Below are 113872 nucleotides of genomic sequence, written 5' to 3'. Positions count from 1 at the left end.
AACGTTGAAGGAACACAATGCCGACAGTTACACCACGATAAAGCAAATTTACAATGCAAGAAGTGCATATCGTTCTTCAATAAGAGGAGCTGATACCGAAATGCAGCATCTGATGAAGCTTCTCGAACGTGATCAATACATTCATTGGCATAGATTGAAGGATGAAGTTGTGGTGCGTGATCTGTTTTGGTGTCACCCAGATGCAGTAAAGTTATGCAATGCATGTCATCTGGTGTTTTTTATAGACAGTACCTACAAAACAAACAGGTACAGACTCCCACTACTTGACTTTGTTGGAGTGACACCAACGGCGATGACATTCTCTGCTGGGTTTGCATATCTGGAGGCTGAGCGTGTTAATAATATTGTATGGGCTTTGGAACGATTTCGAGGCCTATTTTTAAGACACGATCGCCTCCCTCTTGTTATTGTCACTGACAGAGACCTAGCACTGATGAATGCAGTGAAAACTGTGTTTCCCGAGTCTACTAATTTGTTGTGCAGGTTTCATATCGATAAGAATGTGAAGGCGAAGTGCAAATCTTTAATCGGGGAAAAAAATGTGTGGGACTATGTAATGGATAACTGGGGTACTTTGGTTGATTGTCCGTCCGAATACAAGTTCCATGAGTCATATCAGAAGTTTCAAGTTGCTTGTTCGCCTTGGCCGATGTTCGTTGACTATGTTAACGACACATGGATTATCCCCCACAAGGAAAAATTTATTACAGCATGGACGAATAAGGTCATGCACCTAGGCAACACAACAACAAACAGGTATTAACAACTGATTTTATTTGTTAGTAACGATTAATATTAAATGGTATTTAATTGTTGTATATTTTCATGTTTGTTGTGTATTTTAAATGTAGGGTTGAATCAGCTCATTGGGCTCTCAAAAGAGTACTACAAAATAGCGTTGGAGACCTATGTAGTGTTTGGGATGCCATGAACAACATGATCACGCTGCAACACGTCGAAATTAAAGCATCCTTTGAAACCAGTACGCATGTGGTTGGCCATGTATATAAAAAAACCTTATACAAGAGGCTTCTTGGGATGGTTTCGAGGGATGCTTTAAATCAGATTGCTTCTGAGATTGACCGTCTACGTTATCTCGGCAACAATCTCTCTTCTTGTGGTTGTGTGATGAGAAGCACGCACGGGCTTCCTTGTGCATGTGAGCTTTCTAGGTATACTGCTAGCAGCATCCCATTGGAGTCAGTCCATCTTTTTTGGAGGAGACTTTGCTTTTCAGACCAAGGGTTATGTGAGACGGAAGTCACCATCAAGGAAGAAATAGAGGTCATATCTAAAAGGTTTGATGAACTTGATGTGGCTGGCAAAGTAAATCTGAAGAGTAAACTTCGAGAAATCGCATACCCTGATCATAACTCTATGTGCCCTCCTCCATCAAAGGAGAACACTAAAGGTGCATCGAAGAAACCGATGAAAAGAAGTCAAACATCCACAAAGCGTGATCCGTCTTACTGGGAGTATGTTGATGCTTTTCATTCTGTTCAAAGCAGCAACTCTCCAGTGAAACGAAGTGCATCATGTTCTCAACCGCGTCAGCCAACAAGGATCATCCCGATGTTGGATCAATTTGCGTCATTCTTTCAAGGTTTCATTCGTGACGTTGTGGATGTGAAAGCGGACGGTAACTGTGGATATCGGTCCATTGGCGCTTTATTAGGTATGGGGGAAGATTCGTGGCCGTTAGTGCGTAATGAATTGCTTAAAGAACTTGGCAGGTGGTCGCATGAGTACATGAACCTCTTCGGTGGCACAGAGAGATTTGAACAATTAAAGTTGTCCCTACTTGTTGATGGATTTTCAAAGGTATGTTTTTAGGTTAATTTTTTTTAATAACAATGTTTAAATTACTTACATGTGTATGTTTGGTTCATTCAGGTTAGTGTGGACAAGTGGATGGATATAACAGACATGGGATATGTGATTGCTTCACGGTATAACGTAATCCTTGTATCGTTGTCCCAACAACAAAGCATGACATTTTTCCCTCTTAGAAGTCAACCACCACCTGACTCTTCTGGCCACCGCATCATATGTGTCGGTCACGTGTTTGGAAATCATTTTGTTCAGGTACATTGAATATAGTTAGTGTAACAATTATGCAATGACTTCGCTTGTTCGTTTGGCACGGTCAGCGCATGATATAATGTTTGTTCATGTACAACAGGTTTATTTGAAAGACCATTGTCCGTTGCCGCCCCCAGCGCTGTTGTGGTCAACCAATTGTTATTCTCAGGCAAAGCAATGGGCAATTCCATATATTAGTAGAATGCAGGAATACACAAGCTTGATGTCATTCAAAACACACTATGTAGACCTAAATGAAGACTAAACATTCATTGTTTATTTATTTGTATTCATTATGCGATATAATTCGTTGTAACCCGTCACTAACCAATTAATATTATCAACTACTCGTTTGGTTAAGCAAGGAAATTGTTGGTCCAACAAAAATCATTTACGCGTACAGCATACATCATTGTCATAATTGACAACACATAATGACATGCATGCGTGTTACAGTTTGAGCGTGACAACACATTGGTTGACTTCAGTACACATTTTGAAACTAGCAGTCGCTCAACAACACATTGGTTGACTTGACTACACATTAGCGACAACACATTGGCTGACTTGACTACACATTTACGCGTGTCTATTTTTTTATAAACAAAGTTAAACAAAGGCTCGGTCACAACCATCTATATATATGGCAGACTAGGCTACTAAATCACACATTATCTTGCTTTCAAATAATCTCCCAACTGATACACAAACTATGGCATTTCTAGGAGAAACTAGCAGTCAGACGATTGTCAACTCAAGGTTGGCTTTCATTTATCCAAATGGATCGATTATTCACAATGATACTGGGGTTTACTTCCAAACTTCAACTCCGGTGCCCATTCGAGTACCAAATAGGTGTGATTTTGCAAGCCTAAAAACCAGAATACACAATACCCTTCAGCTATCCGACAAACAATTTTTGAATGAAATTCACTACCGGAAGCCATTCACCGATACAGGTAACCAAATTCGCTTTGAGTGTATCAAATTGATAAATGATGACGATGTCAACACAATGTTAATGTGTAATGATCAATTTTCTTGTGTTGGTCCGATTGAGTTATTATGCACCGTTGGAAGAACACCAGATGGAATAATAAACTTACTTGAACGCACTATGCCTCGTATTCATGACGCGATCCTGTATTACAACGGCAAATGGAACATGCCACCGCAGAACAAATTTGTTGGTTGCGCGTTCACAGGAAAAAATCCTAAGAAATTTCAAATTCCTTCAACATGTACCATCGATGAACTGAAGAATTTAATCAAGCAAGTTGCACCTAAAGGGATCCCCCCTCTTGGAATTCACGAATCACAAACGGTAAGACGATTGTTTTTCCGCCAACCAGCTCGGTTTGAGTATTCAGATACGGTTATAAAATATGAAATAAATGAGCTGATCACCAACGAAGAACTGCTGAAGGTGTTAGTACAATCTAACTACTGGAAAAAATATGGACCAATAGAAATTTTAGCTGTCTTTACTAAATATGTTGAAGACGAGGTCAGTGGGACGTCGCTAAACAACTGAATGTCATGTTTAATTTTTTGTTTTTTTGTTGATGTAACCTTTATATGTTTACGGCGTGTTTAATTCCCATAATAAAGTTGAATGCGTTGTTTCAGTGGTCCAAAAATTTAATTGTTAAAAGGGTTCATTTCGTAGTTTTTTGGATTTTGAGACTTTGTTTTGACGTGTTAGTTGACGGAACTGGGGAACGAGACTATTTTTTTTGGATTCTTTGACGTCCAAACATGAGAAATGGCCGCCCTCCATTGTCTCAGGGCACAGGCACACCCACGCAAAAAAATCCCAAACATGGGTACTTGAACATGGAAAAAGGGTTCATTTCGTATTTTTTTGGATTTTGAGGCTTTGTTTTGACGTGTTAGTTGACGGAACTGGGGAACGGGACTATTTTTTTTGGATTCTTTGACGTCCAAACATGAGAAATGGCCGCCCTCCATTGTCTCAGGGCACAGGCACACCCACGCAAAAAAATCCCAAACATGGGTACTTGAACATGGAAAAAGGGTTCATTTCCTATTTTTTTCGATTTTGAGGCTTTGTTTTGACGTGTTAGTTGACGGAACTGGGGAACGGGACTATTTTTTTTATGTAATTCTTACAAACATGGGTACTTGAACATGGAAAAAGGGTTCACTTATGAATTATTAATCATTTTAAAAACTTTTATTTTTTATGTAATTCTTACAAACAAAACTCATGATTCTAGGTTCCCTTTTTTTAAAAATAAATTTAAAACAACCGTAAACTTCGCTTAAGGACCACAAACAATCGGAATAACAAACTATATTATAAAATAATAAACTGTGCAAAACACGCCAACTATATTAAACAAAAACTGTAATAATTACAAATATTCATGTCAACTACAACACAACAAAATAAATACAATGATCAATGGTCCGTGCGGCGTCTCTGACGAGCCCTGACCGTCCCATCAGCACTGGGTCCCCCTCTCGCGATCGTCAGGCAGTCCTGCATAATGTCATATAACTCTGTGCCTGCAGTGACTATCCTAAGGTTGAGCACACGCTCCAACCTCTGTGCAATCGCCTCATATCCCTCGTAATCATCCTGTCAAAGTCAGTAAAAACATTTATTATGAAATTCAAAATAAACAACAACTCATAAAACATTAAACGCGCAAATAATCTTACCACATATGGAGGGGGGTCAAATGCCACTGGAACCTGGGGGCTGGGCGGCTGTATGTAGTCCTCAGGGTCTGCAGCTGGTGCATCCCTCTGCTGGTCAGCTGCCTGGGTCGGTGTCATGAAAGGGTGAGATATGCGGAAAAACCACTCAATGTAATCCGCAGATACCTGCCCAGGCACTAAACAAGGCTGACCCGCAGGTAGTAAGTGATCCGCAAACTCCATCCACCTGTCATCTATCTGATCCTGTGACAATCGTGCACTAACAGGCGGCGGAGGGATGCTCTGGATGTAACCGAACTGGCGTACCACCCTCTCCGGTCGAACTGCGACGATCATAGGACCCCATCTGAGCTGACCCTGGAACGATGAAATCTCCTGAAACGCCATAACACCCCGATGCTCCGTGTACGGCAACCAGGACACATCTGTGACGGTCAAACCATCACAACGTGCCCTGTAGGGTGCTCCTGTGATGCCCTTCATGTGCGCCTTCGACGTCAACCACCGGGAAGCACGTGGGGACGTCTCCTGGTATGTGTCGTCAGTCACGCACTGATGCACACTAGGGAAGTGCTCATAGATCCAGCACTACACAATAATTGAGGTTAACATAACATAAAAACATGTTTAAATCATAATCGAACCTAACATATTAATAAACACAAAATTTACCTGAAATAGCGTCAAGTACCCCGCAAGCTGTCGGGTGGTGGTCCTACAAGCCTCATCTAACTGGTCGTACATATGAACCAGCGCGGCAACCCCCCAAGCGTAACCACCACTATGAGCGAGGTCCCGGAAAGCGTCAAGGTGGACCACATGCACGTATGTTGCACTCTTATTAGCAAAAAGAGTGCAACCGACAAGGTGCAGCAAATAAGCGCGAGCTGCGACAATCCACCGCCGGGCCTGACATCTGGTCTCATAAATGTCACGAACCCATCCTAATCGTACATATGCTCCACGTGTGAGTGCTGTCTCGGCTCTGGCCTCCTCCGCAGACACTTCCAGCAACTCCGTGAGCAAGAATCTGGCCTCCTCCGTAGAAAGAGCGTGGAAACTATGCAAGGCGCCAGTGATGGGCAAATGTAGAATGGACGACACATCATCCAATGTGATCGTCAGCTCTCCTACTGGAAGGTGGAAGGTGCTAGTCTCACTGTGCCACCTCTCCACAAATGCGGATATAAGTCCAGGATCGCCAGTAATAACTGAACAATCTATCAGTGGACTTAATCCTGTGGCAGCCACCAGGCCTTCAATCTCAGGCACTGGCCTCCCAATCAGTGTCAGCTTCCTCCCATGTGACACTAACTTCAAATCAGGACGTTCCTGATTTGAAGTACAAATTATACAATTATTAAAAAAAATTAATCATAAACAAATAAATAAACAATGACAAATAATTAACAAATTAAAATACCTGTCCACTCCACACGGCATGTGCAACATGCTCGGCAAATGATGTGAGCACTGACGGGTCACGTGGACCACCAGGGAATCCCTCTGCAGCATCATCACCATCTGACCCCTCACCACTATCAGCACCCTGTGCGTCCGCACGCATCTCAGGTGCCTCCGTAGGCTGCTCAGGGACATCATCAGTCATGTCAGCGACGTCCTCAGCCATATCACGTCCCTCCGTAGTCATCTGATGAACGCGTAGCCTACGGGCTGAGGCAGTAGGCCTACGCCTCTCGGGAACATCGCCAGCATCCTCGTCAGCAGCTCTATCTCTGCCTACAACTCTACCTATGGCACGACCTAAACCTCGTGTTCTGGCCATGATCTGTAAATCATGTCGAACACGTATTTTTTTCGGTCAAAATATACACAATTTTCTTTATAAAAAATCAACTTTATTTATAAACAAATAAGACTAACTTAAATCAAATTATTTTCACACATACACGACCTAATTTTAAAAAAAAAATTAAACAACTTCATTTATATAAAAAAAAACAACTAATGTAAAATAAAATTATTAATAAACATGCACAACTTAATTTTTTTTTAAAAAAATTAAACAACTTCATTTATAAAAAAAAAAAACACAACTAATATAAAAATAATTCATTACTAAACATCCACAACTTAATTTTTTTAAAAAAATAAACAACTTCATTTATAAAAAAAAACACAACTAATGTAAAAAAAATTAATTAGTAAACATCCACAAGTTAATTTTTTTTAAAAAAATTAAACAACTAATGTAAAAAAAAATTATTTAGTAAACATCCACAATTTTTTTAGTAAATAAAATACTTCATTTATAATAAAATAAACTAATTAATTATAAAAAATTAGTATTTTTATAAAACTTCCAAAACACACAACTTTAATTATAAAAATAGACAACTTCATTTTTAAAAAAAAACACTAATTTAAAAAAAAACAATAAACAAAAACAAACACAACTACTTTTATAAAAAAAAATTAATTTACAAATTAATATTTAGTAAAAATACACAATTTAAATTATAAAAAAAATATGACATCAAAAACCCAAACTTCATTTTTCATAAAATCTAAAAAACAAAATAACCAAAATAAATAAAATAATTCATTTAAAAAAAAACAAAACAATTTCTGTTTAAAAAAAATTAAAAAAAAAAAACACAAAAAAAAACAAAAAAACCACTTCCGGAAGAAGTGGTTCTTCCGGAAACATTCCGGAAGATGGGGTTCTTCCGGAAAGGTCTTCCGGAACTTTGAAACTTCTTCCGGAAGTGCGCGTCTTCCGGAATTCTTCCGGATGAACCACTTCTTCCGGAAAGTTCCCGGAAGACGTTTTCCGGAAGTCTTCCGGAAGAAGTGTTCTTCCGGAAGATGTTTGGTTACTTCCGGAAGAACACTTCTTCCGGAAACTTTCCGGAAAAGGTTCTTCCGGAACTTCCGGAAGAACCCCTAACGGGTCTTCCGGAAGACTCCGTCGTCAGCCATTTCCCCATTTTTTCCGGCATACTCTAATCTTCTCCCCTCTCGTCTTCTACCCTAAGGTTACTACCCTAAGGTTACTATCCTAAGGTTCCACTGCTGAATCAATATTGGATAGTAAAAGCAATGGAGAGTTAGGGAGACTAACCTCGAAGGCTGTTCGCGGAGAAGACGGAGAAGAAGAAGAAGCTTGGCTCGTGGTGTCCGGAAGAAGACGAAAGCTTGGCTCGCGGTGTCCGGAAGAAGACGAAAGCTTGGAGGATCAACAGGAATGGAAGAAGAAAAGAAGTAGTAGTGGTCTTCCGAGAAGAGAAGCGCGTTTTTAAATTTTTAACTTAAAGGGCAAAATGGCCATTCACTAAAATTGCTGGGTGCACCAGCAATATTGCTGGGTGCACCTAGCAACTCCCCTAACCTTTTTATTATTTTTTTTTGTGTGTGTTTTTCATCGCCCAAATACATTTATTTATTTATTTATTTAAATAGGTGTCTTCTGGCTAGAACTATCAAATGGGCCAGGTTTGGCCCGACAGGCCAATTGGTGAAAATTGTATGACCCGATTTGGCTCGAATTTTTCATAGGCCATTTGGCTCATTAGGCTGGTAAATTGGCCTATTTGTGTTTTTTTCCTTAAATTAACAATATTTTTAAAAGGAAAAAAAAATGTCTGACCAAATAGGCTTGATTCTTTTTAGGCAAATAATTTATAGGATTGACCTGACTCATTTAGTCTATTAGGTTTATATAGTAGTATATGATTTGGTTATGTAGGTTTATATAGACTAATATATATATATATATATATATATATATATATATATATATATATATATATATATATATATATATATATATATATATATATATATATATATGATATTCTATACTCTACTCATTTGGTCCTTAATATAAAGATGCTTTGGATAAAATCATATAAACCAAAAAAATTAGTTAATTCAGTTTATTTTATTGATATTTTAAAAAATATTATTAATGTACCAATTTTACCATTATTAATAATCAGTAACTTATTAATGATGATGTGAAGTCATTAAAGTCTAAAAGTATTATCATCACTGTCAATAAAAAAAAAAACATAAAATACATAGAGCATTTAATGAGGCAACTAAACGTCATAATAGTTAAAATCAATCAAAATTAAAACTAATTATTTTACTTGCCTGGAAAACTAATGTATGAAATAGGACAAAGATAACCAAGTATAGAAAATAATAATTATGTCAGTGGGGAAAACTAACATGGACGGCATAACTAGATTTGGATAACGTGGGAATTTACTTATAAACGCATAATTCTTATGATTTTGGAGATTTCGTGTGAAAAACGAATAGTTTATAAGTACATATCAGAGTTAGAAGCTAGCCAAAAACAAAAACAGTTGAGCTGAGTTAAAAATAGTCATGATTGATTGTAGTGAAATAATTGTTAACAAAGATAATCAATGCGTATAATAGATTTAGACACTCAAATTTACTTTTCTTTCACTCAAATAAGTAGTCATCATTACTTTAACTCATGACATACATTTAAAATTACTTTTGTTCTAATTACTAGTTTATGGAGAGGTTTATATCTTAAGTACTTTTTTAAACTTAATCTGAATAAGTTGAAATTTAAAGTGAATTCTAAAGATTACTGAAATTTTCTATCCAAAGAAATAATATTACTAAGATTTAAGGGAAAAAATTATTTGATGTACATTTAAGCCAACACCCTGTTAAAAGCATTAATATTAAAAACCATTTTATTTTGGAAACAATACTTTTAAAAATTATTTAAATAGTAAATCAAGAATATATTTTTAAAATAAAAAATTATAATAAAATAAAATATTTTAATTTTCAATAAACCTCACATTTAAAATTAAATACATATAGCATGTAATTTTCAAATATTCTTAAAATTAATTATCTCCCTAAAATATTTTTTAATCTAAAAAACCAAACAAACAATGAATACTGTTTCAAATTATTTTCATTGCCGCAATTGTAACTTTAAAACAAAACAAGACATCCTATTAGTTGGTTATAAAAGTCACTAGCTCTTCTATTATAATCCATAGCAACATTTTTTTACCACCAAAGATTAGAAAAGCTCAAATACATTCATGGAGACTTTAAAATTGGGTAAAGAAGCATATTAAAAAAAAACTACTAACATTAGCTCCCGATAAAAAAAGAAAAACTAGCAGTTAATTAAAGATTTTTTTAAAAACAAAATTGCACGAATAATCATCATTTGCTATTATAACCATAGTACCCAAAAAAAATCGTTAGGAAAACATACTACCTACCAACCTGTAATTTTCACATCTGTCCAGACACGGGCAAGAAACCATGTCATGTCCCTAATTTTACAGGCTTACTTTCCTGACTTTTCCCTTTTCCTTACATAAGTACAGTTACACGTGTTCGTGTCCAAAATCTATCCATGCCATGCTTCTCTTATCTTTTTTCCCCTCCTTCAATTATTATATTATATAAAAATCCACGAATGCATCTCAAACCAAAATAAATGACTACCCAAAATCATTATGTGAGTGAGGCCATTATGCCAATTTAAATACCCTGCAAATATATAATGTAGATTTTATAAAGACCTTTTTTGATATTTTGATTAATTAATGCCCCCTAAACAAGAGAAAAAGAAGTTAAAACCAGCCATAGCCTCATTGTACTTTTCTCTTTTTTTGTTTATTTCTGAGTTCCATGGCGGTGGATCACATTATTCATCATCAACAACAGAAGAAGAAACAGCTCAGAGGGTTTCATTGCCCAAAAAAATCACAGCACAAAACTTCGTGATCTGAGACATCACATTCCCTCTTCGATTTGTGCCCTAGATTGAAACTCCCACCTCTTTTCCAGTTCAACCTTAACAAGTTTCGTTTCCCTTTTTCCCACATTCCCGAGAAAAAAAAAAATCAGAAATTCCCGAGTTTCTATTTCTAATGTTAAATTGTTAACTATTCCTTTTGTAACATTTCATTTGCATTTTTTACCACTTCCCGGCCTTCAAGATTCAATTTCTCACCAACGCATGCTGCAAAATCGTAAATTTCCTTCGACCCATTTAAATTCTCGGTCTCAATTTCATGCATCCCCTCTCACATTGCTTGCAATTTCCCCCAATTTTCCATGACCAAGATCTAGGGTTTCTCCCTCTGTTCCTCCCTCATTCTTCCCTTTAAGAAGAACCCATTAATTTTGTGCCACATTGTTTTTCCTTCCTTAATGGGTTTCCTATAAAGCTTTGAAATTTACCGTTTCAACCTTCTGGGTCGCCATGCTCAAGCAATTCCTCAGCAAACTCCCTCGCAAGGCACCCAAACCCGACTCGGACGAGTCATGCCGAGCCGACTCGTCGCGCTCGGACGATTCCCCACGCGCCGCCAGCAGAAACATCCGCCCTCCCGGCGGCGGAGGCTCCTCCGCCGCGAAGAAAACATCCTCGTCGGCGGTTTTTCCGGCGAGCACGGTGTCGTTGATTGAACCTTTGGTTCCTTTTAAGGATGTTCCGAGTTCAGAGAAGATGAACCTTTTCGTGAGCAAGCTGAGCCTGTGTTGCGTCACGTTCGATTTCACGGACCCTGGTAAGAACACGGTGGAAAAAGAGGTGAAGAGAAGAACCCTCGTTGAGCTCGTTGATTTTGTGTCCTCTTGTGGGTCCTCGAGGTTCAGTGAACCTGCTATTCTTGCTGTTTGCAGAATGTGTGCTATTAATCTCTTTCGCGTTTTCCCGCCAAATTACAGGTCCAATCGTGGTGGTGAGAATGATGATGATGAGCCAGCGTTTGATCCCGCTTGGCCTCATTTGCAGCTGGTGTATGAGTTGCTGCTTAAGTTTATAACCTCAAATTGTCTCGATGCTAAGGTGGCTAAGAAGTACATTGACCATTCGTTTATTTTAAGGTTGTTGGAGTTGTTTGATTCGGAGGATCCTAGGGAGAGGGACTGCTTGAAGACGATTCTGCATAGGGTTTATGGCAAGTTCATGGTGCATAGGCCCTACATAAGGAAATCAATTAACAACTTGTTCTATAACTTTGTGTTTGAGACCGAGAGGCACAATGGGATTGCGGAGTTGTTGGAGATTTTTGGGAGCATAATTAGCGGGTTTGCTTTGCCTTTGAAGGAGGAGCACAAGATCTTCTTGTGGAGGGTTTTGATTCCCTTGCACAAGCCCAAGTCTATTGGGGTGTACTTCCAGCAGTTGTCTTATTGCGTTACACAGTTTATAGAGAAAGAGCCCAAGTTGGCAAGCATTGTGATAAGGGGGATGTTGAAGTATTGGCCGATAACGAACAGTCAGAAAGAGGTGATGTTCCTGGGTGAACTGGAGGAAATTTTGGAAACAATTAACATGGTAGAGTTTCAGAGGGTCATGGTCCCGTTGTTTTGGCGGATTGGATGCTGCATTAACAGTTTGCACTTCCAGGTACAATTTTTATTCACTTTAAGTTAATCCATTTGGTGAATCCTCATTAGTTGTATGCCTTTATATAGAAATGAAATCCATGATTTTTAGCTATAGTTTGTGTAGTGTGATGCTCTATATTCTGGCATTATATTATTAAGCACATTAGCAAAGACTTCCCTTAGCGTATGGGGTTGTGTTTCACACCCAGCCAATATGGGACTCATGCGTTGGAATGGGCAATCCATGAACACCAGGGGGATTGAAGTGTGTATCTCCTATTTGCTTGGTCAAGACACTGAGCTCCTGTATAAATTGAAGGAAACATTGTTTCACAGCCTGGCCTTTAGTCTCTACCTCAACAGGTATCAAAGCCTGGTTAATCCATCCTTAATGGGGTTAATGCAGGAGCATGAGTCGTGTGTTGGTTGAATGTGAGTCACTAAACTCCCATTTAAGTAGAGACTAATAATGCTTTGCTTTGGGTTCAAAGTCAAAACATAGTGCAACTTTTTTGGGAGGTTTTTCTGCAAAGGTGATTCATTTGATTAGATTATTTCTGGGCAAGAGGTCACTCATAGGATGTGAAACTGAAAGTAGTTCGTATTCTTTTTTGTTTCATCAGAGCTCTCCATGTTTACTTGGAGTAAATTTCCAAGTTCCTCGAACCTCCTTTCGGGAATGGCATATGTCTCTTGCTTTTTTAAATTAATGATTTAATTGCTGCTATTTTGTCTCCATCTTCATTCATTTGTGTCTCTTTTGAGAATCACTTGTTTCCTTTGACATGATTGTTAATTGATAAAATTATAACCTTTTTCATTCAACATGGATTCTTGCAGGTAGCTGAAAGAGCCCTTTTCTTATGGAACAACGACCATATTGTCAACTTGATTGCTCACAACCGACAAGTGATCCTGCCAATCATATTTCCAGCCTTAGAGAAGAATTCTCAGGGCCACTGGAGCCAGTCAGTGCTCAACCTAACTTATAACGTGAGAAAAATGTTTGTAGAGATGGATGAGAAGCTGTTCCTGGCTTCTCATTCTCAATTCAAGGAAGAAGAAGTAATGCTAAACATGGCGGCAGAGAAGCGGAAGGAAGCGTGGAAACAACTCGAGCATGCAGCCAGTCTCCAGCCTGCGATTGGAAATACCCCAGTTTTAGTATCTCCAATTTGATAACCTGTAACTTATGTATGCATGTATGTATGTCAGACACTCAATCCTTATCTCTTTTCCTCCTGATATAGTGGGAAAACCACTAGAAAAGTGGTAAATGGCTGTTATTGGGAGTAAGCTTTTTCTTTTTTTGTGTCCTACATGCTTTTGATGCTTCTGGCAGCCAGATGTTGTACCTTGTAACATGCTTTTGATCGTCACTGCATGGTAGCAAGTTAATTGCCTCCTGATAATTGATGAGAAGGACCATGCAGCGGATCAAACCATTTTCTGTATAAGCCTATTTCCAAAATGTGCTCTGTGCTCCTCAGTGCTTTTGTTCTCTGCCCCTTATAACAAGTGAGCTTGGACTATAACCACGAAGGATTTGCCATACAGGCATTGCAAATTAAGGCACTATTAACCAATAAATGAACAATTGTATACATGATTAAAGTTGTACTTTTAGTTTATAAGACTTGTTCCAACGTCACGGCCATCTAACAATTTGTGCATTTGGAGAAGATACTAAAATGGAAATGGGGTCTTCACGTGAGAATTGTTTAAATTAAAAGATGTTAGTTTTTTTCTTCCTAAAGTTCTTATGAAAAATTGTTGAATAAATAAGTATTTTCGTAAAATGGGTTAACTCAATCATACACTCGGGCTCATTTTAGATGATATTTTTTAGTTTTGTTTAATTCTTATAAACAAAAACTTTTATAATTTCTTATACACGCTCTTTTATAATAATGACATGGTTTTGGTAGGTTATTTTTTCTGATTTGATTTTTTAAAATAAAAATAAGAGATAATAAATTTATAGTGTTAATTACAAAAAAAAACAAAAAAAAAATAGCAAAATTACTTGGTGATTTAGTTAAAACACTAACATTGCAAATAAAGTTCAACTGAATTCACAACCTACTTTTATTGTGATTAATTCATTGTCCTTTTCAACAGTTGACTACAGTTGACTAATCACAAGAAAAGTCTGTTATGATTTCAGTCAAACTTTATTTGCAAATCTTAGTGTTAATCACAATTGTTGGATCAATTTTCATAAAGAGAAAATTAAGAATTTTGGAGTCCTATCCAGCAAAAAGCTTCTTTTTCTTTCGCATCAACGAGCATTAGGAGGAAAAAAAATATTTTCTGGGAATTTCATTTTAAAAAATTTAATTTTTCATATTTAATATGTATTTTAAAAAAATAATATTTTTAGGAAAGGATGTTCTCCGAAAATGTTTTTTAATTAGTTTTTCACAAGTTTTTTTCATGGGGAGATAAAAATCTTACTTTTTTTATTATTTTTGTTTTACTATAATAAAAATATTGTTTTTTATTAAATTATATAATATGATAAATAATTAAAATAATTAATAAAAATATGCATAACTATTTGATTTTTAGGAAAATTATATAAAAATTCTCAATAACCAACCAAATAAATTTTATTCATTTCGACCAAACATGCTTTTTGGGTATAAAAAAATTTCTCCTCCTACCAAAAGCTCCCGAAGGGAACAATTTAGTAATTACTTGGATCCAGTATATTATTTTTTTGGCCCCACTAGAAGAGGGTAAGGTCTCAATTCCTTGAACAATTTAATATATTTTTGGATAAATAACTAAATTTATTTTTAAATGAGTGATGTAATCACAAATTAGTCCTTAAAAGATGAAAAATACAAATTTAGTCACCATACAAAACATGCAAAAAATTAGTTTGGTCGTTAAATTTATGAGATTATCTTATCATTATAATGTTCAATAATCAATTTGACAATAAATTATATTTTTCAAAGACCAAATTAATATTTAAGGACCAATTTATCATTAAATTATCAGCGGAACTAATTTGTTATACCTTTTACATATTCAAAAATTAAATTTAAAATTTTCATCTTTTAAACTAATTTATAACATTAGCTAATTTAGTTATTTACTCTAATGTTTTCAACAAAGTTTTTCGTTTAAACTAGACATGTATTGCGTTTTACACTTTACCCAATTGGTTCAAAGTTGAATGCTTCAATATTAAAATTAAAGAATTATCATATTACTATTTTTTTTATATATATAAAGTGAATGATTTAAGTGTCCCATCCCAATATGGAGAAATTCAAAAAAAGTACCAACACTTATTACAATTTTCCCATTTACGTTAAATCCTTGGGAAGCTTGCATTGTGTCTTGAGGTTGAGTTATGACACATTGCTGCAAATGTAAAAGGGTAGAGCAAATGTGGTAAAAGATATCTAGAAATGAAAAATAAATTGTAGGTAATGTAATTTGAATTACATACAAATGTTTCGGTACAAAATGTTGAAAGGAACTATACGACTTTGTTGCTTAATGAGAACCTTAAAATGAGTCTCTAATTGGTGTTAGTACATCAACTCACTCTTTGAACTGTATCATCCCGCAACAGTTTTCCCTTTGCAAAACAAAGAGACCTGGAAGAACCAGAATTTGAGATCATCTTACATGTTACAATTACGGAACAGACACTAAGTGGGGGATTGATGATAAAAAAGAATGGTAAAATATGTAACTGATGATGGTTTCAACCATCACTGTGCCAGAAATTCTAAAGTCTTTAAGGGAACAGCCAAAAACATTTACACTTGGTTCTGGAAGAGTGACTGCACCGATTTTGGAGACAAGTTTGCCACACAATTGAACTGTCACAGAAAGCAAAAGTCACTGTCATTTAATTATCTCAACACCTTTTTCAGCAAGGATAAGGACGTGCATATTATTTTGCCGGTTCATATACTTTACTCAAATGGGGTATATAGGTTAAATAAAGCAGAATAAGAACCCTTTAAACACCCCATTTTCCCAATAATCATTATATAATTTGACATAGATTAAATTAAAACTTTGGTCTTCTTAAACACCATTTTTCAGTTTAGTCCTTACGTAAAAATGATTACAGATTGATCCTGCAATTTACTAGAGTTATAGCAGTATTAGATTTGATCCGTACTTGATACCGTTTTTTTGACTTAGTTTTTACGTGAAAAATTTTTAGACTTTACATGAAAAAAATTATATATTTTGATCTCTAAATTTGACATCGTTTTTTGTTTAGATCCCTATGTAAGAATAACTCTAATACCACTATAACTTTAATAAATGCTAAGGAGTAATATGTAAATAATTTTTTATGTGGATACCAAAATATAGATCTTTTTTCTTTAATGTAGGGTCTAGAATTTTTTTTGGATATATGTATTAAATACATAATTTAATCAGTAACATAGATCCCATAGACAAAAGGAGGGTGGGATGGAAAGAAGTTCCTGTAAACTGTATAATTATATTTTTTAAAATGAGTAAAAGTTTAAACTAGTTGAATGAAGGCTCATCAAAATCACGACATACCTCAAGACTCATTGAGCTTTTACAAAATTACTTATAAATCACCCATTAACAAGATTCTCAACAGTAAGATTCAAACTCGCATCCTTATCACATACAAGTCCAATCCTTACCATTTGGACCAACCTTGTTGGTAAAACCGTACGATTATATTATGTGTTGGACATTTTAGTGTAATTGATCTCTTTATTATGTTAAAATAAGGGTGCACGCTTGTTTTAATGTAATAACAAGATGTTCGGTTTAGACAAATGTTGGAAGTTACATGGAAGTTACTAAAACTTCCATCAACGGTTGGAAGTTACTAAAACTTCCATCAACGACAATTTTTAAAGAAATAACTTCCATCAACCGCCAAAAACCACATTTTCTTTGATCTTAAATAATTATTCTGGTTCAGAAAGCATAACGTGTGACAAAACATACAAGACCAAAACAAAACTCTTGAATTATAATCTTCTGATTTTATCCGATTGAACAATTTTGGTTGAACCCCGAAATTTGATTTAATCTGAAAGTGTTATACACGACTTCAGATTTATCCAGTATCATCTCGAATTTTCAAATTAACCAACAAAAGATTGAATCAAATTTTTCGAGATGACGAACGATAGTTCGAAGATGACAAGCAAGTTTGCGAAGTTGGACAAGTTTGAAGGGCAGGATTTCAGAAGATGGCAAAAGAAGATGCACTTTCTCTTGACAACATTGAATGTGGTGTATGTGCTGAGTACACCGATGCCGGTGTATATGGAAGATGAAACTCTGGATCAAACAAGGAAGCGTTCGAAATGGGAGAACGACGATTACATTTGTCGTGGACACATTCTGAACGGTATGTCTGACTCTCTCTTTGATATTTATCAAAATGTTAAGTCTACTAAGGAATTATGGGACTCTCTTGAATCCAAGTATATGGCAGAAGATGCCAAATTCTTAGTTAGTAATTTCTTTAATTACAAAATGATTGATTCGAGGCCTGTTATGGAACAATATAATGAACTGCTGCGGATTTTGGGTCAGTTTACTCAACATGATTTGAAAATGGATGAATCCATTGCAGTTTCATCTATAATTGATAAACTACCTTCTTCTTGGAAAGACTTCAAGCATACCTTGAAACATAAGAAGGAAGAGTTGACTCTGGTTCAACTCGGTAGTCATTTCATGATTGAGGAGTCACTGAGGGCTCAGGAAATTGACAAAGTCAATGATAAAAATGTAGCAGGTTCCTCTTTCGTTAATATGGTAGAGGAAAGTGGAACAGTTAAGCAAAATTACAATGCTAAAGGTAACAAACAAAAATTTCAAGGAAATAAGAACAAAGGTCCAAACAAACAGACAAAATTGTCATGTTGGAAGTGTGGGAAACCTGGTCATTTAAAGAGGGATTGCCGGGTGTTCAAAGGAAAGAACAAGGCTGGTCCAAGTGGGTCTAATGATCCGGAAAAGCAACAAGGATGATGATGTTGCTTGGTGGTTTGATTCGGGAGCAACAAGCCATGTGTGCAAAGATCGTCGTTGGTTCAAGGAATTTAGACCAATCGATGATGACTCTATTGTAAAGATGAGCAATGTTGCAACTGAACCAATCCTAGGATTAGGTTGTGTGAATTTAGTTTTTACTTCCGGAAAAAGTTTGTATTTGGATAATGTCTTATTTGTACCTGGCATTCGTAAGAACTTATTGTCTGGTATGGTTTTAAATAATTGTGGTTTCAAGCAAGTACTTGAAAGTGACAAGTACATCTTGTCAAGACATGGTTCATTTGTTGGATTTGGTTATCGTTGTAATGGAATGTTTAAATTAAACATTGATGTTCCTTTTGTTCATGAATCTGTTTGTATGGCCTTGTGTAGTTCTATAACTAATATGACAAAATCAGAAATTTGGCATGCTAGATTAGGACATGTTCATTACAAAAGATTAAAAGATATGTCAAAAACAAGTATGATTCCTCCTTTTGATATGAACATTGAAAAATGCAAAACTTGCATGTTGACCAAGATCACTAGGAAACCTTTTAAGGATGTTAAAAGTGAGACTAAAGTCTTAGACCTTATTCATAGTGATTTGTGTGATTTGCATGCTACTCCATCATTAGGTCATAAAAAATATCTTGTTACTTTTATTGATGATGCATCAAGGTATTGTTATGTATATTTATTAAATACAAAAGATGAAGCTCTTGATAAATTTAAAATTTATAAGAAAGAGGTAGAACTTCATCAAAATGGGCTAATCAAAACTCTTCGTACGGATAGGGGAGGTGAGTATTATGATCCGGTTTATTTTCAATCTACTGGAATAATACATCAAACTACAGCTCCCTATACACCACAACAGAATGGTGTAGCCGAAAGGAAGAATAGAACCTTGAAAGAAATGGTGAATTCCATGTTATCCTATTCGGGTTTAAGTGAAGGATTTTGGGGTGAGGCTATGTTGACAGCCTGTTACTTGTTGAACCAAATTCCTAACAAAAGGAATAAGGTTACCCCATATGAACTTTGGCACAAAAAGACACCAAATTTGAGTTATCTCAAAATTTGGGGATGTAGGGCTGTAGTCAGGCTTACAGAACCTAAAAGGAAAACCATAGGTGAAAGAGGTATAGATTGCATATTTATTGGATATGCTGAACATTCTAAAGCATATAGATTCTATGTGCTAGAATCTAATGATTCTGTTGCTGTGAACTCGGTTATAGAGTCACGAGATGTTATCTTTGATGAACAAAGATTTACATCTATACCTAGGCCAAAGGACATGAATTCCATGTCGAAAGTCTCAGTTAATATTGAGGATATACCTTCAACTAGTACTGAAACTAGAAAGAGTACGAGAGTAAGAAAGGCTAAGTCATTTGGTGATGACTTTCAACTCTATTTGGTTGAAGGGTCAAGGAATGATATTGAATTTCAATATCAATATTGCCTTAATGTTGAGGAAGACCCAAAGACTTTTAGTGAAGCAATGGCTTCAAGGGATGTTGTATTCTGGAAAGAAGCAATCCAAAGTGAGATGGATTCCATCATGCAAAATAATACCTAAAAATTGGTTGACTTACCTCCTGGATGTAAGCCATTAGGATGTAAGATGATCTTTAGGAGAAAGATGAAAGTGGATGGTACTGTTGACAAGTACAAAGCCAGATTGGTTATCCAAGGCTTTAGGCAAAAGGAGGGTATTGATTTTTTCGATACATATGCTCCTGTTGCTAGGATATCCACTATTAGACTGTTGTTAGCACTTGCTACTATCCACAATCTGGTGATTCACCAAATGGATGTGAAAAATGCATTCTTAAATGGTGAATTGGATGAAGAGATATACATGAAACAACCTGAAGGGTTTGTTATGCCAGGAAATTAAAATAAGGTGTGTAAACTGATGAAATCTCTTTATGGCTTGAAACAAGCGCCTAAACAATGGCATCAAAAATTTGATGAGGTTGTGTTGTCTAGTGGTTTTGTTCTAAACCAAGCAGATAAATGTCTATACAACAAGTTTGATACTCATGGCAAAGGAGTTATCATTTGTCTGTATGTAGACGACATGCTGATCTTTGGTACCGACCAAGATCAAGTTGATGAAACTAAGGCAATTTTGTCTTCTAAGTTTGATATGAAAGATATGGGGGAGGCGGATGTGATCTTAGGAATAAAGATCAAACGTGGAAACAATGGCATTTCCATCTCTCAATCACATTATATTGAGAAGATATTGGAGAAATTTAATTTTAAAGATTGTTCTCCGGTAAGTACTCCCATTGATCCTAACCTGAAGCTATTACCTAATAAAGGTGTAGCAGTGTCTCAACTTGAATACTCAAGGGCGATAGGATCACACATGTATGCAATGATTAGTACTAGGCCTGATATAGCTTATGTTGTTGCTAAACTTAGTAGGTTTACAAGTAATCCCAGTTCTCATCATTGGCAAGCTATGAATAGAGTATTCAAGTACTTAAAGGGAACCATTGACTATGGTTTGACATATACTGGATTTCCTTTGGTTATTGAAGGTTACTCTGATGCAAGTTGGATAACCAATATGGAAGATTATTCATCCACAAGTGGTTGGGTATTCCTCCTTGGAGGAGGTGCTATCTCTTGGGCATCCAAGAAACAAACCTGCATTACAAATTCAACAATGGAATCTGAATTTGTAGCTTTAGCAGTAGCTGGTAAAGAAGCTGAGTGGCTAAGAAATCTGATCTATGAGATTCCATTGTGGCCCAAACCTATACCTCCCATGTCTATCAGGTGCGATAGTCAGGCTACTTTGGCTAAGGCATATAGTCAAGTGTATAATGGGAAGTCTAGACACTTGGGTGTTAGACACAACATGGTTCGGGAGTTAATCATGCATGGTGTGATATCAGTGGAGTTTGTGAGAACTCAGCATAATTTGGCCGATCATTTAACCAAAGGGTTAAGTAAAGATCTCGTGAAAAGGTCGGCTGTGGGATTAGGATTAAAGTCCATCTGAAATCTCTTATGTTAAGATACCCAATTCCCATCTAATATGACATTAGGTGCTGAATTCAATGTGGAAAGCTTAACATGTAGAGATTGGAACACATCATCGAAAGTATCCCAAAAGGTATGTGTTCGGTTCTGTAAGTTAAGGAGGTTGGAGTATAACTCCTCAATGGTTCTTTTGAAAAATTGCATTTGCAGGTGCAAGAAAGAAAAGAACTACCTATATAAGCATGAAGTTTAGCCGCTTCAAGAAGCTGAGACTTGGCTTTGATATGCTTATGAAGGATAGGGACAAAGACTAGTAAACTAGTGTCGAGCAAGAGTAATGTTATAAACTATTGTGCAGATTATCTTCATGTATTCATTATGAATAGAAAGGGTTCAATCCTTAGTGACACCCTGATATTCGAATATTTGAAACGTGTAATTTGCTAAGATGAAATTCAATCGTCACGATATTTCATCTATGCAGTAGTTTGTGGTATGTTATGACTTTGGTGATTTGATCGGTAATTATACTAAAATGGGGGAGGTTTGTTGGACATTTTAGTGTAATTGATCTCTTTATTATGTTAAAATAAGAGTGCACGCTTGTTTTAATGTAATAACGAGATGTTCGGTTTAGACAAATGTTGGAAGTTACATGGAAGTTACTAAAACTTCCATCAACGGCAATTTTTAAAGAAATAACTTCCATCAACCGCCAAAAATCACCTTTTCTTTGATCATAAATAATCATTCTGGTTCAGAAAGCATAACGTGTGACAAAACATACAAGACCAAAACAAAACTCTTGAATTATAATCTTCTGATTTTATCCGATTGAACAATTTTGGTTGAACCCCGAAATTTGATTCAATCTGAAAGTGTTATACACGACTTCAGATTTATCCAGTATCATCTCGAATTTTCAAATTAACCAACATTATGTATGTCTTGTGATATGTAGCAATTTTGGTGTGGAGTTAAAAACTTTAGTCAACTGGAACGAAAAGGATTGGATAAACTTTTTTTATAAATATATCTATAGAATAAGAAAATAAAAATAAACAAAATAAATTGAATTTCTCTTATAAGTTAAGTGTAACTTTTATAGAAATTCTCTTATTTAGTTTCTCCAAAAGCTAAGTGCACAATTTTGTTTTAGCTTACGAGAAAAGTTCAATTTATTTTATTCTTGTAAATGTTCATGGAGAAGTTCATTCAAACAAATAATTCTAACCTTCTGTTGCTTATACTTCTCGCGGACAGCATTCAGGAAGCATCCTTTGGTATTAAGTTGCAGATCTTGCAGTGCAAGAACAACAGTTTTGAGGTCTGAAGCTTTGTATTTTGTATAGTGCTCCAGAGTTGGATTCTGCAAATAAATAAATAAATGCATGTGACTCTTAAAATTTATTTACATCTACATTAAGGTGAAAGATGAATTAGTCAACTTAGTTCATACCCATGGATGTTCTGACTCATTCAGGGTCCATTTGGCAAGGAACACAGCAGATGCAGCTATAAGGGAAGGTAGAAACTGGAAGAAGCTGCATTCAACAAGAGCAAGCTCTGCTAAATAATTTGCCAGGAATTCCAGTTCAACATAAGGAGCCTGTATAACAAGATGAAACTAGCAAGTTAATTTGCATTTTTCTTTTCTGCATAATAATGTCAACTTCTCAAAGTTAAATAAATTGTGGATAGATAGTGGATTACTGTAGTACCTTGTAAGAAGATTGTGCTGCTTGGATGAATCTCCTGAAAGCCGAGAAAAGATCGTCATAAACTCATAATTCAGTTAATTTATAACTAAGTGATGTTTTCCAACAAAACGTTGATATATATATAAGAGGCATATTAAGTGGGAACTCGTTATTATAAAAAACAATTATAATAAATATAGACCACTAAATCGAATTATTAAGATTACATGTATGTTACATACCTGAGAAAAGTTTTGATTGTGGGGACAGATAACTGAAAATGCACAAGATTCAGTACTTCTCTCTCCATTTTCAATACCTGCCAAATGATGCCAATTAGGTGTAATCATTATGAATACTACTTGAAAAAAGGAGGAAGATTCCAGCTATACTACCAAATGCAGTACCTCTTCTTTTGTGTATGTATTATCTGTGATGAAGCAAAATTCCTCCACTCGAGGTGCACACATCTCTTCATATTTTCTTAAAGCCACGAAAGAAGGAAAAAAAACACATCTAAGACTGGATGGTATTGATAGAAAAATAGATATGATATCTTAAATTACTACTTATCAGCATCACCAAATGCATTCAATCAAAATCAAGAATTTCATGAATAAAATTAGAAGCTCATTGTATATTATAATGTCCAAACAAAGTTTCATGGCCAGCTTATATGCAAAACTACAGAGAATAATGAGAACAAATTATATCCTGACAAATCTGTAAAAGTCCAAGACTAACAAGTAAAATAACTATTATATAAGGGGTTACCAACAAATAATAATTTTCACCATCACCACCGTACTAGACAGGATGAATAGTTGAGTGTCATCATCATTTTTAAAAGCCTTATCGTTCCCAGTACAGAGTTCAAAGAGAACATCAGTAAGTGTAACTTTGAGATTAGGAAACTTCCATTGGACCATTACAAAGTTTGGTACTTACGATGCAATCAACATGCAAGTAACACCGAGCAACTGGAGCTTTTGCTTCTGAATGAGTCTTGTTGAGAGATACCGATCAATGAGGTTCACGGTCAGGTAAAGAGTGTCTGGAACCAACTTGTATTCCTCAGAAACCTGAAAGGGAATAAAGGAAACCTTCAGCAAACCCACAATCAAAGCTTGATGGCCAACTTAGACAACAATTACTGATTGTGTATTTCAGATGTGACTATATCAGGAGCATGATAATGAATTGTAGATATCCATCTACTTGTCAATATCCTATAATTCAACCACATTTTCATTGAAAGGCAGTAGAGAAGTATAGAAATCTACATAATGCTGCAGCCATGAGACTAACCTCCACAAGCCAATCAACCAGAATTCCACGCATGCTTGGATTAATATCTTTCTGCAACTTGTCCATGTAGTTGGTCAATGGTTTCCTTTGAAGCTGGAGTGATTTCACCAAAACTCATCGTCAATATTTTTTGTAGTGAAAGTAACCTCTTTTCTCAGCATTATAAGAGTATTACATAGTAAAGTTCTTTTATGCAGCAATATTAATATTATAATAATACTATTATGTTACTAAACAAAATTAGCTCTCTGCTATCCAAGAATACTTGCTATTTTGCTGCCAGTGAATGTTATATTCTGAAAGAACTTTGTTATAAATGCAATCAGACTGTGAAAATAACAGAAAAAGCAGAAGTTAAGGTTTATGTAATTATATCATAACATTGTTTAACCGAAGATATTGAAATATTCACCAGTTACATAAACTAATAGCATAGTAGCAACACATCAGGAGAAAAAATAATTACACCCGTACATCACAAACCTCTGTGACTCGAATATTGCTGTATATGTCAGGGGCATAAAAACTCCACAGTTGAGGATCCTTTAACTCTGAATCAATGTCCACAATAGTCAGGGAGTCTGAGGCTCCCAGCTTCTCACAAATTATATCTATGTCTGCACAATTGAATCAAGAGAACAAAACAGTAACTACAGGATTCTAACTTCGAGGATAACTACAAGATCCTTGAACTTGAAAATTCCTTGTATAACAATACTAGTATTTTGCATTCTCCAAAAGAAATAAGAAATTCAGTTCAATTAGTTAATGAAAACACAAGCAACTAATATATTTTTGAGAAAGCAGAGCCTGTCTGCTGAAAAGTTCAACAACCTCAATGTTAAAGCCTATGTATCAAGTAGCATTTAATGCTTTGTATGTTCAATCAGAGAGTTACATGAATTTCATTTGCCCAATTAGTAATTTAGTATGTCATACTATATGCCTAAAGTCTGTTGCATACTAGTAACATGAGTTATTGAAAAACCTTTGTTTGGAGAGTTCCGGAGTTCATCAGATTTCACAGAGTTTTGCATTGAAAGTGAGGTGTCTGCTGTTACACCTTCTCTTAAGGTGTCATTTGATTCAACCATCTTTATTGTGGATAATTCTTCAGCTAACTTTGCTCTAACATCGTCATGTGAGGATGAAACGTCAGTGGAAACACTTGAGGCTGCAAGCTTGGTGTTTTTCTTTGTACAAACTCCTTTGGCCTACATAATGGATAGTCAACCAGCATCACTAACTACACTAATGATATCTCAGACTTAGGTGTAGATGAATAACAACTTTGTAAAATAATAAAAATCATTTTGTGATGAGAAAAATCAAGATATTGGATCAAATGTTTTTGTATTTTCAAACGAGAATAACTCACATAGACAAATGTTTACTTCTCTTATCACTAGAATTAAAAAAACATTTGATGATTTGAAATCTACCTTTGATGACAAAGTGAATCTTTCATGCTTACCTGAAATTTTGATGCCTTAGTACACTTATCATGTGGTTTTGCACACATGTTTGATATATCTGAAAGCACTGCCCTTCCCTTTTGCTGGACAACAGCAGGAACAACCGCAAAAGTTTTGTTTCCAGAACTTGCTGCTCTTTTGGAATTAGCTCGAAGCACGTTTTTCTGCTCATTTTTTAAGGAGGGTCTTGAGTAGGGAGTAATCCCTCTCAAGGCTCTAGCTCTTGCTCTGGTGATTCGGAGTGGACGCTCTTCATCTTTGGCACAAACTCTATTTACTTTATCCATTGTGTGTGCCTTGGAGAAGAGCAACCCAATTGCTTCAACTAAAAATCTTGCTCATACCTATTCTTCAAACACCAAATTAACAATCTTTGGATAATGGCAATCAATAACTGTACTTAAGAACGAAAACAGTAAAAGATTGTGAATTTGTTTCACCATGATCTTTCAGTCAAATACTTAATCTTTTGTAACATTCTTGATTTTGTTTTGGAAACAATAAGAAAGATTGTGAATTTGTATCACCCTGATGACATTTCCCGACTTGGTCAAAACAAAATGAAGAAAAAAATTGCAAGGTATGACCCAGATCTTTTTCTTATTTCTATTCCCTTTTCTTCTGTCACGATTTTCTTGATTCGTTGAATAAACAAAATGCTGTGAATAACAAAAATGTTTAATCGATGAGAAAAGGTGTATGAACACATTCACTCAACCCCAACACAAATACAATAACAATCACCAACAAACAATTCCCGACGAAAACACAATAAAAATGGATAAAACTATCCCATCATTTCCATACTCTTCAGAGAAATCCCGAGGTAAAAAAAAAGCCCAGGTGCATAAAATTTCAGTCTCCTTACCCAATAGAAAACAAAAGAAGTGAAATTTACGTAAATTTGAAGAAGCAATGCAGCTCAAGACAAGATCCATACACTAAGACAAAACATCCTTAACAGAACGAAAATATCTCGGAATGCGCTATTCAGAAACAGAGTAAAAGAAGTTAAAGAAAGAGGGGGGAAATTAAAAAGAGTGTGTTTGCTTGTTGAAACCTTTAAAGAAAAGAAAAGAGAAAAGCTAAGTGGGTTGAGACTTGAGAATGAGAGTGGATGTTATAGGCAGCAGAGTGAGTGGGCGGGACAGGGACACAGTTCAAAACTAGAGATGTCGTGAACTTCTACCTTTTTTTCATAATTTATATAAATTGACATAATGAAAAAAGATAAAGTTGTGTTTAGGCAAATATGTAAATATTTTGCACAACATTTATGACAAGACTAAAACATTGTTTATTGTAACTTTTTTCTTAGTCTTTTATAATTTACTTTAAAAAAATTAATTATCATATATAGTTCATATAAAACTTCTACTCTTCTCTTACTAAAAACTCAAACACTTTTTTTTTTTTTTTATCTTCCCATCTCCCTAATTTTCTTGTAACATTTCTAAAAACTATACTCATGTAATAATAGTTAACATTTTATTGCTAACTATTTATTCGATATAATTTTATAATTACTATGTGTGGCGCAGGAGTATATTGTTATATAGCTATGTCAATTATTACATCTTTACTAATATTGTGTTGATTTAAATAAAATTAAATTCAGATTTTTTAATAAATATCTATTTCAAGAATTATAAATAAAGAAAAATTGATTAAAAGAAAAATTTAATTAAGAATGATCAGATGATAAGGGTATAAATATGTCTACGTGTAACCTAGCAAAAATTATATAAGTCCAAGTTAAATTTTCTATAAATTGAATTAAATAGAGATTTTTATTAAAATCCATTTAATTAAAATAGTCACGCTTTAAGTCATAAAAAAAACTTTAAGTCTTATAAGTCAACATATTTAAATTAACATAAACAAATATTTATTGCTAATATTATTATATTAAACTTGTTATAATGTATTTTTTTTTAAAGAGGAGTTATAATGTATTAAAATCATACAATTATTTGTCCTTTTAAAATGTTTAAGTGTTTTTGTTCAAAAGTTCTTTTACGTTGTGAATTAAAAGAATTAATTAATAAACTAATAAAGTGTCGCACATGTTACAAAAGATTCAATTTTGTATTAATGCTAATGTTTTTATATATTGTATATCCTAATCATGTCCTTTACTATAATTTTATGCTGTAAATTCATGTCATTACTATGCCGTATACGTTACCCATGTAATATCCATGCTTCAATTCTTATACAGCAAGGAGTTGATCCTAAATGAATATTTGACACAGATAAATTTCATGACTAGCTAAATGTGATTCATATGAAAAGGAAAAAAATAAAATCGTCCATCTCTCCCTATATTCTTGAACCTAGAAGTTTTTTAATTAAAAAATGAAATATAGTTAAAATTACTGCATCTTACTTTTTAGTTTAGCATATAAAATGTGTTTGTTTCATACTTAAAAGTTTATTTTTAGGAATGTGAATATGAAAATGTAATATTCATACTGTTTACAAGTTTTGAAAATTTATTTAGTATATTGTTTATTTATGAGAATATTTTAGCTTTCTTTTTTATCATGTTTTTTCCATGAGAATATGGAATGTTATTATTCTCTAAATATGCATGTAATTTCTATTTTTTCTTTGAATTATTTTGAATTTTAAAAACTAATCCTAGGAATATTAAAGTATAACCATACATGTTTTTAAATGCATCCAATAATAATATTCTTAACTATCATATTTTTGGGATATTTTTTATCCATAAAAATCAAAGACAAATATCATAAATTTACAACAACTTACATGTTATCAATTGAATTATATTCCTATGATTACATGATCAGAAATACAATATCATTATTTGAACATCTCCTAAATGATTTGATATTTTAATATTAAATAAATATGATTATGCTGGATAAAAGTATTTTATAAAAAAACTAAAAGCTCAGTCAAAAAATTGGAAAAAGTTTAGAAAATTTAAGTTTTATAGCAACTTTAAAACATAACATTGTTAGATGATTTTAGACAACAAGGACGGAAAAAGTTGAAAAAAATTCAATTATAAGACTTGAAATATAAACACTAAAAACTAAAGTTGTTAAAACTTAAAATTATAAGGATCAAAGCAATAATTAAAAAATTATTATAAGTGACAGTATATTACTAAATAGTAATTTTTAATAAAAATGTTAGAAACATATTATCTGATTGATTAAAATTTATTGAGATAATAAAATTTTATAGATCTCACATTTTATTGTATGATTTTCTTTTCTGATTTTATTATTTTCAACAAATTTTAATAACTTAAAAAAGAAAGTGTACTTGAAGGAGTGCCATCACTCTTCATTTTTAAAAGAAAACTATCAAAATTCAGTAGTTTTTTAGGTTTAATGTTATTTTTGATTAAATTTTACAATTATTTTGTTTTAATACATAAATTTTTAAAATTTTTATTTTAATCTTTTATATTTTCAAAATATATCATTTTGATTATTTTATTTCAATTTTTCTTTTGAAATATTAGGCCTTGACATTTAAATTTTAAAACAATTAATTTAATATAATGACACAAATGTTTCGATTGAAAATTTTTAAAAGATGATCAAAATAATTTAGTTTAAAAATATAAATGAGTGACTAAAATAAAATTTTCAAAATATAACGTGAGAAAGTAAAATAAATAAGTTAAAACATATTGTAGCAAATGACATAAAGGTTTTATTTTGTTATAATCTGAGTTTGGCAGCTAGTTTGACATAGAAAGAAGCTGGATAGAGGGATCTTTTGGGGAGGAGCGGTGCAACAACACGACTGATTTAATTGGTTGAGCAAGATGTCGACCTCGACGAACGTGGTAGTCCTGGACAACGGCGGCGGGCTGATCAAGGCGGGCATCGGCGGCGAGCGCGACCCCTCCGCCATAGTCCCGAACTGCCTCTACCGCCCCCCGTCGTCGAAGAAGTGGCTCCACCTCCACTCCGGCGACGAGGACCTCACCTCCGCCGCCGTGCGCCGCCCCATGGACCGCGGCTACCTCATAAACCCCGACCTCCAGCGCGAAATCTGGTCCCACCTCTTCTCTTCCGTCCTCCACATAAACCCTTCCCAGTCCTCGCTCCTCCTCACGGAGCCTCTCTTCACTCCCCCCTCCATCCAGCGCTCGGTGGACGAGCTCGTCTTCGAGGACTTCAACTTCCGGGCCCTGTACGTGGCCCACTCCCCCTCCCTCGTCCACCTCCACGAGGCCAGCCGCAACAACGCCAACGGGCTCCTCTCCAAGGCCCAGTGCAGCCTCGTCCTCGACGCCGGGTTCTCCTTCACCCACGCCTCCCCCGTCTTCCACAACTTCGCCCTCAACTACGCCGTCAAGAGGATCGACCTCGGCGGCAAGGCCCTCACCAACTACCTCAAGGAGCTCGTCTCCTTCCGCTCCGTTAATGTCATGGAAGAGACCTTCATCATCGACGACGTCAAGGAGAAACTCTGCTTTGTCTCACTCGACGTCAACCGCGACCTCACCATCGCCAGGTTCGTTTTTGTGTTTGAGGGAGCAGTTTGCAAAATTGAATTTGTATGAATTTCATCTTGCAAAATTGGTCAAATGAGTTTGAACAGCCATTGCATCTTTTTCCGGAGGTAGTGTTAAATACTTCTATGAAATTTTAGTTTTTACCAAGCCGAGTGACATCGAGTGATTCAAATTGCCGGCCTCACCTACTGGATAAGGCTTTTGTTTCTACATTGATGCTAGTTAAAATTGATTTTGAAGTGAAATGATTTATGTGTGGGCATTTTAGGGTAAATGGTTACTTTCGTCCTGAGAGTGGGTGATAATTTAGCCCCTAAAAGAACCAAAAATTGAATGTGTAAAAAGTGTGACAAGTACATCCTTGACGTTCAAGGACCAATTTGACATTACTTTGCAAAGTTTAAGGACTAATTTGATATTAAGTTGTATGACATGTAATTGTTACACTTTTTACATATTCGGAGACTAAATTAAAAATTTTGTTTTTTCAAGAACTAAATTGTCATCGTTTTACACTTTCATGGACTAAAGTGGCCATTTACTGGGTGTTTTATTCTAAAAGCAACTTAATAGTAAAATTCAATATTTAATTTTTTTATCCAACGTAAAAGCTATCCAAAATTACTTCAACTTAATTCATGTTGGACCCAAAATCAATTAAGCAATTGAACATTTAAGTAAAAACACCTTAACTAGTACTTCAATTGATTTTTGACAACTCAACATAAAACGAAACACATACTTTAACTGATTTTTGGTGACTCAACGTATTAGAGTATTATAAGGAGCTGCAATTATTCAATTGCAGACTCACCTAACTACTAGTAAAAGTCAGTCAGTTAGTTAGAAGTTAGTTAGAAGTTAGTTCGATAGTAACTGTTAGACTCTTTAACAGAACTGTCTATATATACTCCTTTGTAAACCTCAATGACTTGGGTTAATTCTCTCTCTCTATTCTCTTAGATTAGGAATTCTATGATGGTATCCAGAGCTTAGTTGATCATCAATGGAGACAAACTCTGTTTCTTCTTCTTCCGCTTCAGCTTTTCTGAGTTCAATTTCACAGAAACTTGATGATTTGAATTTCTTGCTATGACGGCAGCAAATTGAGCTTGTCATCAAATCCCACAAACTTAAAAGGTTTGTTGCGAATCCACAAATTCTGTTACGGTTTCTCACTGAAGCAGATTGCGATGCAGGGATTGAGAATCCTGCATGAGACGTGGGAACAGCAGGATTAGGTTCTTCTCACCTGGTTACAGTCGACTCTGTCTACATCGATTTTATCTCGAATCATTGGTTGCGTCCATTCGAATCCACGATTATTTTCACAAACAGATACGAGCCAAAGCAAGATGGCTTCAAACTGAATTGTGTGCGACAATGCTTGAAGACAAGTCGATGTGCGAGTTTCTGCTTAGAATCAAAGCCATTTCCGACTCACTTGCCTCTGTTGGAAGTCCAATTTCTCTTCAGGAACACACTGATGCTTTACTTGAAGGTCTTCCACAAGATTAACATTCAGTAATCTCAGTTATTGAAAGTAAATTCCAACCTCTTCCTATTGAAGAAGTTGAAGTGCTGCTTTTAGCTCACAAAGCTTGATTGCTGAAGTTTCGAAGACACATCTTTGATTTGCCTTAGATAAATCTTACTCAGGTGAACCCTAACTCTTCTTTGTCGTTTGGTTCCGATGCTTATGCAGCATTGAACAAATCTTCACAATTGTATGATTCGGAGACCTTTCGCGGTAGCTTTGGTCATTGATGGAAGTTTTAACAGAGACGGCGGTTGTGGTGGTGGTGGCGGCGGTTGTGGCCATGGAGGAGGACGCTTTGCAAATTTTCAATGTCAAGTGTGTTACAAATATGGACATACAGCATCTGTCTGTCACTATCGGTTGACTAGAGTTATCAACTGAATCTTTCATTCACACTACATGATCCTTCAAATCAAGGAAATGTTCAGACCAAGTCCTTTGGTCAAAATCAGTATTTTCAAGGAAACTCTAATAACTCTGGTCAGAATAACTATGGACAAAACAATGGTTTCAGATCATCAAATTCATGGAATCAAGGAACTAATCAGAATGCGTCAATGCTGAACAACCAAAGTCAACAACCTCCAAGTGCAATGATTGCAAACTCCAATTTTCAGCTTGGTCCTCTACAACCTGGATACCAGATTTAGGTGCCTCCTTTCATGTGACAGGAGAATCACAAGAACATTCAGCAACTCAGTCCTTTTGAAGGTCCAGACCAAATCTATATTGGCAATGGACATGGCTTGCCTATTAATTCCACTGGTTCTTCCACTTTTACCTCTCCTATTAGTCCTAAAGTGTCTTTATCCTTGAATCAGCTTCTACATGTGCCTACTATAACTAAAAATCTAATCAGTGTCAGTTAATTTGCACTAGATGATGGTGTATTTTTTGAATTCCATCCTAATCATTGTCTTGTGAAATTATAGGGAGTCAATGAGGACTTACTTCAAGGCTCACTTGGACCTGATGATTTATATGTCTTTCCAAATCTTCAACTCCAAGGCTCAACTGCTGCTAGTTTAGCTTCTTGTTTTGTTTCAAATTCTGTAACTAATGCCAGTTCTGATGTAAATAATCTCAATTCTGATGTAAAAACTACTTTTCAAGTGCATGTACTAGCACAAGTTCTCAAACTCTTTGGCACCTTAGATTGGGTCACCCTAGTTCTATTGTTGAGACTTGTTCTTAATCATTGTAAGATACCAATTTCCAATAAAAATGTGTTTGAGTTTTGTGCAGCTTGCTGTGTTGGTAAATCTCACAGATTACCTGCCACTTTATCTTTTTTTTTTTTGGACAGAAACCTGCCACTTTATCTGAAACTGTTTATAATCAACCCTTAGAATTGATATATGGTATTCGAGAAAGAAAGAGAGAAAATTAGAGAGAAAGAAAACTGATATTATTGCAATCTGAAAAGTTAGTTAGAGTTAGTTACCTTAGAGGTATATATAGACCTCTGACCCTCTGAACTAACACTAACAGAAACTGATTTCCTAACACTAGAGGGGTGCTGTTAGCAAAAGCTAACAGCCCTTACAATCATATTGCCTGCTGTCTAACACTAGAGGGGTGCTGTTAGCAAAAGCTAACAGCCCTTACAATCATTCTACAAAACTGTTTTCACAGTTATACAACTGCAGACTCACCTAGCTACTAGTAAAAGTCAGTTAGTTAGTTAGATAGTAACTGTTAGACTTTAACAGAACTGTCTATATATACTCCTTTGTAAACCTCAATGACTTGGGTTAATGAATAACATTTTACTCCTTTCATCCTTTTCTCTCTCTATTCTCCTAGATTAGGAATTCTATGACAGCATAAAACCAAACACATATTAACTGTTAGGTATGTTCATTTTTGTTATGTTACTGTTTGTTGCTTCATTAGGATAATATTGTGGCCTGAGAAAAACATTTCATGTTTGTTTTTATAGGAAGAGTGGGAAAGAGAATCTGTTCAGGTGCACCTACGTGCTTCCGGATGGTGTCACGTACACAAAGGGGTTTGTTAAGTATCCAGATCAGGCGCAGCGATATCTTGCATTGAGGGAGGGTGGCCTTCATTCTTCATCACCAGTGCAAGCGCAGGAGGATGTGAATTTCACGGAAATTGCCGAGCACCCAGAGAACAGGAAGAGAGTTGATTTGACAAAAAATGTATTTGCAAGCGTTTCTTGTTGTGTGGCTTTCATTTGTGTCAGTGATTTTGATGTTATGCTTTCACTTTGTGTGATCCTTAGGAATTTGACTTGACAAATGAACGGTTTCTTGTGCCAGAGATGATCTTCCGTCCTGCTGATTTGGGTCTGTCAATACAATGTGATTTTGGTTAATTCTTTGCTTGATGAGTTTCTTAAGTGACTGTAAATGAGGATCTTAGTCGATTTATTTTTTGCTCATTATGATTAGTTGGGTGTTCTCTTATCTGTAAAATGCTGAGAAAAAGGTTTGCAGGAATGAACCAGGCTGGGCTAGCAGAATGCATTGTACGTGCTGTTAATGCGTGCCATCCACATCTCCGCCCTGTTCTCTATGAAAGGTAACTAGCTCAGAGCATTGTTGATGGCCTTGTTTGTAGACATTTGCATTTGTCTTAATTTGAAACACTCAATTTTAGATGTTATGTGTGTGTATTTTTTGACAGCATCATTTTAACTGGTGGAAGCACCTTATTTCCTCAGTTTGCCGAGAGACTGTAAGTTTTTTGTTTGGATCACTGCACTTTGTACCAAGCCATGATTGTTTTTGCACTTCTGTGATCTATCTTGCCCTGTATAGCATGGTGTAAATGTTTAATTAATTCATTCTAAATGCTGTAGAGAGAAGGAGCTTCGGCCTCTAGTTCCTGATGACTATCGTGTGAAGATAACGACTCAAGAAGAGTAAACATCTTCCCTAAATAGTTTTTCTTCCGAGTTGATATTTTGCATAAAAGAACTTATGGTTCTTCTACAGTCCCATACTAGGTGTTTGGCGTGGAGGTTCACTGTTGGCATCAAGTCCGGATTTTGAAGCTATGTGTGTGACCAAGTCTGAGTATGAGGAGCTTGGTTCTGCTAGATGTCGCAAGAGATTCTTTCATTAAATGTGCATGCTATCAACATATCTACCCTAATATTGTATGTAACCCTGATCTGTAGTATGTAGTTGATGAGATTCATAAAGATGTCACTTTTTTTTATCTCTTTCATTTTCCAATTCCTACATCTTCCTCGCAAGCAAATGCCACATTGGAGAGAAGATCAGAAGACCATGGACTGCTAGTGCAGGAAGTGTGTAAATGGAGAATATTGATTGAACCCACTGTACGTCATTGCACTGTTCAGCGAATGTTCTGTCCTCATCTTTCCAACGGATTCTTACACGGGACCAAGGTTTGAAATGTGGATGATCATCTCTGTAAAAAATTTATTCAGGCTACAGTTTTCAGGTGAATATGATATGATGCAGGCATACTGGTAATATTGGATCAAAATCCATAGGATTATGACTTCACTTTTCTTCTGCAACAAGTGTGGCCTTCTTTTGAGGTGCTATCTAGTGTGGTATGGGGAACATTTAGATATTAATATACCAATCAAGAAAAAATTTCATTCATTTCTCCCGCTGACTAAAACGCGAACTTTGTAGATTGGCCTGTATACCCACGTAACCCACCCCTAATCACAATATAGTGTGTTAAACATGTTTAAATATTTATCCCGTATAATGTAAAAACTTAATACTAATTTATAACAACCAGTGTATTAAAGATTTTGGTTGAAGAATAAAAATATATTTATCAACACAAATATTTATTATTTCATTTATGTCGTAGTATATATCATTTTAGGTATTTTACTTTAACTCTATTTTTCATTTTAAACAATTAAAAGGGCACTAATTACTTTTTTTCCCCAGTAAGATCCTTATGGTATCGTACCCAATACATGAACGAATTCATAATGACATTCTTTTTATCTATCAACGCTAGTGGTTAATTTGTTGGTTTTTTTTTTTTAATAACTCCTTTCATCCTTTTCCTTCAACTACAAAGTTAATTTTATAATTCTCTTAAAAAGACACTTTAACTCTTTTAATAATGATAATTTTGTTAAAAAAATTATTTTATGAAAGTAATTTATGAAATAAATAATTTTCTTAGGAAATGTATATTATATTAAAAGACAAATTATATGTTATAGAAAATATAAAAAAATTACAAATTCATTTAACACTTTTTATGTAAAGATATATATATATATATAAGAAAAAATAATAAAGTGACAATTTAAAAAGCTTTTATATTCTTAATCTATGTAAAATTATCATATATAATACTTTTATCGACATTACCATAACTATTTAAAAAGTTATTTCTGATACATTTTTTTTTAATTGACTGAGAATGTAAATCCTTTACAGTAACGGGTTTTTCATAAATCGATCCAAGATAAAAAAAAATTTGATCTAATAAACCGAAAATCAAACAGACTGAAAAATTGATTTTTTTTTTTTGTGAATGAATCAAATTTTGAATTTAACTTTAGAAACGATTCAAACCATATATATGTATACTCATTTCAATTTTTGTATCTAGTTATAAAATTATCATATCACTTATATTTATGAAAAATATATAAGTTAAGGTGCGTAAGTATTTTATTATTAATTATATAATAACATATCAATAAAATATTTGATATTTTAAATTATTTTTTTATTATATTTATTATATATTTTATATTTTATTTAGTATTTTAAAATAAAAAACTAATCTAATCCAAATCACGAATCAGATTAAAAATTTAAATCAAACTAATTAGATGATGAATTAATAACACGAAAATGATTGGATATGATGATTTTTGTTTTTTTAAAATGGATCCAATCCATAAGAACCCCTGGTCACTCGTGTATGATTGAATAAAAAAATTATTGGCGAATGCAATTATATCATGGCTTCACAATATGAGGTTCCTGCGGCTACAGCGCTCCACTTATGCAAATTCCAAAGTCACGGATTGGAGGCTTCTGTGCTTCTAGAACAAAGTAAGGACCGCCACAATTTTGTATAATAAGTTTCAACACAATATTATTTTATTTTACAAATATATTAACACACTTTTATCACAGTATTATTGAAAAAATATCTTATATTAATTAAAACTTTTGTAATAACACACTTATTTTAGTATGAAAAAATAGGATACGTACCCACAGGATTAAATATTTTATCATAAAGTAGTATTATAAATTTGTTCATTTTAACAATAGTCTCATAAGGTTTCTATACAAAAGTATTTGAAAAAAAGAGTTTAATATCTATTCATTTTATATTATAATTTAATCATAAAATATTATTTAAATTATTTTAAAAGTTAATAAATTTATCGTACACAATAAATTATAATCGAATCGAATGACGTGTAAATTTTTTTATACTTTTAGCACATAATTTTTTTTCCATAAAAAATGACATTCTATCTCAAATCAAAGTCTTTTAGTTAATGATGCTAACATAAATGATGTTTGTATGATTTTTATATGTTTCAAAGCAAATATTATTATTGAAAAAAGAGAAGTTAGGCAAGCTAATTAGCCCACCGAATTTAACTTGTGTTGCCACTAAGATTCATGCAAATGAAAAAAGCATGGCAGGGGAAATCGATCCGTGGGGAAAAAAAATCTATGTATGTTACCCATCCATGCATTGCAATATTCTTTATGAAGTTTAGCAAAGACAAACATGCATGAGCAATAATGGATCAGTCGACTACACGTACTACGTACAGGCAGCATAATAATTTCTTCTTTGGGCGTTTTCATCCTCCTCTCTATTCTTTGGCAGATGTTCTTTGACGACATCGTCTTGGGACATCACATCTTCACTGCTTGATTGATGCTCCTACTGCATGCATGTATGTGTCTTTGAAGGAGTGGACTTCATTAGGCTAATTGTCTCCATATATTGCAAAATACAATCTTTGAAGGAAACTTAGTCTTAATCTTTTTTGTGCTTCTCTTAATATTAAAGGCCTTCCTCCTAGGAGAATCTTCTTGAAACCCTAACTCAACTCATGTTGAGAGAGTTTGATAAAAACTCCACACTAATGTGTTAATTTGCAACACTACCACTAATACAAACTACCCAAAAAAATTCATTACCGATTCTTTTAGCTGATAACTTTATCATTATTTTCTATCATCTTTTCTTTTTCGTTAACTTCAATCAAAATATAAAATGAAATAGTTTTGAACAACGGTATTTGGAATTGAAAACGAGTCCTAATTTTTGGACACCAGAATAGTACAAACACTTCATCATATTACTAATCATATCAATAACTATCTCCCCTTTTTCATCTCTTTAGGTGTGTTTGGTTAAGGAAAAGTTGAAAGAAATAATGAAAAAATTGTGAGTCCATATGAATTCTACACCTCTTACAGTTTATTTTAATTCAAAAAATTATTTTCATTTTTATATTCTCTTATGCTCTACAAATAAGGGTGTCCAGATAATTTTTCATAAAAGATTTTTACAAAAAAATATCATGAAAGAATCCAAATAATCATAAGTGTAAATAAAAAAAATTAGAATGTACATTAATAATTAATAAAAATGCACTATTTTTTAATTTTGTAAAGGCTTAAAAAAAATAGATATTTTTTATTTTAATCATTTAAAGACTTTTTTTTATATTAGTCTATGTAAAAAAAATTATGTTAAAGGAGTTTGACAGTGTAATTACATTCCACATGTATTTAATTTATCTGATAAACTAATTAAATTTTAAATCTTCATATGTTTAAAATAATTGATGTGGTCAAATTAGTTGATGACAAATTTTAAACTAATATAGTTATTTGATAGAAAAATTTAAACAATAAATTTTAAATTTTATAGGGATTAAAATATTATTTTAAAAGAATAAAATAAAATAAACCTATTTTATAGTGAACAAAAGTTTATTAAAAAGTCTTTTGTAAACTTTTTTTATCAGTATTTTGTAAACTATTTTAAAAACAAACATGTTTTATCTAGCATTTTTAATAGCCGTTACCCTTACCCGTGTGATGAACGAGGGCGCTTGTTAGTGGCCCCCTATCATTATCTCATTATCCATGTCGTTCGTGTGTGGAAAAAAGATGTTGAATTGTGGGTTTTATTAGTGATGTCACTTATAAATCTTGACTTTTTAGTGACACATTTCAATAATGATATTTTTATATTAAATAGCTATTATTATTGATTGCGAACTATGATATAATATCTTCCTTTCTGCATTGATATGAAGTCAGGCTGATGTAAGTACAATGCAATAAAGATTAGGTGAATATATTATCTCTACAAATTTATTAAATGTGTAGATAGTCCACAGGCAGATAAAATTGTTAGGCACCTGCTTGTACAAGTTATTTTATAAAAAATTAAGCTAGTTTCCCCCCCTCTTAAAAACAATATATTCTATGGCTAATAAATTTGCCTTATACAATAACCAAAGCTTAAAGATATTCATTTTGAATATCTTAGACGTATATTAAATTAATTTAAGTAGTTCCTACATGTTACATCACATAAGACACTTATATATAATTTAGTTCTAATGAAAAAGAATCAAATAACTCTTTTTATTTTTATTTTTATTTAATTATAATTTTTTCTCTCTTGGAATTTAGGTCTGAAAATTATTTTTTAATCTTAAAAAACTTTGGAAATGAATTAATTGATTATATACGATATTTAAGCCAAAACTTAACAAACTCACATTAGTAACTGAACTTGCTCCAATGATAAAAAAATAATAATAATTTTTTGTCCTTAGAAACTCCCCGAACATCTTCCATTAAAAATTACCTTGTTAACACATTTCTACAGGAGCATCTACCATCTAATGTGCACTCGATGCATTTCCTTGTATCAATTCTATTTCTAATTTGTGTTCAACACTTTGTGTTCTAAGTATAGATATGAAAATTAATTAAAATGAATAGGATAGGGAGTTTCTGAACAAAATATTAGAAGAAAGAAATGATTAAACCATAATTAGACTTATTTTTCTTTTCTTTTCCTAATCCTTTAAATAGCCTTAAAATAGTCTCATCTCACGTGAATTGAATTGAATTATAACTTGCAAGGTTCGGAAAAGAAATGAAGGCCATACATATATTTCGAGCAATTTCATTACGCGACATAAATATATAAATTGCATGATTGATTAGAAAACAAGTGCCATTTATACTTATTTAAACAAGAAGAGATACATTAGAATGTAAATCACATCATATTCTAAACAGATCCATCTCCCCAAATTGGACCATGATGATTAATTAGTTGGTTTAATTATTTCTCTCTCTCTCTCTCTCCAATGTAAGAAGGGAAGAACACAATCTGACAAAAGTCACAAGTTATCATTACTTACACTAACACCAACATTACATATATACCCACACACCACAGTCACAGGCATAACAGAGACAGACATGAGCCCATTAAAATGAACAGAACACAACACAACAATTGCGAACAAAGAAAGAACCTTTTGCTTTTCTCTCTCCGAAAAGGACAGATTCTCTTTCTCTCTCTATCTCTGTGCCTTTTATCTTTGTTTTTTTATAGGAGATCGTTCTTCGTCTTCTTCCCACTCACACACTCAGTGTTGGTGAGATGGGTATGTCATGGCTGTGCTGCTGAGAATGGCTCAGCCTCACAATGGCAACACCAATAGCACTGCGAACCAGCAATTGGTCCTTCATGACTTTCTGGGTATGAAGCCCGCCGCCGATTCCCCCCAAACCGCCGATGTTAGGTTTCCGGAGCCGTCCGCCTCCGCCTCCTCCGCCGGAGGACGCGGCCCCTTCTCCGCCACCTCCGACATCGCTTCCGGTGAGTGCTACTTTGTTATCAAAACAATAAAATCCAAAAAAATAAAAAATAAAAAAAATACTTTTTTTAAGGGGCATTTTCCTTTTGCCTATGAAGCGATGCTTTTGTTAGCATTGAATCTCATCCACTGATGTTCTCTACCTTAGTGGGGTACCTTTCTGATGGACTAGTTTAGTGAGGTCAGTGTTGGGTTAGGTTGGTTCTGTTGTCTTTGTTTACTTGATATGTTTTCATTTTCTTTTTTCTCTTGTTTTTTTTCTTCATTTTCTACTGTCTTTTAACTGATCATTACCATCTAGTGTGTTTTTAGTTTGTTGGTTTTTCTTTTTTCTTCTGGTATGTGAATATATTGTCAGGGTTTTTCAGTACGGTGGTTTGATTTGACTCTTCGTTTCTCTCTTCTACTAGTATAATTTCATGTACTAAGTGGGAGGATTGAATTCATGCTGAAAATTTCTGTTGTTTTCAGGTTATGTTTTGTCAACATTTGTGCATAGGGTAATAATGATGATATGGGGGTTTTGGGTTTTTATCACTATTATTGTTATTGTATTGCCTCTCTTTTTCTTTTCTTGGCCTTTTCATCTATAAATGGCCTTTTTCCTCTCCTTTTTAATTATAGTTGAAAATAGAAATTATTTTTGGAAGTGTTTATTGCTATCTTTGAAGTGTTTTTTTTTTTCTTTTTTTATGTAATGTTTTCCCCTCGTCAATTTGGTAGAGAAACAGATAGGAAATCATCTCGAGGGAGTTCCATTCTATGGCCCGAGGAGTGATTTTTCTGGCACTGAGATAAGCAACAGATTAGTGGGAAACAAGAGAAGTAATTCTGATTCCACTTTTATGGGTTCCTCCAGAGATGCCTTGCAAATGGTCCCTGATTCCTTTCAAAACTCACATTTGATGAAGGTTGCTTTGAGTTATTGCTTAATTATTCTTCTCCAATGTTCTCAATGACCAAAAAGGAAAAATACTTTTGCTTTTGTCTTCTTTGCTTTAATATCTTGAGTTCTGATTTTACACAGGTTCTCCGCAGTGCGGCTGAAGGAGAAAGGTCACAAAGGCCCAATGACGATGAAGTGTTACTTGGTATGCAGTCAATGAAGCCATCCTCTTCTCAGATATTTCAGCCTCCCACCAGCACTAAGATTGATGCCAATAAATGGGAACGATCTATTCTCATGAATGTTGGCCCTTCCATGCAGCATCCACTGCGTGGGGCGCAATTGGCACCTTTTGTGCACCAAATGGCTTCAAGCAAGATTAGGGATTCCAACGCTGGCCCTTCATTCATCTCTCAGTCAGCTGCTGATGAAGGATCTAGAACGGGAATCAAGGGCCCTGGAATTTTAAGTTCTATAAACGCAGCTGCTACAGCCACTGAGAAAACTATTCCATCTGCTGTGATGCTTGGTGGCAGCAGGCCAAAGCCTGGAACTAATATAATAGAATCATCCACACCTCCAAGGTAAAACATTCTTATAAATATAGTTGCTCAATTCCCCTTGGTTCTTTTTTATTTTTCACTCTCTTTAACTTCGGAAAAAGGAGAAGTTGCTTGACTTTATGAATTTGATAATTGATACTGACAGCAGTCAACATGGGTTAACTTCTGCCTGCCGCCAGATGACTATTTTTTATGGAGGCCAAGCTCATGTTTTTGATGATGTCCACCCTCATAAGGTATGGCCTCTACTTGTTAGCATGACATATTTGTTTATTGCATTTAGTGAAATAACAACAATAATGACAATGGCCTTATCCCATTAGGTGAGTTAGCTACATGGATCACATTACGTCATTAGGCTTGGTTAAAAACCAAATTCTCAGGGGATATTATTCAACCTGAGATTTCTTTTAATAATTTCCTCTGATATTCTTTTTGGTTTCTTTCTACCCCTTTTCACAAGGCTAAAAACCATGCATTCTGTTCTTCTCATTGGTGCCTTTAGAAATGGCCTTCTTTGCATGTGTTTATACCATCTTAACCGATTTTCTTTTATCTTTTCCTTGATAGGTGTCACATCAATATATTTTCCAATACAATCATTTTGTATCCTATCTTTTCTTGTTTGGCAACTAGTCCTTCTTTAAATTCTCCTTTATGTTACTCTATTTTTTTTTTTCACGTGCTTGTCCCTTTAAAGCCCAATACTCACTACCTCAATATTGCGGATTTTATGGCAGTACAATAAAAGTTCCCTTTGAGCTTGATATTTACTTTGTGGTCACAAATAATCTCAACACTTTTTTCTATTTTAACCACCCTGGTTGTGTGCTGTGTGACATCTTCATTAATTTCCCTATGATTTTGTAATATTGATCTCATATACATGATTTTAGAAACTTATGGTATGGCTCTTCCATTTTTTACCTCCAAGTCATTTTCTTCTTGTTTCTTGTTAATTGTAATGCATATGCTCTATTTACTCCTACTCAAGCGAAATCCATTTGATTCCAATATCTGTCTCCAAAGTTCAAGTTTAGAGTTAGCCTCTTCCTTGATTTCTCAATCAAAACTATTGCATTTAGTGAAATAAGATCTTAAATTAGTTGCATTTGTGAATCATCACATGAAACAATTTATGCCTTATAGCTCAAGTTTTTTTGTATTATTTTTTGGTGACAAGGATAGCTTAAGCCTTTTGGGTTTGTTGGTTCATGACATGATATTAGAGCCCCAATGACTTATTGGTTTAGATGATTTTCAGCACAAGTTTGGCATGTTTGTGCATTCTATGCTTTACGCTCAAATGGCTCTTGTTGGCATAGATGTGTTAGAGATATAATATTATGGCTATTTTTTTTTTTTTTATTGGCAAATGTTAGTTGTTAGTTTGCTAATTTTTGTTAATGAGAGGGATTCGGACCCATGACTTCTCCCTCCCTCCTTCTCCCTTCAACCACCAAACCAACCTTATAATTCTGTGTAATATTATGACGATGGTTTACTCATTGGGGTGGTTTAACGGTCACTCTTGGTAAGAGCATGAGACAATATTTTCTTCAAAACCATATTTAAGCGCTCATCAGAACTTTTACTATCATTCTGACTTAGCTGAGAAACATGTTTTGACATTAAAAGTTCATTTCTGTACAACACGTATGTTGTAGGACTTCATAGCAATCAATAACACTGCTGAACCGATAATCTGGTCTAAGCAGCTCTGTCCACTATCCAAGATTGATAACTGTTGATTTAAGAATCTATTTACAGGAATTAATAGGGATTATTATTCTCTTTTGTAAGATATCCAACACACTGCGAAATGAAAATAATGTTAATATATTCCTTCATTAACTAAATCCATGTAAGTTCAGCATGGCATTTTGATGAATTTGCAAAATTCATACTTCTTTGCAAGGAAAATTCCGCTGATGATCATTCCATGAAAGTCTCTCCTTTCTTCGTTACCAGTTTCTTATGCTAATGGTTATATCTTGGTGAGCTGTATTTTCAGCAATTTGCTTCTCTTTGATATCTTTAGCATCCCCGAGTTGCCTTTCCACCCATTTATTATGGAGCCCTTATTAGTTTCTATACTTTCCCTTTTAAAGGCTTCATTTGTAACAAGATCAAAACTTTGTAAGCTATAGCTTGAGGGAGAGTTTTAGAATATATGAAAATTATTTCCTAATATCAATATTGTATCTTAAAATAGTTAGGAGTATCTTAGGATTGTTTTCCATATTTTTTTTATATTTCATGTTCACTTTCCTTATTTAATTAGGATTTAAAGTCTAGTACAAGTTTAAATAGGGATTGATGTTTTGTCTTTTGTAACATATCTAACACATTGCAAATAATATTCACACATACCTTCTCTACCTAAATCCTTGTAATTTCAGCAGTCTCCATGTGTCTAAACTCTAAACGAACAAGGGTTGGGGGGCAGGGGTGTTGGAGTTGAATTTAAACATAATGTAGATAGACTTCTGCATTGTCCACCCTTCAAGTCCAAAAGGCTCTTGCATGAGAGGGCATGTTAAAGATTTAATATAGTATGAAACCATTCATGTGCCTTCACATAATAGCTTAAGCTTTTGGGATACTTGGTTCATAACAGTATGCTCTTTGTACTGTAACGATATTTTAGCAGCAATGTGATGCAGCTCTGGGATCTCTTGATTTCCTTGAGTTTCAATATTTGTTAGCATTTACTACTGTTTTGCATCAATTTTCTCTTCTGTGACCCCCTTATAATGTGGATTAATTCAATTGAGCAAATCTGTTTGTTTTATGCTTAGCTTCTATAAGTCTTTTCATTTACAGATATATTGTAATATTGTTACTGAGTTCTTGGTTTAAAACTAGTTATTGTTATTGTAGGTTTGTATCTACCCTTAATTTAAAACTAGTTAAATTTATGAGATACTTTAATTCAAAAGGGCAGATAGATCCAGACTTGATACACATTTTCACTTGAGAGAATCCAAGTCGGTGTGTAATCATTGCCTTGCCTTTGAATGGGATTAGGTGATGGTTTATACACGTTTATGACTGCTATCATAAAACTACAATCAAATAATGTTGGTATGATACAACTCATAGAGTTTGGAATCAAATAAAATCAGTGTTAACTAAATGCTCTCTCTACTGCAATGCTTCTGATTTCTGAGTGGGAAAAGGGGGAGGGGGGGAACCCCTGTAGTGTCCACTAAGCATTTTATCTGTCATAGAGCCATTAAATATAAGTGCAATAGACAACAACAGCAACCACCACCAAGCCGTATCCTTATGTTTTCCTAGGTCTTCCTTTGTCCAGTTTACATAATAGCTAGGTTTGAATATTAAGTATGAGCAAGCTATGATGTTCTTGCAAGTTTGAGTCCATGTAGGTTGCCTTGGCCTTCAAAGCCTCATAAGTCAATAATAGACTTTCTTATATTATTAACTCTGTTGAGTCATTTCACTAATCTGAAATTTATGTGCATGCAAAATAAGCAGTATGCTCTGAGACTCAACTCACCTAAACTTTTTAATACCAAAAAAAAAAGCAGTATGGTTTCATATTTTATAGTGACTTCTGCATGCTCTCTGATGCATGCAGGCAGATGTTATAATGGCTTTGGCTGGGTCAAATGGAGGATCTTGGTCCACTGCATTCTCTCCTAAATCTGTTGTAAAGATGGTTAGTGATGGTAACTTGCATGGTGGAGAAAATGAAACAGGTCTAGTTAGTAATGTGGCATTCCCACAGGAGCTTCATGGGAAATTGTCTATTACTGGCAGTTCTAGCCATGCCATCGGGCTTGGTGATCGAGTAACTACTCCAGCAGGTAATCCTCAAACTCAAACATAGTACCTGGTTTGATTTGGCTACATTCTATTGTCATATCATACCTCCCAATAGTGTTGTTTACAAAATTAAAGATATTTTACCCCATAACAATAGGAGAATACTGAACCTTCAGTTGACCTTATAGGCCATGCTTTCTATATTCAGTAGAATATGTCTCATTCTTTCTTATAGACCTTTGCTTAAACCAACTCAAAATGTTTTCATGATTTTAGTTGTGACATGATCCATGGGCATATGCCTTCCCTTCTTTAGGTCAAGGTTTCATATCTTTAAGGGTGTGTTTGGAAGGAAGGAGAGAAATAATATTGGAGAGAAATGTTATACTTTTTTTGTGGGACCCATATCTTTTTCACTTTACTTTAATTCAAAAATTTTCTTCTATTTCCATCTTCTAAACAAAACACACCCCAAAGGAAATGTATATATGGTGGTCCCAGAACCAAAGGTGATCCCACATTTATAGCCATTGGATACGATGATGTAAAATTTGAAAACTTTAAATGATATTAAAATGATTCATTGACCAATAAAAATAAGTGGTCCAAAACTCAAGTGGACCACTCTATAACAACTAATCTTTTGAGCTATTCAATTTGTTACTGATTGACATTGCTGAATAACTTGTCATAGGGGCACACCAAGGAAGCGTTTTTGCAAAAGATACAAGAACTTTGGTCCAACCACCAGATCCCAGTTCTGAAGACAAAAGACCACAGTGATAGTAGTTTGAGGCTGAAAGATTTTTGTCTTCCTATTTATTGGAAGGCTCATCCTGATTCCTGTTGGGGTATCATCCACTTTGACAAATTTTCTTTCAACTCCACCCCTCCCAATTCGGTCTTTTCTTCCCCTTTTTTCAATGTATGCGGGGAGCAAGAGTAGGATGGTTGTTTAAAGAAGCCTGATAGATATATCAAGATAATTTATGAAGTGACGTTAGGAATATCTTTATTGCAGTTTCTAAACAGTCAACTTATTGAGTTATTATTAGGAGTAGTAGTAGCTATGCTAGTCTTGTGCGTCCATTTAAACACTATTAAAAGATACCACAGGATGATTAAAGAAGGTGAAAATTTTAGTCTAATTCGACTTGTGATCATCATTGTACATTGGAGTGCTCTTTATATGCACATGCATGCATGTATGCTATTGACGTGGGCCAAAACTCCCAGATAACCAACGAAAACTGTCGGATGAGAAATTAACATCCCTAATGTTGTCTTTGTCTTCTACTTGCGGTGGCAAACAACACCTTGCATCCTTCAAAAGCCGTAGTTTTTTTTCCCATCTCATTATTGGGCTAAATATTCATTAGTTTTACTAATGATCAATCTTCAATGGAAAATATCATCATCACTTTTAATAGAGTCTTCTTTAACCACAATGTCTTTATTTATAATATTCGAATATGATGCAAATGAATTTAAATTTAACGATGTAGACAAGTATTTATAATATATATAGGATAACTTACAATTTATCCCTGGGATAAATTAGTTTCACATTTTTTTTAACTTATATCGTCACTAAATCTTTTAAAGTACTTAAAAAAGTAACATTTTTATAATCTGCATAAAAATTAGAAATAAAGTAAAAAGAAAAAGAAAATGCATCTTGCTGGTGAAGCAGAAGATGAAGAGGTCTGAGTTTTTGGGGAGTGCGATTGACGATTGGCCGATTGGGGATCACGAGGATGGGTACTTGGTGGTGAGAAGGATTGGGGTGGGTGGGTGTAAACATCTTGGTTATTTTGAATAATAAAAACTATAAATTTTAATTCTACAATTATATATGAATGATAAATATTTAAATAAAAATGCGCACGACTTTTTTTTATGTAGTCATGTAATCACTAACTTATCATCTTTATCATTTATATATTATAGTTTTCATTTTGATCATATATTATGAAGTCATGAGTTATGACTGTCGTAGTTGAAACAGATAAAAATAAAATATAAAATATTAGTAACAAAAATCATGACTGACACTAGTTTAAGCCTAAGGCTACCTTCTGTCCCTGTTGAGACCAATGCTAACTACTTGATGCTATTTTGCAAAAATTTCCTGTTAAAATGTTTCAATTTTCAAACAAATAAAAAAACTACCTCAAAATGAACTTTATATATATACTAGATTTTTACCCGTGCATGGCAAGGGATTGTTTCAAAGGGACGTAAAGACAATAAATTATTTTGAATAAAAAATGTAACAAAGACTTTAAAAACTTGTAAACAACAATAAATTCTAATAATAAGACTACTTTTCTTCAAAAAATATCTTATTAAGATAATTTCTCAAAAACTTCTCTATATACAATATTAGTTGTACAATTTTTTGACATGTTCTCATGATTATATATAAAAGATATTTTACGTAGCTTCAACGCAGAAGGTATCGTCACAGGTTCTGGTGGAGGCTTTGGCAAGTGCATCTACTACTTAATGCTTGGGCATCCACGAAATCTCATAAATCATTTGTTTTTTTCGTTAGAGTGACGACACAACTGATCAACGAAAAGTGGCACCAGCATCGGCAAGCAGAGAAGAGGGTTTTAACGAAAAAAGAAAAATATGAAGAAGAAGAAAAAGAAGAACCCGCCCTTAAGTGGTGGAAATTTCATTTAACGTATATTTCTAATTCATGTAAAAAAAAAAGAATAATAACGATGAAATTAAAAATATAATTTATATTTTATCGGAATGATTTTAAGGTACAATTTTTTTATAATTAATTTTATGGAATTAATTGGATTTTAGTTAACTAAGTTATTTTTTTTATATTTTATCATTTTTGAATTAATTCAGCATAAAATATAATTACTGGATTTTTTTGGGAATATATTTTAAGTTAATGAATATATGTTAAAATATAATTGTTGATTTAATTAAGTTAAATTTGATATTCTATCGGAAGAGCGCCACATATAATAACATTAATCATTATTCTACTATTTATAACAATTATTGTGTGTTTCTTTTACAAACTGAGTATTTTATAATAATTATAACCTATAAATTAATTACTTTAAAATTGACTATATGATATTACTTTTTTAATTAAAGATAAAAAATGAATTACGGTTGTGATTTTCATCGACTAAAATTTTTTATTTTTATTTGGATTGATTACTCTACCAAAAAATATTAATTGCGCAATAAATATTACCCATTGAGGCACATAATTATTAAGAAAATAAATAAATTAAAGAATTAAGTAATTAAAAAATTTAATAATTTTTTTAAAAATATGAAGATTTTTTTTTAAAAAATTATTACAAAATTTAGTTACACTAAAAATCAAAAGAATTATTATAAGATGCCAAAAAATTAGAAAATTTTAAAAATGTAAAAAAATTCATAAATATAAAATCTAATCCACCATAATACCTGTAATAAACAAAGAATTATTTCTAAATGATAAAAAAATATCTTAATACTTGCTAAAATACAAATCAAGAAAAAAATCATAATTATTTTGAATATCCAAATCTTGCTTGATTGGGAAGACCAAACAACGACTGCATTTCAGGGTCAGGTTAATTTTCAGTTTCCTTACAAAAAATAAAAGCATATCTTATAAAGAAAAATGCTATTAAATATAAATAGTTGTTTACCTTTTTAGAATTTTTCTTAATTCTTTATAAAACTCATCATCTATATGTTGTTCGCGCTTGAAAAACTACAAAATAATTAAAAATGTCATGTGTAAATATAACTAATTGAACATCTCATAAAATGTCCTAAAAAATATAATATGAAATTGTATTAATTACATGAACTACCTCAACAATGCATCTTCTACTACTATGGTTGCAGTTTGATCTTGCATCTTGTATTTTGCTAACATTGAGAAAGAACAAATTGTTAGCCCTTAATTACATGGTAAACTAACATATTACCACTAATATTGATAATGAACGTTGCTAATTTACCTATGCATTCTTTGAGGTAACAATTCTTTTTTGACCATCTTCCAAAGTTGCGTTTTATTTGTCCGTGATTACTGATGAACCCTAACCAATGTAATATATTCTTAAACGATAAACCTGCAACAATAAAAATTTGACCAAAGTGAAAGATGAGACAATATCAAGTTGTTAAAAAGTTATGAAATGTAACCTTGTTATAATTTGGAGCAATTGTAACAAGTGAATAGTCGTCCTTTCAATCATTCCATAACATTTTAAAAATGACGTTCCCAGAGAACAAAAGAATTTTTTTACAATAACTGAAAGAAAAAAGTCATTGCAACGGAAAAAAAAAAGTAAAGAATATAACGGGGAAAAAAAAATAAAGAATATAGGTTGATTTCCAGGAACACCTTTGACATGAATGTTAAAAACACTGGTTCTCTGTAATTATTATATAGAAAAATAAATAAACTTAATTTAAAAGAAAACTTTTCCTCAAGATCACCGATCCTACCTTAATATTTAACATTTACCTAAACAAAATGATTAATATGGCCGTTTATCGTAGTATGCTACTTTTTATTCACATGATTCACGGTTTTAGTTTCTGTTTTATGAAGCAAATATTTAATATTTACCTAAAATAAGTTTTATTTAAATGAATAAAAGTTAACTTTTCCTCCGGATGAGCGATTGTACCTTAATTTTATTGTAGGCTGATACATTTTTATTTCTGTGGTTCACGATTTTTACATTAATTTGGTTTTCCTATTGTCTTTTGATTTCATGATTGGTGTACAATAATTGTTAAACTTTATTTTGATTTTTTTTATAGTTTGATTTGATTAGTTGTAATGGGAAATAATATTAAATGACGCAGGATCTAATTATGCTAGAGCTTATCATGTGTGCTAACGGACACAATTAGTCAGTAAATTTATTATATATATACGGAAATATGTTGACAATTTTTGTAATTTTTATTGTTAAAAATAATATAAAATTAATTAAAAATAAAAAATTAGTTGATTTATCTCCTCAGGAAAATAAATTTTCCTTTTAAATCATTTATTCATTAATACAAAAAGACTTATACAATAATTAATTTCTTTTTTAATTAATTATTAAAATCAATTATACTTACGAAATAGTACTTTTATATTATACTTAAAGACTATAATATTAATTACTTTTATAAAGATTTTTTATTATCTTATAAACACTTCTTATACATTATATTATAAGACTAAAAAAATAAACTAAAAAGGAAGATTAAAAAGTACATGAATTTAGTAGAAAAGTATAATTGATTAAATATATGTTTGTAATGTTTTCAAATAATTTAAATTTTAAAATTAAAAATATATCCCACGGATCAATTGAAACAAAGAGATAAAATGCATCATAAATTTGGATTAATATTTAGTATAATGAGTAACTAAACAACTCTTGCACCGGTTTATATTATGGAAGAATGTCTCTATTGTTGGAGTTGAAATAAATGACATTATACCGATTGATAAACATCTTTTGTTATCAATAAAATCTAATGAGAAGTGTCTGACAGATTATAGACACATGTATATACCTTTATATACCTTTTTCAAAGGATACACTATTCGATCCCAAAGGCAACTATTAACGTACATGACATAATATACAACATTAAAACTAATTATGAACTTTAATAAAATTTTGTGGCAATATATGTTACCCTTTGATGCATCTAGCTAGCTAACTGGACTCAAATGGTTGCATCTTTAAATGTTCCCTTTGAAACTTAGGGGATAACATTTTTTCTTTTGACTTTAATTTATTTGGTGTAAAACACATAACTGCTTCAGTTTAGTCGCCATTTGATATATATCAAAGATTATGCAGCCTTAACGTTCTTGAGTTTATTTTCCTTGCTCCTCATTTGTACATAGTTTTTTATATTCTTAGTTTATATATCAATGGAAAAATTATAAAATAAATGGTAGGAACATTTATAATTTGAATCAAAGTGGTAGCCTGAGTTGTGTAACAGTCATCATACTGCACAAAAACTTCTTTTGGAGTCAGCACATTAGTTTCAAATAATGGTACAACTTTGTCATAATAACTTTTGGAAAAATAAAGAACATGAAACCCTTGAGGAAACTAAGTCAACTAAGAGGCATGTACAAATTCACCGAATTCAAAAGTTCCAAACTGAACCAAGTTGCAATAAAAAATAGGAGCAACTTTTTCATATTAAAAATTATTTTGCCTTGGACTAAAGATATAAGATTCTTATAATGGTAGATATATTGTATATACACAAAAACAAAATTAAAGGAATAAAAAGTAAAAAAAAATACCTTTATTTGGTTAATCATATATGTTACATCAGATTTTGTTGTCTATGCAATTACAAAAATGAAAAAAAGAAAACAGTCAGAACAGTAAAAGTGAAATTTTTGTATACACAAAATAAAAAAATAAAAAGACTTAAAAGTAGAGAAGATACCTTTATTTAGTGAATCAAGCACATTGCATCCGATTTTTTTTATACACTAACAAAAATGAAAAAGAAGAAGTCTAAATAGTAAAAGTAAAGATTTTTTTTTTATACAAACAAACAAAAAAAGGCATAAAAGTAAAAACATACCTTTACCGTAAGACATAAAAATGTAAAGATTATTGTTTCCCTAATGGGTTACATGGATTTTATTTCACAAATATAATATCAAAACCACATCTTTGGAGGAGGAAATGACAACATTGATACAAATGAGAGCAGAAACTTTAATAAGATAAAATAAATGACAATAGAGAGATGAAAAAGATTGGTTGCTCACATTTTTTCTTCTTCACATATTCAGTAATTCAAACATACTTTATTAAGTCAAAATAGCATAAACTTGTAAATAATGAGATCGAACAGGACATATATGAAGAAGGATCGCACAAACTGATGTGGAAAAATAAGAATATTTGGTAGCGTTTTTTGTTATGGAAAAGAATGGAAGTTCAGATTTTTGAAGAATATAGAAGCAAATGGTGATTTGAAATATTGTGCCTAATTCGGTTTTTAAATTATTTCAGATACACATTAAAAATTTGAAAATATATAAAAATTAAAAGTCACATAATATTATCCAAAAAAAATCACCAATGCCATTTATGATAATTCACCTTCAGAAATCCTAAAACTATTAATTATATTCAGAATTATGAATATCCACATTTGAAATTTAAAAATAATCTGAGATTAAAACCCCAAAAAAAATCTACACAAAAAATAAAAATATTTTTTGAGATAAAATTTATTTTGTAAAACATTTCCGTTAATTATGTTAGTGATTGAAATAACTATATATATATATATATATATATATATATTAATTTTGATGCTACTAACATAAATTTTCATTCAAATTTAATACAAACGGTGATTGTTTGATACAATCTAAGCTAATGGGTTTTAATTATAAAAGAAAAATTTAATTTTAGGTTTGTATAATTTATTTGCTTGATAACAATTTATTTAAGCAAATTTTCCATTAAAAAATTTGCAGAAAAAAATTTATCTAAGATTTTTTTCTATTTTATTAAAGTTTTTAGCTTGGTAAAATTAATTTTTTTATATTTAATATTTTAACAACGGATAGATATCCATCCAATAATAATTTTGATTGATAATTATTGTTTCCCTGTATCATGCTTTTCACGAATTGTAGCTTAATTTAGGTTTGATTGATTTTGATAAAAAAAATTAAATGTGATTGTAATTTTGATTCTTGATGATTTTTTTGTTCATTTTAATTGATTTTATTTTGTTTATTTAAAATTAATCAGGAACGCAAATCTAATTATGCGGGACGTAATTACACCGTGCTTGTCACGCGTGACAAACACAATCAGTCTAATTAATTAATTATAATTAATTTAATTGTATTTAATTCAAGAATAAGACAGAGTGTGTTACGTGACAACTTCTAGTTATATAAAACTTTCTTTTATATATATATATATATATATATATATATATATATATATATATATATATATATATATAAAACTTAAAACATTAGTTTAATATGATAATAATATTATTATTATACGTCTACGTTATTATTATTATTATATTAATTTTTTAAGTAAATCGTTTCGCGGCTTTAAATGTGTCATTTTTGATTAATTAATTTTCTTAATAATCTTGAGCTGAGTTATTTGACTTGACGTAAACTTGACATAAATTAACTTATAAATATGCGACGGATTAACCGAGCAATTTTTATCCCAAGATTAAGTCGCAATAAATTTTATGTCATTGGGCTATATCAGTTTGGCAGAACCGGTACACACCTTAAATAAGGTTACTAGGTTAGGTTGGATTAACAAATAGATAGCATGTCTAGTCTAGTTATTAATCTGACTAAACTCACAATCTAAACTTTATAAATTAACAATTAATTAGGAATTGCTTAATTATCTCTCCAAATAATATAAGTTACAAAATTAATCTTAATTAGGAATTGCTTAATTATCTCTCCTGGCATCATGTACTGAATGTGTGTGCATGCAGGGAGAGAAAAAAAAAAGGCATTGGTGGCATGTGAGGTGCCAACTTCCTTGCTCCTCGTTCTTGGATTTTTTTTGGGTCAGTCGGAATGAAATTGAAATTTTGTCTTCACATCACAGACTAATTTAACTTGTACTTTTCTCAGTTTTAAGTTTTAAATACGTTATACTTGTCTTGTCTCCCAAATATTCCGTATATGCATAACAGTGAAAAAGAAATAATAAAATTTATTTTAATTAAAAAATTTCATCTTAATTTACTTTATTTTTATTTCTTTCCTTGCTACTGAACTAACAAATTAAACTTATTCATCAGTATATATAAGATCGATGGGTCTTGATATTTCATGGTAGAGAGTGTAATAATAATTAAAGTCATCTTATAACAGTTAATGAATTTCATTAAAAATTAATTCATTAATGTGTCTTATTTTAAAATCTAAATATATATTTAGAGATGCTCACAAATCCACCCCATTTAATAAAAATTGAAAAAAAAATTATTCAAAAATTAAAGATCGATTTTTTTTTATTAATTTTGAAAACTGATATAATCCAACTCAGTATGACTTTATACATAACATAAGTATATATTTTTGATATTATTCATTTTTTTATATGTTTGTAAAATTATCACAACTTATATATATATATATATATATATATATATATATATATATATATATATATATATATATATATATATATATATATGATAATTTATTGGTAAATATTTGAATACATAAATATAATTATCAAGTGTAAATTTATTTTTAATAGTTAATATTTGAAGAACTATACTACTATTAATTATATAAAATGACTTATAAATAAAATATTTGATATTTGATATAAGTTTAAAAAAATTCAAAAGGATGTATTATATTTTTCATTTTTTATTAGAAAAATTTATTAGTAATAATTAACAGAGTACAAAGGATACTCTAATTCAAATACAAAAATCTTAGAAGAACATATCAAAAGAATAAATAAAGGCAAGTTATAGGGTCAATACACAATAAGAGAAAGAACAATGAACATTATTTGTCTTGAACTTAAAACCAAGACGAAGTCCACCATCTGACCTTTACAAATTCAAAAGACACTGTTGTGTTGGCTTGTAAAAGAATGATATATTTAATGTAAAAATTTGTGTTTAATTTTATTTGTATATAAAAAAAATTTGGACTAAAATTAATTATATAATACAAATGAAATTAATTTCTCATCCAGTGAGACAATGAGTACGTGAACATCCCTAGTATATGATCCAGGAAAAAAGAAAACAATCTCATAATCTACACGTTTATTAATTCTATACTTGTACTTTGTAAGAAAATGGGATTTATCGCCCTAATATACTAAAATTGAAGAAAAGAAATCCCATTCTCACTCTTTATATCGATCGACACATAATTGAAAGGTCAACTTTTATTGCTGGCTCACGGATATATATACATATATAGTGTCATGATAATAAACAGTTCAGTTATTTGAACCTCAACATGAATTATTTCTTTCTCTTCATCGTGAAACACATGACTCCACTTTCCATCAGATCATATCACCCATCATTCAAGCAATTTAGCTTTCCTTCTTTGAGACCTGAGAAAGAAGCTAGCTCAAGTAATCTTGTCAAGCTGGAACTCCTGCTCCGCATAAAACAACAACACATAAAATGATAGTGTGATATGATATAAGCATTCCCATCTCAACTTTTGAACTTTAACCTTATGTGAATTGAATCATCCTTTTTTTTAAAAAAAAAAAAAATTATTTAAGGCAAAGGCATCAATCGCATATCACACACTTCTCAATATGCTATGCTGGCAGCCTTCAATAATATATATGTAAATAACATGATAGGCCACTTACATAATATGTAAGATTTGTCCCCATCAATAAGATCTCTGCCATGTCCTGCCACTTATAAACTTATTGAGACAAATCCATATAAAACTTTTGTTATCAATATTAAGACACTCTTGCATACCCCAAAGTTAATTATTATATGTTACATATACATTGGCACTTGGCAGAGTCAGGTCTTGCATGTTACGAGAGCACTGAGAAAACATTATAATATATTAAGAATATCATGACACACATATGACAGCAATGAGACAAAATTTTATAAATTAAATTGCAATTTATTAGAAGATTCTAACACTTGAAGTTTTCAAAAGAATTTACAACTAGCTAGATGTTGCCAAAATCTTTTGGTTTTTTCTATGCTATTGCCTTTTTTTTTATTCTACATTAAATACATGAATTCGAAAGAACACCTTAATATTGTAAATGCGTATTTGACACTTTCAATTATTTATCTATCTATATTTATGACTATTCTCTCTTTTATTTCTATCTCTCTAGGTTTAGATGAGATATGGAGTGTTTACAAAACATTTTCCTTTTCATTCAGGAGATTCTGTGCCCTCTCATCATTTACACGTTGCTCTGCCACCAAGTCTTGGCATGCTATTAGTACGTATTTGTCTTTTGACTGATTCTGTGGATAAATTAATTGATAATTAAAATTTAGGCTAAATGGTATTTTTGGCATGTACTTAAATTTTTAATCACTTGATTTTCTTACATAATTATGCACATGAAGTAGTCGATCATTTCTCAACTTTTTATCATAAAAATGATAGTCTCTAAATTTCACCCCAAAAAAACGTAAAAAATGTTGTGTTGAACCTGGTAGCTACAGCCAATTCCCGTGTTCATTAGTAATTTTTTTTCTTCCTCTACGTGATAAATGCGTGCCCCTTTTAGTTCACGAATGGTTATTTCTAGATTTTAAATTTTTTAATGCGTTGATTTTGTTTTTTGGGGTGTTGGTCAACTTGTGCATTGCTGAAAAAGTGAAAGCTTATTATGACTTCTGATCTGGACCCGAATTAAGCCCAAAGGCTGAAACTCAGCCCGCAAAAATCCACAGTGAAACACGCGAAAATGTTGACCAGTTCCGGAAATCTAGGAATAGGTGTCAGAAACAAAAATACCATGAATCCTTGATTTCACATTAGTTCTATTATTTCAACAGAATATAATTATAGATTTCACATTAGTTTTCTCCTTTTCATGCATACGTCTCAAAAACAAGCCTTAAGATTTTAAAAATAATTTTTATTGTCTCAAAGTTATGTTCACAAAACATGATTCGCAACACACAATTTGAAAAACCTAATATGCCAAATCTCGTATGCAGGCAATTGCAACACTATAAAGAGGATCATTCTCATGCCGGAGTGACCATTGGTTCTAGTATTTTCTTTTATATATGTTCTAAAAATGTAAATCAAAGACTTAGTATTTAAATAAGTCTATTAATTTCAAATATTGAATAGGACTATATACTTTTATAATTGGATATATATGACCCATTATATATATATATTTTATAGAGATGACTTTTTGGTATATTTTATATTTCATTTTTAATCTTTAATTTATTGTATCTTAATTTATTTTTTTTATTAGCATGACATTGATATAAAGCATCCACTAATTTTACTGATGATTAATTTTCATTAAATAATTTGATTATCTTTAGTGAGATCTTTTTTTTTAATTATATTTTTTCTATTTACAAGAATCTAACACAAGATGATCAACAGTTTGTTGGTAAAAAAAATTTACTTATTTGTAGATATAATTAGGCTAAATCCAAAAATAAATAAAAAATCTTCAAGTAACTTAAAATAATTTAGTTACGGGATATAAATTTTAAGTGTAAAAATTTAATTCTTGTAATACCTTTCATTCTTTTTTTATTCCTGCATCTTCTCTTCTCTCTCCTTTGCATACGACTCTTTCATTGAACATTTTTTCTAAAAAGAAATAAAATTAATATTAAATTAGATTATAATTTTTTTATAAAATGGATAGAGTTTACACACAAAAAATAAATAAAAAATTGGGAAGGGAGGATAAGAAACTACATACTTATCCTTTCCTTTGTGTGTGTTGAAAAATTAGGAGAAAAAAAAGGATTTGTGGGTCCCATTTAGTTTTTTTTAAGAGGCATGAAGCTGGAGGGAGGGACATATGGGTATTTTTTTTGTTTTAAGTTCTTTTTTTTAAAATATAACAAAAAAACCAATTTATGCAAAAAAAAAATAAAGTAAAAGTCTAGATATTTTAAATGAAATTATTTGTTTGTAATTTTTTTAATATGATTTATTTATTTATTCACTGTCTTCTGTTCATATAAAAGGGGACAAAATTCTCTAATTATTTATTTATTTTATTTATTTAAACAATACATTTTTTATTTTATTTTATCTCTCTTATTTCCACATACTTTCTTTTTTATGCGTGCTCCATTCTCAAGTAATTAGCAAGAGTATAATAAGGTCATGAACAAACTTCTCAATGAGCACTTATATATATATATATATATATATATATATATATATATATATATATATATATATATATATATATATATATATATATATATTAAAATAAATTAAACTTCTCCTATGAATTAAAATCACTTTATACATAAATGAAAGATTTTTTACAAATAAAGTAGGTTAATTTGAGTTTATAAAAAAGTTTATTTTGTTCTTTATTTTTATTTTCTTAATTTTTTCATAAGTATTTGTTGGTAAGTTTATTCAAACAGAGCTTAATTGCATTCAGTTACATGCACTAGCTTCTCATTCTGTAGTAGTCAGCACTCAGCTCCGTTGCACAGGAAAGCAACCCCTCCTGCCAAATATTCAACCTGGATCTTGGCTTGTTCCTTTTTATAATAATGTTTAAGACTTTGAGATTCTACAACCTCTTCAGAATACTTTGTTCCTTCCTTTGTCTTTTTCAACCATATATTCCAAAACTCGACACAACTCAGTCCATTAGCCACCCCTCTTCCACCTGTATCATTTTAACCTAATCTCCCCCTAAATTATATAATATTCATACATATCCCCTAAATATTCTAATATTTACGCATTCCCTTATATAAGTTCTAAATTCTAATCAACCAACCTAGCTATATATACGTGTATATATCCCCCCCCTAATCCCTTATTCTTGCAATTTCATCTTAATAATGAACACTCTCTCTGAAGCCTACAAAGCACACCCTCTCCACCTCAGTCACATTATTCCCTTAGACTTTTCTTCAGCCCTTAGCTTACCTGATTCTCACGCATGGCCTCACTGTCAACCCAATGATGATGCATCATCATCATCATCATCATCATCCATACCCATCATAGACCTCATGGATCCCAATGCTATGGACCTCATAGGCCATGCATGTGAGAAGTGGGGTGCTTTCCAATTGAAGAACCATGGCATACCTTTTGGTGTCATTGAAGATGTTGAAGAAGAGGCTAAAAGACTTTTTGCTCTTCCCACTGAACAGAAGTTGAAGGCTCTTCGATCTCCCGGTGGTGCCACTGGGTATGGCAGAGCAAGGATTTCACCGTTCTTCCCAAAGTTTATGTGGCACGAAGGATTCACCATCATTGGCTCTCCCTCTCACGATGCCAAAAAGATATGGCCTAATGATTATGCACGCTTTTGGTAAGTACAATTTTACAATCTCATGCTTCGCGCACTTCATTCCATGCAACGTGCACACTAATACTATATGTTAACAAACACTTCTTTTGCTAGAAATTGATGAAGCCATCGCTTAAATATATTCGAGCTAGTTTTGGAAGAGAAATTTGAATTTTAAACTAAAGTATATGTTATTAAGTGCCTAGCTAAAAGAATTCATGAAAGGAAATTAAACAAATATAGACTCGTCATGTTGTCCTTAATTCTATAAACTGTACATGATTAAATTAAACTAATCTAACTATACCACATGGTATACAATAAACTTTCTTGTGAAAACTAAGGTTTAGAGGTCGTTTTCCGGTAAAATCAAGTAGTTAGCAAAAGTTTTGAAAACTTCAACTCTAGAAGTAATAAACTTATCGTTAGAATATTGCATAAGCTAATAAAGACAAACTCTCAAATAAATTAAATTTAGCCTGGCAGAGAATATACAGAACCTGTGTCTAGCAACATTACTATTTTTGTTGCTATTCTCCTAACAAAATTAGTATCAATTTAAACTATCAAGATGAAAATACCATTTAGAAAGAAAAATTGTGGATTTGAATTATAATAACATACTATTTCTGGTCTTTTTATAAGAATTGAAACAAAGTCATTAAAAGAATCGAGATAATATTTTATTAAGTTGTGTCCTATTTAAATTCCATGTAATGCATGGCACAAACAATTATATAATATTAGTGTACGAACTAATTAATTAATTGTGCAGTGATTTGATGGAGAATTATGAGAAGCAAATGAAGGTTCTAGCGGATAGACTAACAGAGATGATATTCAACTTAATGGACATAAGTGAGGAAAAAAGAAAGTGGGTTGGTGCAAGCAACATAAGTGAAGCTGTTCAGTTAAATTTCTACCCAAGTTGTCCCGAGCCAAACCGAGCCATGGGCTTAGCCCCTCACACCGACACTTCTCTCTTCACAATTCTTCACCAAAGTCAAATCACTGGTCTTCAAATCTTCAAGGAAGGAAAAGGGTGGGTTCCTGTGCACCCTCACCCTAATACCCTGGTCGTGCACACAGGCGATCTCTTGCACATCATTTCCAACGCAAGGTTTCGCTGTGCACTTCACCGCGTAACGGTGAATAGGACATGGGAACGTTACTCTGTGGCTTATTTCTATTCTCCACCGATGGATTATGTAGTTTCTCCTTTGGTTCACTCTGTTGCTCGTTTTCGTGATGTGACTGTGAAGGAGTATATTGGGATTAAGGCTAAGAATTTTGGAGAAGCATTGTCCTTTATTAGTACTTGAAACTATGTATGTATCTTATGATTTTGTTATATGTATTAATTCCTTAAATATTTATCTAGCTAGATACTTTATTAATTTGCTTCTTTGTAAATTTCCCATTTCTGTTAGTTGTTAGGAAGTGCTAGATATATATCAGACTTAGGAAAATGACGTGGTAAGAAGGATTGGGAACAGTTTCACATTTTAAGTGCAAAGTTGATGTCTCGTTAACTTTAGACCAAGTTTCAGTTCTAGCACATTCAAAATTTTCTGACCTTCTTGGCCGTAGTGGAAACCTTTGTTAAATAGGTGTCTTCTTTAAAATGAATTTAAGGTTAAGTATTGCATGTTATTTATTCTGAGTTTTATTTTTATTATAATTAAAAATATTTATTTCATTAAAGATTTTAGTTTTTTTTAAGGAAAAAGATTTTAGTTATGTCTAACTGATTACGATAATTAAAACTATGTATTATAGTACTAATTTAGTTTGACTAGCTTGTTTATATGATATGAATCTATTTTAAGATGGCTTTCATGATAAGTTACTTAAAAACTTAGTAATAAGGTTTCTAAATAGAACATAAATTCTTCCTCTAAATAACATACAGGCTTAACTTTTTTACGTAGGCTAACATGCTTAATATTTTAAAAGAAAAAATATATATAAACACTATAAAAATAAAAGTAATTATATATTTTTTAAAATAAGTCATCTTGTTAGACTCAAATGTCCTTTTAAATAACATCAAGTTAGATCTTTTAAATCAAATAGACTTTTGTTAAAGTTTTATCCGAATTTATTTTACATCATTGTTGAGTGACCTGATTTCTTTTCACTAAGAGTGAAAATAGGTTAGGCCATAAGTTATGTTAGGTTTGAGCTTAACTTTGGTTAAAATTACATGTTTTGTATCTAATTTATTTACTTTTCATAGACTTCTTTTAAATTAAAGACATGAACTAACCTACAAGTCTAATGAAAGTTTATTTTATGATAATTTTACACTAAAATAAAAGTTATGCTAGACTTTATAAGATTTGAGTCTAACTTAATTATAAGATATAATATTTTTAAGATCTAATCTAATATTCATGGTAACTAACTGTTGTTGTACGTAGTATTTTCATATTCTTTACTTCGAATCTTCGAGATTAAGGGAAAAAAATTACTGTGAAAGTTTATTGTCGATTTAAATGACAACTTTTAAATAAAATATGAATTTTATGTGAAAGCTATCTAATAAAACACTGGTCGGTAATACAAAATTAACTTTTTGTTTCCACCAACGTGTTACTCAAGGGATCTAATAAACCACTGCCCGGTATCTATATTCTATATTTATATACAATTTATTAAAGTAGGTTTTTCAAAGTTATCTATTGTCATATGGTGTGCGATGACTTGACCCATTTCAAGCCATCTAACTTGCTATGTATATCAAGTATTAATTTATTTAAAAAATTAAATTAATGGATTCACTTATACAAATATAGATAAAATAAAATATAAAAATATAAAATTTTATTTACAAATTTAATGAATTTTAAAAAATGAAGAGATGCAAATGCACACTCTCACTCACATATAGATCCCTCACTGGACACGATGACATAACTTCCTCAAAATCTTCCAAATTATATAACACAAACGTACGCCACGAAATGTCAAGGATTCATAACACTCTAGAAACAAGTCTAAAATTTCAATTGAAAACTGACCGATTAATACATGTCAAATATTCGAACATTACTTGTGTTATTTTAAATTTTACGTAGAGATGTTTAGAGTTATGTATTAATTTGTCTGTTATTAGTTCATTTATTACCAAATTTGGATTTATTATTATTGTTGCTGTTAATTAAATTTATCATGTTATTTTATTTTTACGTCTTTGGCTGTGTCATAATATAGTATAATCAATAATAGAGTGTCATTTGTTCTTAACCCCTAAATACTCTCCCATGATTGCACTAGAAGAAAAAAAGGTATAAAAGATTATATAATATAAAGGTAAATTTAATTATATTTATTTGATTATAATATCGAGAACTTGAAACAAAATGGTCTGAGCATTGTATAAACTCTATATATGTACAACTTTGGGCATTCAGTCAGCCTTCATGCATGTATTTTGGACTTACGGAGAGCATGTAAAACACTTGTGTTATTCGTATCTATGATAATAACTAGGAAGGTTCATGCATATTGTAACACAAGACTCGGTCATTACCTTTATAAAGTATACTTATATAGTTCCACAAAGACGTTTACCGTATTCCGTATAAAGAATTGAAGAAGAAGAAAATGTGTGTCAAAACAGTTAGTTCAACAGCCATTTCTTAATGAGACTTTGACTGCTAAAACAAAGGAGAAAATGTAAACAGAAAGAAGATACGGCAGACGAGAAACATACAATAAGAATCATAAGATAAATCAACACACACTCCAAATTTCAAACCTCTTCATTATTCGTATATTTCCTGTGTCATTGTAAGGATGGTTTAAAATTCACAACTAAAAGTATTTATTTAATAAACTCATCAAATTGTAAGTATTTATTTGGATTTATTTAATAAACTAAAAATTACAAGCACTTTCGTGAGCGTAAATAAGTTACATAGAAATTCTCTGCAAGCTCCCAAAATTTTTGCCTTTAATTAATAATGGTTCATCTTTGACCTAGCAAAATATAATCTTTTAACTGATGATAACATAGGAATTTGCAGTAATCATGAAATAGATCTGATGACATTACAAATCAAAGAAAAATGAAGTTGGAAGAATAATGTATTGATCAAACAACGCGGACTGCGTCAAGTAACAAGACAGTGGTATTTCCAATCAGTATAGTACTGACTTCAATTTTAAGGAAAAATGGAGGAGTTTACAGGAATTCAATTTTAATTGTAAGACATTGTCAGTGATTAATGAATAGGCTGGTCGTTTATGCATTACATATTTTTTTATGCAAATAATAAATCTAATTATTAATAACCCTAGAATCTAGATTATGAGAAATTAATTATTTTTGCTCTACACATCTAGGCCAGCATTCGTTGATAAGATTATAACTTTCAAATAAATTTATAAAAGCTCTTAAAAGTTCAACTAGAGCAAATATTCAACTAAAGATTTAATAACACATTATATAAAAATACGACATTCATGTTAAAGTAATTTTTTTTATTAATTTAAAATTATTATTTATCAATTTTCAAAATTACAGCAATAAAAAAATTCAATCATTAGAAAAGAGTTGAATATCGATTGGAGAATTCTCTACCCTTACTGGGATCGTCTACAGTTACAGAGAAACCTATACAAAAATTCGAACCATGAAGAATGTTTTATATTACTGTAAATAGCAATGGATGAATGTGAATCATCATAACTACAACTCATGGCATCAGCTTTTAAAATGCAGCTTTTTTGAGCATGAAGGCAAGCTCTCTGCTTCGACGCGATACAAAAATTTGTGTCACTCAACCTCAGTTGTGTAATGTTGTCGGGAATTTTCAATTTTTGACTAGGAACTTCGACACCGAAACTTCTAATTCTTCGCACATTGGGCCTGACCATTAAAAAACCTACTTAATGAGTTCCCAAAAGAAACGACCAAAAGAATGATATGATAGCAAATTAGCAACCTATTTATATGTACAATGAAAGGATAGTTAAGTTTATTTTAAACATTATAGAAAAAACATTGCATGATAGTTACGTTTATTTACCAAAGTCATTTGTCCATATGATTTTTTAAACAAACTAGATGCTATGCAAAACTACCAATTCAACAATACCATTATTAAATTAACTGATGCTTTATCAGATAGACACATAATTAGCACCCAAAACAGATCATCAAAATGCTTAATTCTGCACCATGGCACCACCTACGTGCCATCTGATGAACAGAAAAACTTACCTGAAAAGCTTTCAACAGAGAATAGCAGCGCTTCTGCTCACCGGTTGCTGCAGCATACCTATACTTTAGATCATTACAAATTTTCTCTTCATCTTGAAGTCCTACATGAACCCTTTCTAGCTTCTGCACGTTAGTGAAGCAGTTAAAACTCTTTCTTATAGAAATCACATTCAACGAACAAAGATAAACAAAAACAAGATTAAAAGAAAACTCACATTTATATCTACTAAAATGCTAAAGTCCACACCAAACAGAACTTATATAAGTATTTTATTTTTTAATAAAATGTACAAGGATTTTTCTCCACAAAACTATCATGAAACTGAACATTGATTCAACAGATTTATTATCTAAATCATAGTTATAGTAAGGAAGTCACTATAACCAATGGCGATTAGTCAATGCAGAAAGGAATGTATGTGGCTTAATTCTGCACTGTATGCACTTTTAAAAAGTTGCTTATGGAAGTTATAATTAAATACATCAATAGTGTTTTATTGTAATTTTGGTAAAAGTATTTATTGCCTTTTTTGTTAGGAAAATATAGGCCCCCAAGTTGTTTGTAAAAGTTTCTGCTGACAGTTTTTAAAAGCTACTTGTGCCTTGTGTTCTTTAAATACAATGCAATGATAAAAAAATTCAAATAGGACAAAAAAAACATGTGTGATGGTTCAAACAAACAATTAATCCCCAATCAGATGTTTAATGTTCTTAGAATTCTTCAGTTAAAATCAACACAACACATGGAAGAGCTGAAGTTAGCTCTTCCAAATTTCTCATTTATTCAAAGCTAGAAAAAAGCATTACCTGTTGATTTCCCTTGACAATTCCTTCCATCGAATGAACAAGTTTTATACGTCCATCAGTGCTACTAAAGGCCTCTTGAAACTGCAAATAAGTGAAAAGAAACACAACAGCTGAAACTGTTTAGATAACATTAAAGAAAACACAGATTTCCCCTATAAACAATGAAACGCTAGGTCAAACAGTTTTTTTTCTCCACTGGATGGCAACAGATCCTCACTACCTTCAATAAACCTGCCCCTACCATTTATGAATTGAGGAAAACCTTAACCTACCCTCAATCAAACCCTGTTAAATTGGGTTTCTTCTCATCAAATAAGGACAGGGCAGGCACCCATGATTTTTTTAGCCATGTCACCACTCTAAAACTTTGAGGTCAAGAAAAACTTCAGACCAGAATATTCTGTAGAATCTCATTGACCATAAGAGTTGATAAAATCATCTGTGCCTTTCCAATAGCTTAAACTATTAGTCATTTAGGAAAGTTAGTTAACAGTGAGGAGAGGCTGACCCAAAAACTGCTATAGTGGGATAGCAGATAGCCGCTGTGGCTAAATTTTAGATACAAGTTATATATATCAAGCTAAAAAAAAAAATGCTCCAAATTAGAGACATTCATATGCTGGTAATAGAGAACAGAGATGAAATCATTAAAGACCTGTGAGAGAGCATTTACTACAACAAAATGAAAGGGCAGAACAATGTTTAGACTCAAGTTTCAACGTAAAATGTTTCAGTTAAAAGAAATAGGAAGTTGCAATAATACAAAATGCAGAAGGTCATCAATCTGGATGACTTCTGATTGGCACAGTAGGTCATCAATCTGTCGTCTTAATACCACAAGTGAAAGAAACAAACATACTGGATGACTTCTGATTGGCACGGTAGGTCATCAATCTGTCGTCTTAATACCACAATTTCCCTCAGTTTAGCAGCAAGTTCCTAACACAAAGGGAAAAGGCATGAGGTTTATGGTAATTGAAAGTTGAAACAATGAAACAAGCAAACAATCAAGAACTAGTCAAAGGAAGTATATGGTTTTAAATAGCAGTTTCCAAATGCAATTGCAGCAGCAGTATTTCAGTTTGGGAGTGTTTTGCAACTATATCCCAACTGCAATTGCAACCACATTAGCCCACATGTTCCACAATTTCAGTAATTGCAGTTCAACCACAAACAACAATTTAAAACCATCAAGTGCCACAAAATGAGAATAAAAGGAGTATGAAACAAGTCCACTTATTAAAACTGGCTTACCTTTTTCATCAAATTGACTTTTTCAATTAATTCACTAAAAGAATGATATAGTTCATCAGGAAGGTTCTCGGTATCACAGTCATTTGTTATTTTCCTCTCTAATTCACTGATATCATCTTGAAGTTCTGAGTGTTTAGTATCACGATTGGACTGAAAGTAATTTTCCTGCTTTTTAAGATCCTGAACCAAGAGTGAATAACATAAGCAACATATAATATTACAGTATTTTAGAGTAATTGTTAATTAAAAATTAGTAAAATTCCCTGCACTACACTGCAGGTTTGAAAATTTAAGTATTTAAAGAAACAATTCACCTTCAAAGACGTCAGTAAAGAAACCAACTTCTGTGCTGCAGAATCAGCACCCTCCTTATTGATTCTCTCTTGTAGAATATATAATTGCTTCACAACATTCATCTTCTGCTGATTCTTTAGACAAAAAATAAGAAGAAAACTCAATAGCAAAGCCAAATAAATCTACACATAACATAGATGTAAATGTTGCTAAGATAGCACTTAGAAACAATTATCCAACTTGTGTTAATAATTAACCGATTAGACAGGAGAAGTACAAAACTAACAATCAAAGAAGATTACAAAGGGGGAAAATGGGGCATGAAGGCATGTTATCATAAAAAAAGGAGCCAGCTTCATATCTAATATCTTATCCATCTCACCAACCAGTTCATCCAAGTTGCCACTCAATGCGTCAATCAAAGTTCTACACTCATCCACTTCAATGGTATTTTCAGCATGACAAACCTATACAAAAAATCAGCACTGCATTAAACAAGTAATAGTAACACAAGGAAAATGTGGAGAAAGGTTGCTAAAGGCATTTTTGTTTTCTAGTTTTTAAAAAGACATTTCTAAAAACTGATTTTTAGAAAATACAAGTAAAGAAGAAAATAGAATTTATTTCTATGCACCATCAACCAATCAGAAATCATCCTTCATATGACTTTTAAATTAGCTATAGTAAAAATCAATAAACTTAGGACACATGGTGTGCATTGCGGTTTGCGATTAGATGACATTGTAAATTTTGTCTATCGGTATACCATTTACTAGAAATTAAGTAATTTTAAAAGCAGTTTTCAAAAACAGAAACAAACATGCCCTAAATAATCAAAATAGCTGAAAGCATACTCGAAGCTTCCATTTCATTTTCATCAAACAGGCACATCACCGATCCTTTCATTTTATCAGAATTATTAGCAACAGTCCAATACCTCGTCCACACGGTGTTCTCGATTTTGCGGAAGGTGTGACGTAAGCCACCGAATTACAGGAAACAGAGCCTCGATATCGAGATCTTGAACGTGAGATGTTCGAAGAGAGTGCGGGCATCCAATTAATCCTAACGATTCCTCGATGCTCCGCGCGTTGTCTTTGTCTCTGCGAGGTGAATTATGGGGATTGAGCGCAGAAGAAAACACTAACTAAATTGACTGAAAGGAAGGGAGAAAGAGATACTTGCGTTATGGCGGCGATGCACCAGGAGAGGCCGGCAGCGATTTTCTGAGACGGCGGCGCGTCAGAATTTGTTACGTCGACGTAGCTGGCCGCGTAGAGGAGATCCAGAATCTGCTCCACACTGCTTGAGTTTGAGTCTCAGTGCTCCATGCTACGCTCTCTACTCTTTCTTCGTTCAGACTAAGAGCACGCTGCCTCAGTCCAGTTGGGTTTACTGTTTACATATGGTTTGGAACTTGATTTTTACAATTTGGCTAAATTATTAACTTTGGCTATATTTCACAAAATTAGATCAAAATTTAGAAGCTAAAAAATTAGTTTGAAATATCATCTTATTAATAAGTGTTTGGTGTTTGAAATAGTTAAAAATATAAAATTATATTAAAAAAATAATTTTTTACCTTAAATTGAAAATATTAAAAATAAAATTTATTAAATATTAAAAAAATGAATAAATACAAAATTTTAAAAACTAGTGTTTCAAAAAATCCTAGAAATTACTATAAAAAATTTGTTCACTAAAAAGTCAAACAAGTTTTTTTATTTAGTAAAAAATAACTTATCGATCAAATACACTCTTTATCATTTGAATTTTATTTTAGGTTGTAATTTGGTATATCTAGTGCACATATTGAAACATGGTGGGTTGTTCGGCATCAAAACCGGAATTGGATTGTGACGACAGAGTCCCCAATGTATCTAAGGGTGTTGACAAAAATGAACAACTGACTCTATACAAACGATACAACGTTGTTGCAGACAACCACACCATCCTGGTAGACAACCAACCATGTCATTGTTGTGGATGACCACGACGCCACTGTGCAACAATCTTTGAATTGCATAACCCACAAAAAATACAACAGTGAATGTCATTCACATAAGAAGAAATAGATAACATGAAGAAAAACCAGTCGTTATCGCAACGATGGAAAATTTAGGCACAATGACACGTTGGCTTTTTTGGGTTTTGATGGATTTTTTTTGTTCTTTGATTTGCATTCTTTTTTGGATAAATATCCAATTTTGTACTTGAAAATGTAATTTACTAACATATGAGTCCTTGAAAGATGAAAAATTATTTTTTTATTCCTGATTGTATAAAAATGGTAACATATCAGTCATGTCGTTACTTTGGATCATTTAGTTTAACTTTTCTACTGATGTGACAAGTAAGGACTTATATGTCATGAGAAAAAATTATCAAATGGGATGTTGGCTCAACATGATGAATTTGTCATAGAAATGTCAATGGACTATTTTGTCGGTTTTTGTGAATTGTAATAATACTTGGTTTGCTGACATCGATATGTGAAATCACATCAAGGGCGATGGACACACTTCCTAAATTTATACAACTTGCCAAAGTATTGTGAAGGCACTTGTTGCCTTCTACCAAAAGTACATTGATGAACACAAAAAGAAGTAGATCATGGACATTCTCGTGAGGGGCAATCGTACGTTGATCAAGGACATTCTAGGCGTTGCAAGCCCAAGAAATTTGGTGGACGTGGCGCATGTGCAAGGTTCCAAAAGTCTTATTGTTGAGGGAGAAAGGTGTTTTGGTGCTTTTGTTTTGAGTTCGGTTCACGAGTTTATACTATGAAACAAAAGGAACTTTTGTTGGTGGTTTTAGTAGTTTTATAAATTTGGTTGTTTTTTTAATTGTCGGGGTGAGGGATTGGTATTTTGATTCAACTTTTATGTTTAGGTATAGTGAAGTCATGGAATTATTATTATAAATCTAGTGGAGACTTGAGAGAATGAAATTGGAATCATGCTATTTGATGTTTAAATTTGGTCATAATAAAATATAATCCTTTTATTTCATAGGTTTTTTTTGTTTAACTAAAAATATGTAATTAGACTTTTATTAAAATTGTATCATCTTTATCTTTTTTTCCGAATCTCCATTCTTTGTCAACTTCTCAAATTCCTTCATAAATGAACAAATTTCTTCATTGATAGCAAGATCCAAAGGGATCTTTCATGCCTTTGTCTTGGCACCAAAGTTTATCCCTTTCTTGGCCATTTACTTGGCGAGTTCCATATGAAAACCTAGAATAACATAGTGTAATGGAGTTATGCCTTTTCAAGTAGAGGCTTCGAGAGATGCCCCAGCTAAAAGTAGTGCATGGACAAATTAAATTAATTAACATATGGAGCAACAAAAGAAGAGGGAAAAAAAGAGAAAATGAGAATGATAGTGTTCTAAGATGCTTATCTCTGAAATTAATGGCCAAAAGGTTTAAACTTTAAAACCAAAATTGATTGAACCACAATAAGATCATCGGACCTTGTCACCTATGAAGATCATCGATGATCCTTGGTTTGCGTGAATTACCCATATGCTCCTTCTTCGTTGCCAAAGCAAGAGGGAAGGAGAGTGTTGTAAAAAATTGAAACTTTCAACATGACAATTTAATACATCATAATCATCTTGACAACTTATTTGCACACATGGAGTGTCACGGAAGGACATCACATGGCATATGTACATTCACGTTAAGGTTAGTGAAACTAGGATCAAAATGATCATTTATTTTTTTTTATTAAAAAAATATTATAAAAAAGAAAAGAAAAACTTATTGTAGAAATGGGAAAGGGATTTATATATACTTCGTTCTTCTTTATATAATTACATTTACATATTGTGTAAAATGTTGATATATGATTACCAATTGGGCTTGGATGAAAATATTTGTTGCTTTGTATTGTGCAAAATTTGGATTTGGATGGAATTCTGTTTAGGAGTAAGAGAAACGGGGCCGCGGGAGACAACATGCAGCAAGAAGATGAAGAATGTACAATGGGAAGGGAAAATGGTGGGAGCCACAGTCCAACACCAAAGTGAATAGAAGGTAACTTGGGAAACGAAGAGAGAGAAATATTAAAATAAAAAGAGAAAAAAGAAAAAATTTGAACATTTAATTGAAAAGTAAAAAAATTTGACGGTGCATAAACCCTTTCTCATTATCGGAGATATGCATACCTTTCCCACACTAACAGTGGAGTGAATGTGTGAAAGAGAGATAAGAAAGAGAAGGAATGATTATAATTTTGATCCTTAAATTTTTTCATATTTTTACTTTTGGTCCTTAAATAAAGAAGTGACCGATCTTCGTATTTTATGTTTTGATTCGTCAATAATTTTGGTCATTATCGTTACACGTTAAATGGTAATGTGACACTATATTTTACGGGATAAAATGTATAGGTATTTTTAAGTAAAAATTTAAATAAGAAAATATTTAATATGCATAATTAACTTAAATAAATAAAAAGTAAATTTAAGTGAGAAAGAGTAAGTTTGAAACAATATTAAAGTACACTAATTATTTGTGGAAATAATAACGTGAGAAAGTAAAGTACTAACGTGACAATATGTAGATTATTTCTGTTATTAAAATAGGAAATCAAGAAATGAGTTTACCAAAATTTCATAATTAAAATATTGATGAGACCAAATGCATATATAATCAAAACAAGTTATAAGAACATGCAGCTAATTTTGACTTCAGCTTGCTCGTATCTGGTATGAGCTGTACAATGACAATGCATACACACATAACCCATTTCTAACGGAAAAAGCAGAATGTACAACGCCTCTTTCATCTTTAATGCATCCTTCTCACAAGCAAGCTCCTTTCTATATAGAATAGTGTTTTTAATGCAACCTTCTCACTACTTTTTTTTAATGAAACATTCTCACACATGATTATTTTCATTTAAAAATATAGCTAATTATTTTTAGTGGAATTTTTTTCTTCTAATTATATTTTTTTTCAATTTCTAATATTCGAATCTAAAACCTTACTCAAAGGATTGAATCAAATATTACTCATAGCAACAACTTATTCGCCGGTTGCAACCTTCTCACTGTATAGAATAGTAGTAGTGTTTGTCACATTACTTTCACCGTCTCTTTATATCACTTTCATATTTGTTTGACTACCAAGTATAATAAAGGTCTTGCCTCTGCTGACAGAACCTCAAGTATTTCTAAAGGTTTGGTTTTTTCGACAAGCTATATATGAAATTAACATTGGTATTATAATCTGGTTTCGCTTTTCATATTATAATATCTCTTAAATTTATACATAACTTTTGTGTAATATTAATATTCAGTTTTCAATATTTTTTGCAGTCTATCGATACCCATAAAAAAAAAATTGGGACTTAATAAAACGTGAAATAAAATATCCTTAAATCAAGATTCCGTTTTTCTTTTAAAAGGAAGTTACAAATACTGTCCATTAATCAAATAAATGTTTAAATATGTAGGTAGTTTTGACATTTATAAGTTTGCATGTGACAATCAAATCAAATAATTAAACAAAAGTGATTGATTAATATGTGAAAGATAAAATTGAATCCTTTGAACAATATATGAGTTTGATTTTTAATGACCAGACTTTATTTATCCATCAAATTTTAGATTGGTCAGAATTTCTTTTCCCTAATGACTGAAGACTTAAAACAAAAAAAAAAAATACTTAATTATGCATGTGGAGCTCATCTCAACATTACTTCCATGATATATATGCCTTTAATTTCCTTCTGTCTTAATATATTTTACTTTTGTTTCTTTTCTTTTCCTTAGGGCTAGCTATACTGTTGAATTGTACGACCAACTCTCTATATATAGCGCCATTTTGTGTAAGAACAATCCGCAGCTGGAGAGAGAGGGAATATGGAAAGTGAGAGTGAGGTGACGATGATCCCATGTTTTGATTTTTGCAAGGCATTAGAAGAAGGCAGTGAGGAATGGAAAGAGATGAGCAAGAAAGTGAGAGAAGCATGTGAGAGTCATGGCTACTTCCTCTTGATGTGTGATGAGATCATCCCTGAGAGTGTACGTGAAGAGATGTTTGATGGTATGAAAGAATTGTTTGATTTGCCTGAAGAAACAAAGCAGCAACACATATGTCAAAAGCCTTATAGGGGCTACATTGGCAAGAACTCTATCATTCCCCTCTGTGAAAGCTTTGGGGTCGATGATGCTCCTTTCTCAGCTACGGCTGAGGCCTTATCAAACCTCATGTGGCCTCAAGGAAACCCACATTTCTGGTACTTAATTCTTCCTATTACTACTTTGTATATTAGGTTACATATGCACTAGCTTGTGTTGTTAATTAGTTGTATATTATATGCCAGGGTATTTCGTTGATTGTGACTTGAAATCCTGGATTTCAGTCACCATATAAATATAGCAGAGCCACACCAAACTCATCATGTATACCTGTAGATATCATACTATTAGGGGCTTGATTATCTCCATCCAATTTAAGAATTAGTTGTTACATTTTTGTTTGTTTTTTAGTCTTGGTATGCAAGATTAATTTCTAAGCATTGACTTGGAAAAAAGAGACTAAATTCTAAGCACTAATTATTGAATAGATCTCACTAGCATTAAATATATTTAGAATTATTGATTATATACTGTACATGTGAATATTCTCGCGTGAACTCACGTGAACAGGTAGAATTACTTCTTAGTTCTTGAAAAAGATATTTATAATCTACACCATGCAATATATATATATATATATATATATATAACATTCTTTAAATATTGAAGTAGGAATTCTGAATTAAAATTATATATATAGAGAGATTAACTTCACAGGCAGAAAAATTAGTGTAAAATTATCCTTCTTAAAGAATAACGGATTCATTTAAAATATTTTTATTAATTAGTTATTAAATATTTATTGATTGACAGTGTTTATAATAAATATCATATAATTAATAACCATTAGATGTTTCATAATTCATCAAAGTAACAACACTTTAAAAAAATGTTACAATAATTTTTTAAAGAGTTCAAATTCAATTTAGCATCCTTACCGAAAATTTGTTAAATTGAAGAATTAAGAATCAATTTTTGTTTCAGATTTGTTTTCCTCAGTAGGGGTTAAATTAAAGTTTAAAAGAGACAAGGTGAAAAGTTGAATTGTTATATCAGTAATTTGATAGGAAACAAGAATTATGATTTTAGCACTTAATTGATTTGAATGATGAAACCTATGAATTATGATTTATTTGGAATTTTTTGTTTTGAATAATTTTCTTTGTGGACGGCCACACCACAATGACATGCAGTGAGACACTGAAGACGATGAGCTTAAAGATGTTAGAATTAAGTTTCATCGTCATGAAAATGATTGTGGAGGGTTATGACCTTCCCCAACATTACATATTGGATGTTAAAAACATGAAGAGTTCTAGCTATTCACGATTGATCAAGTACAAAGTTCCTGAAAGCAACAATGACTTAGAGACTGCCCTGCCGCCTCACACTGACAATAGTGCCATAACCATTTTATGCCAACATAAAGTCCAGGGGCTCCAGGTGTTATCCAAAATAGGAAAATGGATTGAATTGGAGATACCCCAAGATGGCTTTGTGGTCATTGTTGGTGATATACTAAAGGTATATATAAAATAATACCTCCTAGCTAGCGGCTACTTAATTACAATAAATTGAAATTCTTGTAGAATATTAGTACAATAATTACAATCATGTTGCATGAATCAACAGGCATGGAGCAATGGGAGGCTTCATGCAGTCACACACAGAGTGGCATTGAGCGGAGGCAACGAGAGGTACTCGTTTGGGCTTTTTGCAATGCCAAAGGAAGAGATGGACATTGAGGTGCCCCCTGAGTTAGTCGATGACCAAATTCATCCCCTTCGTTATCGCCCATTCAATTATGGAGAGTACTTCAACTACTTTGTTTCAAATCCCAGAGAAGCTCTTGAAGTGTTTGCATGTCTTTGAATGATTTATGATACACATGCAATTTATAAATAAGTACATATGTAAGGCAAAATATATAAGAGATTGATATAGAACTTCTATTATTATTATTATTATTACACAATAGTTAAAGAAATAATGGAATTTTTGTCTAAAATTATGATCAATTGAGTGCGATTCTTAATCTGTGTAATAAAACTTGAAAAGACCATTATTTTAGAACGAATGAAGTAATTATTAGCAGGGACTTGGTTATCACCATTCAATTTATCAATTAGTTATTACATTTTTTATTTTACATTTAGTTGGTATCAAGATAAAAAAAAAAATTATGACAGATATCAAGATTATATTGCTAATTAAGTAATGTGTGTGTGGCAGGGGGAGCGTCTATTATTGGAATGACTAATTACAACCGATAAATGAAAATGGAATACTTATATTTAAATACTTAACAATTAAAATTAAAACATGAGAAAAAATTATACAGTCATTTACAAAATTTTACATTGTCATTCAATCACAATTCATAATATATATATATATATATATATCATTTTTATGATCTCATTTTAAAAGTCATATCAACAGTAAATTATGATTGGACAACCATGTAAGAGTGTTTTATATTGTGAGTACATGACCATTGAATTCTTAAAACATTTAACTCTCAATTTTTTAAAATATCTCAATTAACATGTCCTATGATATCTCAATTATTACGTTGTTTTTTCTTTAAAATTATCGTTAACCTAATATAATCATCATTATTATTGTTGTCATTAACATCATCATCATCGACATGATTGTCTTTGTCACCATTGTTATGACCACCTCTATGACGATTGGTTACCAACCTTTCTACCATCATATGGCCGTTACCACTGCTACCACCATGGTCATCAATGTCATCATCATTGTCAATTATACATCCAAAAAATTTATATTGAGTGGACAATACTTATAAACATAAATTTGTGAGTACAATAATTATATCATAAATTAAATTTTTATATTGCATTTCATATTATAAGAAAAATTTATAATTACAAATGTATAATATTACATTAAGAAATCTTTAAAAATTTGTAAAGACACATAATTGCCTCTATTGTTCCTCGAGTCCTTTGTTGTTCACCATGATCAATCCAAGTGAGGATGATGGGGCCTCATGTGATCGATTTACACATTATGCTGGCTATACTAGGTTATCAAGAATTGAGTTTCCTAGATTTAATGGGGATAATGTGAAAGAATGGCTATACCAATGTGAAACTTACTTCTTGATGGATGAAACCCCTCCAGAAGTTAAAACCAAGTTAGCCATCATGCATTTGGAAGGCAAAGCCCTTAAATGGCATCATGCATCTAGGAAAATTCTTTGGTCTCAACACCTCCCTAGTTGGGAAGAATATGTTCAATTCTTGACTGAAAGATTTGGGAATGCTTGTGATGATCCCATGGTTAAGCTAATGAATTTGAGAGAGAAGGGTACCATTAGTGAGTACCATGAGCAATTTGACGCCATCATGACACGATTGTATTTACCAGTAAACTACTCCTTAAGTTGTTTCTTGGGAGGGTTGAAAACTGAGGTGCAAATAACCTAGCCAAATTGTATGAATCAGCGATTATGCAAGGTACTGCAGCCACACTGCCTAGCAAGAACAAACCTGCAGTCCCAATCAAAAACCACCAACAGTAACTGAACCAGAGTCCATGAAAACCAAACCAAGACTGACCAAGAATTTGACACCAGCATTCATGAGTGAAAGAAGGGCCAAAGGGTTGTGTTATTTCTGTGATAAGCCATTTTCTGTGGAGCATGGCTTGACACACAAGAAACTACAAATTCACCTCATGGAGGTTGATGACATAGAGGAGGACATTGTTGAGATAGAAAACCATGCGAGGGGGCTGCAACACAGTTTGAGGAGGCACAAATCTTTGTCAATGCCTTGATAGGGGTTCCAAATTTTAAAACCATGCGTGTCACATGGAGATACAATAAAAAGCCTCTGCACATACTTATTGATAATGGCAGCACTCATAACTTCTTGGATGTCCATGTAGCTGCAAGAATTAGGTGCAAGATTGAAGATCTTAAACTTCTAGTAGTCACAGTGGCAGATGGCACAAAAGTGCAAATATCTTCAGTTGTACGAAATTTTACTTGGGTAATTCAGCATACCACTTTCACTTCAGATGTCATGCTGATTCCCCTAGGATGTTGTGATATAGTGTTGGGTATTGAATGGTTGATCACATTATGGGAAATCACTTGGAATTTCACCGAGTTGAATATGGAATTTATGGTTCAGGGTAGAAGACATGTATTAAGAGGTTCTAATCCAAGCAGCTATAAATCAATCAAGAGCTAAACTCTTGACAAAATAGTGAACAATAGTGTGCACTTGTCTATGATCCCAGTAGGGATGGAAGGTGGAGTATTGCAGGCATTAACAACTCATGCCACTAAGGTGGACATTCCCACTACTATTGAACAGATTCTATGCCAATATGCAGATGTATTTGTGACACCTACACAACTACCACCAAGTAGAGGTGAGCATGATCACATAATCCCTCTCTTGCAATCTGCTGAACAAGTCAACAAAAGACCTTATAGGTAAGCCAAGCAACAAAAGGATATCATTGATAAGATAATCCATGAGATGTTGGACTTAGGAATCATTCAAACTAGCAACAGCCCTTATGCTAGTCTAGTAGTGTTGGTTGGGAAAAAAAATGGCACTTGGAGGTTGTGTGTTAACTACAGGGACTTGAACAAGAATACTATCAAGGGTCGATTTCCAATTCCTTTAGTAGAAGACCTCATGGATGAGTTTCATGAATCTACTATCTTTTCCAAGATTGATCTTAGGGCAGGGCACCACCAAGTTAAAATGCATACTGCTGATATTTACAAGACAACATTCAGAACTCACAATGGTCATTTTGAATACTTGGTCATGCCATTTGGCCTCACCAATGCCCCTGCTACATTTCAAAACCTGATGAACACTATCTTCCAAGAGTTCTTGAGGAAGTTTGTGCTAGTCTTTTTTTATGACATCCTCATCTATAGTCAATCCTTGGATGAGCACTTACAACACTTACACAAGGTTTTTGTAGTAATGAGATCAAATCAGTTGTTTGCCAAACAATCCAAATGTTACTTTGGTATGCCTCAGGTGGAGTACTTAGGGCATGTCATATCTACTGAAGAGGTTTCAACAAACCCTGCCAAAATAGTGGCAGTCCAAAATTGGCCTATGCCTGCTACTCTTAAGCAACTTAGAGGGTTTCTAGGCTTGGCAGGTTACTATAGAAGATTTGTGAGGAACTATGGTACTATGGCCAGACCATTGACTGAAATGCTAAAAAAGGACAAGTTTTAGTGGACTCCAGTAGCCAAAATAGTCTTTCAACAACTCAAAGAGTCCCTCACCTCTGCACCTGCCTTGGCTATGCCTAATTTCACACAGATTTTTGTCATTGAAGTTGATGCTTCTGGTCAAGGCATAGGTGTTGTGTTAATGCAGCAACATCATCCCATTGCCTTTATCAGTAGGATGCTGAATCAGCAGCAGCAAGCCCTCTCCACTTACGAAAAAGAGCTACTGGCAGTAGTGTTTGCTGTCCAAAAGTGGCGACACTATCTCTTAAGTAGGCCATTTGTTATTAGAACTGACCACAGGAGCCTCAAATATATGCTGGAACACATATTGACTACTACATTTCAGCAGAAATGGTTGGTCAAACTCATGAAGTTTAAATTCTCCATTGAGTATAAGCAAGGCAAGGAGAATGTTGCAGTTGATGCCTTGTCAAGGTTGAAGGATACTGAATGCAAAGCACTAAGGGTCCAAACAATTCAAACAGATGTATTGGACAGGATTTAAAGCACTTGGGTTTCTGATGCTTCATTGGCAACCATCATTGCAGCATTGAAAGAAAATAACAGCTCTCATAAGCATTACACTTGGCTTAATGGTCAATTGAGGAGGAAGGGTAGATTGGTGGTAGGAAAAGATCTCCAACTTAGACAAGAATTACTACATTGGTTTCATAATTCTGCACCAGGAGGTCACTCAGGCAGAACTACAACTTGTAAAAGAATCCAGGTTGTTCTATATTGGAAGGGTTTGACCTTGGATGTCAAACAATTTGTGTAGCAGTATGCCACCTGTCAACTGTGTAAGTATGATCATGCTACTTATCCAGGGTTGCTGCAATCATTGCCTGTGCCGAATCATGTGTGGCAGCATATATCAATGGACTTTAAAAGGGTCTACCCCTTTCGAATGGCAAACAAGCTATCTTTGTGGTGGTGGATCGTTTAAGTATAGCTACACATTTATTCCTTTATCACATCCATATACTGCCAGCACAGTAGCTCAAGCTTTTATGGATCATGTTTTCAAGCTACATGGTTTTCCATCCTCTATAACAAGTGACAGGGATTCAATCTTCCTCAGGAAATTCTGGCAGGAATTAATGGCATTCTAGGGTGTACAATTGCAACTACTTAGTGCCTATCACCCTCAGACGGATGGACAAACTGAGGTAGTCAATAGGTGTTTAGAAACCTATTTAAGGTGTATGTGTGTTGATTCTCCTCAACAATGGCCTAAGTGGTTACCTTTGGCAAAGTGGTGGTACAGTACCACTTTCCACTCAGCTATTCAGACTACACCATATGAAGTAGTATATGGTCAGCCCCCTCCTATTCATCTACCTTATTTGCCTGGTGAATCAAAGGTAAAATTGGTAGATCGCAATTTGGCAAAAAGAAAGGAGATGTTGAAGGTTTTAAAATTTCATCTCCAAAGAGCACATAATAGGATGAAACAGGTGGCTGATAAGCACAGGTCCGACAGGCAATTTTCTATTGGAGACTTGGTTTATGTCAAATTGCAGGCCTATAAGCAAGTGCCCATTGCTGCGAGAGCTAATAAGAAGCTAGCACCTAAATACTTTGGGCCATATCCCGTGATTAGTAGAATTGGAGTTGTTGCCTATGAATTGAAGTTGCTTGATCATACAAAAATTCACAATGTCTTTCATGTTTCACAACTTAAGAAGCATATTGGTCAATTTATTCATTCTCTAACACTGCCTGATTTTATTCCTGAAGCTACAGGGCCTAAAGAACCAGCAGCAATACTGGATCGAATGACAGCCAAAAGAAGGGGACAAGCTGTCACAAAAGTCTTAATTCAATGGAAACATCAACTTCCATATGATGCAACTTGGGAGTTCTATTATGACTTGAAGAGGAGGTTTCCACAGTTCGATTCTTGAGGACAAGAATTTTGTAAGGGGAGGGCTATGTTAGAGAAATGCAATTACTTATGTTATTACTAATATAGCCTTGGTAGTTGTAACTAAAAGTTGTAACTGAATTCTATAATTAGTTGTTAGTTAATTAGTTACTTGCTATAAATGGTAATTTGTTAGTCAAGTTACGCAACTATTGTAAAAAACTATATTCTTGAATCCTCCTCATTGTAATTGATTCTATAATCAATAATATTTAACTTGGATTCCTTTCTTCCCATAGGAATTCCTGGACAATTTCACTCTAATTCTTTGAATCATTGCATAGATTCCTAGGATTTACTCTGTTTCCTAAACATCCATAACAAACGAGAGAAGAAGAAGAGGAAAAGGGAAAGCGAAAGCGAAGGGAAAGAAGAAAATAACGAGAAAGAAAGACACTGAAGGGAATGAGGGATATCTGGAGACCCATCTCCCTTCTCTGATAAAGGCGTCATGTGTCGCCCTTCTGTTGATCTTTCATTCTCAAAATTCGTGCTACTCTATGCATTAATTGCATAGACTTTCTTTCTTTCCTTTTTTATGGAGTGCTCTTCTCTTGATCCAATAGGTCACACAATTCCTTTTTTCTTATGTTTTTTTTCTATTTTTTTGTTTTCTTTCTTTTCTTTTTCTTTTCTTTTTTTATCGTTCCTTTTCTTTTTTTCATGTTTTCTTTTTTCTTTCTTTCTTTTTTTTGGGGCAGGACAAAATTAGGATCTGAAAAAAATAAAATATGAAAGTGATATATAAATTAAAAAATGATAAAAGCCACGTATAGCAAACACTATTCTATATAGAAAGGTGCTATTGGTATTGGGTGTGCTTGCGGGAGAAGGTTTGCGTTAATTAAAGAGAAGAGAGGCGTTGTACATATAAATCATGTGTATATGCTTTGCCAATGTACAGCTCACACCAGATATGAGCAAGTTGAAGTCAAAATTAGTTCCATCGTTCTTCTAACCTGTCTTCGATTAGCCATTGACTCACAAACTATGCTAAGCCTACCCATTAAGAAGGTGTAATTAGTAAAACTTGATAAAAAAAAATGGTAGTATTAGAGAGATTAAAATTAATTATTTCTGAAACATTTTGACTCTTGAGAATGTGACATGCATATATATGTAGATTACATTTATTATTCCTTTTTCCAATGTTGAGAAAGATCACGTATATTCGAGTGCCAAATCTGAAAAATTCTGTCCATACATCATCTTATTTTTATTTCTTCTCTCTTGCTTCTTATTCGATTGAAGCAAGGCATTATTTGTCCCTGTTTAGTCGTCAAAACTCCAAACTTAAAACATTTAGAATCCGATCGAAAATGAAAATTCAGGTTCCGTGTAGATCAAAGGAGGAATATTAATTGTACATATAACTGCAAATTGGTGTGACGTATGGAAATGTGTAGAATTGGTTTAACTAATATATATGTTTTTGTTTATCTTTCTCAACCTCTTTTCCATTTGAATGAAGTGATCGTGGTTAATTTCTTCGCCTAAGACAATTACTAAGTTAGAAAAGATAGAGATTGAGAAGGAAAAAAACTGACATTGATGCAACGGCTGTCTAGTTGCAAAAACGACAATAGGTTGAACACGGATCACACAATTTAAGCACTTTGTTTGTTGTGTTTTTTCCTTGTCCTCCAGGGAGGTCATAACAAAGCCATGTGTGTTCCAAGATAATACAACCATATGCTTTTTGTAGTGAGAATATGTCTGTTTTCTCTTTCCCTAGTGGCTTTTGCTATTTGATAAATATGATAAAATGCACTAGAGATTCTACTAAAGTTGAAAACTCCTCATATGGGGACTAGAGGTTTATACATCACATCCTTTAGCTGTCATCACTTCTTGTATATATATAATTCAGAAAGGTTGGTATTTACAAATTAGGTTGTAGTATCTGTTGGGTGATGTTGATGAAGCTCTTAGCCTATAGGGATTGCAGAAAGAAAATAAATATTAAAAGACAAGAGTTGGATACATATATTCCAAAATTCAATATTACTCTCTCCATTCCAATTTATATAATGTTTAAGGTTTTAAAATAGATATAAAAAAACGTAATTAATTTGTTGAGTTTCATAAAAAAACATTAAATAATTTTTTAATATACTTTTTTATCTTTTTAATTAATGACTTATTTATTGTTTTTATATATTATTGTCACTAAGTATTGATTGAGGGTAATTTAAAAAAAATAATGCACCATTAATTTTGTAAGCCGACATATATATTAGAATAATTTTTTTTCTTTAAAATATTATATAATCTAAAACCGTGGCAGTACCCAGGAGATTTAATAACTTTAGTTTATCATATTCGGGGAAACAAAATAGTTGTGTGCTAACATAACATTGTGTGCCGGTCGTGTAAAGAAACAATAGCATATTTATCATCAAATTAATGTTGAAATTTGGCCACTAAGTAAATGGTGGGTTGAAAATGTTGGTATTGGTAAGTTAGTTGTTGATGATTTGTACGTATTTGAAACCGACAGCCCCTTATATAGCATTTCAAGTTTTTTGGGACACATTGTTAATTACCCTCCAATTCCTTATTAGCCACAAAGATGTGAAATTTGGGTGTCTAGATTATAGTACTTCAACCCGCGGCCTTCATTAGGATTAAAACCAATTTGAGGTTTAGTTCAAAACACTTCTATTTTCTATTGTAGTTATACAAATAAATATACAACTTTTTTTGTTAAAGTGCAAATCTTTTTCTGTCATATTATTTGCGCTTTAATAATGATCGTCGAATTAATTAATTCGGGATGAATCTGTTAAATTTTTTTTAACAAGCAAGTATTTTCTTTTATCACAACTTCATTTATTCTCATCCCTTTTTCAGGTTCCACGTGTTAGTCAGAAAAAAATATATAGTTATTCAATTTGGTTTAAATATAGTCATTTATCTGTGACGAAATTATAATAAAAGATAGTATGGTTAAGCAACTGCTCTGATATTGTGCATTCTATGAATTTGTTAATGTTTAGGAAAAGAAATTTAAAGGATATGAACGAGATGAAACAGAAATCATAGGGTGACATATGAAAAATCATAAAAAAAATTAACATTTTTTCATCTCATTTTAGGACTTAGACTCTGGAAATGTAAAGCAAACTCCATTAAATAAGGTATCTCGAAAGAGGCCATCCGATAATTTGGAAATTACTTTTTAGTATTTATTTGAGTACAAAAAGTGTAAAGATTAAAAAAGAACATAATGTTCCAAGTATGCGTGAATCTTTTTTGAAATTGATTTGGAATATTGTCAAAGTGTGTTCAACTTTAGTATTTTACTTATATATACATTTTTATCTTGACAGAATTGTTATCATATTTTACTTTTTATTTTGTAATGCTCTATTTAATTAAGGATTGATACTATATCAACAACTATTATTTAATATGACTAGTTTTTTCTATCATTATACGTATTGCATAAATATTAGAATGGTATATATTGAAGATGACAACTTCATAAGATGCACTTGCAACTTAATTAAAATTATCTTAATTTATTTTTATCTAAATATTAAAGATGAAAATGAGAGCGGTAAAGTTGTGCCTTGGTGACTTGTTGGTCATGGATTCGAATCCGAAAACAGTCTCTTTGCATATGCAAGGGTAAGGCTGCGTACAACATCCCTCCCCCATACCTTCGCATAGCGAAGAGCCTCTGGACAATGGGGTACGAAATTTTATTAAAGATGAAAATTAAATAAAATATGAATAATATGCAACTAACCAGAGTGACACAAATAAACATGTATAATACAAACGGAGAATTTTATTAATGAAAAAAGTCGGTGCAGTGTCTAATTATTGTGCATTACATAAAAGGAATTCTATCTATAGCAATGTCTTGTAAATTTTGCCTTGCTCCTGTACTTATTTATAAACAGCTTGTATCATACATAAAGAGCTTTCAAAGACCTGCAAACACTTCAAGAGCATTTTCTTTGAGATTTGAAACGAAGTAAGAGGTGTACTCTCCATATTTGAATGGATGATAACGAAGGGGATGAATTTTCTCATCCACCAACTCAAGGGGCACCTCAATGTCCATCTCTTCCATTGGCATTGCAAAAAGGCCAAATGAATATCTCTCTTTGTTTCCATTCATCACCACTCTGTGTGTAGCTGCATGAAGCCTCCCATTGCTCCACGCCTATTGATTTATGCAATATAATTAGAATTATTTAATAAATATGTTACAATAATTACTTTCAATTCATTATAGTTAAGTGCAGTAATTATTTTACATATACCTTTAGTATATCACCAACAATGACCACAAAGCCATTTTGGGGTATCTTCAATTCAATCCAATTGCCTGTTTTGGATAATACTTGGAGCCCTTGGACTTCGTTTTGGCACAATATGGTTAAGGCATTTTTGTCAGTGTGAGGCAACAGGGCAGTCTTGGAGTCATTATTATTTTCCGGAACTTTGTACTTTATCAATCGTGAATTGCTAGAGCTCTTCATCTTTTCAACATCTACGTAATGTTGTTGAATGCCATAACCCCCCACTATCATTTTCAAAACGAGGGAACTTAATTCTAGCATCTTTAAGCTCATGATCTTTAGTGTCTCACTGCATGTCATTTACAAAGAAAATAATTCAAAAGAGAACCAAAGAAAAATACATGTACTTAGTTAATTAGTTGTAGTTATTTTTCTCTAGCTACCACAATTTTTTTAACTCATTCAAATTCAAGGTATTGATTTAAAAAGGACTGCATTAAAGAGATTCAAAATAAGTCATAATTCATAGATTTCGTGATTCATATCAATTAAGAGAAGTACTAAAATCAAGGCTAGAGTCTTCCTCTAAAAACATGTTTCCTCTAAAATTGCTTATATAACAATTCACAACTTTTGACGTTGCCTCTTTTAAACTTTAGTATATTCTAACATCTTCCGGAAAAGAAGAATCTGTTACGCTTACTATCGACATGAGACTGATTCTTAATTCTTCAATTTACCGATCTTCCGGCGAGGATGCCACATTGAATTTTAACCCTTTAAACATTACTACTTTCCAATGTGTCGTTGCTTTCATGAATTATAAAATATTTATTGGTTAAACATATCATATATTTTATTATGAACACCGACAAGCAATAAATATTTAATAACCAACAATCAATAAAGGAAATTTGTTGAAAGTAGCAGTTACATGTGCCTTAATTTATAACAAAATTAAATTAATCTGTTATTCTTGAACAAGGGGAAAGTTACTCTATTTTTTTTTTCTGCTGTAGAGTTAAGTTCTAGCAAATGGCTGTATACATGTTCAATTTTAATTTAGAATTTGATTTCAATATATTTATTTGTTATTCTTAAATTGAAATGGAGATAGTTAAAAGCCCCTAATAAATATCATATCCGATCCGCTGGTATGATGAGTTTGGTGGCTGCCAATAATGCCATGCATATTGTAATTGAAATCCAGGATGTCAAATCACAATCAAGCACAATACCATGGCCAATTAATCTATTAAATAGCATGTTCATACTATTTAAGAGAGTAACAAACACAAGCTAGTATACCAAGCCTCTTATACAAAAAGTATTAAGTAGTAATAGAAAGAAAGAATTAATGAGTACCAGAAAGATGGGTTTCCTTGAGGCCACATGAGGTAAGTGAAGGCCTCAGCCGAAGCAGAGAGTGGAACATCATCGATTCCAAAGGTTTCACTGAGGGGAATGACAGGGCTCTTCCCATTGTAGCTGCTATAAGGCTTTGGACTAATGTGCTTCATCTTTGTTTCTTCAGGCAAATCAAACAATGCTTCCATGTTACTGAAAAACTGTTCATGTACACCCTTGGGAATTATCTCATGATCACAAACCAAGAGGAAGCAACCGTGACTCTCACATGCTTCTCTCACTTTCTTGCTCATTTCTTTCCACTCCTCACTCCCTTCTTCTAATGCCTTGCCAAAATCAAAACATGGAATCATCATAATCTCACTCTCACTCTCCATTTCCCTCTTCTCTCTAGCTGTGGATTATTCTTACACAAAGTTCCTCTATATAGAGAGAGTTTTGGCCATACAACAGTAAAGAATGAAAAGAAAGGAAAACAAAAATAAATAAAAAAATATAGGTTTAAATATCTTTAAAGTTCCCGATAAATGTATGAATTTTATTTTGAGTCCTTATTATTTTTTTATTATTATTTTGAGATCTTGATATATTTAAATGTTTGTTTTGAATTAATGTCATTAATTAAGTGATGACGTGACATCATCACGATTTTTGATAATATTAAAAATATTAATTTATAAGGTGACACATCTTTAGTTAACTAATAATAGTGCAAACTCAAAACAAAATAAAAATTAATTAGAAACACATAACAAAATTTAATTATCTATTAAAGATCTTAAACATATTTAAACAATAAATATATTTATTAAAACAGGAGGAAACGAAAGCCATATATTATGGGAAATAATATTGAGAAGGAGCCCCCATATAAATGTGAAAACAAGTTGTTTGTAGCTTCACTTATCAAAGAAAACTTGATTTGAGGAAATTTTATTTCATGTTTACGTAAGTGAATTCATTTTTGTTTATGTACATCGACCACCGCAAAAAGAAATATTTAAAATGAATCTTAGACATTATTAAAGAATATTATAGTATGAAAAGTGATATAAAAAGATGGTGAAAGTAAAATGTATAACAAACACTATTCTATCTAGAAGGTTGCATTAAAAGATGAGAGAGGCGTTGCACATCTGTAGTTCCTTTTTTAGTTAGAAATGGGTTATGTGTGTATACATTGTCAATGTACAGCTGATACCAGATATATATGAACAAGCTGAAGTCAAAATTAGTTGCATCGTTCTTCTAACTTGTCTTGGATTTTATGCATTTGATATCCGGCAATTAATTAAATTTCTTTAGACGAAAACTAAATCAATCTTACATGTATACAGTCTTGGGTTTTACATGCATTTGATTTCTGACAATTAATTAAATACTAGGAACAATTTTAAAAAACTATTTTCTTTTAGAATAACTTGACATGAAGCATTTAGAGAATTTTATTATATATCAACAGTCATGAAAAATAATGTCATATTAAGCATATTGCCGAAAGAAACCACTAAACAACTTGAATTAATTAACATGAGATTAATTATTTGTTTAATTAAAATTTTCGAGTTCAAATCATAAATATATTGTTGTATTAAATATTCACGAAGAAAATTTTGTCACTTAAAATAGTTTTATTAAAATAGTTTTATTCTATTCAAAGAAGATTGTCTCCAATAAAAAAAGGATTAATGAAAGAAAATTCTATGTTTTTGCTTTCAAATATCATTTAAGGTTTTTATAAACAAGAATTGCAATAAACTTTTTGTTTCTCGTAAAACAGTTGTTAAATCTCTTAATAGTATCCTTTAGCAATTAATTAGAGGTCCCGCTAGTGAGTTAGTGGTAAAGGATTTGTGTAGTTTGCAAAGTCTTAGGTCATTGCACACACACAAAAATAATGGTTAGAGAAAAGGAGTGAGTTTGTTTAAATTTTTTAAAAAATAATTTTAAAAGAATTATTTGTTAAAAAAATATTTTTTAAGAAGGAGATAGAATTTGCTTAAGAAATTACTCATTTTAAGTGAAAAAATAAATAAATAAACGCATAGAAAAACAAAAAGTTAATTGTTTTATTAAAAAGATATTTAAAAAAACTTAAAACAAACTAAGATTTTAAACGATTACTCACTGATAATTAATTCACTTTCCTGATAATGTGAAAAAATAATTAAAAATTAGGTTGGGTATAATGGTATAACTGACAAAAGTTAATGATATTTTTAATTTGAAAACAATAAATAAAAGAAAACGGAAATTTTAGAAAATCAACCTTGAAAATGAATGGAGGGAGTGAATGGTATTAGTGTGGGTCCACTAATCTTGCATTTAATGCGTTTTATTTTTGGATAACGATTCCCAGCACTTGAAAAGTAACTACAAGTGATGCCGTGACAATTTTATATTACTCCTACCGTACTCAAATTTAACTAAAATATCTAATTTTATACTAATGAAAAATGTTAGATAAATTTATTTAACTTTTTTTATTTCATATAAAAAATAATTATATTTCCTAAATTACTCTTAATTATTAAAATAGTTTATTTATATTTTAAATAATTAAATAAATAAAGTATAAAAATAAAATCTTAGATCTAATATATATGTATAAATTTTTTATCAGTCAAAAATGATATATATATATATATATATATATATATATATATATATATATATATATATATATATATATACTTCTTTTAGAAGTTTTTTTTAGTCTTTTATTCAAATTATGATTAAAAAAATTGAAATATATCAAATTTTATATATTATTCAAATAATTTATTAAACAATTGATTTTGGTATATAACTTTTTGTTAAAACACACACACAATTATGTACAATGTGCACGAAAAAAAAATGTATAAAATGGGCTTATGTTTTTTTCTCACTTCATTTTATGTAAAGATTGTCCCTCATAGTCTTATTCATATACTGGATTTAGACATTATTTTTATTTATATACTTCATTTTGATACTTATTTTTAACGGAGACTTATTTTTAAATAATTTCTCACATGTCTCCACTCATCTCAATCTCTCTCATTGTCTCTTTATTTTTTTCAACAACACCTTTATTTCTCACTTATTTTTATTTATATATCTTTTATTTTAATCTACTTGTTTTTCTCCTAAACAAACAGATAATTGATTCATGTCACCCTGTTTGTTAGCCAGTACTGATCGTGGGACTCTAAAACAAGTCAGCAAAGTCACATGCTACAATTAACTAGTTTGCTGCTGATCCAACAACCATGTCAGTTTAGTACATATCACTACATTCAGTTGTTGACAAGTCATCATCAATGAGAGAATAAAATTAAAATTCTGAAACACTTTTTGACTTTGGAGAATGTGACATGCATATGGAGACTACATTAATTATCATTCCTTTCCAATGTTGAGGAAAAGATCACGTAAATTTGAGTGCCAAATCCGAAATTCTTTTCATAAATATACTTCACTTTATTTTGATTTCTTCTCCGCATCTGTTTCTTATTCCATTGAAGCAAGGCTTTTTTGTCCATGTTTAGTTATCCAAATTCCAAACTTAACCATTTAGAATCTGATCGAATATGAAAAATCAAATCTCATATGACTGCAAATTTGGAAATGTGTAGCATGGTTTAACTGATTTGTTTTAGTTTAACTTTCTGTATCTCTTTCCTATTTTAGTGAATGCTCTTCAGTTGTCCCAAGAAAATTACTGAGTTAGAAGAGATAAAGATAGAGATTGAGAGGAAAAAAACAAACATTGATGCACTCGGTGTCTGCCGTCTGGTTGCAAAAAGGGCTTTAGGTTGCACTGGGGTCACACAATTTAAGCATTTGTTTGTTATTTTTCTGCCTTGTCCTCTGAGAGGTCACAACAAAGGCATGCATTTCCTGTAATGTTCCAAAATAACACAACCATATACTCTTTGTCGTGAGAATATGTCTCTTTCTCTTTCCCTGGTATTGCTGTTTGATAAATATGATAAATGCATGAGAGGTTCTACCAAGTTGGAGACTCCTAATGGGGACCAGAGGTTTATACATCACATCCTTTTGCTGTCATCACTTCCTGTTTATAATTCAGAAGGTTGGCCTTTCATAAGAAAATAAATAAAAGACAAGAGTTGGACACATATTTCAATTTGGAGAGATGATAGAATAACTTAAATGGAAAATATAGTTTAGCATATTCGGGGATATAAAATGGGTGTGTGCTAACATTGTAACCCCCAATTATTGACTCGGTTCACACTCTACCGTATTTCACGTAACGATGCTTCACTTAATTTTTTTGTTAGTCAAAATTTTTCATTAATGATTGTTTTTATAAATTAATGAAATTTTTCAGCTTGTTTTGTCCTCGTACATTTTTTTAAAAACTTTTTAAAAGATCATAATTTTATAACTACTTCAAGTCAAACATGTTTAATTGGGGAATTCTTAAATGATAGATTACCAAAAAATATATGCATCTTGTTGATATAGGTAGTATCAATTATTTTTTTTTAAGTCATCATCAACTATCCAATCATATACATGCACAACTTTTAGATCTTTCTTTTTCTGATTTGCTCAAGATATTACAGTCTTAAAAAAACAAAAACATATTTATGATTTATGATCAAATTAATGTTGAAATCAATTTGGTCACAGAAGCACTAATGAGTTAAAACTATTTAATTCAGAAGTAAACAATGGGTCATGGTGGGTTGAAAATGTTGGTACTGACAAAGTTGTTGATGACTTGTATTTGAAATGTAACACCCAACGAATCACACCGGAATAAAAAGGATCTAGAGGTTGTGCGGTATTGAACTATATAGTTAAATATGACTTAAAAGAACTAATTAGTATTACATATACCAACAATGTGCGTATATTTTTCGATAGTCTCTCACTTAAGAATTGCACAATTAAGCGTACTTGACTTGGAGTAGTTATGGGATGAATGATTTTCTAGAAAGTTTTTCAGAAAATGTGAGTAAAGACAAAATACACTGAAATATTTCATTAGTTTGTGATGATAGTCAATGATCTTAAGAGCAGTTGAGCAGTGTCAAAATTGATTATCGAAATCTCGAAAAGAATTACCTACAAAGGATTCTAACCAATAAAAATATTGAGTGAAATATCACCATGTGAAGCATATGCTATCGAGACGTTAATAACCAAGGTGTTTACATGAAACTGACAGCGCCTTCAAGCAGTTCATGTTTTTTGGGTCACGTTGTTAACCCTCCAATTCCATTATTAGTTACAAAGATGAGAAATTTGTATCTAAATTATATATAGTAAGGTCTCTAGCCATGAGTGGAAACTGCAAAGGATTTGAATTGAATACTCAGCCTTCGTTTGGGAATAGAAATTAGAAACCATCCATTTTCAATAGTATATAATTCGAGTAAATTAATTTAATTCCTTTAAAACAAATAAACGAAAAATAAAACAGTATCTATACGAGCTCCAATGTTAAACGAAATATATATATATATATATATATATATATATATATATATATATATATATATATATATATATATATATATATATATATATATATATATATATATATATATAATTCAATAATTAATATACGAGCTCCAATGTTCTCATTTGTTAGGATATACAAATACATTACTGTCGGAGGGATTTAATTACCTAATAGGATTGACTTAGTGGAAAAGGTAAGAGTAGTTTTCATGAGGTCTTAAAGTTATAATCTTACTGTCATCATTGTACACCAAATAAAAAAAAAAAAACTGAGGGATGTGATTCTTATTGCAGTTTATAAATTTATAACTGATTTTTCCTACCTAGACTTCCCTCCAGCAAAGACAGATAAATTGGCAGTTTGTTAAGAAGCTTGAAATAAATGCAATCATAATTTACAACGGTATTATGAGAATATATTTTGACTAAACTCGTCGACTCGGCAAGTAGCTCCATAATCAGCATCTCTACAAGCAAGAAGCCCATGCTTTCTAATGAACCAAAAACTTTATTGCTATAATATTAGTCTAGAAGAGCATAACCAAGACAAGGCAACACTACTGTTTACAGGATGAAAAAAAAATAGTAGCTAATGTATGGTAATAAAAGACTATTGTGCCAGATCATACAGTTAACAGATAGTCCTTATCAAATTGCAAAATTAGTGAACAAAGAAACTGGCTTAGGCAGCAAAGACATCTGATGCATTATATTAAATATTTTTTAAGCACCATAACATTTTGGCCATCTTCGAATGGGCTAAACCATTTCACATTTGAGAGAAAAATAATGGTTGATTATTGTCACAAACTTGGGAATTAAGAAGAAAGTTTGCTCAAGATGCAAAAACCATTATAAAAAGAAGTCCCTCGTTTGAACTTTGGAATTTAAAAGAAAACAGCCCAGGTGATCCTTGCCATTAAAAAAAGTATTCAATAGATGTTTTGTTTTGAATTAGACAATTCTAATCAAGAAGACAATTTCCATTCTAGTTTTCCACTCTAGTTTTATATATCCTTGATGGATGGTGACTAATTTTTTCATGAATTCATTCTTCTATATGATTTCATCTATGCTAATAATTCTTTATCCTGCGGCCATCTGAAGACTCACACAGAAACTTCTATTTGGGTTTTCATTTGGTTGGACAACACCTGTTGATTATGAGATACTAACAAAATTTTACACCCTTTGTGATCGTTTCCAAATGGTATTCCTATCTTACCCAAGTTGATTGCACCCCAATGATCATTTAGGATGATAAGGATCTTCTCTTCCATCTTTATCCTATCGCACAATCAGGTAGCTCTTCCCTCCAGAGTTTTCTCTTGGAGTTGCATACCCAGCATGTTCCCAAGTTCCCCTTGAATTCTTCTTAAGTCAGGCTTTTTCTTCACAGTTGTCATCACAAACATATCAAACAGGTTGTCCCTCTGAACCATCCTCGGGATTTTCTCCACCACATCCCAAGCATGAAAATATTTGGTTGAGTCAGAGCCGTCATAATTTCATTTAAAATTGAGGTCATGGATTCAGAGACCTCACAACCATTGGGACTGCATCCCATGGTTTTAAATTGCAGTTGCTGAGAACTCAAAAACTGCTATGTATGTTGTTGCCTAATTTGTGAACTGCATGTTAAAACCATGGTGCATCAGTGTGTTGTGACCTCTGAAATCACTTCCCATCCATCCACTGCCCCATTTTGCATTTCAGGGTTGTACTTGATCTTGTCCATTTTACCTTTAGTATAAAAGATAAAGCATATTTGCCAGCCTTCTTCATATTTTCTAGTAATATTGGAAATCATATTTTCCATTTTTCTTTCCGAATTCTGATATTCCATACTTGAGTGACTTCTCTCATACTCCTGGTTTTCTTGTGTAACTGAAAACTATATATCAGAAACAAATCCATTAGAGAACAAAAACATTACTGCGTAGTGAGTAGTGACAGATCATTGGAATCTATGTTGTTATATCAGATATTTCACCAGTAGAAGTGTTTGTTTCTCTTCCTACTTGGTTTGGAGTGGAAAGGAAAAAAACCAAGAAACAATGGTTACTTCTACTAAATAAAATAAGGCCTAACTGCTGCCCAAACGGGCATTATTCAAACTAGTTGGGTGATCCGTGTTTTTTTTTTGTTGTTGTTATCAATATATAAAAAAAAAAATCTATAAATATTATTAGAAAATTTTAAGAAATTAAATTGTTAAATTTATATAAGATTTACCGTTTATATTAAAAAAGTTTACTCATAGATATCAATGTATAAAAAATATAAATTGATCCAAATAAATTAATTTTTGAAGTAATTTCATAATTGAAAAGATAATAAATAAGAAGAAAAACTAGATTTACTTAAAAATTCATTTTAGACATTGACTTTACTAAATTTTAATTATACAAAAACAAACAATATTTATGCTATGACTAAAATTGTCGTTTAACTAATATCTATATCAAATCTCCTCGGCTAATGCTTTTTAGGATTCAACAATATAAAATTAAGTCTTCTAACTCTGTATCAATTAGTTGTAATTTAAAAAAATCAATGTCAATTAAATAATTGTGATACACCCCTACATACTAACACATCATTTTTTTTTATAATATTATCAATATAATTTCTATTTTCATGGCATATAAATTTAGTAATAATTAAAATTTATTACATTCTCTTCCGCCATTAATGCGAAATTTTAACTTGTGGTTGATAGGATACTTAACTTATGTGATATGCAATAATAGGAATGATTTCCCGTAAAAACTTCAATAATTCTGATAGGATATTCAAGTTACGTGAATTTTAAGTGGGATTTCCATACAAAAAAGGCCAGAGAATTCTATTGCAGTATATCAGAAAGATACTTTATAAAAAAATAAAAATAAAAAGAAGGTATATCAGAAAGACAGAAGCAAATCCATTAAGTAAACAAAACATTAAATAGAAGTTTTAAGAATACCTTTAATGCATGCATAGTGACAGATCAATATATTATATATGTTTTTATGGCAGTCGTTTCTGGAATTGGGCATTCCTCAAAATTTCTGGCAGTGGGAACAATAGCTCCCAATTTTGTTTCTGATATTCCTTATTCTTCTTCTCGTTTTGTGAAACCAAAAAAAAATGCATGATGAAACATGGAACCAGAAACAAAACCATTAGGAAAACGGAACAGTAAGTTTAAGATTACCTTAATTTTTTGCAGAGCCACAGATCGATGCATGGACTCTTTATATATGTTTTTCTGGTAGATATATTTCATGGATCCGAGTTTTTATAGAAATGTTTGGTTTGGGGTGGAAACGAGAGCGGAAGAAACAAATAAAAACCTCAAAAGCAATAAAGAAAAAGGGCGAAGTTACCATGAAATGGTCCTCTCTGTCTTAACAGCATTGCTGGGAAGTATGTGAATGACCGCAAGATTTTGTTTCACGGAATGAAGAATCAATCACATTCCAATATTATGTCAGGAATGTTATGTTTTTCTCATAGACATGTTTATTTTGTATTTAACAATTGTAGAAAAAATTAAAATTTAATCAATTAAAAAATTAGAAAAAGTAAAAGAAAAAAAATAATATAGAAATTAATAGAAATAGGTAGTTATTATAGAAAGTAACTTCTATGATATTCCTAGGAATATTATATACCCGAAATTAATTCTCATAATCTTCTAACAAATATATTTCTATCGTTGTATTTTCAAAAATAGAAGAACATGACATGAAAAAAAATGTCTCTTATGTCATTGACTCGTGAAACTGCATGGCAAGGATTTAAAGAGAGTATTGATTATCATTCCAATGAGATCTTTACAAGTGTCACCCATTGTACGAGGTTAATTATGTAAATAAGGTTTGATAATGCTGTCTTGTAAATGTTTAAAAATGAATAAGCTACAGTGTTCTTCCATTTTTTATCATCTGCAATTTTGATCTTTTGTTTTAAAACCTCTTTTGTCCCACCCATAAAATTAAGATGTTTACCATTAATTTTCTTAATGTTAACTCTTATGTGTCACTATTTTAGTGACATAACATAAGATGATTAGTTTTATTTTTAAATGCTGAATAGATAATATGATTTAATTTAATATATATTTAATGATAAAAAAATTTTAAAATGTCAAACTGTCTTCCACTTCCTGAAATTTTTAATTTTAATTTTAAAAAAAACTTAAATGCAATTTCAGCTTTGGTATTGTGTTCATTCCAAAATTTTGATCTTTCTATTTTAAAAATGAAACATTTGATTCTCTTATCTCAAAAAATTCATGATTTTAATCTTGCATCTCAAAATAAAGACATTTAGTTCTTTTATTTTAAAAAAATTATAATTTTAGTCAAATTTTCAATTGTAAACATTTTTTTTCTTTTGACTCAATTAAACTTTAAACTTAACATATTTATTTAAAATATCATCAAGAAATAATTTAATTACAAAGTAAGAAATAAAACATGCAAAATTAAAGGTTAAATCAAAATTATAAATTTTCTAAAATTCCATGTTTATATTTTAAAATAAGACTAAAATTAAAGATTTTGTAAAATAAAAGGATTAAATGTCTCGATTTTAAAATGGAGGTATAAGTAAAATAAAGGGACAAAAATTATAAAGCCAAAAAAAATCATCCTAATCACCTTAAAATAAACAAATAATACAGCGCCACATTTCATGTGGAAGAAAACCATATTAAACATGAAACATTGCGATGTGATCTTGTATAGTCAACACGAGCTCAAAAAAGCAATGACAGCAAAATCCAACTGCGTGGGAAATTCATGAAGCTTCCCAAAAAAAAAAAAGAAGGATAAGATCAAGCTTCATTCGGAAATTCATGATTTGCTGAGTAAATGGATCACCAATTGACCACCAACCATGAGGGAATAAACGCACAAAATATGAAAAAGCAGCCCAGGCCACGATACAAAAACATAAACAATATCCAAGTAAATATTTAAATGGAAGATGTGACAGCAGGAAGGCAATGTTACATTACATAACATAGGTTAGTAAGCTAAAGATACGTAGAAAATCAAATTCGATCAAGAAGCAAAAAAAAGGGAAATAAACTACAAACATGTGAACAACATTGACAAAAAGACCTAATGTATTGCCATTATATTTATGGTAACTTGGAAGAGCCACACTCACTTCCAGAGCTTGAGGAACTTGTCATGACTGGCTGAAGCAACCAAACCATTTACAGTTGAAACCGCCAAGGAAGTAATGAGACCATCATGAGCAGACAGAGTCATTGTCTTGTTCTCGCTCATATTCCACAGCTCCAATGACTACAGTTACACAACATTAAATTTAACAAGCGTAAGATGTCAAAATTACAACATTGTGTATGGATTGCATTTATTACTCACCATTCAACAAGGACAAAATACAAACCACAAGCAGCCATATAATCATAACAAATAGGATCAACTTTCTTTAAATATAAGATTTAAATATCTTTATAGTACCTGCAATTTAAGGTTTTTTTTTTTGCTTCCTTGGAAAATTATTTTTTTGCTTTTAATCCTATAAATTATGTTTGTTTTGTTTTAGTCCTTAAAGCACATTAGACAGTGTTGTGAACAATGAAAAAAACATTATCTAAAGTGCTATAAGGACAAAAAACAAAACAAACATAATTTACAAGAACTAAAAACAAAAATAATTTTGCTAAAGATGAAAAACAAAAAAAAACACTGAATTGCAAAGACTAAAAATATATTTAAGCCTTAATATAATGCACAAATTACTAGTATTCTGTCTATAAAATATCCTTTATCGGCAACTCGGACTCTATCTGTCATCATTACTCGGTTGGGGAGTCTACAACTACTTTCTGATAAAGCTCACTAAAACCCCTTTCTTCCAAAATAAAAACTTCTTTGTCAATTAATTTCATATTTTGGGGACAAACAACCAAATTCACCAAAAAAAAACGAAAAGAAATGAAAAACTGAATAAAAAAGAATGCAGACTTGCCTGGTAACAGCCAATGACCAGCAATGAAGGGTACGTTGGGTGGAAAACAGATGCATGAAACTTATTGCCATTACAGCTAAGTTCATGAACACATTCCCCTTCACTCCCTGATCCAAGAGTCCAAACCCTGACAGAGTCCTCACTCACAGATGCCAGCAACTCCCCAGAAGGATCCCAACAAACACAATCCACTGGTTTTGTGTGTCCCTGCAACCATAGTACAACATTCCAATAAAGAAATTCAATTGGTGATATTCTTGGGACAGTAGGAAATAAAATTGTTGCTGCTGTAAATTGTAATGGCCAATACAAGTTGTATACAATTACAAGCTCCAAAGTTATTATTTGTTAGGATATATCAATACATGACTCTCAGAGGGATTTGATTCTTATAGCAATTATAACTGATGTTTCCTTCTTTGACTTCCTTCCAGCAAAGACAATTATAACTGATATTCTTGGGACAGGAGAAAAAAATCGCATGTTCCTTGCACAAATTCGCAGGCATGGCAGAAGTGTAGAATAGAATCGTGCAATTGTGTGCGGGTCAGGTGACTCGCAATTTTGACTACCATGAACCCAAGAATTGATCCAGTTATTCTCCTGACTAAACAACATTCAATTTATACTTTAAGTTCACCTCTGAATTTCTGATGATAAACAGAGAAGATACGAAGTGCATAACACTGACTCTGACTTGAGCAAAATTCCAAACCCCTCATTGAAAGAATTTATTTTATACCTCCAAGAAGAAACTTAAAAAAGGTTTGCAAACCAACCTTTAGTGAATATCGACACGCTTGTGTCTCCACATCAAATATAGACACAATATTCTCTGCCGCTGCAGCAAGGTACCTCCCGAGACGAGGCTGAAATCTCATCTGTGTGGTGCCACCCTAATCAGCAAAAAAATGTTAAGTTAGAAGGCCAAAATGAATGCATCATTGCTTTAATGCACAAGCTACAAAAATGAGATTTTTTTTATCAAATATGGGGCAGCCTGGTGCTACAAAGCATTTATTAATTATTATGAAAGACCCAGTGAAGGGTTGGACCCGCTATGTGGGTCTTGATATGAGAAATGCATTTAAAATATGCTAATAATGATTAACATTCTACCTTGGACACTCTAGCACAACTGCCATTGTTTATGCTCCAATACCGTATCTCACCATCACCATCACAAGAGCAGATGAGGTCATCTTTATTTGGATGAAAATCTAGTGACATAACAGATGTTGAATGTCCCGTGAAAGTACGAAGTGAATAACCAGGCTGCATAGTAATTATATATTCAGTTAAATCAGAATATTAAAACCAGAAATGCACACAATTCATCAACTTCTAGACAAGGGCAAACAAACCATTCAAGACAGCGATCATTAACATCCAAGCAAATAAATAGTCACAATGTTCAAGTCAAAATACATTAAAAAGGATTTTTTTTTTCCTAACCCTATATAGCTCCATAGCAGAGATGTTAATATAGGAGCCAAAAAACTAAGCATAGATCACATGATCTTTAAAAATAGAAGACTTAGATGATCAGAATTCATGGTGGCATTCAACATCCACATTGAACACACAATACAATCTCAATAAACATCTATTTGCTACAAAAACTAAATATTACCAGTAATATGAATTCCTTAAGCTTCTTAAGCACTATTGCAATTTGCACCACCCCTAATTATCTTTACCAAAAACAAATAAATATAACCTTTCTGTAAATAATTAACTTTTTCATTGCTACTCACCATATGAGCCACATAGCAATAGTAATATAAAACAGTGAAACCACATCTAGGAACTTCTACAACAGAAACACAACTGCAAAACAAAATTATATCTTGAAGAACAATACATGTCAAACTCAAAACTCAGTGAGGAAAGAGTTGTGCATGCCTTCCTGTTTGTAATTTATTATTTCATACAAAACAAGCCCATTAATAAGTTTTATCATCTATCTCACTATGTACAGATTCTCAGTGAAACATGGCCATCTACACATCTGCAATTTCGCAGTGTGCTGCTTCAAATCATGGAAAATATTAATACTGTGATGTGTATGGTCAAGTTACATCAAACCCGTTAAAATATACAAAACAGTTTCCTGAAATTTGTATACAATTAAAGTAAAACAGTAAATAAATCAACTTACATTGTCAACATCCCAAACCCTGACAGTTTTGTCGAATGAAGATGTTGCAAGACGAGGCATGCTTGGACTGAAACGGACATCAGTAATCAAAGATGAATGCTCTTCAAGAGTAGCCTTTTGTTTTAGAGAATCTGTGTACCATAAAACAACCTGTCGTACAAAACGATCAGGAGGAAAAAGCCATATTATTCCATATCTAAACAGAATAAAAGGAAACATAATGTTCTTGATTTTGTTTTTCAATTTAAGTTCACTGCTTATTTCAGGAAGTTGGTTGAACAAAGAAAGTACATCATAAAATATTACTATCAATTATCAAGACTAATGCTATCACTAACCCTTTTGTCATGGCCACCACTTGCTAGTAACTTCCCATCAGATGAGAAATGGCAACAGGCAACTTTGCTTGTGCTTGCCCGTACAGAATTTACATCAGAAAATGTGAAGCCTGAAAATAAAACAAATTCATGCCCTTAGTGTCTAAATTATAAGTCATTGCCTCTTTATGCTTATGCACGTCAAGGAATTAAAGAGCAAGTAGCAACCATGCAGATGCACATATAAAAGATAACAAAGCAAGCACCTTCTAAATTTTATAACCAACAATGTTCATTTATCAAAACAAAAACAAAAAAAAAAGGAATTGCACATGTTCATCATAAATAATGTAAAGAATATTCAATGCACGAAGAAAGAGGCAGCACAAGTCATTAAATCATCATTGCTTGCTGTTTAAAATTTGTACTTCATTGCATTTCACCATAATAAATTATATATTAATCTATTCAAAGAAAACATAGCAAACTTTCACATTGGAGTGAGGGAAATTTAGACATACACTTTGAGAAACTCTTTTGCAAGGATGATGCCAGAATATTTTATGATCAATGTAAAATGGTGTTTACTGCACCTTTGCTTACATCCATACAACGGCCAACAGTATCTCTAGGGTCTGTGTCATCATGGGACAAAAAAGACTCGACATTTTCATCTAGAGATCCATCCTCCACAAAGCGATCCACATCAGCCTGCAATTCAAGATCCTTATCATCCCACTGCCAAAATGGAATGGCAATGAGTCTACATGCAAGGAACTTCATGATTCCTTCCATCAATTAAAACACACAGAAAAACCACTCACCAACTGGTTAGAAGGTGACGTAAGGGTTCCAGTACCATCTGTGCTAAACATCATTAGAGGCTTTGAAGAACTACCACTATGCGGCAAGGCAGGCATTGATATCACATCTCCAGGCGTATGAGTCGACGGAGTTGAGGGTGCTGAACTTGGTGATGGACCTGTTGTATTTGCCGTTCCTGAACTATTGGCAGGACCTGATGAGGATCCAGGCTGCTTTCTCTTTCTCACAATCTGGTTTTTTGAAACCTTAAAGTGCATTCAGATAACCATGTTAGGAACCTATTTCTTACTCTTCGTAGGATAAATTTACAATCACCATAATCAGGGACAGAAATTTACAATCATGTTATTTAATAGAAATACTTGTCAAAATCTCGTAGCAAAGACATCACCATCTGTTGTATATATATGATATATGATTAGCACTTTCAAAGAAATAAACTAGTAGTTGAAGTTGTGATTTCCACATTGCTACTGCAGAAAATAAATAAATAAATAACCGCTTCTGTTGTATACTTGTAGTTTATATAAATGGATCCTCATATCTCTGTTCAGGAGAATTCAAAGAACAAAATAAGTAAAATTATTTTCCAACTACTCAGTTCTGGAAGGCTTGAGATTATGGAGATCATATTTTGCAATACTTGAATTCAAAAACAGTGAACAAATGAACAAGGAAATTAGCTCACCATGCCTTCCTTAATCCAAACTGCTTGCCACCATATGAATTCTCAATTTCACAAATTCATAATCATTAACTTAAAAAAAATGTTTCAATCTCCAAAGTATACAAACATAATCACAGCAAAATTTATAACACCAACCACAAAAAGGAAGACATAGCAAAGGGAAAAGAGAATGAGATTTTTAATTGTGCAATTGGATATAAGATATTACAATAAGCATAAATTAAATGGCTATTTTAATATATTTAGCAAAATAAACTAATTGTGTACATCAGAAATTTGCTAGCCATTATATGGGTCAATAATTATACATTCATTCCTTTACAAGTCAGAAGAAATATACTGCCCAATGATTCCATAAGGAATTAAGATCCCAAGAAACAACTACTGCTTCAACATGTATGTGGTACCAACAACTATAAAAGGACTGACCTGGTCATTTCCTCTAAATGAGTTTGACATGCTACCATCCACAGTGACACTGCCACCACCTCCCCCTACTTTATCTTGCTGATGCATGCTATGATTAGAAGTCTGAGATTGCTGGTTTGAAAGGACATGTTGTTGAAGCTGCTGCTGCTGTGCATTAGTACTTGACTGTTGTTGCTGTTGCTGTAACTGAGCCAGCTTCAACTACACATACAAAAACTTCAGAAGATAAATCATGAAACTTTTGGTAAATATAATAAAAACTATAAATGAAACAGTTCAATAACCATAGTGAAAATGGAAAGCAAATTAAAAGATAACTAACACCTTCATTAGCATATCTGTATCTCCACGAGGAAAAGGAGGGCCACCACCTTGAAGAGGGGATCCGACATTTGATACCACGTCACCAACAGGATTTGAAAGACTGTCCTTATTTAGACCAATATTCCTATTATTCAATAGCATTCTCAATCTTCTACTTTCTTCACTGGCAGATGGTGATGCCAGATTTTGTTGCGCCAGCATAAGCTGTTGCTGATGCTGTGGTGTCAACATTTGGAGTTGATGAAAAGGTTGAGGAGCCTGCATGAAAGGTTTTTGTTGCTGGAGTAGACCAGAGCGCAGTTGCTCCAAACCCTGATAAAGGATAGAAAAAGCTTAATAGCGAAAACTTATCACTAAAGTGCTATGTTTCAATAATTCAAGATGTTTAGATGGCATATAACTCAGTAGAAAGATTGCTAGGGACTTCAGATAATAGAGGCTGCCATTTCTAGCAGATGATGGACGGTTTGTAGGGTTAACACATTCAAGCAAAAGAGGGCTACTTCTGCCACTTGAGAATGGCTAAAGTAGTAAGGATGGTATAAGATCAAGGTAGAGACCGCGGATTCATAAGCTATGTGTACACTGAGAGCAGATGAGCAAGCGAGAGGGGAGGGGGCTACATCCTTATCTCACTCTCTGCAGAGACTACAGCACGCCACAATTTTGAAGGATATATGTTATGAATATGGTGTCACATTTAAGAGGACATAATATATATCCACCAGGAGAAGTAACATTAATTAAAATAACAATAAAATAAAAAGATTACTCACTGTGAGAGGCCACCCTTTCAAAGTCAAATTATTGCTACCTTGATTTGATCCTGTCACAAGAAAATATGTTGTTTACTCCATTTATGTGCAAGAATAGTAATAAACATCATAAAGAAATTAACACTAAATCCCAAAATATCCTCAACCAGCCATGAATAAATTGCAAAGGGGATAAAAAAACAAATTCAATCAACTTGCAGCAAAACAGTTTCAAAATAATACAAATCAGTTACAGCAGGAAAAAAAATCGTGGAAAAATACCAGGCATTCCCATCAATGATCCTTCAGGACCAGCAGCTCTGGGATTTAAAACAGGACTAATCTCACCCTTAATATCCTGATTTCAAGTGGCAAGTCAGGGAAAAACAGCTGATAAGAAAAATAGGAATTAATGAGGTCCTCAAAGAACAAAGGTATACCAGAGTAGACCCTGGTAATTGTTGAGTACGTGCTTGAACTTGTGGAGACATCCCACCAGCAGCACCATGCAAAACTTGCCTGAAGTCAAGAAATTTGGTGCAAGCAAGGTCAACACCCATAAATATAGAGAATGTTTGACACTAAGAATTAAACATCAAATGACTTTTTTTAATAGGAAACAAATGACTATTAATTCTTCAAAGGCAGGAGCATACCGTCCAAAAAAAACTAAGAGACAAAAAGATCATCTTTTTTGTTTTGCATTAATAAAAGTAAGCTTTAACTCAGACTTTCAGATCAAATTTAAATTATCTATGCTACAGATTAATCAAGTACAAGCCACCCTCTGTCTCAAGAAAGACTTGAAACAATAAGCAACAAAAGTGAAATTTTAAAAATGATACCCTGAAGGCTGGCCAGGAGTTGCAGCTGACTTTAATATCGATGCATGATTTGGGTCCAAGAGTTGGCCCATGTTTTCACCAAATCTTTGCTGTATAGTATACCAAAAGAAAGCAATGAACATATGCATCATAGAAACAGATTTTTTATCTTATAATTAGTTTATTAGATAACCAGAACATCCCCCAACCTTCATTGCTGCATCATCCAAAGGGTCCCTTTGAAGGGGAAGTTTTAATCTTTCCTCATACATTTTTGTTGCTAGTGCATTTGCAGTTCCAGGGTTTCCGACTAACCCATTTGCACTACCATTTAAAAGATGAGCCCTATCCCTACTTTGCTGTTGTTGCGGTTGTGACTGTTGTTGCTGCGATTGTGGCTGTTGTTGTTGTTGTTGTTGCTGCTGCTGCTGCTGTTGTTGTTGTTGCTGCTGCTGCTGCTGCTGTTGTTGTTGTTGTTGCTGCTGCTGTTGCTGTGCTCTCTGCAACAGGAGCTGTTGCATCTGCATGTGTTGTTGCTGCTGCTGTTGTTGATGCTGTGACTGCTGGGGTTGTGGCTGCTGCTGGTTCTGCTGCTGTTGTTGCTCCCTTGCCTTTATTAATTGTGTCTGCAGATTGAGTTTCACAAACCATAAACGTAAAGTAGAATTGCAGATTCCAGTACACCATCATTTCAAGAAGGGCAGTGTGGATAATAGATGATTAGCTATAGAAACCTAAAGTAGTTGCCCAAACTGAAATGTTTGGGTTCTTATCACTCACTAAAACAGGAGTCCATAATTTCTGCAGCTTAACAAAGTAGTCAATTGGACCAATTCATGAAATATTGGAAGGAGTCTGGAGATGAAAAGAAAATGTAGCTCTTAACATAAATCAGAGAAATATAATTAATCAGGCCAAGCAAGTGAATTTATCACAGGTTGAGACACCTCATAGACCTAGAGGCTCATTAGGTACACAAATAATCACAGACTTAAACAACACAATGAAATATTAGATCATATTGCTAGACATATCAACCTGGAACAAAACAATAGCCATCTTTAAACAATATTATTCAACAAAAATTGACTCTAAAGAAAGATTCACAACTTTCCTTATATACTGTAGTTTAAACTATATACAGAAAGCAAGGAACAGCAAACAAATCAGTCCTTCATTAAGAGGGGTAATTGTGTTAGCTATAGAGACTGAAAAGTTGAACCTAATGGAAAGCATAAACTTCCTTATGGAATACTAGTGCCATTTTTTCAACTGAGTCACATTCAACCCGAAAATGCAAATATGTCGCATTAATGCTTTTTCTTTACCAAATTTCTAGTACCCTCCTCATCCTACTTAAATTTAGCAAGGTAGAAGGTTGCATAATGAGAAACCAGTGAAAATTTGTTCCCAACGAACCTCAATATACGAAGCAGCAACCTCTGAGTGCTTCTCATTCGTCCTTGCAATAAATATATCCCAGAAAACCGACCACCACTCGAACAGAAAACCTCCCGGGGCATCAATAGCTGCAACCCCACATCGCCATCCCACACACAAGCAACCAAATGAATAACAAAACACACAAAACCAAAATGGAAGTAGTAAAAAGAAAAATGCCACAGTTAACTCCAACTTGACAAAAGAGCACAATTTTGAGACATCTCACCAACAGGGTCCGAGGATACTTTTCCTTCAGCTTGAAAGGCCTGAGCAGAAGCCTTCAAGTCCCTCTTAACAAGATAATCATGGATGTAAACATCTAACCTGAAACCTCAAAGTGCAAAAACTCGTTACATCAGCCAAGTGAACAGTGAGAGGGAAAGATTTCCCTATATCAACTTCACATTCACCAGTCACAAAACACCCAACAAAATCCTGTGACCCACCACACAAAAATCCAAGTTCAGCAGCCAAAAACAGCAACTTCCAATAACCCCAGAAAAGTAGCGGAAAACCGCAAACCCTAAATACCCAGAAATTAAAATTGGAACTTTAAAAGACATTAAATACAATACAAAAACTCGGTTCATAAGAAGAAGAAAAAAACCCACAAGCCAAAATCAAAGAATTGAGCATGAAGCACAAAGCCCATGTCGCAAAAATGATGCAAGAAGAGAAGCAAAAAACGAAGGTTACATCTTGTCAGCTTCCCAGTTGGTCTGAGACATGGTTGTGGAAGCGAAAGGTGAGCGAGTAGAGAGAGGAATACGTTGAGGGGCGCGTGAAGAATGAGTTGGGAGCAGAAGGAAGTAGCGAAAGAGTTGAGTTTTGTTGGTAGAGCTGCGTCAGAAGCATAGGACAAGAATGGAAAAGAGAGAGTAGAATAGAAATAGATAGGTAGAGAAAGAAAGAGAAGGAGGCAAAATAAAAAGAGTAGCGAAGAAGAAGAAAATCCAAAGAAGAACAGAACGCCTCTAGATTTTAGGAATTTTATATTTGTTTAAACACTTTTTTTAAGATGTACTATTTATTACACACTTAATAAATTTAAGTTTTTAATTAGACCAAGATAATTATGTAATAGTATTTGGCCTTAACAGTTATGTAATTATGTAAAATAGTTTCATTTTTCTTTCAATTATAAATTATCATTAATAATACTTTTAAAATTAATAAACATATTATAAATGATAACTTCTGATAATTTAAAACTATTTTACATTATACTAACTAATAATGGAATGAAAATTGGAGTGATACAAATAAGTTACATTATAAGAACATTGCACAAAACCTAAAAAAAAATACATTGGACAAACTATTAGTATGTATAATAATATTAGTCGGGTAAATAAATATTAAAAATTATTTAGTCATTTCATCTCTAAAAATCACTTAATATAATTAATCTGTGTTAATAAATTATGTTTTAATATATCTTTGAAAAGGTAAGTACTGAATTTTTAAATTTCTAAATAATTTACTATTATATAAATCTATTATATAGAAGTTAAATTTATGTAGTTTTTTCTTTGTTACAACTTACAAGTGTTGGACATATACTGTGTTTTGTAATTAATTTATTGTGTTGAATTTAAATGTGTTTATATATTTAATCGGTCGTGTTTTGCAATAATTAAGGTATAAAATAGCTTTTTTAATAAACAAAAATATGCAATAGCATTCATATGGTAAAAAATTTTAAAAAAAAATAGAGGCTTATACTCAAATCATATTTTTGAAAGAAAAAAAACTTACTATAATAATTAACTCCACCTATGCGGATAATAGGTGTGATCTTAATAAAAAATAATATTTTATTTAATTGAAGCGTGAGGTGGGTTTTTATTTAATTATGTTATTGATACCACCTATCAACTTTATTGATGACCATTTTTTGTTAAAAAATGCTCGAAAATTAAATTTAATATCACTTAAATCAGAATATATTGGTATGAGTGAAGTGTTTGAGAATGAATATCTATGCACTCATAAAATACAAAAAATGAATGTTAAAATTATAAAATATACATAATGTAGATTTGGCAATAGATTTGTTTTTATTAAATACAGATATGAGACTAAATATTATATCATCTCACTCAAACAAGCCTTTTTTTCATTTTGATTCGTAAAAAACAGTAGTTCAATTAGATTTCTTGATAGCAATTAATAATTAATAAAATCGATGAATATTTCATACTTATAATACAGTAAAAAAAAACATGAAAAATAGCTTTGTCTAATAAAAAAATTAATATTAATTTAACTAAAATAATTTTCATCGCTTATCTATTTTATTTGATTTAAATTAATTCATTTTTTACAAAGATTTAAATTATTTTTTCTCACTTCTCATACATTTCCATGCTTAAAGAGCGAGGACCATATTGAATCATTGTTCTTGGAAGGAGATAATTATGTACTATTTTAGTTTAGCTTTTTTTTATGTGTTTTCCACGCATAAAGAAAAAGAGAGACAACTGTATCGTTGTTAAATATATCATCAGAATGTGACGGTGTTTATAAAATATAATATTTATCCACAATTATAAAACCTTAAAAATTAAATAACGACGAAGCAGAATCTATGACAACTTGGCCTGGATGCTTTCTCACAAATAAAATAGGGCCCTTCAATTGTTTTGAAAATCAAATGAATCAAATCTTTCATTGTCAATTGCATGAAAACACATACAATATATGGAGACTGATGCACTCAAATCTGAAGAAATCCACAAAATTTTCGGAATCTTCTCTAACAGTCTTAAAGAATTTTGGTCCATCAATGATTCAACTATGTGTCCCTATATTTAATAATTAAAAAACATATGATTAAACTAATGGTTAACAATATGTAAAAGAAAAAAACTTGTATTAAATTATTAACGTTACATTTTTGTTTTTTATGTGAAATTTGCCTTAAATATTTTATTAAAGATAAATTAGTTACTAATTAATTATTAGTTGATTTCTTCTTTATAATCTTATCCACTATAAAAGTTAAGTAAAAGTACTCGTATGATCAATTTTTTTTTTTCATTTTACCCATAAGAAAGTTATTTATTTTACAATTTTTTATCATCTATCCTAAGCCACGTTTTTAACATGGTATTAAAGCCATGATGATATCCACCACATAAATAAATATCCTTTTGCTGCCCAAAAGCTCCATGGAGACTAGAATTAGCAAGGAAACGCCCACAAGATTATTGGCCGAATGGGCTTTTTAAAGTGCTATGATAGCTATTGAGACTTTTATTTATTAAAAGATAATTTTTTAAGAGCTTTCTATATTTAATCTGAATTCTTCTAACGTAAAAAAAATGTAAAAACAAAAAACAAAAAACTGACAGAAACACCAATTCATTGGAAGAAGATAATTGAATACATCGCCTAATTATAATTCTTTAATTATCTGCAATATCTGATGACCCTTTTTTTTCAACTGAAACGAAACGAAGCCCCTCACTTTTTTTTTGGAGGGGGGGGGGGTGGTCTGAAGGAAAATGCTGCTTAAATTTTGGGCTGGGCCTTCAGTAAAGTCCAATTCGAATCCACACATAATGATTGCAGACCCCTGAGCCCTGGTTTGATTGGATCTCTAATTTGTTTTTGTTTGATTCTTCCCAAACAACAGTAGTACTTCAATGTCAAAACTTCAATCTTCAATTAACCTCTTAATCTTTTCTTCTTCTAAACTATTTATTTTAAAGATAATGAGATGTCCTTCTCTTTATTTGTGTGTAAAACTAATTATTGTTTAAATATCTAACTTAATCCTTATCATAAATTACTTAAGTTTAATTTTTATATATTATCTATATCTATAGATTCTATTCTATACTTATATAAAAACCATCCGGACACTTCCACATACAATTTAGACTCATTGTATTTTTTTTACCATTTCATCCTCCCACTTCTTCTCTCTCATATCCCTGTGCAGAGCACACAATTAATGCTAATTAATATAAAATTTACACTTTCAATAATATAATTTTTATAATATTTATTATAAAAATTAATAAATTTATCCTACATAATAATTTCTTATTAAATGTCAATAAAAAAATTTTACACTCAAAAAATATATTTATTTACCTCTTCAAAAGAAAAAAAAAAGGTTGATTTACTCTTACTTTTAATGGAAAGAACCTTTCAATTCATAGCAAAAAAATTCAACCCACCTACGCATACCTGATCATAATTTTTTCTCCTTCTATGTTACTATTCTCCACTCTTTTCAATAAAATCAGCACCGAAGTTTTTATAAAACTTTTGACATTTTAACATGAATTATTTTCTTACATTGTTGTACTTAACATTATTATCATCATCTAAATAACTTCGCTAATTTATTCATGAATGAGTAAGGAATAGAAAGACAAAAGAAAAGGACTAGTTAGGGTGATCGATCGGAGGCCGGGGTGAATGAACGTACTACAGACTACAGAGCTCGTCCAGGACATGTTTGGACAAAAGTAAGGAAAACAATAAGTAAATAATACTGTAAGTTTTATTAAATATTCAATATCTTTACAAAAAATTATTTTTTCTATTAATATTTTAGCATATGCATTGCATAAGATAAATATTTTTTATATAATTCAAATTTATATTTGAAAAAAAAACTCCATTCTATCCTTTTATAAGACATAAATAAGTCTATTATTTTAGATTTACAGTAAATAATTTAAATTATAATATAAGATTGTATTTAAATTGGTATATTTTAAAATCTATTAAAATTTAATTTTAAAATAAAGATAAATGATAGTTTAAGATGATTGAGATATAATTACACTTCTAATTTAACAGTGGTGGTAAGGGAGAAAAAGTTAAAATTCTCTCAAAGAGTATATGTTTTAGTTAAAATTCTCTCAAAGAGTATATTTTTTTGTCTATTTATTATTTATTATACTAACTAAACCTAACACCATCTAAAATACTCATTCCATAACTGTTTACTTGCATCATCAAGTGTTGCTTTGGCACTTCCAAATAAATCCTGCAAGTACTTTGGCAGAGACAGAGATGTGTGAGTGAGCTAGAGATGGATATGATGAAATAAAAAGGGAGGTCATCAAAGGTGAACATTGAGAGGTCTCTCTGCAATTTCAAAATGCTTACCTTCATACTGTGTCGTTTGTGTCGATAAGCTATACCTGCTAGCATGGAAAAGTAACATGCCACTGAGATCAAGTGACCCCACAGAACCTGAATCATCGATAATTAATTCTATATATATATATATATATATATATATATATATATATATATATATATAGCCAGGTAGGGAGGGGACCCTCTTAACTATGACCTCATAGCATGTATCATCACCACCTCATCCCTGCCCAAAACAAAATGCAACAGTTCTGCCTTTGGAATACAATAAACAAAGAAACAAAAAAATGTACATTACAAAACAGTATAAACTGACACAATATTGAAAGGGGGTGTGTTAGGTATGTGTACACGTGGGCCCCGTGCGTTACTTGCATTGCATGCATAGTTAATATCTTTGCATGGGGATAGATCAACGAATATTGGCATGCCCGTTTCAGTCATGCCCTCGATTCAGACCTGATTTTTATCAGTACCTTACCTGTGCATGCCATGTCATGCCAATCTATACTTTGCTAAGATACGCCTCTATAAATACATGCGTCACCTAGCTAGCTCTTTCAATCTCTAAAAAAGAGTAGTAGAGTACAGTAACCTAACAAAATTGTAAAAAGGTACGTGGATGTATACCCCTTATGTACGTGTAGACACTTTAGAGGTGGAAATCATTGATGATGGATACTTTCTGTGAATAGCTATATTGGAATAGAAACCTAGCTAGAAGATAAATTATTAAGTGATTGGAGATTAGTATGATATCCAATAATTTTTATTTGACACAATTAAAATTTATTAATCAAAATTTGAATATGTATAATATAGAAATGAGTCTGAAGTGAGGATATATATATATATATATATATATATATATATATATATATATATATATATATATATATGCACGGTATACATACTCTACTACTTAATAATTTATTCATCAAGATAGAGCGTGAGATAAGAAAAGAGCTAGGAAAGATGAGTAATAGATATAATTGTTTATGTAATGTAAATGAAGTTGAGAGATATGAAAAAAATATATAAAGAATATCAATTGAGTGTATGAATTGTTTAAGTGTCTAAACGTTAACCCTGCTATGATAGACAGAGATACAGAGGAAAGAAGAATAAAAATGTGCCTGACGTATATATAAATCATGATTCAATATTTTCCCTATCTTTCTTCATCAAAGGTTCAATTGGCTGGTTTATTATATCCTTCATTTTTATTCGGAAAAAAAATATATATATATAAATATAGCATGTCTATGAGGGTTCGTTTATTGTATTGTTGTTGCTTATTAGAGGCTCAACGTATTTTGTCTTGTTACTTTAATGCATATTAAGGGGAGGCTTGTTCTTATGAGGGATTTATTGTATTTTGTTGTTCTTTGGCTGGGCACACTCTGTGCTTTTAACCCAACTCTTCTATTTAAATAAAATGACTTTGCTTATCCAAAAAAATAAATCATGATTCAATAAAATTTGCACATGGAGAACAGTGTTTCCTTTATGAACTGTAGCAAAAGTCAATTTACTACTCCCTCTATTTCTGAATGATTATAGTTTAAGGTTTGTTTGTACTTTGTACAAATTAAGAAAGCTTTTTTTTTTAATTTTGATGAAATTGTTAGACTTTTTTATTATAACTTTTGTGAATTCACTTTTCCAATACAATTATTTTCCTCTCCACTAATAGCTTTTATTTATGTTTTTATCCACTAAATTATTGACCAATAAATAAGTATTTCACCTTTAAAAGATTCAATTATCAATTTAAAAATGTGAAAAATCATCAATGTGGGTAAGGGTATAATTGATAAAAAATAATGAATGTACCCTTAAACTTAAAAAATGCATATAAATAAAAATATTTTTTCTCCAAAAAATTGACAATTAAAAAAGTGGAGTATAAGATAATGTATTAGTTATATGCGTAGACTAAATCTGTACAATTGTGAGTGAAAATTATAATTTAATTTTATTTTTAATTTAAAATATATAATTATGTAGTATATATTTATAAAATTAAATAAAAGATTAAAATACTAAATTTATGTCATTTTCTTGTATTTATTTATTTTAAAAGTTATTATATTAAGAATAAAACATTAAAATAAAATTATCTCTTGGTATCTTTCTTCTTTAAACTCCACTTCCTAAAGATATACACTGAAAAAAGGGTGCAAGAACTATGCTCAGTACAGACATGAAAGAAATTAAAATACCAATCTGATACTCAATTCTACTTATATTTTATTTAAGGCCGTTAAGAGCATATTCACGGCTGATTGCTTAACTTACTGCTTTTATAAACAAAATATGATAAAATTGTTTAACTATTATGTCATTTAAGCATCATTTAAACGTGAGTTATTTAAAAATTATTTAAAATTACACCATTAAAACAAATATATACATAAATTGTTTAATTATGATTTGATGGGATCAATTAACAATATATAAAGAACTCAAATAAATTGTTTAAATTGTCCCCATTAAAGACGTTCTTAATCAACATTTAATTTTACATATTTATTTTTTGGATTAAAATAATTTTCATTTGCATAAATTTTATCTTTTAATCCTCATGCTAAATAAAATTAAAGTTATAATTTTCTTAGCCGTCACCCGCCAAGAGAGTAAGAATATATAACTTTCATAACTTTCAAGGGTAAAAAACTAAATCAATTGAGAACTAATTTCATAAACAAAATTTTTATAAGAACTAAAAATATATTAAATTTATTTTTACTTTTAAATGAAAAATATGTAACTAAATGGTGTTTCAACCTTCATTAAATTCTCATTAATATTGGATGAAAAATAGAATATAAACCGAATTCTAACAATTGAAAATTATGAAAACTAACCCACAAATAATAAATAAAATTACACATAGATTAAAGTATAAAATTAAAATATAACTAAGTAAACTTATTAGTATAACTAGAGTAATTAATGGCCCCGTACTTTGTACGGAAAAATAACCAAAACAGTGGTCAGCGTTCAAAATAAAAAAAAAAAAAAAAAAGATAAAAATGCAGCAGATGACTAATTTGAAGTCATTTTTTTAGAGACCATAAACAGTATCATGTCCACGAGGGATAATTTTGCTTTAGGTGGGTAGAGTATTATTGC

The 113872-nt window shown here is 32.2% G+C and overlaps 9 protein-coding genes and 1 long non-coding RNA gene across 17 annotated transcripts; 5 read left to right on the top strand and 5 right to left on the bottom strand.

The window, feature by feature from the left end:
* Positions 1 to 10377: 10377 nt before the first annotated feature.
* LOC114409008 (serine/threonine protein phosphatase 2A 57 kDa regulatory subunit B' kappa isoform-like) lies at positions 10378 to 13657 on the top strand. The gene is made up of 2 exons (XM_028372277.1): positions 10378 to 12187; positions 13009 to 13657. The coding sequence occupies exons 1-2, from the start codon at positions 11036 to 11038 to the stop codon at positions 13345 to 13347; spliced, it is 1491 nt and encodes a 496-aa protein (XP_028228078.1). The 5' UTR covers positions 10378 to 11035; the 3' UTR covers positions 13348 to 13657.
* Positions 13658 to 15588: 1931 nt separating this feature from the next.
* Positions 15589 to 26836, bottom strand: LOC114409007 (cyclin-A2-2-like). 2 transcript variants are annotated; one of them, XM_028372275.1, is made up of 12 exons: positions 25675 to 26836; positions 25189 to 25414; positions 24684 to 24817; positions 24201 to 24293; positions 23841 to 23974; positions 23300 to 23375; positions 23135 to 23211; positions 22914 to 22947; positions 22652 to 22801; positions 22427 to 22561; positions 15955 to 16013; positions 15589 to 15785 (listed from the first exon to the last, which is right to left on the bottom strand). In XM_028372275.1, exons 1-12 carry the CDS (start codon positions 25960 to 25962, stop codon positions 15725 to 15727), a joined length of 1467 nt encoding a protein of 488 aa, XP_028228076.1. In that variant the 5' UTR covers positions 25963 to 26836; the 3' UTR covers positions 15589 to 15724. The 2 variants fall into 2 exon arrangements, with proteins under 2 accessions (XP_028228076.1, XP_028228077.1); XM_028372276.1 differs by having other exon boundaries at positions 15589 to 16013.
* Positions 26837 to 29381: 2545 nt separating this feature from the next.
* On the top strand, positions 29382 to 35327 carry LOC114409006 (actin-related protein 6). Its single transcript, XM_028372274.1, has 7 exons — positions 29382 to 30181; positions 33665 to 33887; positions 33971 to 34034; positions 34185 to 34269; positions 34375 to 34425; positions 34550 to 34612; positions 34686 to 35327. The coding sequence occupies exons 1-7, from the start codon at positions 29487 to 29489 to the stop codon at positions 34813 to 34815; spliced, it is 1311 nt and encodes a 436-aa protein (XP_028228075.1). The 5' UTR covers positions 29382 to 29486; the 3' UTR covers positions 34816 to 35327.
* A 4846-nt stretch (positions 35328 to 40173) lies between these two features.
* LOC114409005 (protein TIFY 8-like) lies at positions 40174 to 46998 on the top strand. 2 transcript variants are annotated; one of them, XM_028372271.1, is made up of 6 exons: positions 40174 to 40596; positions 41318 to 41505; positions 41622 to 42064; positions 42189 to 42279; positions 45648 to 45876; positions 46530 to 46998. In XM_028372271.1, the coding sequence occupies exons 1-6, from the start codon at positions 40389 to 40391 to the stop codon at positions 46616 to 46618; spliced, it is 1248 nt and encodes a 415-aa protein (XP_028228072.1). In that variant the 5' UTR covers positions 40174 to 40388; the 3' UTR covers positions 46619 to 46998. The 2 variants fall into 2 exon arrangements, with proteins under 2 accessions (XP_028228072.1, XP_028228073.1); XM_028372272.1 differs by having other exon boundaries at positions 40175 to 40596; positions 42192 to 42279.
* Positions 46999 to 49514: 2516 nt separating this feature from the next.
* On the bottom strand, positions 49515 to 50488 carry LOC114408137. 4 transcript variants are annotated; one of them, XR_003665825.1, is made up of 4 exons: positions 50451 to 50488; positions 49834 to 49947; positions 49684 to 49741; positions 49515 to 49580 (listed from the first exon to the last, which is right to left on the bottom strand). It is a non-coding gene; the product is annotated as an uncharacterized LOC114408137 (long non-coding RNA). The 4 variants fall into 4 exon arrangements; XR_003665824.1 differs by lacking the exon at positions 50451 to 50488 and adding an exon at positions 50346 to 50440; XR_003665823.1 differs by lacking the exon at positions 50451 to 50488 and adding an exon at positions 50327 to 50417.
* Positions 50489 to 59385: 8897 nt separating this feature from the next.
* Positions 59386 to 61420, top strand: LOC114409004 (gibberellin 3-beta-dioxygenase 1-like). Its single transcript, XM_028372270.1, has 2 exons — positions 59386 to 59904; positions 60659 to 61420. The coding sequence occupies exons 1-2, from the start codon at positions 59426 to 59428 to the stop codon at positions 61203 to 61205; spliced, it is 1026 nt and encodes a 341-aa protein (XP_028228071.1). The 5' UTR covers positions 59386 to 59425; the 3' UTR covers positions 61206 to 61420.
* Positions 61421 to 64365: 2945 nt separating this feature from the next.
* Positions 64366 to 68784, bottom strand: LOC114409003. Its single transcript, XM_028372269.1, has 9 exons — positions 68654 to 68784; positions 68406 to 68571; positions 67855 to 67935; positions 67489 to 67602; positions 67175 to 67354; positions 66780 to 66859; positions 65921 to 66001; positions 65114 to 65236; positions 64366 to 64759 (listed from the first exon to the last, which is right to left on the bottom strand). The coding sequence occupies exons 4-7, from the start codon at positions 67588 to 67590 to the stop codon at positions 65965 to 65967; spliced, it is 399 nt and encodes a 132-aa protein (XP_028228070.1). The 5' UTR covers positions 67591 to 67602; positions 67855 to 67935; positions 68406 to 68571; positions 68654 to 68784; the 3' UTR covers positions 64366 to 64759; positions 65114 to 65236; positions 65921 to 65964.
* A 4461-nt stretch (positions 68785 to 73245) lies between these two features.
* Positions 73246 to 75528, top strand: LOC114409002 (probable inactive 2-oxoglutarate-dependent dioxygenase AOP2). Its single transcript, XM_028372268.1, has 3 exons — positions 73246 to 73719; positions 74755 to 75085; positions 75194 to 75528. The coding sequence occupies exons 1-3, from the start codon at positions 73343 to 73345 to the stop codon at positions 75431 to 75433; spliced, it is 948 nt and encodes a 315-aa protein (XP_028228069.1). The 5' UTR covers positions 73246 to 73342; the 3' UTR covers positions 75434 to 75528.
* An 8985-nt stretch (positions 75529 to 84513) lies between these two features.
* LOC114409001 (probable inactive 2-oxoglutarate-dependent dioxygenase AOP2) lies at positions 84514 to 86789 on the bottom strand. The gene is made up of 3 exons (XM_028372267.1): positions 86361 to 86789; positions 85017 to 85344; positions 84514 to 84916 (listed from the first exon to the last, which is right to left on the bottom strand). Exons 1-3 carry the CDS (start codon positions 86738 to 86740, stop codon positions 84674 to 84676), a joined length of 951 nt encoding a protein of 316 aa, XP_028228068.1. The 5' UTR covers positions 86741 to 86789; the 3' UTR covers positions 84514 to 84673.
* A 9967-nt stretch (positions 86790 to 96756) lies between these two features.
* LOC114409000 (transcriptional corepressor LEUNIG-like) lies at positions 96757 to 106535 on the bottom strand. Of its 3 annotated transcripts, none has more exons than XM_028372264.1 (18): positions 106304 to 106535; positions 105834 to 105931; positions 105584 to 105693; positions 104374 to 104790; positions 104186 to 104274; positions 103781 to 103859; positions 103623 to 103698; positions 103362 to 103411; positions 102586 to 102897; positions 102262 to 102462; positions 101144 to 101374; positions 100913 to 101057; positions 100341 to 100450; positions 100003 to 100152; positions 98961 to 99116; positions 98621 to 98737; positions 97842 to 98048; positions 96757 to 97150 (listed from the first exon to the last, which is right to left on the bottom strand). In XM_028372264.1, the coding sequence occupies exons 1-18, from the start codon at positions 106333 to 106335 to the stop codon at positions 97007 to 97009; spliced, it is 2724 nt and encodes a 907-aa protein (XP_028228065.1). In that variant the 5' UTR covers positions 106336 to 106535; the 3' UTR covers positions 96757 to 97006. The 3 variants fall into 3 exon arrangements, with proteins under 3 accessions (XP_028228065.1, XP_028228064.1, XP_028228067.1); XM_028372263.1 differs by having other exon boundaries at positions 101144 to 101389; positions 106304 to 106534; XM_028372266.1 differs by having other exon boundaries at positions 100913 to 101030; positions 101144 to 101389; positions 106304 to 106534.
* Between the last annotated feature and the right edge of the window lie 7337 nt (positions 106536 to 113872).

The sequence above is a fragment of the Glycine soja genome, chromosome 4, assembly GCF_004193775.1.
Source record: "Glycine soja cultivar W05 chromosome 4, ASM419377v2, whole genome shotgun sequence".
In the NCBI taxonomy this organism is placed as follows: domain Eukaryota; kingdom Viridiplantae; phylum Streptophyta; class Magnoliopsida; order Fabales; family Fabaceae; genus Glycine; species Glycine soja.
This window is presented reverse-complemented; position numbering and strand designations above follow the sequence as displayed.

What these genes read in the sequence shown, in the direction of transcription:
- LOC114409008 (XM_028372277.1), top strand. Translation starts at nt 11,036, where the DNA reads ATGCTCAAGCAATTCCTCAGCAAACTCCCTCGCAAGGCACCCAAACCC. An exon ending in TTAACAGTTTGCACTTCCAG is followed by an intron (nt 12,188 to 13,008) that starts GTACAATTTTTA and finishes GGATTCTTGCAG; the next exon opens with GTAGCTGAAAGAGCCCTTTT.
- LOC114409007 (XM_028372275.1), bottom strand. Translation starts at nt 25,962, where the DNA reads ATGGATAAAGTAAATAGAGTTTGTGCCAAAGATGAAGAGCGTCCACTC. An exon ending in ACTTGCATGTTGATTGCATC is followed by an intron (nt 23,376 to 23,840) that starts GTAAGTACCAAA and finishes CGTGGCTTTAAG; the next exon opens with AAAATATGAAGAGATGTGTG. An exon ending in TCACTCTTCCAGAACCAAGT is followed by an intron (nt 15,786 to 15,954) that starts GTAAATGTTTTT and finishes TGGTTCTTCCAG; the next exon opens with GTCTCTTTGTTTTGCAAAGG.
- LOC114409006 (XM_028372274.1), top strand. Translation starts at nt 29,487, where the DNA reads ATGTCGACCTCGACGAACGTGGTAGTCCTGGACAACGGCGGCGGGCTG. An exon ending in GAGTTGATTTGACAAAAAAT is followed by an intron (nt 33,888 to 33,970) that starts GTATTTGCAAGC and finishes TGTGATCCTTAG; the next exon opens with GAATTTGACTTGACAAATGA. An exon ending in CTTCCGTCCTGCTGATTTGG is followed by an intron (nt 34,035 to 34,184) that starts GTCTGTCAATAC and finishes AAAGGTTTGCAG; the next exon opens with GAATGAACCAGGCTGGGCTA.
- LOC114409005 (XM_028372271.1), top strand. Translation starts at nt 40,389, where the DNA reads ATGGCTGTGCTGCTGAGAATGGCTCAGCCTCACAATGGCAACACCAAT. An exon ending in ATGATGTCCACCCTCATAAG is followed by an intron (nt 42,280 to 45,647) that starts GTATGGCCTCTA and finishes TGATGCATGCAG; the next exon opens with GCAGATGTTATAATGGCTTT. An exon ending in TCGAGTAACTACTCCAGCAG is followed by an intron (nt 45,877 to 46,529) that starts GTAATCCTCAAA and finishes AACTTGTCATAG; the next exon opens with GGGCACACCAAGGAAGCGTT.
- LOC114409004 (XM_028372270.1), top strand. Translation starts at nt 59,426, where the DNA reads ATGAACACTCTCTCTGAAGCCTACAAAGCACACCCTCTCCACCTCAGT. An exon ending in AATGATTATGCACGCTTTTG is followed by an intron (nt 59,905 to 60,658) that starts GTAAGTACAATT and finishes TTAATTGTGCAG; the next exon opens with TGATTTGATGGAGAATTATG.
- LOC114409003 (XM_028372269.1), bottom strand. Translation starts at nt 67,590, where the DNA reads ATGAATGTTGTGAAGCAATTATATATTCTACAAGAGAGAATCAATAAG. An exon ending in AAGTCAATTTGATGAAAAAG is followed by an intron (nt 66,860 to 67,174) that starts GTAAGCCAGTTT and finishes CCTTTGTGTTAG; the next exon opens with GAACTTGCTGCTAAACTGAG. An exon ending in TGCCAATCAGAAGTCATCCA is followed by an intron (nt 66,002 to 66,779) that starts GTATGTTTGTTT and finishes ACTTATTTGCAG; the next exon opens with TTTCAAGAGGCCTTTAGTAG.
- LOC114409002 (XM_028372268.1), top strand. Translation starts at nt 73,343, where the DNA reads ATGGAAAGTGAGAGTGAGGTGACGATGATCCCATGTTTTGATTTTTGC. An exon ending in CAAGGAAACCCACATTTCTG is followed by an intron (nt 73,720 to 74,754) that starts GTACTTAATTCT and finishes AATGACATGCAG; the next exon opens with TGAGACACTGAAGACGATGA. An exon ending in TTGTTGGTGATATACTAAAG is followed by an intron (nt 75,086 to 75,193) that starts GTATATATAAAA and finishes ATGAATCAACAG; the next exon opens with GCATGGAGCAATGGGAGGCT.
- LOC114409001 (XM_028372267.1), bottom strand. Translation starts at nt 86,740, where the DNA reads ATGGAGAGTGAGAGTGAGATTATGATGATTCCATGTTTTGATTTTGGC. An exon ending in CAAGGAAACCCATCTTTCTG is followed by an intron (nt 85,345 to 86,360) that starts GTACTCATTAAT and finishes AATGACATGCAG; the next exon opens with TGAGACACTAAAGATCATGA. An exon ending in TTGTTGGTGATATACTAAAG is followed by an intron (nt 84,917 to 85,016) that starts GTATATGTAAAA and finishes ATAAATCAATAG; the next exon opens with GCGTGGAGCAATGGGAGGCT.
- LOC114409000 (XM_028372263.1), bottom strand. Translation starts at nt 106,335, where the DNA reads ATGTCTCAGACCAACTGGGAAGCTGACAAGAT. An exon ending in GGGTTTGGGATGTTGACAAT is followed by an intron (nt 99,117 to 100,002) that starts GTAAGTTGATTT and finishes ATTACTATGCAG; the next exon opens with CCTGGTTATTCACTTCGTAC. An exon ending in CGTGTCGATATTCACTAAAG is followed by an intron (nt 98,049 to 98,620) that starts GTTGGTTTGCAA and finishes CTATGGTTGCAG; the next exon opens with GGACACACAAAACCAGTGGA.